Source organism: Lathyrus oleraceus, chromosome 5 (assembly GCF_024323335.1).
Source record: "Lathyrus oleraceus cultivar Zhongwan6 chromosome 5, CAAS_Psat_ZW6_1.0, whole genome shotgun sequence".
NCBI classification, from domain to species: Eukaryota; Viridiplantae; Streptophyta; class Magnoliopsida; order Fabales; family Fabaceae; genus Lathyrus; species Lathyrus oleraceus.
This window is the reverse complement of record NC_066583.1, coordinates 516,940,620-517,084,798: the sequence shown is the minus strand read 5'-3', so window position 1 is coordinate 517,084,798 and position 144,179 is coordinate 516,940,620.

Below are 144,179 nucleotides of genomic sequence, written 5' to 3'. Positions count from 1 at the left end.
GATATTCATGTTGCATTTCTTGCCATATATCTTTGGTTTGTCGTGTCTCCTGCTATGGTGATACAGATCTCTTTACAGGTCTCCCCAAGCAGATGTCGGGTGTTATAAATCTCTCCATATAGAGTCAACCCCATAAGCAGAAAATGTTGTCTTTTCCTTCTGCAGTTCCCCACTGAGATATATCCTCGTGGATGACGGTTTTTTCCGTTTCCTCCCAACACATATATTGGGATGGATGTTCCTATTTGAGTTACATCCTCATTAGGACGTGTCTTGATTCAGTCCGTCTTTTCGGATTATTCCCGAATTGGCTATTTGTCAAATGTCTTGTGCTTCCCACTGGGTTGTTCCCCAGCGGAATGTTTTTGGGCCTCTACCCTCATACCGGTAGTTATAAGTCCTATGTTTCCTGGCTTTCTTGACAGAATTTGTGGTCATACACCTTTTATTCTCCAGCCAGAGTTTTGGTTTTCTACCTACTACCCGGTAGTTGTAAACCCTATTTTCTTGCTCTTCAGCAGTTTGTGGTTTGTCATAAACCCTATTTTGGTTTCCCGTGCGGATTTGTGATTTGTTCTATCCCCACGCGGAGTTGTTGGTCTTCTACCCCGTATTCGGTAGATGTAAACCCTAATTTTGTGGTTATCCCCACCAGATTTTGGCCCTCTGCCTACAAACCAGCAGTCGTAAGTCCTACCTTTGCGGTTTTTTTCTACTTACAAACCGGTAGTTATAAACCCCGTTATCTCCCCTTGCAGAGTTAACTTTGTTGTTCATCCCAACCGATGACAATTTCCCTTGTGGTTATCTTCATCTAGTTCTTGATGTTGATTTTTCCTTTGCTTGGATGAGTTGCTCAGATCAACACTTATATCCCCAGCAAGTCTTTTGTGGATAATTGCCGTATGCTAGCAATTTTATCCCCAGCGGGTCCTTTCACCTTGTGTCAGTGATTGTGTTCCCCGGATCTTTGATTTTCATCAACGAATCCTCAGCAGATTGTCTTTCATTTACCCTTTTGTTGGTAATGTCTGTTGCTCCTTTTGATTGGTCATCATTATATACCTATTCTGGTATCCCGATGCCTTTCTTTTCGGATTTTATCCTATAAACAACCTACAACCCGGTTAAGGATAGTTTTCCTTGCGAGGTTATTATTCACGTTTTGACGGCTATGAATAATATATCTCATGCGCTCTTTAGTTGGAATCCTTTGTTGATTTTCCCCAGCTGAGCAAGATTCGTTTTCTCTTTGTAGAATCGAATATCCATCCTATAAACAAGTCTGCTGTTCTAGCTTTCTTCAGGGTGATGAGTGTTTTGGAACACACACCAATTCACGTTTTTTTTATAGCCATCCTATAAACAAGTCTGCTGTTCTAGCTTTCTTCAGGGTGATGAGTGTTTTGGAACACAAACCAATTCACGATTTCGGATTTAATCCTATAAACAACCCAGTAACCGGTTCAGGATAATTTTCCTTTCGAGTATATTATTCACGGTCTGCCGGTAATGAATAATATGTCTCATGCGCTCTTTGGTTGGAGTCCTTTGTTGATCTTCCCCCAGTCGAGTAAGATTTGCATTCTTTACAGAATCGAATATCCATCCTATAAACAAGTCTGCTGTTCTAGCTTTCTTCAGGGTGATGAGTGTCTTGGAACACAAACCAATTCACGTTTTCGGATTTTATCCTATAAACAACCCAGTAACCGGTTCAGGATAATCTTCCTTTGTGAGTATTCTATCCACGTTCTGACGGTAATGGATATTATATCTCGTTCACTCTTGGGTCAATCTTTTGATTGTTTTCTCCGCAGAGTAAGATTCGTATTCCTTGTGGAATCGAATGTCCATCCTATAAACAAGTCTGCTGTTCTAGCTTTCTTCAGGGTGATGAGTGTCTTGGAACACAAACCAATTCACGATTTCGGATCTTATCCTATAAACAACCTACAACCCGGTTCAGGATAACTTTCCATGCGAGTACATTATCTACGTTTTGACGGCTATAGATAATATATCTCATGCACTCTCTTGTCGAACACTTTGTTTGTTTCCCCAACTGAGTAAGATTTGCATTCTTTACAGAATCAAATATCCATCCTATAAACAAGTCTGCTGTTCTAGCTTTCTTCAGGATGATGAGTGTTTTGGAACACACACCAATTCACGTCTTTGGTCGGTCACCTGTTACATACCTACAACCCGGTATCCTTGGTGTTCCTTCCTGATTTTTGTTACCCTTATACCCGGTAACACCTCGTTCTTGTGCTTCCCTAGTGGAACTTCTTTTTTGCTTCTCCCCAGGAGTCAGCTTGTGTCTCTCCAATGGATTTATTTTCCTTTGGAATTCTTTTCCCCGGTGTGAGTCCTTCACTCCCCAGTGAGTTCTCCAGTCTGTTTTCTATTTCTCTAATTAGAGTCGTGTCTCGTTCACGCTGTGTCAGTTTTGTTTATCCCTAACAAGAGTCTTGTTAGAGTCTCTGTTCCTGGTGAGTGCATTACTCCGATGGATCGTCTTTTCTTCTGTGTGAATCATACTCCCCACAGAATTTGCGTCTTTTGCATACATACATTTGCATCATGAGGTCTCTTAGGGACCAAAATTTGTCTCATTACTGTTATTTAAGCCCATTCTACCGCGTCGAGATGAAGATTTCTAAACTTCACTTCTCCGGCTAGAATGACCTTAAATAGGGGCATCTGTAAGACCCCAATTTTGGGCCCTAAGATCCCTCATGGCCCACATCATATCATATCATGGCCTCAAGGATCATTGCATGCCTAGCTTCCCTCCTAGTGGGTAGGATACCTTGTGAGTGTGGTTCCTGATCACCAAGCATGCCTTGCATTTGTATATTCTTTGCTTTTCATATGTTTACTAACCAAAAAGTACAAAAATATTGTCATCTAACCTTGTTGCTTGCAGTTGAAGCAATCATCAGCAATTAGGTCAAAATCAGCCACAGTCAGTCAAAGCAATGCCTGGTGGCCATTCTTGCAGAATTTGGGCACCATGATCAATAATCAAGAGTTCATACAACTTGGGACATCATTTGGAATCAAGTTCTCAAGTAATTAGGGTTTGGAATTCATCAGAAATGGTTCAATCATGCAAAACCCTAGAAAAGTCAACAGAAAGTCAAAATTGGTCAACTGTGGATTTAATCAGTGATTTGATGGATGGAATTGATTTGAAGGAGTTCATTCATGCTTATATAAGCCTCATATATCATGTCCAACCTCATCATGGAAGAATTTGAAGTCAGACAGAAAATTTCCAGAAATAGAAAGTGGACCTGTAATTTCAACTGCCAAAAATGGAAACTTCTTGATCTTAAACTTACATCATGATACAAGCTTCAAATGAATTTTTGCCCAACATGAAAGTTGAAGATCTTGTTCTCCCATTTTCAAAAAGTCCAAGAACTCTCAAATCCCATGTATGGTTGGCAAGTTATGATCAAATCAATTTCAAAAATTTGTGAACTTCAAAGGGCCATATCTCTCAAACCATTTGGCCAATTTTGGTGGGGTTTTTTCCTACAAGTCCTATTTAACCCCCTCTTTCCAAAAATGTCTTTCTCATTCACCAAAACTTCACCATTCAAAATGGCATTTTTGAACTCATTTGAATTAATTTTAAGTGAGGTGAAAGGTGATTTTGTGAAAAAACCAATTTCAACCAATTCTACCACTTGCACATGTTCAGAAACAATGTTTTGGATTTGTCAAGGCCCAAATTTCGCAGCCAGCCATGCACATACACCACTTGTGTGTGAAAACCACTAATTAGCAAAACACACTTCATTAAGCCAATTTTGGATTACCACTCAATTAATCAACTAACACACACACTAATCACCACATATATACTTCATGTTCTTTCTGAAACAACCCTAGAAGCGGCAGCCTCACACTGACTGAAAGAAAAAAAAACTCTTTTCTCCCAATAACAGAATTTCTTCATTTTGGATTCTGGTTGAAAACTCAAAGGATTCGAGCTATGCCGTGACTGCTACATCACATACCATCACTCTTGAGCCCATTGAGAGCCTTATGTCACCACTGTAAGCACTGAACACGAACTGTTTTTCCAAAGAACTCTTCCATGGAAGGTGTTGTTTAAAGCTATCTTGAGCCTTTTTGGGTCGAAATCTTTTGGCCATTCATCAAAGCAAAGCTGAAGCTCCCACTGTTTCATCACAAAACGACCAAACAATATCCATTTCATCACTGTGCTTCCAAGTTGGTCAGTTTTTCGATTCACTTATCTTTCTAAACCATGCTATGTTTTAAATAGATCTCACTTAGCTGGTTGTTTTAAGCTTTGAATCATGTCAAATGGTTGCCTATGCTGAAAGATATGTTGACTTGAAATATGATGTGTGAATGTGTTTATCTTCGATTCATGATTGTTAGTATGTTTTAAGGAAAATGATGCTGGGATTCTTAATGTATGTGGATTGCTGATTAGAATGGTATGCTTATTACTCATTTTTGTGACAAAATTTTTTTCCACGAATTTGGAGAAGATGATGATGAATACTGTGTACTAAAACCCTAAAATTTCATTTTCCAGAATTCCTGTTCACGTGCCTGGCCTTCTTGCTGCATGTTTTGTTACTGTGCTATCCACCGGCCAATCAGAACATTTCGTTCTGTTCTCCCTGTACGCCGCGTTTTGGTTAATTGGTGTGATATTTACAAGTTTGCCACCGGTCAACCCTTTGACCCATTAAACCCATGTCATTTTCATTTTTTATTTCAATTTGATTCAACATCTTCCAAAAATCATTTCTCACTCGTTACAATTCCAAAATTCATGAAATTTTTTCCATCATATTCACATGAATGTCTACTATTTTATCATGATTTTTATTGATTTTTTGGTTGGCTGGATTTTTAATGGTATTAGGTTTCTTAACATGTATGCACATTTTGTACCTTTTGCCATTCCTTTTGTGAAATGATGATGATGTATCCAATGCCCCTGAAATTTTTTGTGGTTAATCTAAACTCATTCATGTTTGTTTTGATGTAGAGTTCTTGAATTTATCTTATGTGGTTTGTGAGATATGAATTTTTGAAGTAGGGTGTGACAATTTGTGTCACACCAATGATATGCAATTTCATGATTTTTGTTGACATGCTTCCTGGCCTCCAATTAATGTAAAATTTTGCATGAACCTTCTGTCATATGTCTAGTTTATGTGTGAATTTTCTTGGATTTAATTATGCCATTTCCTATTTGTTTGAGATTTTTCTCCCCTGTCTAGTCAAATGTTGACTTTGTGTGATACATGTTGCCATTCCATTTGGGAAATTCTCATACTTTATTGGATGATCATGAAATTCCACATGTGCATACTAGACATCTTGAGCTTTGCATTGGTGTTGATCCCATTCATTTATCATCTGTTTTCATTTAGTTATGATTTTTTGAAGTTGATGCATGTTTGTTTGACTTCTTTGGGCATGCTTGAAATTGTTTTGACTTTCTGATTTTAATTGACCATCTTACCATGATCCAATTGAGCTGAAATTTCATATGTATGCCATGCAATGGATTGTGATTGACCCTGAATTATTTGATAATTTTTGGAATCGATTATGATTGCTTTTGAGCTAAGTCTTGCTGTTGACTTCCTTGAGCATACTCAAATTTGCTTTGACTTCATGATTTTCATTGACTGCCTTCCACTTGTCCAATTGTGATGCAATTTTACATGCTTACCATGCTAGGGGTTAGGATTGATCATGAATTATTTGGTGATTTTTGAAAATGTTTGAGTTGACTTTTGATGCAAGTCTTTCTGTTGACTTCTATGTGCACCAATTTGCCATGCTTTGACTTCTTTTGTCTATAAAATCATGATGGTGAATGATATGCATGTGGGACCAATTGGGATTGCTTCTTAAATGTTAGAATTTGATCTTGATTGGATATGGTTTGCTGTTTTGACTTTCTCATTTATTTTTGACCCTAGGCTAGTCCTAGTGGTCCTTTTGGCTTATGATTGAGTTCATGTTTCAGGTTAAGCCACAAGTGCTTCAAGGAAACTTTTGCAAGTTGATTGGGTTTATCTGTTTATCATGAGCTAACCTTTGTTTTGTAGGTGGCTTGACTCATATGACTTGAGTCTTGTGCTTTGCACATTCATCTGATCATGTTGACTGTTAATTCTATTCTCACTTCTGTTTTAAACTGTTGAATTGTGTACTGATTTGTTTGACTATTTCAGGTACCATTTAGTTGCTTAAGTTCTTTGAACTTGCTTTGCTTTGCTATTTAGCAATTTGCTTTGAGGTAATCCCTCTTTCTTCATGTAGTCTGGAGACCCGGCCTGTTATTTGGCCGGGCAAACTGTCTGAAGCCCTCCTTAAGAGGCAATGCTTGTGTGTGTTTATATTTGTCCCAAGCAGGAAAAGTCCTTCAAGTAAGGCAATTGGTAGATCAAAGGGATAAGCAACCTATCCCCTACTATTCAGTGAGTCTTCTCCTTGCTCCCATTACATGGTTGTAGCATTGAGATCAAAACCCAAGATCTATAGAGTCTAATGTGGAAAGAGCTCCATCTTTCTGAGCTCCCACACTTTCTGAAAAGCTCTCCCTGATCAGGGATAAGAGCAATGAGGCACACCCCTCATCTCCTTTCATCTGCTTCACCTTAGCCCCTCAATGGCAAGGTTAAGAGCACCTATGACCCTATTCCAGTTGGCTCCAATGCCTAACCCTCTTGTGTGAGCCTCCTTGTTTGGCTATAGAGTGTGCTGTTTGATTCTCATTGATTGCTTGATTGCTTCATATACACATGTTTGCTTGCATGCTTTGTGCATTTATCATCATTTATTGCTCATTAATGCATAATCATCTCATTTGTCTTTGTGACATTATCATGGTTGTTTGCCCATTGAGGACAATTGTAAGACCATTCATTGGCCATTGCTCCTATGATATGGAAGTGAGTATAAGACCATCACCTTGGCCACTCATCTTATCTTTGCTTGTTGCATTGTTTGATTGTATGTGAGGATACAACTGTAAGTCCCTGCAAGTCGGCATTTGTTTTCCTAGGATCATACTGTGGAGGTTAGAGTAAGCCCAGATAGATTGGCATCTGACTTCCATGTTTTGTTTTTCTTTGTTTATGTGAGGTTGCAACTTTAAGTCCCTGCAAGTTGGCATTTGCTTTCCTATGATCACATGTTGTTTTGTTTGTTTGTATGTGAGGATACAACTGTAAGTCCCTGCAAGTTGGCATTTGTATTCCTAGGATCATATGTTGGATATTGGTATAAGTCCAGACAGATTGGCATCCGGTATCCAAGTTTCATTTTGTTTTAGGAGATTAGTGTAAGACCATTGAGTGGCATCTGATATCCAGTTTTATTTTAGGAGATTGGTATAAGCCCAGTGATTGGCATCCGATATCCGCTTTTGTTGACTTTCTTCTTTGTTTGTTTGTTATTATCCATTGCTTATTCCAAAGGACACACTTGAATCATCTTCTATATGATTTCAAGAAGTGAACCCTCTAAGAAGTTTTACAATCCATCTTCATTCATTCACCCCCATTGTGTCCTAAACCTTTTCACACATTACTTTCAAACTTGACATAGATATTGTGCAAACATCTTCATATTTTCAAACTAAAAACCTGGACCCCAAGTCCTTGACTTTTTTCAAACTCCATTTCATAATACTTCTTTCAAATCAATCTTAATCATACTTTGACCCTACTTTCACAATCACAATCACTTAACTTCACCCATTCACTTGTTTTGGCTTTGTCCATTGTTAATCTTTTCATGCATTAGCCATAGGTTTCAATTATCATTGTGGTTGATGTAAACCTCACCTTATCTTTAGTGAGTCGACAGTAAGACTTTCGTACTGAAAACAGGGCTAATCCCTCTAGTACGTCGAAGCTATCCTCGCATGGTGGATGTTGGTCTTGGTCGAGTTTTCTCCCATTGATAATGAAAAGCCTCAGTGCTATTGCTTTAAAACAGAATCCACCAACTTTTGGAAATCTTTTAGCCGAACTACGGCGTTTTGATCCTTACCTTTGATGGAAGGTACGTAGGCAGCGGGTTCATCCGTTCAAACCCAATAATAAAATTGTATATTCTTTTCTCATCATCCCAATCATGTTTGCACAAATATTTATGTCATAACAAATAACAATTTTATACAACAAATGTGAAAAGGGCTCCCTAGGAGTACCTAGGACGTAGTGGGTGCCTAACACCTTCCCATTGCATAATTTACCCCTTACCCAGACTCTCTGATCTTTTTATTAGTTTTCTACGTGTAAAACTTCTTAGGCTTTTGTTCGCTTTTTAGCCAGTCCTTTGGATAAATAAAAGTGCGGTGGCGACTCGAAATTTCATTGTATGCTTTGCTTATGGTTTAATCGATAAATCATATAGTGACGAATACACCGCTACAGTATTCTACTTAAGTTCATCGTACCTTACAATGTTCTACAATTCACTTAAGTGCATCGTACCTTACAGTGTTCCTTATTTACTGTGTCTCTCATCAATTTGTCCTTTTGTGTGTGACCCTATAGGTTTTCGCGACATTGACAATTATATTAAATCACGTATTTAACATAATAAACAGTGAGTGATATCTAGCAACACATCACTACTACCCAAGACACAAAAATGTCATGTGATCTGACAAATCCCTTTTTGTGATAATACTTGTGTGTAAAATTATCCTTTTGCCCTTATGTCTATATTGAACATAAGGCATAGACCTTGTCATCCTTGTCTAGTTCAATATTGGGCCTTTAGACATTTATCCTGTTACGCAGGATGGGCAAATTCCATCTAGGTCACTCATATCCCTTAGCATGCTTCGCGGAGTACCCATCAACTATCTTTATGGTCATCCAGTTAAGGACAATGTTTGATTAACAATAAAGTACTCGACTCTACATCTAGGGTCCATAGTGGTTTCAGGTCGAAGGGTGGTATACACCACTATCACCGTGAGAATAACTTATGAAACTTTACATAACATTCTATGTAGTATTCTTATAACGGGAAAATCCAGTATAAATATGACTCATAATATTCATAATTATGTTTAAGACTTGATAACTCCTTATCCATGATCCATGAGATGTGATCATCAGTCTATATACATAATAGTCTTAATGCTTTAATGTTATCCCACTTCACGACAAAGATCGACTACGGATACTTTAAGAATAGTGTCCTTCTGTTTAATGGGATCTCATGATTAAGTCACACTTGATACATTAAACAGATTAGCTATTCTAGGGACTTTATTAAACAAACATAATAAAGAAAAAGCTTTTTATTATTAATAAATAATTCAATACAAGTACCAAAAGTATTGGCCTCTAGGGCTTACACCAACAATCTCTCACTAGCAATATAGCCAATCAGGCATACCCCTAATACCCATAAATCTAGTATGGTCATCATGCTTCTGCTGCACAAGAGGCTTTGTCAGTGGGTCAGCAATATTGTCAAGTGTAGGTACTTGACATATTTTCACATCTTCTTTATCTATTATATCTCGAATGAGGTGATAACGCCTAAGTATGTTTTTGGATTGTTGGTGCGATCTTGACTCCTTAGCTTGTGCGATAGCACCATTGTTATCACAATAGAGATCAATGGGATCCATAATTGAAATTCTGGTGTAGTCAGAATTCAGATGTTCTACTCCAAGTCAAGACATCTGATCTAACATTGTAACTCATACAGCAAGATAGTTATTAACCACTGTACTGATATGCACACGTTCACAGATGTCACGACATCTCATTCTATGTCACCCTAGAATGTATGAACACCTGGTTTTGTGCATCAGGAGGAAAGACTCAACAGAAATCAATCCTAGCACTCACTTCTGTTGTTTTCTTACATGATGTCTTACTGTTGATTTTGGACATCATCTGTTACATTGTTCCAGTGTGTTTGTCTTTTACTTGTATTTCCTGAATTAGAGGTTGAACACGTTAATCTAATTCCCACTTATTAGATTGCTAACAACTAGGCTATTTGTTAGGTTCATTAATTGTAGGATAGTAGTTGGTTTCCTGGTTTTTCTCTAAGCTGTTGAATCCCTGAAGAATAGCCTGAGAAAAATACTTAACCAGAAAAACTAATCATCCTACACTTTAGCATCTACTGTTGGGAATGAATGTCACAACATTCAGTTCGATATCCAGAACATATGCTGATTCTGTTATGTTCCTGGAACCTTACTGTGCTAAGTTTGCAGTACTGTAAAAGACCAACTAGTCTCTACTTCAGTATCAGCCTTCAGTATCAACTGTCAAAACATCCAGTTTGACAGTTTCACAATGATCCTTCTGCCAGGTTTGTTATCCTTGAAAAGAGCAGACTTGAATAAATACTGAACTGAAGGTAACCTGCTTATCATTCAGTATACGCTGTCATTGGTGAATGTTACAACATTCTGATTGACATTCAAACAGAAGGCTCTATACCAGGTCTGTTATCATCTTGATAAGCTGACTGGAATACCTGCTGAGTTATGACAGTAATAGAAACACATGCAGAAGGAAAACAAACACAAGAAATTGTTAACCCAGTTCAGTCCAACATGACCTACATCTGGGGGCTACCAAGCCAGGAAGAAGATCCACTATTAGTAGTATCAATTCAGAGTTAAACTCACCCGTTTACAACTCATCACTTAATCCCTACCCAATGCAATCTATACCTAGGAACTCCTAGATAGAAACCTCCGGTTTCCATTCCTATCACTACAAATACAATGTAATGTTCACACACCTTGAACTTGCTTCACAGCTTCATTCAAGAACAAAATCACTCTTGCCTACAGGCTTTGAGTTACAAAAACTCTCAGGATTTACCACTGAGATACACATGGTAACCTTCCCACAGATTGGGAGGTTTACCTTACACACACCCCTAAATTTTCATTCTAAGAGGCTTACAAAAACTAGGTTACAATCAGCTATTTATAACCTAATCACCCAACTGGATTTGGGCCTTCAGAAATCGCAGCAGACTTGTTCTTTGCTGTTACAACTTCAGCAGAAAAATTCTGCTACAAATAAGGTCTTCAAGTTCCTAAACTCTCTCCATATATCTCTCCACATTTAGAGCCTATATATATTCTGATTGAGTCTTCAAGACCTCCACATGGGAGTTAGGATATTCACCAGATATCCTTGCTGATCCCAGAATATATACTGAATTAATTAATTCAGTTTTCTACACTAGTGCGATGTCACAGACCTGATGTCGTGACATCGTACATGACATGTTGGTCCAGATGTTGAATTTCTTCAACCCAACATTTTAAAACAACAGAGGTGATTACATTATTTGTTTTACTAAAATTAATGCCAATCCTAAGGTATTAACAATCTCCCCCTTTGGCAAATTTTAGCTAAAACAAATAAGCCTCTGTCATTCTCTCCACCACCACAAACACCTATGTTGGTGTACATGAGGAGGTAGAGGAACAAGACTCAGTTGTACCAGAACTCTTCCCCTCAACAGGAGAGCTTCCTGAAGAGTATGTAATGCTGAGTACATAGACAATGTAACTCAGATCACAGGGCACAACTGTCTTCTTAACTCAGATCACAAGACATAAGTGGTAAACCCAGTTGGTGGATTTTGTGCCTTACACCAACTTCTGTTTGGTACCACACCCACAGTTGGCTTGCTTCTGGTACATTCTCAACCTCAGGACTATATTTCTCTCCCCCTTTTTAGCTAAACATTTGTAAAGGAACCCCTCACAAAACCAGATCCAGGCGCAGCTTGCCCAAACCTTAACATACCCCATGATTCTGAGGGAATGGAGTGTTTCTCTTGTGAGAAGTAGAGGGCTATTGCATCCTTTAAATAGTCCATCCCGTGCTTAGGAATTAACGGTAGGAATTAATGCTTGGTCAAGATTCATTAATTTTTGCTGAGAAACAGTCAGAGAATCACCAACAAAATCTCAGACTATCTTTGAATATCTTTTATAGCTCTTGACTGTTTCTTTTCCAAAACAGCTGTTCCAGTGCATGGAGACTATTCCATGTATGCAGTCAGACACGTTGCACGCGATGTCTTAACATTCCACGCGGCTTTTTCCTGCATTCTGCCAGTATTCAACATTTCCCAAGGTTCCTGTCATACCTCCAGTAGAGACTTGACATCTGGCACTGCTACAGTCAAATTCCCATACTTCAGCAGATGGTTACTCCCCCTGTACCACACAGCTGTAGCCATCAGGCTTATTCTGATTTATCAGAATTTGACACATCACCTTCATAATTCCTACTGACTTTAAGATTCAGAAGGAATTAGCAGCATTGTCCAGGGCAATGTCATGACATCCGGTCAGACATTCTTCTGCTCACTCAGCCTTGACATACATCACAGCATCCTGATATCTGACAAGTTATCTGAGAACACAAATATCACAAGCTTGGTGATTACTTGCAGCACAAAGGCACAACTCCCCCTGTCATGAACACCCAAATCTCCTCTTGAACCCTGGAGATCACACATATCCAACATGGTTGGACCTTTACCTACTTACTGATTCAAAAAGAACTCAAACCACTTGATGAATGGAAAACATAAGACGCATCTTCATGTCTTCAAGAGCATACCCTCTTAGCTGAACACATTCACACTCTGTGTCAATCTCTCTTCTAACCAGAACAGAAGATCACTTCACTAGATGTTCTAACATCAGCTGGGACATCCTTCACACATAACATGGAACACCATCTGATAGTCTTCAGATATCACTGAGTCACCAGCTTGATCAAGGAGAACCCAGACATAATTTGGGACATATACGTTTTCATCCCATTACAAGAGATAATCTTCCATAGATTGCTCAGAATTCCTACCACAAGCTCCAAGGGATGAATAGAAAACACCTCTTTTTGTCTTCAACTTAATACTTTTCTGCTCAAAAGTAATTTGTCTCAGACTTTCCTCAAGTATAATCAGCTGCCATATGTTGATTATCTTGATAATTCGAACTCACTTCTGAGATAGCCCAACTGCCACTTGTTGATTACCTCCTTCATGAATCCTCATATGAAAAGGTCAAATGATTCTTTTTGACCTCCCCAAGTTTATCAGTCTTCTCCCAAAGATATTCTGACCTTCCAAGTGAGATTTGAACTTCAAGTTACATGTTAAACAAAGCTTAGGATTTCTAAGACATGAACATGTAATATCTTCTCCAACTAGCAACTCCTAAGAACTGCAATGAGAACGGTCCTTTTGAAGTACCCAATCTACAACTCTGTAGACCCTTCTATCTTAAGTTGATGTGCCACTTCACCAACTAAGAATCTGATGTTAAACTAAATGTCACAACATTGTGTTTAGACATCTAGCTGTTGAATTCAGCTCCTTCTTCTGCCACTTGAAAGAACTTCCTCCCTTCACAGAACAAGAGTTCAATGTTCTCATAGACTTGATTGTGGAACCAAGTTTGAGTAAACAACCTCCATCCTGCAGGTTTGCAGTTAAGTCATCCAAGCTCACACCTTGATGAATCCCTGCTTCTTCTCCAAAGACATCAGACGCTCTGATGCATGAGTCTTCAGAAGGACCAGTTAGAAACTAACCCTTCAGCTATACCAAGGATTCTACTTCCTAAAGTACGACTGTCTCCATGATGTTAAGAATGCTGCCACTTGTTCTTAACTTCATAGTGTGCATTTAGCCAATGCACTTCCTTACTTAGATCAGAGATAGACTGATCCAAGTAACCACCATCAAGACTATGATGCCTTCTTCTTCTTGTACACACCAAGGCTGAGCATGTTTCTTGCCAGGAAACTTTTTCAGAGATCATATGCTTTTGCTGCCACCAAAGAGATAGATCATAAATCATGTACTATCCTTCCTGTGATTCTGCACAGGGTCTTGAAGAAGAGATGTTCCAACATCTTTAAGAACATCAGTTATCTTGAGCTCCAAGGATAATCAATTAAATACTTGTACTTGACACAAGTAGACATTGATCTTAAATCCTTTCCCAATTATCCTTTCAGATACTTCCACCATAAGAATACTTTGAAAGTACTCTTCTTGTGTCAACATCTTCTGCTTGCAAGCACCTCGACAATTTTGAAAGTCTTTCCAGATTAAATTCACCCTTAGGAAAGAGAGAGATGAATTCTTCCTTGCAAATGTGTCACACAACCACCAGAACCCATGTGACACAAGTCAACAGCCAACCAGACCCTAGGCTGACCCAATGTGAGGAGGTTAACCAAAACTCCCCCTCAAATTAACAATCATGGATACTCCACACCAATATCCATGCATTGTACACACATGTCTCAACATGACATACACTATCCCTACCAGTGGCAACTAACTCCTCCAATCAGACTCCAGCTGGCCATAAGTACTAGTGAGACACACAATACCAGTCAATAGTAGTTATGCATTGCCAGGGCATACTACTTCAACCAACCTCTGAATCTTCATATTCTTACTCCTTGACAGAATTGCCACTTCTGAAACGTGGTGTTTGAATAACAAGATTCATGGTTCCAATCCTCTTAAATGGTATAGCAATCAGGTTATCCCATTATTGACTACTAACATCCAGGGGACTTGTCTTCCAACACAACATAGTACTTCAGGGAACAGCTATCCAACCCTGATCAATCAACATGAATATGCCAAACAGTAGGAGATTGAACAATGTCACATCTCAACCAGCTCAACTTCTAGAGATCAGACTTCTAAAGGTGACCTTCTTGAGCACACACACAGTTGACCCTACCCTTGTCAACTTAGCACACACAGATGTCTCCTCTTCCAGGTCAGGAGTAGGTTCCAAACAGAAGTATCCCTTTGTTTGATACCTAACAACATCTGCTCTTCAACCAGTAGCTGCATACTTGTTGAACAACATGTTCTAACATCGCATAGAACATCAGTTCCACCTCCTTGGAACAAACCCTCCTTGAAAGACTTCAAGGTCTTCATATACACTACTCAAGTGAGTAAAAGAATCAGTGATTAAGTGATTCTTACCATCCTGAAGTGAGAACGTCGTGATGAGTGGACTTGAGGAGACTCAAGTATCTTTGACATCTTCAGTAGATTATGATGAGATCTTGAATACAGCAGCCTTTCATCCACATGAGGGGAAACAACATCAGAGTTTGAGTTTTGCCAGGTATTATGCAGCGGAAATCATAATACACCTCAACCTATGAACACACTTCACCAGATCAGCCTCCAAGACCATACCAAGTTTGAATGTGATTCAATACTGGCACAGCTGTCCCACACACAGGCCAATTGCCACCCTCCAGAGACAGGTACACACCATTCCTGTCATGAACAGTCCATCCACCTACTTCAAGGGACCATTCAGGGAAATTACAGAACCTTTCACAGGTTCCAGCATCAGTACTAACATAACTCCTTGAAAGATACCAGAAAGTATCACCCATGGATCTCATCCAGAAGTAGAACAGGATTCCTGCTCTGATACCAATTGAAATTTTGGTGTAGTCAGAATTCAGATGTTCTACTCCAAGTCATGACATCTGATCTAACATTGTAACTCATACAGCAAGATAGTTATTAACCACTGTACTGATATGCACACGTTCACAGATGTCACGACATCTCATTCTATGTTGCCCTAGAATGTATGAACACCTGGTTCTGTGCATCAGGAGGAAAGACTCAACAGAAATCAATCCTAGCACTCACTTTTGTTGTTTTCTTACATGATGTCTTACTGTTGATTTTGGACATCATCTGTTACATTGTTCCAGTGTGTTTGTCTTTTACTTGTATTTCCTGAATTAAAGGTTGAACACGTTAATCTAATTCCCACTTATTAGATTGCTAACAACTAGGCTATTTGTTAGGTTCATTAATTGTAGGTTAGTAGTTGGTTTCCTGGTTTTTCTCTAAGCTGTTGAATCCCTGAAGAATAGCCTGAGAAAAATACTTAACCAGAAAAACTAATCATCCTACACTTTAGCACCTACTGTTGGGAATGAATGTCACAACATTCAGTTCGACATCCAGAACATATGCTAATTCTGTTATGTTCCTGGAACCTTAGTGTGCTAAGTTTGCAGTACTGTAAAAGACCAACTAGTCTCTACTTCAGTATCAGCCTTCAGTATCAACTGTCAAAACATCCAGTTTGACAGTTTCACAATGATCCTTCTGCCAGGTTTGTTATCCTTGAAAAGAGCAGACTTGAATAAATACTGAACTGAAGGTAACCTGCTTATCATTCAGTATACGCTGTCATTGGTGAATGTTACAACATTCTGATTGACATTCAAACAGAAGGCTCTATACCAGGTCTGTTATCATCTTGATAAGCTGACTGGAATACCTGCTGAGTTATGACAGTAATAGAAACACATGCAGAAGGAAAACACACACGGGAAATTGTTAACCCAGTTCAGTCCAACATGACCTACATCTGGGGGCTACCAAGCCAGGAAGAAGATCCACTATTAGTAGTATCAATTCAGAGTTAAACTCACCCGTTTACAACTCATCACTTAATCCCTACCCAATGCAATCTATACCTAGGAACTCCTAGATAGAAACCTCCAGTTTCCATTCCTATCACTACAAATACAATGTAATGTTCACACACCTTGAACTTGCTTCACAGCTTCATTCAAGAACAAAATCACTCTTGCCTACAGGCTTTGAGTTACAAAAACTCTCAGGATTTACCACTGAGATACACATGGTAACCTTCCCACAGATTGGGAGGTTTACCTTACACACACCCCTAAATTTTCATTCTAAGAGGCTTACAAAAACTAGGTTACAATCAGCTATTTATAACCTAATCACCCAACTGGATTTGGGCCTTCAGAAATCGCAGCAGACTTGTTCTTTGCTGTTACAACTTCAGCAGAAAAATTCTGCTACAAATAAGGTCTTCAAGTTCCTAAACTCTCTCCATATATCTCTCCACATTTAGAGCCTATATATATTCTGATTGAGTCTTCAAGACCTCCACATGGGAGTTAGGATATTCACCAGATATCCTTGCTGATCCCAGAATATATACTGAATTAATTAATTCAGTTTTCTACACTAGTGCGATGTCACAGACCTGATGTCGTGACATCGTACATGACATGTTGGTCCAGATGTTGAATTTCTTCAACCCAACATTTTAAAACAACAGAGGTGATTACATTATTTGTTTTACTAAAATTAATGCCAATCCTAAGGTATTAACAATAATGCTAGGAACTATGCCATGTTCACTAATGAACTTTTTGATCCAAACAGATTCCTTTGTTGCACTTGAGGCAACAATATACTCGGCGTCGGTTGTAGAATCAGCAATTGTATCTTGCTTTGAACTGTTCCAGCTCACATCGCCAGCTTTTAAGTAGAACACATAACCAGATTATGATCTAAAGTCATCCTTATTTGTATGGAAGCTAGAATCAGTGTATCCAATTACAGCAAGCTCTTTTTGACCTCCATATATCAAGAATGAGTCCTTAGTCCTTCTCATATACTTAAGGATATTCTTGACATCTACCTAATAAGCATCACCAGGATCAGATTGGTACCTACTCGTTGCACTTAAAGCATACGAGACATCTGGTCAAGTACATAACATGGCATACATGATAGACCCTACTGTAGATGCATATGGAATCCTATTCATGTGATCCCTTTCTTCCTTAGTTGAAGGGGATTGTGTTTTTGATAGACACATGCCATGTTGCATAGGTATGAATCCTTTCTTGGAATCATGCATATTAAAGCGTCTCAGTACTTTGTCTATGTATGTAATTTGACTTAGGCCAAGCACTTTTTGTGATCTATCTCTATAGATCCTGATTCCTAATATATAGGCTGCTTCACCTAGGTCCTTCGTAGGGAAGCATTTCCCCAACCAAGTCTTTTCTTGTTGTAGTGTATGGACATTGTTTCTAATGAGTAATATGTCATCTACATATAATACTAGGAAGATGATCATGCTCCCCTAACCTTGTTGTAGACACAAGGCTCATCTTCATTCTTGACGAACCCATATTGTTTTACTGTTTCATCAAAACGAAGATTCCAGCTTTTGGAAGCTTGCTTCAATCCATAGATTGATCTTAATAACTTGCATATCTTTTGGGCTTCTTCTGGTATGTCAAATCCTTCAGGATGTTTCATCTACACATCCTCAAGAATATTCCCATTAAGGAAAGCCATTTTGACATCCATTTTCCATATTTCGTAATCATGATATGTAGCGATAGCAAGTAAAATCTAAATAAATTTAAGCATTGCAACTGGTGAAAATGTTTCATCATAGTCAACCCCATGAATTTGTTTATATCCTTTTGTAACCAGTCTTGCCTTATAAGTATGTACCTTACCATCCATATCAATCTTTCTTTTGAAGACACACTTGCATCCTATAGGGTTAACTCCTACAAGAGGCTCTACCAAGGTCCAAACCTGGTTTGTGTACATGGAATCCATTTTAAATTTCATGGCTTCTAGCCACTTCTCAAACTCAGGACCAGTTATGGTCGCTTGGTAGGTCACATGCTCATCTAGATCCATCAGTAATACATCACCTTGATCAGTTATGAGATATCCATATCTCTCAGGTAGGTGATGTATCCTGCTTGACCTACGTTGGTCTTGTTCTACTTGAGCAGGTTGCTCTTCCACAACTACTTGTGTTTCCTTCTCTAATTCCCCATAGGTGTATCAATGCTTTGTGTTTCTTGAATTTCTCCAAGCTTTACTTTCCTCCCACTGATTCCTTTGGAAATAAAATTCTTTTCTAGGAAGACTTCAGTTCGAGCTACAAACACTTTGCCCTCAGAAGGATTATAGAAGTAATGCCCTCTTGTGTCTTTAGGATACCCCACAAATAAGCATTTGTCAGATTAGGGCCCAAGCTTAGCTGAAATTTATCGTTTCACATAAACTTCGTAACCCTAAATCTTCATATAAGACATATGTGGTTTCTTACCACTCCATATCTCATATGGTGTCTTCTTAACCTTTTTGGATGGAACACAGTTAAGTGCGTAAGCTTCTGTCAATAGTGCATGTCCCCAAAAGGAATTTGGAAGATCGACATGAATCATCATGGATCGGACCATGTCTAACAAGGTTCGATTTCTTCTCTCAGACACACCATTCCATTAGGGTGTTCCAAGAGAAGTAAGTTGGGATAGAATCTCACACTCTTTCAGATGGTCATCAAACTCCAGGCTTAAATATTCACCACCTCGATCTGATCGAAGAGTTTTAATATTCTTATCTAGTTGGTTATGTACTTCATTCTTGAATTCCTTGAACTTTTCAAAGACTCTGATTTATGTTTCATTAAATACACATAACTATAGCGGTGTATTCGTTGCCATTAGAGATATTGACTAAATCCAAGGTAAATCATACAAAGTCAAGTCGCCACCGCAATTCTATTTATCTAAAGGAATGGTTAGAAAGCCAACAAAAACCTAATAGTTTTAACAAAAACTAAAAAAAGAAACAGAGATCTAGGTAAGGGGGTTGGTTATGCAATGGGAAGGTGTTAGGCACCCAAAACATCCTAGGTACTCCTAGGGAGCCCTTTTCCCACTTGTTGTAAAGTTATTGTTTTGTGAAAATTTTATTTGTGCAAACATGATTGAAGAGATGAGAAGAGAATATACAAGTTTATTTACATTTTGTGTTTGGATGGATAAACCCATTGCCTACGTACCCTCTTACAAGAAGATTAGGATCAAAACCTCGTAGTTCGGGTAAAAAATCTCAAAACAAATGAGTGGATTGATTGGTCCAAAAGCCTTAAGGTCTTTTGTTATCAAAGGGAAAAAACTCAACCTAAAACCACAAATCCACCATGTGAGGAAAGCTTCAACATACTAGTGAGGGGTTAACCCTATAATAAGTATGGAAGGCTTATAATCCAATCACTAAGGATGAGGTGAGTATTACATCTACCACAAAGATAACTCAAACCTAATAGCTAAAACTTATGGAAAATTTTGATTAAGAAGTGGACATGAAACCACAAAAGCACATTTGAATGGGTTATATTTACCAATTAGAAGTATATACAAAAATGGTCAAAGTTGACTTAAAGATTCAATTCAAAATGAGTATTATGAAAAGGACGTTTGAAAATCAAAGGCATAAGGCCTAGGTTTCTAATTTGAAAAACAATAGTCAAATGTTTTCACAAAAAGGATTTTGGCTTGGGTTAGGGATGAAGAGGAAGGGTTAAGTCCTAAGGAACAAAAAGGTGAGGGATAAGAAATGAATCCACACCAGGAGTTCCTCTCTTGAGATCATATTGATGATCCAAGTAGATCCCATCCTTTGGAATAAGCAAGCACAAAGCATAAGCAATCAAACAAGTCTCGTAAGAGATCCTCAATGCATCTTGTCACTTCCACTTAGAATGAACATGATAATGATCCTCAAATTAAGCTCAAAAGGAAACTCAAAGTTCAAGAGAAAACACATCAACACAAACAAACATCACACAATATATACATACAAGAGGCTCAAAACAATGGGTGGGCTTTAGTCAAGAGGGGTCATATCAACCTCGACAAACAAGCCAAACTGTAAGAAGGGTAATCTATAGCTCTTAACCATTAACATTGAAAGTTAGGGTGAAGCTAATCAAAGATGGTAAATGAGGATGAGACCTCATGCTCTTAACCCTAGCCTGGGTGAGCTCATGACAAAGAAAGCGTGGGGATCCAGAAAGAGGGACCCTATTCCACTTGACAGACTCTGGACAAAGATCTTGGGTACATGTTCAGAAGCATCAACACGTAGTGCGAGCATAATGAACGACACACTAAATCACGGGGGATTGGCTACTAATCCCTTTTATCCGTCAATTGCCTCTTCTCTTAGAGGTCTTATCAACAGCACCTGCCTCTCTTGGAGGTCTTTAGCACAATTATAAACAAACACAAATAGAGCCTCTGAAGGAGGACTTGCCAGCAAAATGCCTGCCAAAAAGGTGACAGGACTTCAGACTACATGAAGTAAGAAGCTAACTACCTGAGTGGTGTATCAACCATAATCCACAGCTTAAGCAAAAGCAAAAGCAAGCAAGCAACTAAGGTACCTGTACAAAGACTAAACAGTTAATACTTCATTCATAAAATTAACAGACAAACAGTGAAACTATTCAACAGTTACACAACTCAATGGACAATGCTCAAGCGCTCAAATGAACTCATGAGCTCAAGCAAATCACTTAAAATCCTACAAAACAAACAAAAGTTAGAATTCAAAGCATTTGTATCTCACAAAGTGATAACAAATCAACCATCAATGCTAAATGTCCAAACCTGAAACACAAAGCACAGTTAGTTTATGCACAAAACACTAGTACAAATACTAAGTTCAAAACCAAACCAAAGGATCAAAACAGAACCCAATCTTTTACACAATGCACATTCAAACAATCCACTAAATGTCCTCAAAAGGACCAGCATCAATTCAATAAGCAAGTATCTCAAATGATCTATGCTATGCAATGACAAACAATATGCACAAAATGAACTTCCAACTTAGAAAATTCAAAACAAAAAATAAATGCATGCAATGACCTTGATATTTTTTGTACAAGTTCCTCATATTATGAATATACAACATGCAAAAAATAAAATCCAGAATGATGCAAATGCTAGATGAACAAAAATGCAACAATTCAATGTCAAAAATGTGACACAAATTGTCACACTTTTCTCTATGTGTCAAAAGTAATGATAACATGTGAGAAAAATTCCAAACCAGTGACCAAAAATCCATATCATGAGTGAACATTAGGCATGCAAAAAATTGGATCAAATGGCTTAACATGGAGTATTTCACAAAGCAATAAATGCAATATATCAAATTAACACCACATCGATTCAAAAATTCACATATCACAAACCAGACATCAACAATTCATGAAATTAACATTAAAAAGTAATAGACATCCAAACAAAACCAGGAATAAAAATTGGGATTAATTTGGATCATTTTTCTATTTTTTATGAATTTTCTAAAATGAACAAAATAATTGAATAACCAAATGAAAATGGAGGGAAGTAAATATTGAAATTAAATCAGAAGCAATCACAACCGTTTGATAAGGCGCGCACTCAGGATCAATGGTCCACATTCAAACATCAAAACACACTGTTTCATTAAACAGTCAGCACGCACACATCAGCAGGTCAAGACAAGCATGCCATGGTCAAAGCAATGGTATCCAATCAAACACACACGTAACAGCACACATGGAAGCCAGATCAACTAAATGAAACGATGCGTTTCATTAAAACACATCATCATACCACTCAGCTAGTCAAGGCACGCGTGGAATGGTCAAAAGAATCACAACCAAACTTTCTCACACGCAAGCGCACACTCAACATCCCAGTCATCAAAACCCTAAAATAAACCAGACGCCGGAGCTACAGCTCCGGTCGTCTTCCCCGATGAACCAGGCGGCGGCGCCGCCGTGCAAAATCCCAGAAATTCATAAAATCTATACCATCCGAACCAGTTTCTAACGAGGATCTCAAATATCATATCATCTCATCCTAATTCCTCATGGATTTTCCAGATCGAAGCAAAACATTTTCATGATCAAAACTTATATTCAACCATACATGCTCAATACTTAACCATTTTCAATTCTAAGCATATGCACAAGCTCTACACAACAGGATCTACACATCTATGACCTTAAAACAGCAAAAAGAGATGATGAATTTTGACTCACTTGAAATTGAAGCTTTCTGAAATCGTGCTCTCAAGTGCTCATATGCTCCAGATCTACTCTACTTTACTTCCTTTGAAGCTTCAAGCAAAAAGCAGTGGTTGAAAACTCTTGATTCTTCTTCAATTTTCGAATTCCATCCTCATGAAAATCCTCTTGAACTGCACGAAATCTTGATGAATTGCTTCAAGTAATGGATGGATCTTGCTCAGTGAAGCACCAGGATCACGAATATGCCAAGATCTATGAGCTTTGTGTGAAGAAAAAGAGAATTTGAAGTGAGAGAATTTGGAGGGAATTTTGAATTTTCAGATCTGAAATGGCTTCTTCTGGCAGTTAGGATTAGGGTTTGAGTTTATATACTCCATGCTAATGATGCTGAAAACCAAATTAGCCAACCATTAATCAAGATTAGGGAGATGTGAAGCCAATTTGCAAAAATGCAAAATGAGCTCATTATGGCCATGCTACACGTGAGACATCCCATGCAAGGCTTGAATTCACTCAAAATCATCCAATGGTCATGATGGAATTGTTAATTTGCTTGTATCATAAGCCAAATTTGAATTATGGAAATTCACTTCAAATTGAAATGATGAGCATACACACTTTTCCCATTCATGGCAAAGGCTATTTTGATATGTCTTGATCAAGAGAAACATTTTGCAAAAAGAATGGACCAATTTGGAGCATTGCATCAAAAGTTATGCCATTTTGAATTTCCATGCACACATTGTGATCAAATGACCATAACTTCTCAACCATTTATCATATGGACATGAATTAGGACTTTTTGAAAAGGGGAGACAAAGATCTACAACTTTCATGTTCACCAAAAATCCATTTGAAACTTCTTTAATGTTGAAAAATCAGGTTGAATGTGGACTCAAAACTTTCCATTTTTGGAAACTTTGAATTACAGGTCATTTTCCATTTATAGTAACTTTTGCCATGACCTTTGAATCTTCAAGATGGATGTTTAAAATGATGAATAGGCCTCATTTGATCATGATTGAGGTGTCTCAACTCATTTCCCCACCTCATAGCCCTCAGTTGACTGCACAACTGACTTTTTGGTCCTCAAATGACCTTGAAATATCTTGATTAGCTTGGGCCTTTACCACTTGGTGAAATTGCTCCAAAATGAAACCCTAGCTTATGTAAGCTCCTTATAATAATCATATGATCCTCATCCTAAGAAAATACCTCATCTCTTGCACAAATGATCTTCTTGAAGCTCTTTGACCTGGTGATTGCTTAAGCTACACACAACAGATGTTACTGACATATTTTTGTGCTTTTGGTTTTTTAAACAAAATGAGAAAGGCAATGATATACAATTCAAGCATGCTTGGTGATCTCAAACCACTCACAAGAGATCCCTACCCAAAGGGAAAGGGAGCCAAGATGCTCAATGATCCTTGAGGCTATGCAATGCAATGCTATGATGCCATGAGGGATCTTAGGGACAAAATTGGGGTCTTACAGATGCCCCTATTTAAGGTCATTCTAGCCGGAGAAGTGAAGGTTAAAATCTTTGTCTCTACGAGGTAGAATGGGCTTAAATAATAACAAAGAGACAAATTTTGGTCCCTAAGAGACCTCATGATGCAAATGTATGTATGCAAAAAAAACAAAACACTGTGGGGATATATGTCCACAAAGAAGAAAAGACATCCGGAGAAATTGACAATCCATTGGAGTAATACACTCACTAGGAATAGAGACTCTACCGGGGACTCCTATGGGGATATGAAAGGGAATAAATTGCGTGAGCAGGTCACGACTCGAAACTGGGGAAAAGAGTATCCAAAGGGAATAAATCCGTTGGAAAGACTCGAACTGACTCGAAGATGCATGTATTGGGGAATATGCCAACACAGCGGAACTAACCACAACAGACTTCGTCGGGAATGTCTAAAAAGACTCTCCAGGGGAAGAAGCGGGATGAGGTGTTACCGGTTACTGGGTAACAAGCTCAATGAGACATGCGATCTGATCACCGGTATAAGGGTGAGAGATATCAATCAACCAAATCATCTGAGGAAGACCTAAAAAAGGTATATCTCAACTCAGGAAAATCTGACTCCACAGGGGACCAAAGTCATAATAGGGAGCAAAGGGAAGGAACACCAGTGATACCGGTTACTGGGCATATAATAGGTGACCAATCAAAGCGTGAATTGGGGAATATTCCCAAAAGACTCATCATCCAAAAAGAGGGCAGAACGCAAACTCGATTATGGGAATGACATTCGATTCCACAAAAGGGATAGGAATCTTACTCGACTGGGGAAGAACAAAAGGCTTCGACGAAAGAGTGCATGAGATATATTATCTATTACCGTTAGAACGTAGATAATATACTCGCATGGAAGATTATCCACAACCGGTTACTGGGTTAATAAAGGATAAATCGACCGAAAATAAAGGCATCGGGATACCAAAACTAGGTATATAATGATGACCAATTCAAGAGAAACAATCGTTACCAACAGCAACAGGGTAGACGAGAGATGACTTGCTGGGGATAAATTGCGTAATCAGAGCAACTATCCAAGCAAATGGGGGGATATAACACCGAATATTGGATGATGATAATCGTCAAGGAGGGTATTACATCTACCGGATACTAGGTAGAAAACCACAGAAAAGGACATTCGATTCCAAAACAGGGATACGAATCTTACTCAACTGGGGAAGAACACAAGGCTTCGACCAAAGAGTGCATGAGATATATTATCTATTACCGTCGGAACGTAGATAATATGCTCGCATGGAAGATTATCCACAACCGGCTACTGGGTTAATAAAGGATAAATCGACCGAAAAGAAAGGCATCGGGATACCAAAACTAGGTATATAATGATAACCAATCAAGGGGAGCAACAAACATCACCGGCAAACGGTAAATGAAAGAAGACCCGCTGGGGATAAAAATTGCTTAATCAAAGCAATTATCCACAAGAAGGAGGGAATGTCAATACCGAATATTGGATAATGATAACCGTCAAAGAACCCGCTGGGGATAAAAATTGCTTAATCAAAGCAATTATTCACAAGAAGGAGGGAATATCAATACCGAATATTGGATAATGATAACCGTCAAAGAGGGGATTACATCTACTGGATACTGGGTAGAAAACCACAGAAGAGTAACCATCATCAACTAGGATGAACAACAAATGGTTAACTCTGCAAAAGGGGAGAAAGTAGGATTTACAACTACCGGTATAAGGGTAGAAAACCACAGACTCTGATGAGGATAAGGTGAAAAATAGGGTTTACAACTACCGATATAAAGGTAGAAAACCACAAACTCCGCTGAAGGATAAAATAGGGTTTACAACTACCGGTATAAGGGTAGAAAACCACAAACTCCGCTGGGGATAAGATGAACGATTGCCGATTACTGAGCAATTATTCACTTATACCACGGGGAAGCACAAGAAAACAGTCTCAAGAGGCCAATTTAGGATCAAACCAAAAAGGCAAACTGAATCAAGACTCGTCCTAATAAGGATATAACTCAATAGGGAAACCCATCCCAATATATGTGTTGGGAGGAGACAGAAACAACCGTTGTCCACGAGGATATAACTCAGTGGGGAATGCAGAAGGAAAGATAAACACTTTCTGCTTAAGAGGCTGACTCTATATTGAGAGATCAGACACTGACATCTGCTTGGGAAATATATTACCAACTAGCAGAGGATAACAAACAATAGATATATGGCAAAAATGCAATATGAATATCCAAATAATTGAAGATTATGCATGTATATGTGTGATTTATGTTTGATGAATGCTGACAAACAGACATATCTAACACACACATGTCCATGAATCAAACACCCGGTACTACATCTCAAGAGATAAAGCCAGGATCACCGGAGAATATCCAATCTGTCGGGGATCAAAGACAACAAAATCTCTGCAGGGATGAATCATCAGTCTCAACTGGGAAAAAAAAGTCCATTGCACAGGCAGAAACTGCCACAAAAGCAACTCTATTGGGGAATCCACCTGAGGGATATAATAGGAATCTGGGCCCAACCGCCAAAAACCAAACTCACCAAGGAGATCACACCTGCTGAGGAGAAAAGATCGCACAAGTAGAATCTGCCACACAAGCAACTCTACTGGGGATTAGAGATACCAGGAAACAACCATATCTCTGCGGGGGAATGAACAACAACCCTTCCAACTAGGAACCGGATCACGGCGCCAAATAAATTATGCTAGGGAAACCACTCCTCCGGGGAAACTATCAAAAAGGGGGTGATGGATCTTTGTGGGGATACAACCACCAACCAGAAGCTCCCAAAGGTCGAACGAACCAAGAGCTCTCACCTGCTGAGGAGGAAGGAGGCTAAAATACCTTTACCATACACTCTGCTCGGAAGGAAATACACAAAGGGCTCCGGAGGAAACATCAGTCACAGCCGGAGAAAAAGAGTTCATTGTGCAGGTAGAAGCTGCCACATACATAGCTCTCCAGGGGAGTCAGAGATACCGGAAAACAGCAGTATCTCAACAAGGGATGAATCATCACAGATAAAGTCCGTCACACCAACAACTCTATTGGGGATCTATCCGGGGAAATGACGGAATACTGGGGATCAACCACCAAATACCAAATCTTCCAGAGAGGACACATCTGTTGATGAGGGAATACCACTGCTCTTCTACTAGGGGAGGAATTAATAATCATCCCAACCGGGGATAGGAGTTATGATGAGACCACTTCCACCACATGAGCAGCTCTACTGGGGAGTCTATCCGATGGATAAAGGGATTCTGGGGGTCAAACACCAAGTACCAAACCCACCAAGGAAATCACATCCGCTTGAGGAGAAAAGATTGCTGCTCTGCTGGAGGTCAGGAAGATGAACAACCTCATAAAGCACTCTACTTGGGGATGAACCACAATAATGTTCTGGAGGAAGAGGATACAACCATGCCAGGAATGTGAACAAATGTCTTACCCTGTTGGAAATCATACCACCCTTGGGAGAGCACTGAGGATCTCCTAAGTATCTTTTATCATTATGAATGTTCACTTTGTTTTAAAAAACAAGTTATGAAAAATTCATTTTTCAAAACAATGATATTTTCTAAATTAAAACATGCAAAACATTTGTTGAATAGAAACAAATAAGAGTGCAAATAATTGGATAAAGGCTCAAATTTATTTGATGGAATGGTAGCCTGCAAATGGCAAGACTCCATAGATCTTTACAAGTTTGAAATTGGTGATATATATTGGAAAAGAGCTACATTGAACATAATGACCATTTCTCCACCAATTCCGAATTCGATGTATTCGAAGCTTCAGTTGACGACGAATGAACAAGAATCTCTGACGGATCACAAATGTAGAACACAGTCTTGTCAGGATGCAGTTACTTGCCAAATCCCTAAGTTTTGCCTAGATTGCCCCAGGATGAGGTACTCAATCTAGCGGGATGCAGATATTCATTTTTTTTATGTCTCTAACTTTTGCCTGGATCTCCCTTTCGGGTTTTCAATCCACCGGGACGCTCATTTTTGCCTAAGCCGCCCTTTCGGGTTTTCAACTTAGCGAGCCATTCTGTTTTTATTTTTAGGCGAAGTATTTCTTGACTGCATCAGAATTCACAGGACGAGTGAAATCCTCCCCATCCATAGTTGTAAGCATCAAAGCACCGCCTGAAAAGGCTCTCTTAACAACATATGGACCTTCATAGTTTGGAGTCCACTTGCCCCTGGAATCAGGCGCGAAAGACAAGACTTTCATGAGCACAAGGTCACCTTCTCGGAACACACGAGTGTCGCATTACGCGAAATACCGGCGGGAAAAGAAGAACAACAGAGCCGCCACCGTGCGTTATTTATCCCAAAAGAGGGAAAGGAAACGCTCGAAGTAAACCTAGGAAAGAACATGGTCTCGCGACCAAAGAGAATGGGTTCGGGAGTCGATTATGCGAAGGGAAGGTATTAGCACCCCTACGCATCCGTCGTACTCGACGGGATCCACGCACAAAAGGAAGGAATATTGGTTGCTAAACACTGCTCAAACTCACACACACTGGCTGAAAGAGACACAAGAAAACAAGACTGAAACTGACTCGGCAGGATATCGCATCCTGGGCATACTTAGTCTATCAGGCATAGACATCAGAGTCGAAGTAGTTCGGACTGGGAAACGACACATGCTCGCTAGGATGTCGCATCCTATGCATACGTATCTTCTTGGACGAAGAAGAATCAGAGCATTCGTAGCTCGGCTGACACACACACAAACAAACAAGACACACACTGGCAAACGTGGAGCCTGAATGCCAATCACTGGGCCTACATCAGCATCCGAACCAAAACAAACACACACTGGAACCCAAATGCCACTCGATGGACTTACATCAGCTTCCAAGCACACAACAACACAACAAGTTAATAGGGAGTCGGGGACTCGAGGCTATAACTGTCAAGCACACACTCAAACAAACAGACAATGAATTGCTAAGGAGTCAGGCACTCGAGCCTAGCAACTGTCAAACAACACACAAAAAGAAAAAGGGCGCCCGGAGAGATCAGCTCATCTCCTGCCTACGTACCTCATCTGGTATGAGGATCAGGGCGACGTAGTTCCCCTACGCAGGGAAAAAGGACTAGCCTAACCAGATAACAGAGGAAGACACAACACTAGGGAGACTACGACTCGAGCCTAGATGTTGTCATGCAAAGTCGTCCCTAAGTTAAGGTTTCTAGCTAACTTGCACAAGAAGCAAGCCTATCCTAAACATGACTTGCACAGGAAGCAAGCCACACCTAACCCAACTAGCACAGGAAGAAGAAGGGTCTCGATTGCAACTAGGGCAAGAGAAAGGGGAGGTCTCAATCGCAACGAGGGCGAGAGAAAGGATCGCAACGAGGGCGAAAACAAGCAAGGATTAGTGTTAGTTGTTAGTCAAACTCGACAAGACATCGCATCTCGTGCCTACGTATCTCATCTGAATATGAGAATCAGAGTTGCCGTAGTTCGGCTAAACTATTACTGTTGGTTTGTGTTTTTTAAGTGGACAACGTCACTGCACAATCTACCTGATGCTCGACCTTTGGAGACTTACTAATCTGTAGTAGAAGGAGTTAACGTATCCTTAAGAGGGGATGATGTTTGTTGGTGTTTTAAGAAAGCTCAAGCAAGAAAGGAAGTCCTATACGAAGGAACCGTGCTACCTTAATTGACATGCAAACGAGACTACGCGGAGTCTAACAAACCTAGGGGATACAATCACACCACACAAACATGTACAGCATAAAATAAACACACCAACAAGGGGGCTCAAACATGGGTTAGGTTTTAGTCGAGGGGTCATATCAACCTCAACAAACAAACCTCTGGAATGGGGTGAAGGGTGCTCTTAACCTTGCCATTGAGGGGCTAAGGTGAAGCAGATGAAAGGTGAGTGAAGATAAGACTTCACAGCTCTTATCCCTGGCCTGGGAGAGCTTAAGACAAGAATGTGTGGGTTCAGAAGGTGGGAACCTTTCTACACATTTGATACTGACTCAACTGTACAGTTGTACAAGATCTTGGGTTTGTATCTGCAATGCATCAACACAGTGGTGTGAGCAAAGCAGAAGACACACAGAATAGCAGGGGATAGGTTGCTTATCCCTTGGGTTCTGCCAATTGCCTCTTCACATAGGAGGTCTTTGACTCTGTACAAGGACAAATTAAACATACACAAACATTGCCTCTTAAGGAGGACTTCAGACAGTTGCCTGGCCAAGTAACAGGCCAGGTCTTCCAAACTACATGAAGAAAAAGGAATTATACCTCAAGCAAGTTGCTAAATAGCAAAGCAAAGCAAGTTCAAAGAACTTAAGCAACTAATGGTACCTGAAATGGTCAAACAGATCAGTACACAGTTCAACAGTCAAAGCAAAAGGAATTGGGAAACAACAGTTAAATCAACAGACAAATGTGCAAAAGCACAAGACCCAAATCATATGAGTCAAGCCACCTACAAAACAAAGGTTAGCTCATGATAAACAGATAAACCCAATCAACTTGCAAAAGTTTCTTTGAACCACTTGTAGCTTAACCTGAAACATGAACTCAATCATAAGCCAAAAGGACCACTAGGACTAGCCTAGGGTCAAAAATAAATGAGAAAGTTAAAACAGAAAAGGAAAGTCAATCAAAATCAAGTTCAAACATTTAAGAAGCCAACCCAATTGGTCTCAAGTTCATATCATGCATTATCATCATTTTACAAACAAAAGAAAGCAAAGCATGGCAAATGAGAGCATATAGAAGTCAACAGAAATACTTGGCTCAAACCCAAACATAATCAATTCCAAAAATCATAAAATAATTCATGCTGAATCACAATCCACATAATGACATGCATATAAAATTTCAGCTCAATTGGATCATGGGAAGATGGTCAATTAAAATCAGGAAGTCAAAACAATTTCAAGCATGGACAAAGAAGTCAAATATACATGTATCAACTTCAGAAAATCATAACTTAATGCCAACAGATGAGAAATGGATGGGATCAACACCAAGGCAAAGCTCAAGATGTCTAGTATGCACATGTGAAATTTCATGATCATCCAATAAAGTATGAGAATTTCCCAAATGGAATGGCAAGATGTATCACACAAAGTCAACAATTGACTAGGCAGGAGAGTAAAATCTCAAACAATTAGGAAATGGCATGATTAATTCCGAGAAAATTCATACATAAACTAGACATATACAAGTAGGTTCATGCAAAAATTTCACATCAATTGGAGGTCAGGAAGCATGTCAAAAAAAATCATGAAATTGCATATCAATGGTGTGACACAAATTGTCACACCCTACTTCAAAAATTCACAACTCAACAACCAGATAAGATAAAATCATAAACTCTACATCAAAACAAACATGAATGAGTGTAGATTAAGCACAAAAAATTTCAGGGTCATTGGATACGTCCTCATCATTTCACAATTGAATTGGCAAGATGTACAAAATATGCATACATGAGCAAAACCCTAATGCCATTAAAAATCCAGCCATCCAAAAAATCAGCAAAAATCATGATAAAAAAGTAGACATTCATATGAACATGATGCAAAAATTTTCATGAATTTTGGAATTGAAATGGTGATGTTATGATTTTTGCAAAATGAGTAACCAAAGTGAAATAATTATTGAAATTAAATGAATTAATTTGGAAATATTAAACCGAGAATGGCAATGCTGTAAATATGGACTTCATTAAACGAGACGACGTCGTTTTGGGACACGGGATAAAATGTTTCTATTGGTTCATGCTGGAACAAGGGCCATGCATACGTTCACATCCAAAATTCTGGGCAAGGCTTCAATGGAATTAGGGTTTATATCAAACAGTAACAACATCATCACCTTCAATCGAGCTTGATTCAAAAATTTTCCAGAAACTAAAATTAAATACACACAAATGTTCAGCATGGCATGGCAAGCAAGGATTCAGCAATGATTTTCATCAAAACAACACATACATCATGAATCGAGCAGAAATGTAAATCAACATCAAACTTTGCCCAAGAACAAAAACTCCAGAAATGAATAATGAGCACACATACATGTTCATCCAAGCAAGGCAAAGACGAATCCAACATCAATTTTCATGGAAACAAGCTATTGAGAGAGAATCGAACAAAACTCCATATGAACATCAACTTTCATTTCCAGATTTCTTGCTAAATACTTAACCATTTTACATGATACAAAGTTCATTAGACTCAGCATACTAAGACCTACACTAAGCATGGCATGGATTTGAGAAATTGAGAGGTCGATTTCTTACCAGTTCTGAAGAGCAGATGAGATTCGATGGTTTTCTGGCTTCCAATGGTTGAAACAGATGAACATGAAGCTTCCTACAGTTGAATGATAAAAGGAACTTGGCTCATGGATGCTTGCTTTTACTCGAAATCCAATCTGCCATGGATGGTATTTGAAAAGAACAGTCCAACAAAAGCTCTTCCAGTTGAAGAATGACAGTTGAAACGAACTTGAAATGATGCTTGGATGATGCAGCCACAAAGGTATGGTCGTGCTCTTTGGAGGATTTCGAAGAATTTTGGAAATGGCCAAGAAATGAAATTTGAGAGAATGAATGAATTCTCAGTTTGGAGGCAGCTAGGTCTTCACCAAATGCTCAGAAAAATGATTATATACTTCTGTTTAGGCTTTGCTAATCATGTGCTAATCAAGTTTGCTCATTTGAACCAAATTGCTAAACTTGCCAAAATTGTCTAAATGGAGGTATGATGATAGTATGCTGCACGGTTTGGGCCTTGGCAAGTCAGAAACATCACTCTAAACCAATTCCAATTAGTCAATGTGATAAAAAATGTTTAAATCAAAAAGTCAATTTTGCACCTCTCTTGAAATTCAAACATACTAGGTCCAAAAGTTCCATTTTGATTGGCAATGTTTTAGCACATGAAATTTACATTTTTGGAAAGAGGAGATCAAATGTGGTTTGTAGGAAAAAACCCCACCAAAATTGGCCAAATGGTTTGAGAGATATGGCCTTTTGAAGTTCAAGATTTTGTGAAAATGAATTGATCATATCTTGACAACCATACATGGGAATTGAGAGTTCTTGGACTTTTTGGAAATGGGAGAACAAGATCTTCAACTTTCATGTTGGGAAAAAATTCATTTGAAGCTTGTATCATGATGTAAGTTTGGGATCAAGAAGTTTCCATTTTTGGCAGTTAAAATTACAGGTCCAGTTTCTATTTTTGGAAATTTTCTGATTGGCTTCAAATTCTTCAATGATGTTGTTTGCCATGATACATGAGGCCTATTGGGACATGAATAAGCTCTCTCAAACCAAATCCATCCATCAAAACCACAAAATCAACCACAGTTGACCAAGTTTGACTTTCTAGGGTTTCTGACTGATTGTGCCTTGACTGATGACCTCTGAGCCTCCAATCTTTGACTTAAACACTTCAAATGGACCTCCAAATCATGTGAACAAATTGGACCAACCCTAGGGCCTTGGCTCCTTGAGAAACACCCTTGCTTGCTTGGTTGACTGATCTCCTGATCAGTTTGACCTAATTCTCTTGATTTGCTTGCACTTGAGGCAACTGGGACAATGCAATGCTATGCAGTGGACCATGATATGCTATGACCTAATATGAGAATGTATGTACAATGATAGGTGCAAATTTGAGGTGCTACAGCTTCCCCTATTCAATCAGCTGGGAACCCGAATGGATGATAGCAGCGGCTGTCAGACTTTCAGGGTAAACAGGGATTGAATACCAAGAACCGTAGAATTTGCACAATGCAGGGATCCAATAATGGAAACGTCCACTGGGACTTATTACTGGGTATATATATTTTTGTTTTTGTTTTCAAAGGGTACAACCACATCCAGACATCGCAACGACGATGAATGGGAAAAGAAATCACAACTAGATGCCAACGGACAACTAGGAAAAACTCAACGTTTACCAAGACCAACGGAGAGGTAACCAGACATTGATGAATGACTGGAAAAGATGCAACCATACGTCAACGGACGAAATGGGAAAAACTCAACGTTTACCAAGACCAACGGAGAGGTAACCAGACATTGATGAATGACTGGAAAAGATGCAACCATACGTCAACGGACGAAATGGGAAAAACTCAACGTTTACCAAGACCAACGGAGAGGTAAATCCACATGGGGACAGGTACAACTAGACGTCATAGGACGAATAGGAAAAACTCGACGTTTATCGAAACCGACGGAAAGGTAAATCCACGTGGGGACAGGTACAACTAGACGTCATAGGACGAATAGGAAAAACTCGACGTTTATCGAAACCAACAGAGAGGTAAATCCACGTGGGGACAGGTACAACTAGACGTCATAGGACGAATAGGAAAAACTCGACGTTTATCGACACCAACGGAGAGGAGAAAACTCTACTGGGGAGAGTGAACACAACCAAATCATCAACGGATGATTGGGAAAAACTCGACGTTTATCGACACCAACGGAGAGGAGGAATACTTCTTCGATTTGAAAATCGGAAATTGGCCTGAACGCCACTTCGGTCTGAATACCGGAAAATTGGCCTGAGTGCCATGAGTACATCGACCTGATCGTCGGAAACTCCTTCGGTCTGAATACCGGAAAATTGGCCTGAGTGCCATGAGTGCATCGACCTGATCGTCGGAAACTCCTTCGGTCTGAATACCGGAAAATTGGCCTGAGTGCCATGAGTACATCGACCTGATCGTCGGAAACTCCTTCGGTCTGAATACCGGAAAATTGGCCTGAGTGCCATGAGTACATCGACCTGATCGTCGGAAACTCCTTCGGTCTGAATACCGGAAAATTGGCCTGAGTGCCATGAGTACATCGACCTGATCGTCGGAAACTCCTTCGGTCTGAATACCGGAAAATTGGCCTGAGTGCCATGAGTACATCGACCTGATCGTCGGAAACTCCTTCGGTCTGAATACCGGAAAAACATAAGTGCATCGACCTGATCGTCGGAAACTTCTTCGGTCTGAATACCGGAAAAAACATAAGTACATCGACCTGATCGTCGGAAACTTCTTCGGTCTGAATACCGGAAAAACATGAGACATATTATCTATAGCCGTCAAAACGTAGATAATACACTCACATGGAAGATTATCCATAACCGGGTTGTAGGTTGTTAAATGGATAAACGACCGAAAACATCCTGAAGAGAGCGAAAGCAAACTTGTTAAAGGATGAAACATTCGATTCCACAAGGAATACGAATCTTACTCTGCTGGAGATAACAATCGAAAGATTGACCAAAGAGTGCATGAGATATATTATCTATAGCCGTCAAAACGTAGATAATACACTCGCATGGAAGATTATCCATAACCGGGTTGTAGGTTGTTAAATGAATAATCGACCGAAAAGAAAGGCATTGGTACCAGGACTAGGTATGCAAGGATGACCAATCCAAAGAGGATAAAGTTGCTAACTCGGAGCAAATACCCAAAAGAAAGGGAAGACCCAATGGGGACAATACTGCTTGATCAAGGCAAGTATCCAGAGGGGAAAAGAATATCAACACCGCAAACCGGATACTGATAACTGCAAGGAGGGGATTACATCTACCGGTTTGTAGGCAGAAAACCACGGAAAAGTAACCAGTCATCGATAGGATGAGCACAAAGGGTTAACTCCACCAAGGGGAGAACGTGGGATTTTACAACTACCAGCTTGTAGGTAGAAAACCACAAAGATAGGACTTACAACTACCGGTTTGTAGGTAGAAGCCAACAAAGTACGCTGAGGATAAGATGAATGAGTGTCGATTAGTGAGCGACTATTCATTTATGCCCCAGGGAAGCACGGGAGACAGCCAACAGGAAGCCAATATAGGATCGATCCAAAAAGGCAGACTGAAACAGGACTCATCCTAATGAGGAAAGAACTCAATAGGGAAAACCCATCCCGTGTAGGGAGGGAACGGAAACAACCGTCATCCACGAGGATGTATCTCAGTGGGGAAATGGCAGGAAAGGATAGACACTTTCTGCTTAAGGGGTAGACTCTACATGGAGAGATCAGACACACCCACTTCTGCTAAGGGAATGGACCCAAGCTTGCAAAATGATGCCAACTTCGGGGAGTAACACTGCTGGGGATACTCACTCAACCAAGGAGTCACTTGTTGGGAAAACACCAACCTCTCAATCATGCTGATGAACCCAATTCTGAAACCGATCCAATGGCGCGATGCTAAACTCTTTCCAACAACCCGAGCTCGGCTGGTCACCACGGCCTAGGGCTAATGGATATGTTTGCAATGTTGATGCATGAGTTTTTTTGTTTTACACAATGCCCCATGATCATGGAAATGCTATGCACTAATGATGCGATATGCTATGCTTATCTAAATGACGAATGCATAAACACACGTCTCCTCCAGAGACAACACCGGGGAACTCCAGGAACTGTGCTGGGGATCCTATAACCATGTCAACTTCCATCCTGCTGGGGAAAGACAAACTTTTGCTGGGGAAAAACCAACAACACAACCTCTGCTGGGAAGACAACTTCAGACTTGGAAAACAATTACAACTCCGCTGGGGATACGGCAACCTTCAGGCTTGCTGAGGAGACACTGATCTCGAATCTGTTATGGAGGTAACACTCTCACACCTACTGGGGAAATACAGCTTATTAGACACGGAACACCTGTCGAGTCGCCGAACAGCGGCATCCATCGTCCACCCATAGTGTCGGCTTTCCTCTTTTACGAACTTCCAGACGCTTCATGACTTTTCTGCTCCATCATCTTGTATTCCCAATCTCGTCCGTACTCCACGGAGATCGAACTCCTGGTATTCAGACAAACTTTCCAATCATCAGACTTTGAAGAGTCTTCTTGATTAACTTTCCAGAACCGTCGTCGTAATCCTTCACTGTCCTTTCACCGTTCAACTATCCCTTGCCCCTGATCAGGCTCTGCCGGGATTTTTGTCAACAAGGGTTCACAGTACTACCGGTAAGTGAATGAAGATATCTAACAGTACCTGCATCAGAAATCGTCAGATAAAAAACGTGCCCCAGGCGTTTCAATATTTTAACACTTAGGTCACTCAAAACTTCCGAGCAAGATTTCCAGATTTCAATCTTATAAGCATGCATCGGAAGGGACCTCTATGTTTCAGAATGCAAATATTCTTTATCAAAATAAACGGATGTTTTCGTAATCAAAGCGGTAATGAAAACAAAAACAAAATTATTTGACTGAACACGTATTTTATTGACTGAAACAAAAGGTGGCTCAGAACTGAGCAAAACACAGGAAGCAAACCCTGAAAAGAGGTGATTGCGCATAAAAGTGAAAAAATCTACCCTAATGGCAATGTGAAACCATGATCTCATCGGGTTCCAACTCGGTTACGCCCCATATGTCCTCAAGACTTTCCGCACTTTCTGTCTTCTGAACAAGACGCTTTCAATCGATCTCTGTCGGAGACTATCCAAGTCATCATGAGCAAAAACGATCATGCTGGACGCAGTTGTTCGTTTCATTCCCTCTTTTGCCTGGACCGCCCTTTCGGGTTTCAGTCCACCGGGATACCCTTTTTTGCCCAAGTCGCCCTTGCGGGTTTTCAACTTGCCGGGTGTACAGTTCTTTTCTTTTATATCCCTAATTTTTGCCCGAACCTTTCTCTTTTTTCTTGGTTCGCCGGGATGCCCATTTTTGCCTGGACTCTTTATTCTTTTTGTCCAGCGGGTCTCCTTCACGAAGTATTTTCTAACTGCGTCCGCACTCATAGTGGATGGAAATCGTCGTCATCCGTGGTCATCAACAACATGGCCTGGTCTGAGAAAACCTTCTTGACCACGAATGAGACACTCATAACTGTTTATCCATTTGCCCCACGATCGTCTTGAGGAGGAAGGATCCTTTTCAACCAATTCTTCCACGTGGTACGCTCGAGGTCACACTTCTCAGTCAACAATACGCTTCATTCACTGGGTACAACGCCCCATGACAAGTAACTGTCAGCCCTCTTCCTCAGTTGGGTCAAACGTCATACCGAGTCCTTATCCATTTGGCCTTCTCTGATTTCTCATACATCTGTGAGGAAGACACTGCCCCTAGGTAGATGCACATCCCAAGGTTTGGTACCCAGGATACAGACTTTATGTTCAGCCACCATTGTTGGTGCAACCAACTGTGATTCGGGAAACACTACCTCATTCATTTTAACTTCCCCATCAGACATCGGAATCCGTTCGGATTTAGAGCCAGGCCCCTCCTCCGGGATCGGTCACTCTCAATCTTTCGATTTGAGTACCTCGAGATGTCCTCATCAGGGACCTCAAACTTCCTTGGTTGATAACCTTCCATGGATTGCTACTAGCTTTTCAAACACATACCTAACCAAATCCATTTTGGATATCCACGAGATGGTATGAATCAGCATACTGTCTCAGTCGGCGAGCAGCCTATGCCAAAGTACATCAAGTTTTTTTCGAACAGTGAGTGTATTGTTTCACCGTCGATAAACTTTTTGCTTAGGTAAATTGCATACTCTTTTCGACAAGACTAGTCATGCTGACTTAGTACGCACCTCATAGACCTCTCGAGGGCTGCCGAGTACCAGGTTAACTGTAACACCCCGATAATAATATGGTAATTATTTAAATTAAGTTAATAATATATTTATTAATTTAATTAAATAATTGGAAATTTTATTATTTTGGAATAATATTATTGGATTTTATTATTGGAGTATATAAGTGGGAATAATAAAAAGTCCCAATTTTTTTGGAAAAAGGTTTTCACGTGAAAAGGAAAACAGAGCAAGCGGCTGAAAGTGGGAAAGGGCAAAGAGGTAGAGCAAGAGAAGAGGAAAAGCTTGAAGCTAACGGAATTGCCGGATTAACTCAGGTAAGGGGGGTTTATCGTCGTTTGATGGGTCTTATGGGATAACATGTACTGGGTAGTGATAAACCATGAATTTGACTCTGATTAGAATGATGTATGCTGAATCTGTGAAACATTTGATGAACGAAATTTGGATCCCAATTGGAAGAAATTCGTAGGAATTAGATGTAGTAAGGTTAGTAAATTGCGTTGTCGAAATGTGTATGATCTGTATCTGATAATATGGTTGATCGTTGTGTAAAATTGGACTGTGGAAGGTTGGGTTTGGAAGATCCCGTAGCAGAGAAAACCCATAGCAGATCTGGAAAACTGGATTCTGGCCATACGCGTATGGCACTAGGCGATACGCGTATGGGAGGGCTTGGAAAAAGGGAAAATTGGCGCTGATACGCGCCATACGCGTGTGATACGCGTATCCTGTGTGTGGTACGCGTATGGGGTAGACCATACGCGTATGAGTGAAAAAGATGATGTTTTGAACGTGAAATTGTCTCTGTTGGTACGCGTATGAGGATGTGGTACGCGTAGCATACGCGTATGAGAGTGGGCATTACGCGTATGGACTTGGTCAGGTTTGGGCAATACGCGTATGGGCGTAGGCAATACGCGTATGGGCAGAATTGTGGTTTTCTGAACTGTTGTTGTGCAGTTTTAGGTTGTTTAGGCTGAGTGATGTAACTTAGCTGATGTATGACGTAATAGGGATCATTTCCCGTTGTTTTGAGTAGTATAGGTATTAGTAGAGTGTGCTAATACTGTGTTTGATTATACGGCATGATATAATATGCTTTTGTGATAAAATGTGTTGATAATGTGTGATGGTATGCATGATGCTGTGAATGTATCAGTTGTGTATGCATTTGTGAATAGACTGTTTTATGGCTTAGAGTGTGAGCATATTGTCTATTCTTGAATGGTTGTTGTTGTTGCATTGCTAGGTGATTAGCATGCATATTGTGGCCTTTATGGTGGTAGCTAATTCCCATGGTGAGGAATTAGTGAGTAAATCATTTTTGATTGTTGTTGATGTTTGCATGCTAGGTGATTAGCGTGCATAGCATGGCCCATTTGGGGTGGTAGCTAATTCCCATGGTGAGGAATTAGTGAGTGAGTCACTATGTCTCAAATGAGTGGGACTAGTGAGCTTGGTAGCCGTGCCTGGATTTGGACGGTGAGGTTGAACTATATGTTCACAAAACAGTCGGTACCGCATGCATGGAGTCTCATTGCATAATATATGTATGGCGTATAATATGAATGGATGTATTCCAATATTATACGTGTGTTTGTGTTGATATTGAGTATTATGTTGAGTTGATGTGTTGTTACTGAATGTATGTCTGGATTAGGGTGATGAAGTGTGTTAAATTACTTAACATGACATGATATTTTATAATACTTATTATATCGATTGAGGAACTCACCCTTACAACTGTTTTTCAGGTAACGAGCAGTGATTGAGTAGGAGCTAGTACTTGGAGTCTAGAGTAGTTCCTTAGTGGGTCATGCTCTGATAGATGTAACATCGGGACGGGATGTTTTACTTGTTTTCATTGATGATTGTTGAATAAGCTTACATGTATTGTGTTGCATGTTTTGTATTGATATTGGATTTTATTCTGCTGCGAATTATGCAAATGTTTTATTTGATTAAAATAAATGAGCATGACAGGATAATTTGGAACATGGTGTGAAAATGTTGTGTGACACCCTTCGGGGCATAATTACTCTGATTGATATTTTTATTATTTTAATTAAATATTTGGGGTATTTTAGAAGGGTGTTACATTAACAGTCATCCCCCTGGGGAGCATTGGAATCAGAAGTTCCTGCGATTTATCTTTTTTATTTTTTTTTATTTTTTTTTATTTTTTTTTTGCAGGATCCATCTTGATTCTTCTGATTTACTCACAACAAGCCTCGGTAGCTTGATGAACAGCACCCCCTAAGTGTATTGACTAGGGCTCAATAGTGTGAGTTATCTCAACCAATCAACCAACTTGCCCCAAGTCCACCGGATGCCCCTGTTCTGCTTGGGACTTTGCCATCATGTCATCAACATGGTATTTGCTTTCACGATGAACCATATCATGAAACAAAGTCACCGTAGACCTCTGATACGTGGCACCGGCCTCATGTGACGGAACGATGTCAACTTAGAACAAGAAGGTGCCCCTTGCGCGATGGACCTGGTTTACTTCATATCATCTGGCAACAATTCAATCTGGTCTTGGCCAAGAAGCCATCCATGAAGATAAACGCTGAGACCTGAGCCATATAATCAACCAATACCTCATTGTGAAGTACCGGGAATTCATCCTTCAGATTAACTCTGTTCACATCTTGGTGGTCCATACACCTTCTCATCTTTCAGCACCAGTTTCCGCTTCACTGGAGGACAGTCTTCTCTTAAGGGTAGCTCGTGCCCCAAGACATTGGTATTCCGCCCTGGTGTATCTAAATACAATCAGGCATACGTATCAACCTGCTCTTCTAACAGGGCTACCATTCTGTTCTCGACTTGCCTCTGAAGCGGCCTCAACTTTCACTTTCCCTTCTGACCTCGGCGGTACCTGGGATGACAAACTTGACTCGCTTCTCGTGCGGTTGAATCACCTTCTCCTCTTGTTTCAACAACCTGGCTAATTCCAGCTGATCACCATCTTCTGCGCCTTCTTCTTCGGCATGATAGCTTGGATTGTCGAAGTCGTATAGAGGTGTAACCAAATTGTTATCGATGAGCTCAGGAGAATCACTTTTAAGGTCGGAACCAAATGAATCAAAAGGAAAGAGAATAAAAACATTGCCATTTTTATTTTTATTTTTATTTTTAAAACTGCAAAATAAGTGAAAGACAGGGAACACTGCTTTTAATTACAAAAACATCCATTTATTAATGATGCAGAAATGTTGCAAAATGAAACATGAGGTGGCCCTTACAATGGACCAGTACGCTTCGGGCAAAACGTATGGCTTTCATGCAAACAAGATTAAAACACAGAAATACTACACTCCTGGATGAGTGACAGTGATGCTTTTGGAGGCCTTCCAGTTGCCTGGTACGCACGACTTTATCCACGCCTCAAGCTCGCGGTTGCTGTCAACATCTTCACCCACTGAACGGGCATGACCAGGGTCCAACATCCCTGCGCTGACGAAGGTGTATGGTGGGCAACATCCTCTATTTGGTCTAGACGACTCTTGACCCGGCTGATAACCGACCCCAAACATGTCTGCTTTTATCACGATGTCAATGATCCTTCCCCAGCCTTGCGCCTCTTTGTTTTTCACCACTTCCAGAGCTTGTTTATAAGAAGAAATGGACAACTTCTTCTCTTTCTCAGCAACAAGGGCCTTCTCTACCTGGACGGTTTCAACTGCCAGACGGGGTGCTCCACACCTTATATCGTTCATTTCTACTTCCTTCATCTTCTGGGTCGTGTCTTTCATCAATACACTTTCCTCTATGGTGACGGTCGCACAAGAATTATCACTAACAGGGAAAACTCCATCCTGCTCCAGAGGTTTTGGGACCACAGCCATTGGAACCTTTAGCTGATCCTCCTCAATCATCTCCAATCCTTTCTTGGCCTTCTTCACCATCTTGACTTTTACAGGACCCTTTCTGGGCACAGGGTTGACATCCCCCTTCATAATCTGGGCCAAGTTAATGGTCTTGGAGTCCACCATGTCCTGGACGACATGCTTAAAAGCTCTACAGCCCTCAATGTTGTGTCCGGGTGCCCCAGAGTGAAACTCGCACTTGGCATTCTCATCATAGTTTGGTGGCCTTTTCTGCCGTTCTAGGGGAATCAATATCCTTGGCCGTACTAAAGCAAGATCCATCAACCTTTGGAACAGAAGGGCGTAAGTCACGGGTGGTTCCTCAAACTGACGATCCTCTTTCTTCTTCTTCACCTGGCTTTCAGCTCTCGGTGTCTTCTGTTGAGGTGGCAGTTGTTGCTGTTGAACAGGTGATTTGCTGACAGGAGTGGATACAGTGGTAGCATAAGGGTGATAACGATCTTTACTACGCTCTTTTTGGACAGGCATACCACCTGATTCGACCTTCTTAAGCTGACTATCGCCAGAGGATTTCTGTACCACAGATGACGGAGCATCCCCCTGAACTTTCTCCTTTGTCATCCAGCTTTCAATCCTATCCAACCTCTCAGCAATCGCCTTCTGCCCCCAGGCGAGCCCCTGCACGGCTTTGAACAACTCCCCTATCATTTCTTTCAACTTGAAGATATCGGCGTTGGGAGGATCCATTAGTCTGAGCTACTTGAACGAAAGAGCTATGCACACCAATTAATCACTGACACCTACAAAACAGCAAAAATGTTAGTATGACTCACGCATGCAATGTCTATCCATACCAGGAAAATTCTGTCCTTTGATTCCGGTTTCATCGAGACAAATAAAATTTTACCAACAACATTCTGACATCTGGATGTCTCTCAACCTGGGTTTCAATTAATTAAAATAAAAAATGGACCCTGAGTATGGACAGGCATGATTTGAATGCAGATGAATGCAAAATGATATGATGCAAATGCATGAATGCAGGTCACTGTGCCACCAAGTCATCTGAAGACCCATTCTCTGAACCAGTCACAGTCATCGGGACTAAGTCACCATAAATCCGACTTGGGGAGTTCCGAAATAAACGGAACCGGAGATCCGAAATAAACGGAACCGGAGATTACATCACTATCATCACAGGAACATCCACTGAACGGATGACAGTCAGATCCTCTGAACAGGTACTTTCAAATTCAACCCGGGGATCCGAAATAAACGGAACCCATTGATAAACCACGGACAGAACTCCGGCGTCCCAGAAATAAATGTCCATAAATTCGGCTGAACCAAAGTCACCATCACAGCATCACTGGCAGAAACCGTATCTGTAGAGATCAAACCCTCCCCTCACAGGTGAATTCTAACAAGGTCATCCTAAGGCGGACGATGGTCTCGACAATCGGGCAAAGATACTCAATGGGTTTGCCCTTTCGGGTGTGCCATTGTAGTTCTCCTGAGATCGTCTAAACCAAAGATCCGGGAAATGAACGGTCACCGAAGTCAATAGCCCAAAAGAGATAATCCGACCGAAGCGGAATAACTCCACCCGGAAGGACTCTCTCAAATGAACCTCGTCCGGCTGTGGTGACATGTCTCCTCATCATGTCGTACAACATGTGAAGATACATGAGACCACGCTAATCCTAGGTGTATACTCAGGCCTGGGTATTGGGCCTCACTCAGAACACCCACCCCAAAACAGAGGAACCACCTGCACAGGAGACAGCTCAATGACAGTATGATGCATGCAAACATAAATGCAAACAATAAATGCAAACAATAAATAACATGAATGCAATAAGTCAAACAGCAAACAGCAACCAAAACCCTAACCTAGAGAGCGCTAGGAGAGACTCGCTCGGGGAAGATGGACCAGCACAGGTCAACTTCTCCTCATCCCCAGCAGAGTCGCCAGCTGCCGCATCACGCGAAAAACCGGCGGGAAAGAAAGAACAACAGAGCCGCCACCGTGCGTTATTTATCCCAAAAGAGGGAAAGGAAACGCTCGAAGTAAACCTAGGAAAGAACATGGTCTCGCGACCAAAGAGAATGGGATCGGGAGTCGGTTATGCGAAGGGAAGGTATTAGCACCCCTACGCATCTGTCGTACTCGACGGGATCCACGCACAATAGGAAGGAAAAATGGTTGCTAGACACTGCTCAAACTCACACACACTGGCTGAAAAGAGACAAAAGAAACTGACTCGGCAGGACATTGTATCTTGGGCCTACTTAGTCTATCAGGCATAGACATCAGAGTCGAAGTAGTTCGGACTGGGGAAACGACACATGCTCGCTAGGATATCGCATCCTATGCATACGTATCTCCTTGGACGAAGGAGAATCAGAGCATTCGTAGCTCGGCTGACACGCACTCAAACAAAAACAGGCAAAGGCAAACGTGGAGCCCGAATGCCAATCACTGGACTTACATCAGCATCCGAACCAAAACAAACCCACACTGGAACCCGAATGCCACTCGATGGACTTACATCAGCTTCCAAGCACACAACAACACAACAAGTTAATAGGGAGTCGGGGACTCGAGCCTATAACTGTCAAGCACACACTCAAACAAACAGACGACAAATTGCTAAGGAGTCAGGCACTCGAGCCTAGCAGCTGTCAAACAACACACACAAAAAGAAAAAAGGGCGCCCGGAGAGATCAGCTCAATCTCCTGCCTACATACTTCATCTGGTATGAAGATCAGGGCAATGTAGTTCCCCTACGGAGGGAAAAAGGACTAGCCTAACCAGATAACAGAGGGAGACACAACACTAGGGAGACTACGACTCGAGCCTAAATGTTGTCATGCAAAGTCGTCCCTAAGTTAAGGTTTCTAGCTAACTTGCACGGGAAGCAAGCCTATCCTAAACATGACTTGCATAGGAAGCAAGCCACACACACACCTAACTTGCACAGGAAGCAAGGAGGGTCTCGATTGCAACTAGGGCAAGAGAAAGGGGAGGTCTCAATCGCAACGAGGGCGAGAGAAGAGAATTAGTGTTAGTTGTTAGTCAAACTCGACAAGACATCGCATCTCGTGCCTACGTATCTCATCTGAATATGAGAATCAGAGTTGCCGTTGTTCGGCTAAACTATTACTGTTGGTTTGTGTTTTTTAAGTGGACAACGTCACTGCACAATCTACCTGATGCTCGACCTTTGGAGACTTACTCATCTGTAGTAGAAGGAGTTAACGTATCCTTAAGAGGGGATGATGTTTGTTGGTGTTTTAAGAAAGCTCCAGCAAGAAAGGAAGTCCTATACGAAGGAACCGTGCTACCTTAATTGACATGCAAACGAGACTACGCGGAGTCTAACAAACCTAGGGGATACAATCACACCACACAAACATGTACAGCATAAAATAAACACACCAACAAGGGGGCTCAAACATGGGTTAGGTTTTAGTCGAGGGGTCATATCAACCTCAACAAACAAACCTCTGGAATGGGGTGAAGGGTGCTCTTAACCTTGCCATTGAGGGGCTAAGGTGAAGCAGATGAAAGGTGAGTGAAGATAAGACTTCACAGCTCTTATCCCTGGCCTGGGAGAGCTTAAGACAAGAATGTGTGGGTTCAGAAGGTGGGAACCCTTCTACACATTTGATACTGACTCAACTGTACAGTTGTACAAGATCTTGGGTTTGTATCTGCAATGCATCAACACAGTGGTGTGAGCAAAGCAGAAAACACACAGAATAGCAGGGGATAGGTTGCTTATCCCTTGGGTTCTGCCAATTTCCTCTTCACTTAGGAGGTCTTTGACTCTGTACAAGGACAAATTAAACATACACAAACATTGCCTCTTAAGGAGGACTTCAGACAGTTGCCTGGCCAAGTAACAGGCCAGGTCTTCCAGACTACATGAAGAAAAAGGAATTATACCTCAAGCAAGTTGCTAAATAGCAAAGCAAAGCAAGTTCAAAGAACTTAAGCAACTAATGGTACCTGAAATGGTCAAACAGATCAGTACACAGTTCAACAGTCAAAGCAAAAGGAATTGGGAAACAACAGTTAAATCAACAGACAAATGTGAAAAAGCACAAGACCCAAATCATATGAGTCAAGCCACCTACAAAACAAAGGTTAGCTCATGATAAACAGATAAACCCAATCAACTTGCAAAAGTTTCTTTGAAGCACTTGTAGCTTAACCTGAAACATGAACTCAATCATAAGCCAAAAGGACCACTAGGACTAGCCTAGGGTCAAAAATAAATGAGAAAGTTAAAACAGAAAAGGAAAGTCAATCAAAATCAAGTTCAAACATTTAAGAAGCCAACCCAATTGGTCTCAAGTTCATATCATGCATTATCATCATTTTACAAACAAAAGAAAGCAAAGCATGGCAAATGAGAGCATATAGAAGTCAACAGAAATACTTGGCTCAAACCCAAACATAATCAATTCCAAAAATCATAAAATAATTCATGCTCAATCACAATCCACATAATGACATGCATATAAAATTTCAGCTCAATTGGATCATGGGAAGATGGTCAATTAAAATCAGGAAGTCAAAACAATTTCAAGCATGCACAAAGAAGTCAAATATACATGTATCAACTTCGAAAAATCATAACTTAATGCCAACAAATGAGAAATGGATGGGATCAACACCAAGGCAAAGCTCAAGATGTCTAGTATGCACATGTGAAATTTCATGATCATCCAATAAAGTATGAGAATTTCCCAAATGGAATGGCAAGATGTATCACACAAAGTCAACAATTGACTAGGCAGGAGAGTAAAATCTCAAACAATTAGGAAATGGCATGATTAATTCCAAGAAAATTCACACATAAACTAGACATATACAAGTAGGTTCATGCAAAAATTTCACATCAATTGGAGGTCAGGAAGCATGTCAACAAAAATCATGAAATTGCATATCAATGGTGTGACACAAATTGTCACACCCTACTTCAAAAATTCACAACTCAACAACCAGATAAGATAAAATCATAAACTCTACATCAAAACAAACATGAATGAGTGTAGATTAAGCACAAAAAATTTCAGGGTCATTGGATACATCCTCATCATTTCACAATTGAATTGGCAAGATGTACAAAATATGCATACATGAGCAAAACCCTAATGCCATTAAAAATCCAGCCAACCAAAAAATCAGCAAAAATCATGATAAAAAAGTAGACATTCATATGAACATGATGCAAAAATTTTCATGAATTTTGGAATTGAAATGGTGATGTTATGATTTTTGCAAAATGAGTAACCAAAGTGAAATAATTATTGAAATTAAATGAATTAATTTGGAAATATTAAACCGAGAATGGCAATGCTGTAAATATGGACTTCATTAAACGAGACGACGTCGTTTTGGGACACGGGATAAAATGTTTCTATTGGTTCATGCTGGAATAAGGGCCATGCATACGTTCACATCCAAAATTCTGGGCAAGGCTTCAATGGAATTAGGGTTTATATCAAACAGTAACAACATCATCACCTTCAATCGAGCTTGATTCAAAAATTTTCCAGAAACTAAAATTAAATACACACAAATGTTCAGCATGGCATGGCAAGCAAGGATTCAGCAATGATTTTCATCAAAACAACACATACATCATGAATCGAGCAGAAATGTAAATCAACATCAAACTTTGCCCAAGAACAAAAACTCCAGAAATGAATAATGAGCACACATACATGTTCATCCAAGCAAGGCAAAGACGAATCCAACATCAATTTTCATGGAAACAAGCTATTGAGAGAGAATCAAACAAAACTCCATATGAACATCAACTTTCATTTCCAGATTTCTTGCTAAATACTTAACCATTTTACATGATACAAAGTTCATTAGACTCAGCATACTAAGACCTACACTAAGCATGGCATGGATTTGAGAAATTGAGAGGTCGATTTCTTACCAGTTCTGAAGAGCAGATGAGATTCGATGGTTTTCTGGCTTCCAATGGTTGAAACAGATGAACATGAAGCTTCCTACAGTTGAATGATAAAAGGAACTTGGCTCATGGATGCTTGCTTTTACTCGAAATCCAATCTGCCATGGATGGTATTTGAAAAGAACAGTCCAACAAAAGCTCTTCCAGTTGAAGAATGACAGTTGAAACGAACTTGAAATGATGCTTGGATGATGCAGCCACAAAGGTATGGTCGTGCTCTTTGGAGGATTTCGAAGAATTTTGGAAATGGCCAAGAAATGAAATTTGAGAGAATGAATGAATTCTCAGTTTGGAGGCAGCTAGGTCTTCACCAAATGCTCAGAAAAATGATTATATACTTCTGTTTAGGCTTTGCTAATCATGTTCTAATAAAGTTTGCTCATTTGAACCAAATTGCTAAACTTGCCAAAATTGTCTAAATGGAGGTATGATGATAGTATGCTGCACGGTTTGGGCCTTGGCAAGTCAGAAACATCACTCTAAACCAATTCCAATTAGTCAATGTGATAAAAAATGTTTAAATCAAAAAGTCAATTTTGCACCTCTCTTGAAATTTAAACATACTAGGTCCAAAAGTGCCATTTTGATTGGCAATGTTTTAGCACATGAAATTTACATTTTTGGAAAGAGGAGATCAAATGTGGTTTGTAGGAAAAAACCCCACCAAAATTGGCCAAATGGTTTGAGAGATATGGCCTTTTGAAGTTCAAGATTTTGTGAAAATGAATTGATCATATCTTGACAACCATACATGGGAATTGAGAGTTCTTGGACTTTTTGGAAATGGGAGAACAAGATCTTCAACTTTCATGTTGGGAAAAAATTCATTTGAAGCTTGTATCATGATGTAAGTTTGGGATCAAGAAGTTTCCATTTTTGGCAATTAAAATTACAGGTCCAGTTTCTATTTTTGGAAATTTTCTGATTGGCTTCAAATTCTTCAATGATGTTGTTTGCCATGATACATGAGGCCTATTGGGACATGAATAAGCTCTCTCAAACCAAATCCATCCATCAAAACCACAAAATCAACCACAGTTGACCAAGTTTGACTTTCTAGGGTTTCTGACTGATTATGCCTTGACTGATGACCTCTGAGCCTCCAATCTTTGACTTAAACACTTCAAATGGACCTCCAAATCATGTGAACAAATTGGACCAACCCTAGGGCCTTGGCTCCTTGAGAAACACCCTTGCTTGCTTGGTTGACTGATCTCCTGATCAGTTTGACCTAATTCTCTTGATTTGCTTGCACTTGAGGCAACTGGGACAATGCAATGCTATGCAGTGGACCATGATATGCTATGACCTAATATGATAATGTATGTACAATGATAGGTGCAAATTTGAGGTGCTACAACGAGGCTTAACCTTCTTATCAAAAGCTCTCTTCATTCTCTGCTGATACAATTGACCATGGCACATGGCGGTCAATCTCTTCTCTTCAATCAAATTCAGCTGGTCATAACGACTCTGAACCCTATCAGCATCAATCAACTTGGCCTCCATCAAGACTCTCATTGATGGGATCTCCACCTCTACTAGGAGTACGGCCTCCATGCCATAAACAAGAGAGAAAGGAGTTGCCCCTGTTGAAGTGCGAACAGATGTACGATATCCATGCAAAGCAAATGGCAGCATCTCATGCCAATCTTTGTACGTAACAACCATCTTCTGGATAATCTTCTTGATATTCTTATTAGCAGCTTCAACAGCCCCATTCATCTTGGGTTTATAAGGAGAAGAGTTATGGTGTGCAATCTTGAACTCGCTACACAGCTCTTTCATCATCTTGTTATTCAAGTTAGATCCATTATCAGTAATGATCTTATCTGGCACACCATAGTGGCATATGAGTTGATTCTTGATAAACTTCACGACCACCTGCCTGGTCACATTTGCATATGATGCAGCTTCAACCCATTTGGTGAAGTAATCAATTGCTACGAGAATAAACATGTGTCCATTGGACGCTTTCGGCTCAATCATGCCAATCATGTCAATTCCCCACATGGAGAAAGGCCATGGTGATGAAATCACATTCAGAAGTGTCGGGGCAATATGAATCTTATCCGCGTAAATCTGACACTGATGGCATTTCTTTACATATTTGCAGCAGTCAGACTCCATTGTCAACCAATAGTAGCCTGCTCTCAACATCTTTCTAGCCATGGCATGTCCATTGGAATGAGTACCAAATGAACCTTCATGGACCTCAGTCATCAACAGGTCTGCTTCGTGTCTATCAACGCATCTGAGCAGAACCATGTCAAAATTTCTCTTATAAAGCACTTCGCCATTGAGGTAGAAACTTCCTAATAATCTCCTGAAAGTCTTCCTATCTTTCACAGATGCCCCAAGAGGGTAAACCTGGTTCTGGAGGAAACACTTGATATCATAATACCATGGCTTATCATCTTTCATTTCTTCAACTACAAATACATGAGATGGTCTATCCATGTGCATCACAGTGATATTAGGAACTTCATTCCAATATTTAACCACAATCATCAAAGCAAGCGTAGCAAGAGCATCTGCCATCTGATTATCATCTCGAGGAATATGATGGAAGTCAACCTCAATAAAGAACGTTGAAATCCTCCTCGCATAATCTCTATATGGAATGAGACCAGGCTGATTCGTTTCCCGTTCACCCTTGATCTGATTAACAACAAGGGCCGAATCACCATAAACATCAAGGTGCTTGATCCTTAGATCAATGCATTCTTCCAATCCCATAATACAGGCCTCGTACTCAGCCATATTATTCCTGCATTTGAAAGTTAGCCTTGTTGTAAAAGGAATATGTGTGTCCTGAGGAGTAATAATCACTGCCCCAATACCATTTCCATACTGATTTACAGCGCCATCAAATACCATACTCCATCTGGAACCAGGCTTTGGCCCTTCATCGAGTGTAGGCTCATCACAATCTTTCATTTTCAAATACAGAATCTCCTCATCTAGGATGTCGTACTGAACTGGCTGATAATCCTCAATAGGCTGATGTGCCAAGTGGTCAGCCAAGATACTACCTTTAATAGCCTTCTGAGCTCGATACTCAATATCATACTCAAATAACAACATCTGCCAACGGGAAATCCTCCCTGTTAAAGCAGGCTTCTCGAAGATGTACTTGATCGGATCCATTCTGGATATCAACCAAGTCGTATGATTTATCATATACTGGTGTAAGCGCTTAGCCGCCCAAGCCAAAGCACAACATGTCTTCTCAAGCATTGAGTACCGAGACTCACAATCGGTGAACTTTTTACTCAGGTAGTAAATAGCATACTCTTTCTTTCCGGATTCGTCTTGCTGACCAAGGACGCAACCCATTGAGTCTTCAAGAACTGTCAGATACATGATCAAAGGTCTTCCTTCTACAGGCGGAGACAGAATCGGAGGCTCAGACAGATACTCTTTGATACTGTCGAAAGCTTTCTGGCAATCCTCGGTCCAATCATGAGACTGATCTTTCGGGAGGAGCTTGAATATCGGCACACATGTGGCAGTCATGTGGGATATGAATCTGGAAATATAATTCAAGCGGCCAAGAAAACCTCGGACTTGCTTCTCAGTTTTGGGCGCAGACATTTCTTGTATTGCTTTGACCTTTGCAGGATCAACCTCAATACCTCTTTCACTGACAATAAAGCCCAATAACTTGCCAGAACGGACTCCAAATGTACACTTGTTAGGATTCAGGCGAAGCTTATACTTTCTCAAACGCTGAAAGAGCTTCAACAAGTGCTCTACATGTTCAACAAGAGCTTCAACAATCATATCATCAACATATACCTCAATCTCCTTGTGCATTATATCATGAAACAAGGTAGTCATAGCTCATTGATACATGGCTCCGGCGTTCTTCAAACCGAAGGGCATCACTCGATAACAGAATGTTCCCCAAGATGTGATGAATGTTGTCTTCTCCATATCCTCGGGTGCCATCTTGATTTGATTATATCCGAAAAATCCGTCCATAAATGAGAAGATATTGAATTTAGCTGTATTATATACCAACATATCAATGTGTGATAGAGGAAAATCATCTTTCGGACTAGCTTTATTCAAATCTCTATAGTCCACACACATCCGGACTTTTCCGTCTTTCTTAGGCACGGGCACAATATTGGCCACCCATTGAGGATATGTAGAAGTCACCAGAAACCCCACATCAATTTGCTTCTGAACTTCCTCTTTGATCTTCACTGCCATATCAGGATGAGTTCTTATGAGCTTCTGCTTCACAGGCACGCACTCAGGCTTCAAGGGCAGGAAATGTTGCACGATATCAGTATCTAGACCCGACATATCTTCATACAACCAAGCAAAGATGTCGGCATATTCTCGTAGCAATTCAATCAATCCCTTCTTAACAGATTCTTCAAGGAATGCCCCAATCTTCACCTCTCGAACACAATCCTCAGACCCCAAGTTGACTGTTTCCAGATTCTCAAGATGCGGCTGAATGATCTTCTTTTCATGCTCGAGTAGACGGGTAATCTCGTCAGGAATCTCTTCAACATCATCTTCCTCTGCTTCGAATACAGGGAATTCAAAATTGGGAGATGGTGTTGGATCATTATGTTCAATGGGTTTGGAAATCAACCTGCATAATGATTTTGGATATGAAAAGCTTTTAGAAATCAAACAAGGAAAATCATTATGTAGATGAAAAGATTGATTTTATTCTATTTTTTAGGGTTTTATGAGATCACCATTTTCATGCAAAAAGCAAAAAGGGAAAATAATTGGAAAAACAAACATTTAACATGAATTTATTGAATGAAAATATCATTGTATTTATGTTGCCAACAATGTCATCACTCCTCCTTTTGGCATGGGAGAAGGGTTTTTAAACAAAGTGATCATTACGTTGACTTGTGGATAACTATAGGAACATCCACAGCGACCCAATTGTTGCAGACCCCTCCAGGGATGACAAAATTGTCAAAATCTTCTGTATCTTCTTCCAAGACAGAAGCAGCTTCTTCGTCTTGACCGGTGTGGATGAAACCTCCACTCTTGAACAGTCCTTTCTCATTGAAAACCCCAGAAGAATAGCCAATGCCATCCCGGGACTTATTGTCTTCTAGCTCAATCATTTTTCCTAGACCAGCAATTGCACCACACTCAATGGCCAATTTCGCATCTCTATAGGAAATAAATGAAGGAGTCCTCTTCTCAATAGGCTCAGCAATAGATAAAGCTTGGAAAGGAGTTCCAACTTCATCCTCAGCATCTATATATGAGAAGGAAGACAAATGGCTAACCAGGAGAGCCTTTTCTCCCCATACCACTACCAGTTTCTTGTTTTTCACAAATTTTAGCTTCTGGTGTAGGGTGGATGTCACGGCGCCAGCCTCGTGAATCCATGGTCTACCTAAGAGACAGCTATAGGGTGGGTGGATATCCATAACCTGGAAGGTAATTTGGAAATCACTTGGTCCAATCTTGATAGGGAGATCAACTTCCCCAATCACAGTCTTACACGACCCATCAAAAGCTTTCACAACAACCCCACTCTGCCTCATGGGAGGCCCTTGATAAGACAATCTTGAGAGCGTGGATTTTGGCAATACATTCAGGGATGACCCAGTGTCCACCAACACATTGGACATGGCATCGTTTCTACAATTCATAGAAATGTGTAAAGCCAAGTTGTGGTCTCTTCCCTCCTCAGGGAGATCAGAGTCGCAGTAACTCAAATTGTTACAGGCAGAAATGTTTGCAACAATGCTATTGAACTGTTCTATAGTGACATCATGATCTACATATGCCACATCCAAAACTTTCTACAGAGCCTCTCTATGGGGTTCTGAATTCAGCAGCAAAGATAACACGGATATCTTGGATGGAGTTTGTAGAAGCTGATCTACAACATTGTACTCACTCTTCTTGATGAGTTTCAACATCTCATCACAGTCTTCTTTCACATTGCCGCTAGGGCCAACAGAAGTAGGAGTTTTCAGTACAGAGGAGGGCTTAACAACAGGTGCCGGATTCGGAGAATTCACCGCATTCCCAACCGAGCGTTCAACAAAGTCAGCATTAGCCTGAGGCTTTGGTGGTGCTGAAAACACACGACTGCTACGGGTCAAACCACTTACATCAGCAATATTCACCACAGATGGAGAAGGCAAAGGTACCTCTTTCCCATCTTCTATAGCAACAGCGTTGTAACGAAAGGGAATTGCCTTTTTAGAAGAATATGGAACAGGACCGGCAGGCTTAATGATCAGGGAAGGAGAGACCTTCTTCTTGCTACCATCGTACTTAATGATAACAGGCTCGGGTATCCGAAACACTGGGGAAATTACGTTGACCTCTGGCTCATCTTCGTCAACATTCCTATTCTGAAGGATCTCAATGACTCCTTCGTCCAGCATTTCCTAAAGATCTTTGCGCACCTGGCGACAACCCAATCGGTTAACAGAGCAGATTCAACATCTATCATGATCGTGCTCATAGTGACTGTAATCGCATACCAAACGGTGCAACTCAACCAGTGATTGTCGAATATGACTGACATATTTGACTTTGTATTTGCAAGGGCAGCCCTGGACCATGTTGACAGATTTCCCATGCTCGGGCAATGGGTTCTTCTTAACATTAGGACCTATGTCCTCAAAGCACAGAATACCACACCTCACAAGGTCTTGAACCTTGGTCTTTAGAGGATAGCAATTCTCCACGTTGTGGCCGGGAGCACCAGAATGATAAACATAATGTAATTCGGGCTTATACCACCACTGAGGGTTAGCAGGTATAGCCGGTGGGTCTCTTGGAGTAATCAACTTCCTCTCTATCAAAGATGGATATAATTCTGCTTACGTCATAGGAATCGGATCAAAGTGATCTTCTTCCTCTCGTAACTCGTGCTAGTTTGAATACTGTTGCGAGGCTGGTAGGCCTGCTGTTGAGGACGATGTTGTTGTTGCTGATATTGCTGAGGTGGCTGTTGATTGTTGCTATATGAGCCACCTGGTGCTGGTTACCAGCGGGATGCACGGTCTTCCTCCTCACAGAGGGTCTTCTAGGTTTCACATGGGAGGTTACAGCATGTGCCTCTCCATCTTTCTTCTTTGCAAACACCCCATATTGTTTTGCAGAAGAGCCTTCATCTTTGGTTAGACGTCCTTCTCTAACCCCTTCTTCTAAACGCATCCCCATATTCACCATCTCGGTGAAGTCAGAAGATCCTTTCCTCTAAGAGTCTTCAATTCCTTGCGAAGCTCAAGAAATTGATCATTCATAGCGTCCATCTTCTCGTGAACATCTGGGCCCTCAGATGGCTCAGAATGATAGATGGTGTCGTCTACCCTAGGCATGGTATGCATGACAGGAGGAGGAACAGCAAGGACCGGGCTAGATGCCGGCATAGAAGCAAAAGTTGGAGCAGGGCCCTCAGGAATGAAATTGGGAGGCATCCCCCACGGAAACCCGGTTGGCATGGCTGTCAAAACAAAGTGTGCACTGGCTGCAGGCACCGTTGAGGAAACAATCTCAGAGATGATTGTCCTCTGGGGAGGAGTTGAAGGCGTTAGAGAAGACTGGCTCTGGGCAGCCAAGAACGATTCCATCAAAGCACTCAGTCTGGCGACTTCCTCCTTGAGTTCACGGTTCTCTTGCTCTAGATGATCCATCAGTCTCGCAGAGTTGGCTCTAGTGTAGTACCGGTGAGTCAGCTTGTCTTCAAAATAAATGAAGAGCACAGAGTTAGACCACAAGACCAGAAGCCGGGAACAAAACCTGCTTATGCATATGATGCATGCAATGCTTGTGCATATGATTTGTTTTTATTTCAGAGGAACTCTAGGGTTTTATTTGCAAATTTTGGAAATATTAACTTTTTATCACATATGGAAATATCTCATCAAATAATATCAGGGGAAAGAAGTACATCATTGTCAATCATATACAAGAGAAAAGGAAAATAATCATCCTATGGATCCCTAGAAACAATCATCTAATGCTCGGGACACCGGAAGACAAGATGCACGAAGCCTCTTCACCTCCCTCTCGTAAGCTGCCTCCATATCTGTTTTTTCTTTGGCGAGTCGGTCATACTTCCTCTTCCAAAACTTGGAAGACTGAGGAAGTAGAGAAGTCCATGCATCATCAGGATCATCAATAACCTGATGCTCAAGAAACTCAATCAAAGCATCTTTCTCCTTAATCTGCTGAAGCAACTCTTCCCTTTCACGGATCCAGGCACGTGATAGGTCTTCGCCTCTCAACTCCTCAACTCCTTGATTAGGGAGGGTTGAAGGCCCAGCCATGATCAAAGGTGTAGGTCTCGGATATTCGTAAGGCATGAGATACTCGGACGCTTTCTTCCTTACCCAAGCAGTATACGGCTCCAAAGCGATGCAATTCTTAGGACCCAACTCCTTCCTTCCTTTCTTATGAACCTTGCGCCAAGCGTGAACCATTCTGCTCTTCAAGCCTTGGGGATTTTTGCCCTCCTGAAAGAACACACCCTCTAACAGAATGTTATTAGGTTTATCCTTTAAGGGGAACCCAAGCTGACGACGTGCTAAAACGGGGTTGTAGTTAATCCCACCACATGTACTGAGAAGAGGCACATTGGAGAATTCACCACAAGAATCAATAATCTGCACAGCATCATATACGCGGTTGTACCAAAAGATATCATCATTAGTGAGAGACATAAGTCTCGTGGACCACCGTAGACATCCCTTGTTCTCCTTGAAGGCGACCGTCTGAGGTAAGTGAGAAATAAACCACTTATACAACAGAGGCAAACAGCACACAATAGCGCCACCACCCTTTGCAGTCCTCATATGCAAAGAGAAATAGGTATCACCCAACAGAGTCGGAACGAGATTAAGAGCAGAGAAAATCCTAATAGCATTCGCATCCACAAATTTGTCGATGTTGGGGAACAATACCAATCCATAGATGAGAAGTACAAATATGGCCTCAAAGGCATCCTCACTCATGGCCTTCCCATAAACAGTAGCTTGAGCAATGAGGAACTCAGAAGGGAAACCCTGAATTCCACCTTCGGTAGTCATATGAGCTCTAACCAGAGATTCATCTATGTGCAACATGTCAGCTATCTCTTTAGAAGTAGGAATACTCTCCAAGCCATTGAACGACAACTGATCCAGGATAGGTATACCCACAAGATAAGCATACTCCTCAAGGGTAGGCAAAAGCTGAAAGTCCGGAAACGTGAAGCATCGGTACAGAGGATCATAAAACTGCACCAATACACCCATCAACCCTTCATCCACCTGAGTAGTTAGAAGAGGAAGAAGCTTCCCAAAACTCGCTTTGAAACCCAAGGGATCTAATACATAGGATGTCAGATTCCTTAACTCTTTCAGATCGGGTTGTCTGAAACTGTACTTCTTTGTATGCCTTCTTTGTCTTTCCATGTCTGAAAATTTTGCAAATAAACCCCTTAAGTTCCTTGAAAATTTTCTCATTATTTTGATGATATGAATGCAAATGAGTGCATGAATGTAACAATCACACTCAAGGATCAAGCAAAGCACACCAAACAAAGGTCATGGGATGGATCATATTATCCTTAATATCAATCATAGATTTTGGTGGATTATGGTTTACACCTTATCAACATCCAAGTTCCATTGATATTAAGTATATATGAACGGATCGACCATGAATCAAGGGTTAGTTGCAAGTCACGAGCATGAAGTCTCGGTTAAGAACCACCCAAAGGGAGTGTTCTAGGGTTTAAACCTGCCAAACATGTTCTACAAGAGGTTCCCATAGTCATCATCCCATCTTTCGGATATTATCGGAGAAACGAATACTCGTATTCCAAAAATATTCTCAAGAGAGACTCTTATGAGTGTAGTATCGCGTAACAATCGTATCAAATCTTTCATTTGAACGACTTTCGCACTACATCCTAAAAATAGGCCAAGATGGGTTTGGTAAACTAAGGTCCTTGGCTTCTAAGGTCTATATTGGAAAGAGTAATGTCTAACCACAACTTACTTGTGTGACATTATTGATCCCAACATGACCTCCACCAAGTGAATGGACTCGCAAGTCGACTTGCTAAGGAATAACTCCACACAAGTCAACAATACTATGCCATTCTCATATCCTAAGTGCACTCAAGTTCGGGTATAGAACTCATCTCACAAAGATCACCAAGCATACAAGGAATTAATATCAAGCAATTCAATCATTACATACAATACAGTAATCCCAAATTGCACAAAAATATGTCACAAAACAATATACAATATAATACAACAAAGGTGAAAAGTAGGCAAACCCACTGGAGATTTCTCTTTACCCCAGCAGAGTCGCCACTTTTCTGTAGCGGTGTATTCGTTACCATTGGAGATATTGACTAAATACAAGGTAAATCATACAAAGTCGAGTCGCCACCACACTTCTATTTATCCAAAGGAATGGTTAGAAAGCGAACAAAAACCTAATAGTTTTAACAAAAACTAAAAAAAGAAACAGAGATCTGGGTAAGGGAGTTGGTTATGCAATGGGAAGGTGTTAGGCACCCAAAACATCCTAGGTACTCCTAGGGAGCCCTTTTCACACTTGTGTAAAGTTATTGTTTTGTGAAAATTTTATTTGTGCAAACATGATTGAAGAGATGAGAAGAGAATATACAAGTTTATTTACATTTTGTGTTTGGATGGATAAACCCATTGCCTACGTACTCTCTTACAAGAAGATTAGGATCAAAACCTCGTAGTTCGGGTAAAACATCTCAAAACAAATGAGTGGATTGATTGGTCCAAAAGCCTAAAGGTCTTTTGTTATCAAAGGGAGAAAACTCAACCTAAAACCACAAATCCACCATGTGAGGAAAGCTTCAACATACTAGTGAGGGGTTAACCCTATAATAAGTATGGAAGGCTTATAATCCAATCACTAAGGATGAGGTGAGTATTACATCTACCACAAAGATAACTCAAACCTAATAGCTAAAGGTTATGGAAAATTTTGATTAAGAAGTGGACATGAAACCACAAAAGCATATTTTAATGGGTTATATTTACCAATTAGAAGTATATATAAAAATGGTCAAAGTTGACTTAAAGATTCAATTCAAAATGAGTATTATGAAAAGAAAGTTTGAAAATCAAAGGCATAAGGCCTAGGTTTCTAATTTGAAAAACAATAGTCGAATGTTTTCACAAAAAGGATTTTGGCTTGGGTTAGGGATGAAGAGGAAGGGTTAAGTCCTAAGGAACAAAAAGGTGAGGGATAAGAAATGAATCCACACTACGAGTTCCTCTCTTGAGATCATATTGATGATCCAAGTAGATCCCATCCTTTGGAATAAGCAAGCACAAAGCATAAGCAATCAAACAAGTCTCGTAAGAGATCCTCAATGCATCTTGTCACTTCCACTTAGAATGAACATGATAATGATCCTCAAATTAAGCTCAAAAGGAAACTCAAAGTTCAAGAGAAAACACATCAACACAAACAAACATCACACAATATATACATACAAGAGGCTCAAAATAATGGGTGGGCTTTAGTCAAGAGGGGTCATATCAACCTCGACAAACAAGCCAAACTGTAAGAAGGGTAATCTGTAGCTCTTAACCACTAACATTGAAAGTTAGGGTGAAGCTGATCAAAGATGGTAAATGAGGATGAGACCTCATGCTCTTAACCCTGGCCTGGGTGAGCTCATGACAAAGAAAGCGTGGGGATCCAGAAAGAGTGACCCTATTCCACTTGACAGAGTCTGGACAAAGATCTTGGGTACATGTTTAGAAGCATCAGCATGTAGTGCGAGCATAATGAACGACACACTTAATAACGGGGGATTGGCTACTAATCCCTTTTATCCGTCAATTGCCTCTTCTATTGGAGGTCTTATCAATAGCACCTGCCTCTCTTGGAGGTCTTTAGCACAATTATAAACAAACACAAACAGAGCCTCTGAAGGAGGACTTGCCAACAAAATGCCTGCCAAAAAGGTGACAAGACTTCAGACTACATGAAGTAAGAAGCTAACTACCTGAGTGGTGTATCAACCATAATCCATAGCTTAAGCAAAAGCAAAAGCAAGCAAGCAACTAAGGTACCTGTACAAAGACTAAACAGTTAATACTTCAGTCATAAAACTAACAGACAAACAGTGAAACCATTCAACAGTTACACAACTCAATGGACAATGCTCAAGCACTCAAATGAACTCATGAGCTCAAGCACATCACTTAAAATCCTACAAAACAAACAAAAGTTAGAATTCAAAGCATTTGTATCTCACAAAGTGAGAACAAATCAATCATCAATGCTAAATGTCCAAACCTGAAACACAAAGCACAGTTAGTTTATGCACAAAACACTAGTACAAAGACTAAGTTCAAAACCAAACCAAATGATCAAAACAGAACCCAATCTTTTACACAATTCACATTCAAACAATCGACTAAATGTCCTCAAAAGGACCAGCATCAATTCAATAAGCAAGTATCTCAAATGATCTAAGCTATGCAATGACAAACAATATGCACAAAATGAACTTCCAACTTAGAAAATTCAAAACAAAACAGAAATGCATGCAATGACCTTGATATTTTTTGTACAAGTTCCTCATGTTATTAATATACAACATGCAAAAAATTAAATCCAGAATGATGCAAATGCTAGATGAACAAAAATGAAAAAATTCAATGTCAAAAATGTGACACAAATTGTCACACTTTTCTCTAGGTGTCAAAAGTAATGATAACGTGTGAGAAAATTTCCAAACCAGTGACCAAAAATTCATATCGTGAGTGAACATTAGGCATGCAAAAAATTGGATCAAATGGCTTAACATGGAGAATTTCACAAAGCAACGAATGCAATATATCAAATTAACACCACATGGATTCAAAAATTCACACATCACAAACCAAATATCAACAATTCATGAACTTAACATCACAAAATAATAGACGTCCATACAAAACCAGGAAAAAAATTGGGATTAATTTGGATCATTTTTCTATTTTTTATGAATTTTCTAAAATGAACAAAATAATTAAATAAACAAATGAAAATGGAGGGAAGTAAATATTCAAATTAAATCAGAAGCAATCACAACCGTTGGATAAGGCGCGCACTCAGGATCAATGGTCCATATTCAAACATCAAAACATACTATTTCATTAAATAGTCAGCACACACACATCAGCAGGTCAAGACACGCATGGCATGGTCAAAGCAATGGTATCCAATCAAATACACACGTAACAACACACATGGAAGCCAGCTCAACTAAATGAAACGATGTGTTTCATTAAAACACATCATCATGCCACTCAGCGAGTCAAGGCACACGTGGAATGGTCAAAAGAATCACAGCCAAACTTTCTCACACGCAAGCGCACACTCAACATCCCAGTCATCAAAACCCTAAAATAAACCAGACGCCGGAGCTACAGCTCCGGTCGTCTTCCCCGATGAACTAGGCGGCGGCGCCGCCGTGCAAAATCCCAGAAATTCATAAAATCTATACCATCCGAACCAGTTTCTAACGAGGATCTCAAATATCATATCATCTCATCCTAATTCCTCATGGATTTTCCAGATCGAAGCAAAACATTTTCATGATCAAAACTTATATTCAACCATACATGCTCAATACTTAACCATTTTCAATTCTAAGCATATGCACAAGCTCTACACAACAGGATCTACACATCTATGACCTTAAAACAGCAAAAAGAGATGATGAATTTTGACTCACTTGAAATTGAAGCTTTCTGAAATCGTGCTCTCAAGTGCTCATATGCTTCAGATCTACTCTACTTTACTTCCTTTGAAGCTTCAAGCAAAAAGCAGTGGTTGAAAACTCTTGATTCTTCTTCAATTTTCGAATTCCATCCTCATGAAAATCCTCTTGAACTGCACGAAATCTTGATGAATTGCTTCAAGTAATGGATGGATCTTGCTCAGTGAAGCACCAGGATCACGAATATGCCAAGATCTATGAGCTTTGTGTGAAGAAAAAGAGAATTCGAAGTGAGAGAATTTGGAGGGAATTTTGAATTTTCAGATCTGAAATGGCTTCTTCTGGCAGTTAGGATTAGGGTTTGAGTTTATATACTCCATGCTAATGATGCTGAAAACCAAATTAGCCAACCATTAATCAAGATTAGGGATATGTGAAGCCAATTTGCAAAAATGCAAAATGAGCTCATTATGGCCATGCTACACGTGAGACATCCCATGCAAGGCTTGAATTCACTCAAAATCATCCAATGGTCATGATGGAATTGTTAATTTGCTTGTATCATAAGCCAAATTTGAATTATGGAAATTCACTTCAAATTGAAATGATGAGCATACACACTTTTCCCATGCATGTCAAAGGCTATTTTGAGATGTCTTGATCAAGAGAAACATTTTCCAAAAAGAATGGACCAATTTGGAGCATTGCATCAAAAGTTATGCCATTTTGAATTTCCATGCACACCTTGTGATCAAATGACCATAACTTCTCAACCATTCATCATATGGACATGAATTAGGACTTTTTGAAAAGGAGAGACAAAGATCTATAACATTAATGTTCACAAAAAATCCATTTGAAACTTCTTTGATGTTGTGAAATCATGATGAATGTGGACTAAAAACTTGCCTTTTTTGGAAACTTTGAATTACAGGTCATTTTCCATTTATAGTAACGTTTGCCATGACCTTTGAATCTTCAAGATGGATGTTTAAAATGATGAATATGCCTCATTTGATCATGATTGAGGTGTCTCAACTCATTTCCCCACCTCATAGCCCTCAGTTGACTGCACAGTTGACTTTTTGGTCCTCAAATGACCTTGAAATATCTTGATTAGCTTGGGCCTTTACCACTTGGTGAAATTGCTCCAAAATAAAACCCTAGCTTATGTAAGCTCCTTATAATAATCATATGATCCTCATCCCAAGAAAATACCTCATCTCTTGCACAAAGGATCTTCTTGAAGCTCTTTGACCTGGTGATTGCTTAAGCTACACACAACAGATGTTAGTGACATATTTTTGTGCTTTTAGTTTTTTAAACAAAATGAGAGAGGCAATGATATACAATTCAAGCATTCTTGGTGCTCTCAAACCACTCACAAGAGATCCCTACCCAAAGGGAAAGGGAGCCAAGATGCTCAATGATCCTTGAGGCTATGCAATGCAATGCTATGATGCCATGAGGGATCTTAGGGACAAAATTGGGGTCTTACAATAACCATATCTACTGAAATCATCAGTAAATGTGATGAAGTACTGAAAACCTTCTATGGCTGGTATGTTCAGTGGTCCACATACATTAGTATGTATGAGGGCCAAAAATCATTAGCTCTTTCAACTTTTCCTGTGAATGGAGACTTTGTCATCTCTCCAATTAAACAAGATTTGCATGTCTCATATGATTCATAATTAAAAGAGTCCAAGAGTCCATCTTTATGGAGTTTGGAAATGTCTTTCTCATTTATGTGGCCTAATCGACAATGCCAAAGGTAAGTTGGATTTAACTCATTAGGTTTCATCCTTTTATTATTAATGTTATAAATAGGCATTTCAAGATCAAGAACATATAGTCCATTGTTCATTTGTGCAGTAGCATAGAATATACCATTCAAATAAATGGAGCAACAATTATTCTTTATTATGAATGAAAAACCAAACTTGTCCAAACAAGAAATGGAAATAATATTCCTGCTAATTATAGGTACATAATAATAGTTCTCTAACTGAATTATTAAACCACTAGGTAAAGTAAATACATAAGTTCCTACGGCTAAAGTAACAACCTTTGCTCCATTGCCAACTCGTAGGTCAACTTCACCTTTTGCCAAATCTCTACTCCTTTTTAGCCCCTGCACATTGGTACAAATATGAGAACCGCATCCAGTATCTAATATCCATGATGCATAAGTAGATAAATTAATTTCAATAACAAAATTACCTGAAGTTGAAGTCTCTACTCCATTCTTCTTATCTTCCAGGTACTTTTGGGCAGCTTCTCTTCTAGTGTCTGGTCTTACTGCAATGGAAGAAAGTGTCATCCATTGATATGCCTCCACTAGGCTTCAAAGCAGGAGTAGTGGGTTTGGGTTCTGCAACTTCCTTGCCTTTCCCTTTACCACCCTGCTTGGTGGAACTTTTGTTTGGTTTCTTTCCCTTTTCTGATCATCAGAATGGACTTCCCTTTTGACTTCAGATTCTTCTCAGTAGTTCTTAATTTCCTAGCAGTTCAGTAAGACTTTTGTCCATATCATTCATGTTAAAATTAAGGAAAAATTGACTGAAACTCTCTGGAAACGATTGCAAGATCAAATTAGTCGCAAGTTCCTTTCCAAGATGAAAACCCAACCTCTCAAGGTTCTCCACATACCCAATCATCTTAAAGACATGGCGACCTACGGGGGCTCCCTCAGCTAACTTTCATTGAAAAAAGGCTTTGAAACTTCAAACCATTCATACATTTCCTGCTCTTAATAGAGCATCTTCAGGTGTCCGATCATATCGAACGCTCCTATGTTCTCATGTTGCATTTGCAACTCCGAGTTCATGGTACCTAGCATGAGGAAAGCAACTTTATTATCATCATCAACATGCTTCTTATAAGCATCTATCTCTGCCTTAGGTGCAGAAATAGGAGGTTCCTCTTCAAGAATAGGTTTCTCCAAGACATACAACTTTTTATCACGCTTGAGGACAATCCTCGGATTTCGGTGCCAATCCAGAAAATTTGTCCCAGACAATTTTTCCTTATCAAGGATTGATCGTAAAATGTTGTCAGAGTTGTTTGTTGTTATGTTAATCTACACTTAAAATATGAAAATATAAGTATCATTAAAATAACATATTTAATTAGGCCTTTAATTAAATATGCTCCCACTATTTTACTCAAAACAAATGACCCTCAACATTTGATTCGGAAAATCCCGTTGGAAGATTTTCTGGTGGGTCGAGATCCACATTTCACTTATTTTTAAGTTTGCGTAGGAGGATTACACAAAACTAGGTTATTTAGGTAGGAACTCCTGTCAATTGTATCTAATACAACTCTCTAATATTTTAGTTGGGTGAATAACTCCTTATTCCAATCCATCATATGGATCATTTCCAACTCTTGCTTCTAAATGTATATAATCTTATTATAATTTGTTTAGTTAAGTTTAACCCATTGTTTTAGAAATTGGATATAACAATCATCCCATCACATCATACTAATATAGAACATGTACCTCACGTAGGCGAAACCTACATTATTCGATACTAGTCTTGGTGAGTGCTAAAACTTGGAAAGCATAAACTTAATATTTAATTTGAGGGAATTTGCAATCATTTTTATCTCTCCGGCTTATTTATCATATAAATTGTCTCTCAGATGCATCAACATACATTCACATGCATCAACATACATACAAAATGAAATAATTATGACCCATAGCGCAATTGTTCTCCCAAGCCAATGAGAGAACCTAATATAACCTAATAACAATCTAAGCTTATCCAAGCAAGATCTTCAAGGTTATCCCCATTTGATATTGTATTATTCTCTTTCTTCAAAACATTACATTACATAAAAGAAACTCGTTTTACATACGAGGGAGTGAGATGAGAAAAGAAGTTACATTAAGAGATTAAAATAGAGGCATGACACGTAGGTTGTATTTTAAAATCCCAAAAACAAAATAAAGGAAAACTAAGGCCGTAACTGATCACCACAAGACAATAATAAAAAATAAATTATTATTATTAATTTAAATTTTGTTAATTAAATAAACCAAATTAAATTTTGGCAATTGATCACACTACGCAGAGTTAGTCAGGGGTTCTTCTTCCCGGTTAGCACTTGATACTTTAAAGCACAACTCTTGTGCAGTAACAACTCTAATCGCATAACTCTTTGATAGCACAACCCTTGTACCATCATGAACCCTAATACAGAAATTTCATACCGTCAAACACACCTCGATTGATAATTCAGTATGATTGATCAACACGCCATTGCTTCACCATACTAATTTTGAATTCCAAAGAAATTGGCCATTGATCGCTTAAAAGAATAAAACTCATTAAGTGTTTGAATGAACAAAATAGAAATAGTATATCATATATACCATATTTTGCATCAGAGTTACTTATATCATATATATAAATTGATCGATCTCATTTGTGTTACCTATGGACGGTCGATGTATCGCCGCTTCACCATACTAACATCAGATTCCGAAGCATAGTCAACATCAATCATCCAAATCATACACACATGATACCAAATTTAATTACTCTTTTATTATTTAATTAATTTTGTCTTTTAATCGTATTAATACAAAAAATACAAAAAATAAACAACTATCATATGCATGGTTTCGTAAGTGGCTCTGATACCACTGAAGGAAAATTATGATCCAAAATGCAACAGAAATTAAAAAATTTCCTTTACTGATCCTTATAAATGGGCATGATTAGTGATAAAAACCGTTACCTTTTGTGCCAATTGAAACCTTTGATGCAGATCTAAGGAGCAATCACGAGCGTTGAATGGTGACAACGCCTCTACTCACTCCACACGAACGGATTCCTTCAGTCTCAGTGCTAGCTGCTACGAATGAAGACTTTGAGAGAGAGAAGAGAAATTTCATCAAGTAAAACACTTACGCACAAGGTTTCTATTTATAGAACCACTTATGTGGCCTGCAAGCTAAAAAGGCCACTTAAGTGTATGTGCCACATATCTTATGGTATACCGAAAATCACTTAAGCGTGTGGTACCTTACCATATTTTGTATTCTACTTAAGTGCACCGTACTTTACGGTGTTCCTTATTTACTCTGTCTCTCATCAATCCCTCATTTCGTGTGTGACCCTATAGGCTTTTGCGATATTGGCAATTATATTAAATCACATATTTAAAATAATAAATAGTGAGCGGTATCTAGCAACACATCACTACTATCCAAGACACGAAAATGTCATGTGATCTGACAAATCCCTTTTTGTGATAATACGTGTGTGTACAATTACCCTTTTGTCATTATGTTTATATAAACACAAGGCATAAACCGTGTCATCCTTGTCTAGTTCGATATTGGACCCTTAGACATTTATCCTGTTACGTAAGATGGGCAAATTCTATCTAAGTCACTCATGTCGCTCAACATGCTTCGTGGAGTACCCATCAATTGTCTTTATGGTCATCTAGTTACGTACAACTTTTGATCAACAATAAAGCACTCGACTCAGCATGCTTGTTGATCAATTTTAGTTACTGTTTTGCATAAAACACATAAACTTAAAAATAGTGATTTTTCAATTCTTAACCGTTAATTACGTATGAATATATCATTAGGAGCAATTTTTCGTCACGATTTTGAATATGAGATTACTTTTTCATGAATCATTATAACGAATGTGAATCAATCGATTCTATACAAACTTTATTTTTCACATTTTCGCCCGATTCTTCAGAATTCGTGGCTCATTTTCAAAATTCGATTGCATATTTGGATTCCTCGCGAAAAACCGAGTCCGGATATATAATTTGCATATTAATTTTTGATTTATTAATTTTTAGTAGATCAAAATTCAAGGTTGTGTGTAATTAACTAATGAGCATATATTGATTAAACTCGAAACTCCCAGAATCATGACACCTGTCCTACCTCTTTTTTCTTTTTTTCACTTTTTTGGACAGCACCTCGTCTCGCAGCATGACTAGTTCAGCATGACATATAATACAAAATAGCATATAAGACAAAACAGGAATAAGACAAAACTGATTATGTGGATCTTTTGGGCCATTAAACCTTATTTTAATTGCTTTTTACACCCCCAATCTGAGTTCATTATTCTTTTTCTTCTTGATTTATTTATTTATTTATTTATTTATTTATTTATTAGGCCATTTAGAGTTTTTTAATGATTAGTTTAATTAAGTTAGATTTCTAGGAATAATTAGAATTAGGATTTTAATTAGAATTAATTAGAATATTAATTGATTTTTTTTAGTTTAGTTATATTTCTAAAAACAATTAGGTTTCTTTGATTTGATTAAAATGGTTTTCTTAGAACTTGATTAATTTTTAGGTTTTAGTTAGGATATTGAATATTCAATGGAAATAACCATTTTAACCTTAGGGTTATTTTTGTCATTTTAGCCATAGAAATGCATGTTCCTTTCGGTTTTAATTTTAACTTAGAATATTAGCTAGTTTAATCAAGTTTTTTCACGCAGTATCTGATTAACATAACATAGTGTGAGAATAATCTTAACCCTTATATTAGGTTAATCACAATTTTCAAGTTAATTCAAACCCTCCGATTTACGTTGATCAAAAGAAATTTTGACCAACTAAATCCTTTGATCATGTATAATCTCACAGTCCATTCAAGTGATCAAAAGTCCCTTGATCACTTGATGGGACTAATTTCAATACCATGGATCTCGAAGCTTCAAGTCCAGTCTTTCGTGCAAGGCATCCTAGTCAAATCAAGCAGCGAATTATACAAGATACATCGAAGGTCAACACTTGGTAACTACGATTCAAATTGTATGATATGAGCCTTAAGTAATGAGGAATGATGAGACATAGTTTCTCATACCCTTGTCTAGAGTGACTTTGTATACGGGGCGTAGGCCCTAGCTGTTCAAAGCATTCACCCTTGTTCATAGACTTTAGCATAATTTAAATCAAACAATTGTCAAGTCTTCTTAACACAACAAACAACATGTCATCATCAAGATCAATAATCAGAAGCCTTAACAGTACTTGTCAATCGTGATAAGGGTTACACGTTATGAGCCTTAAGTAACGAGGAATGATGAGACATAGTTTCTCCTATCCTTGTCTAGAGTGACTTTGCATAGGGGGCATATGCCCTAGCTATTCAAACCATTGACCCTTGTTCATAGACTTTAGTGTAATTTGAATCATGCAATTAACAAGTATTCTTCAAGCAAGCATCAATCTTTCCACACTTCAATAATGAAGCATTGTTCCTATTGGCATCTCATGGTTGTACACCGTCTTTTAATCATTCATTCTTGCCTACAAGGTGATAGACCTTGACATTCCTTTTTCCTTATAGGGTTATGGACATAGGAAACGACAACCTTTTCTTTCCTATAAGGTGATAGACCTTGATATTCCTTTTGCCTTGTAGGGTTATGGACCCAGGCAATTCAAACATGTTCTTGCCTATAAGGTAATAAACCTTGGAAACCTTTCCTTTCCTATAAGGTGATAGAACTTGGAATTCCTTTTTCCTTATAGGGTTATGGACCCAATCAATTCAATCTTTCTTGCCTATAACATAATAGACCTTGGCAATCTTCCTTTTACCCCCAGGAGATGGTGGACCTTGGTAGACTCTTTCTGTGCGTATGGAGTTATAGACTTTTGCACTTTGTTATATACCTTGACAATCCCTTTAAGTAGCCTTGTAGAGTTATGGACTCTAGGAAATCCCTTTGCCTATCAGTTTATGGACTTTGGAAGTGCTTTCTTTTGCCTAGGGAGTTATGGACTCTAACATCCATTCTCTTTGCCTTTTAGGTTTTAGACCTTGGCAGTTCACTTCTTCGCCTTCAGAATTATAAACTCTGGTAGTGACTCCTTTCCTAGCAGGCTGTCAACCTTGGCACTCCTTTTTCTACCTAGAAGGTTTGTGTATCCTGGCAATTACCAATCACTTCTTTTGCCTCAATTATCTTATTGTCATCCTTAGTGGGTTGAACTACGAAAGCTCTGACTTTCTAATTGCACAGTGAGAATACGTAGGCACGTGGATTCAGATTCTCCGCCAGCTACCTTATTTATTTCTACCCCATCGGTATTTCTTCATCAAGCAATACCATATTTTTGAAAACTCATTATTCCTTTGGATTCGATACCCAATGCCTTCTTGTGAACCAAGAGATGTTTGTGCTGTCAAAGCAAACATTTTATTCCTTCTTTTTTCCAAAACCTTGTGAACCAAAAGATGTTTGTGTTGTCAAACCAAACACTTTGTTCCTTTATTTTTACCAAAACACTTGTTTACTCTTCGATTATGAGTCCAATCCTTCATGGGTTCAAGATACCAGTCTTCTTTGATCTCAAATTTTTTGTACCCTACAGTGATATAATGTTCCTTGTCAAACCAAACACTTAATTCTTCTTGTTTTCGGTTGTACTGTATAGCGGTGAATGTTCAGACTACCCACATATGGCTCATGCCAGCATTACTCTTGGGTTCAAATTTATCCCTTTTTTGGAGTTCAAATCATAAAATCCTTTGTTTCAGACTATACTTGTATCACAAATTCTTTTCACCTTCCACCACTAGTTCTATGAACTACAGAGCTCTGAATTCCTTATTGCACTATAAGGATACGTAGGCATGAGGGCCTCAATCCTCACCGAGCACTTTATCTATTCTTTTTCCTTTTCCCTTCATTCTTTCGCGAGTAGCCTTGGATATAACACCCATTCGAGTAAGAACAATCAAAACGGTTCCCATGGAGTACCATGGATATTAGGGGTGTTAATACCAATCCTTACCTGATTTTATACAATTGATGATGATTTGTGCATTTTCTATGAGTTCTCTCCTCAACCTCCTAGCTTGCTCCTCTTCCCCTCTCTTGTCTCTTTCCTACACGTCTGAAGTTTTCTCTCCAAAACCTAACTCTTTCCCTAACTTTAGAGTATATACTCCATCACTATTTTGTCTAATTATGAAACTTGCCTAACTCAATAATAATTTCTCTATTTTTACCCCTTATTCCCTCCAAATCTTGCAAATAGCTCAATTCCATCATTTTATTATTTAAATAATTATTTCAAATAAAAATACTATTGATTCTAATAATTAATTAAAACTTCAATTAATTTCTAAACAAATATGTCAAACTCTTACTCTTTCTATACCTCTACTTCAAGGACAATTACCCCCACAATCACACAACAAATACTTTAAAATACCAATTAATCAAATACAATTTTAAATAATTAAATTAAAATAATTAATTGAATTCAGGGTGTTACAACTTACAAATCTCTCCAAGTAGTATCGGACATTCTTCTCATTTTCTTTGTCATGTATGTCTTGCCTCTTCTACTTTAGTCTCACCTCTCTTATGTTCTTTCTTTTTCATCTTCTCATTTTTATGTTACTATTTTCTCTTCCAATTACATTTTTATCGCACTTTTCTTCTCTAATCTAGCATCTCATTTGTTCTTTCTTTTTCTTCTTGTCTAATCACTCTTCTCATCTGTTTTTTTATGATTTATTATAATGCATTTGATATTATTTTATGCTACTATTTTATGTTTTTTTATTCCAATTTTGTATAATCTGATTTTTGTATATTGAATGAGAAGATTTTGTCTAAATATGTAGAGTTTTGATGTTATTTATTAATGTATAAATGACTAAATACAAAATTATGTTGTTCTCTATAGGTGTATGTATCACTCAATAATTTTTTTTTAAAAACCAAACTAACCCAACCCGTATTGGTTTGATTTGGTTTTATTTCTAAAAGCCAACCGAACTAAATCGAAACGAATATCTTTTTCTCTTGTGATTCGGATAATTTTTATCATTAAAATTGCCCAAAATGCATCACGAACAACTTTATATAGAAGAAATTACATTATAACACAAAATATGATTTTCATTCCTTAATATCCGATAATTTTATAAAGAGAAATATTGTTATGTTTAACTTATACATTAAAAAATTATCTCCTCAACTCTACATTATATATATATATATATATATATATATATATATATATATATATATATATATATATATATCTTCTAAAAGAATAAAATAAAAAACATGTCCTTTCAATCACCAAATGATGTAAAATTACTTTTAAATAAATGTAAAGATTATAAAGTATTTGTTTCTTACCCCCTTTGCTAAATATGCTTAAGAGACGCCTATTAAACGTGAAAAAGGGACAATTAAAATATATTTTATACTTTAGGGCTTAAAATATTTAATTGTTTTAAACATTACATTGGATTTATACACTATAAATTGCTCAACTCTCTTTTTACTTCTAACGAGAAAGAGAGAAAAAATGACAAAAGTTGTCAAATTTATTTATGCTATAATTTTATTTTTTTCCCTATTCCTTCTTTCATCCGGACATATTCTTTCATCCGGGCATAACGGTAAATCATTTTTGCTTTTTAATTAGTTTTTATTTTATGTTATAATTCTTACAATATCTTTCTTCATGTTTCACTAACATTTTTTATTCTATTTTTCACTAAGGGGGGCAACCATGTCAAACTGATGAAAATTGTCCATTCTCAATGATGAGTGCTAACAATCAGAGAATAATTTTTAAGTGCGTTAACAAAATATGCACAAAGTTTGTAGAGGTTCATGAGAGGACATGTTAAATCATTTTTAAGTCCATTCTCATAACTTATCCTAAATAATATTTTTTGAAATATCAAAAAATATAAATAATATAGCTTATGATGAATAATTGTAATTTTATAAACTTTATATATTTATATCGTGTTGTAATTTCATGTATCTTGAAACTATGTCTTTGTTCTTTAAATTTTTGAAAATAATGCAAAAAAGGCGGAAATATAATTATAATCTTTTCATTTTCTTTTAATTTTGGCTTCCAAGTTTCCATATCATAATGAATTTATGTTATAATTAAATATATTTAATATATAAATTTTAATTATCGTTTTAACTTGAATCTTATTATTTTAAAATATCATTTTATTTTGGGTTACCTTTTATTTTAGTCTTTTATTGAATTAAATAGTGTCACATCTTATGATATTCGTACATGAGAGAAATAAAGAAAAAATACAATAAAAAGAAAAAAGAATATGATTATGTTCGAATAAACAATATTTTAATAGTGTTTGAAGATATCCTCCACAGTTAGCATCTAATTTGTCAAGATATGTACGAAAGAGTTTCCCTATATATGAATGTGGTGGATAGAGAGTTTCCTTAAGTACACCAAATTAGTATATAATGTATATTTATATAGAAAGAAAAAACAATAGGTACTTTTTACATATTAAAAGTTTGAACAACTATAATCATTAAAGAAATAGTTTTATAATTTATAAAATATTAAAAAAAATATTGTGCCACTTCAATATTTTTATAAATTTTATATAACATAATATTTCTTCTCCTTTTTTATTATTAAAAAATTATTTTACTCAAAAATTAATCAGGTTTCACCTTTGAATTAGTTTTAAAAGGATTTTATTAAACAAATCCAAAAAAATATTTATATAAAAACATAATAATTTTGATAAATTTGTACGATTAAATTTTTTAAAAACGCCCATATTTTATCATTTGTCTCGGTGGAATTCAACTTTTAAAGATAAACAAATGAGATATCACATGTTCGAACCTACATTCCTACATATTTTTATAAAGTACTGCCTATTTAGTCGATTGAGCTGGCAACTGAGCGAAACAATTTTGATCAACCTTCCTTCGAATCTCAATAACTATATTTTATCACACTTTATTTATTTATAATATTGTATTGATAACTTATACCCTCGGTTGAGCTGTTAACCGAGTTGAAGATTTTTGGATCAATTCCCCTTTAAATTCTAGCAACTGCATTTTAGCGAATTTTATTTTTTTTAATGTTTTATTTATGACATATTCTCTTGGGTGAGCTGTCAACCGAGGGAAAATCTATTTTATCGCCTTTTATTTAATTTTTTTTATAAGTAATGAATCTTTTCCATCCATTTATAAAGTAAGAAATATATTGTTAACTCATCAATCCCCATGAAATATCACTGATCCACTTGAAACCCTCAATAACAAATTAGAATGAGAATACCACAACGATTTAACTTGGATACAAAGTGTTGAAATTTAAATATAATACAATGAAAACAATTATAATTAAAGTAAATGCATGAAGTAGAAAACCATTATCTGGGATGAATTGTAAGAATAGAAAAATGATTCAAAGTTGGTTCCTTAATGTAATCTCTTCTCTTGTAAATGTTAAAATTATTTTCTTAAATGCATGCTTGTTAAAAATGTTTGATTTAAGTAAATAAAACATGGATGTTGAAGTTTCCTCTACGTCATAGGATTTACGCGTTTATGTTTTGTTGCTTTGCTATCTAGTTTTTGGTTTATTTTATCGTATTTGACTCTCCTCACTGTATTGTGGGCTTTAAAGTTTAGTTTTCAATCTATTTTAACTTATACATAAATCAAATTGTTTGATTATGGTCCTAGCAATACACTCCTAGTCAAATAGTCAAAGTTTTAAATTAAGAAGAACGTTTGAGAATGATTTAAGTCATGTCATATTCTGATTCAGTATAACGCTCCATTTGATTATAAAAAAAAACTAAAATCTTGAAGCGTGATTCAAATCATGGGATGACATGATTTGAATCAAGTTATGTGGAAAAGTCGGGATTTTCTCTAGTGAATATGATTTTAATCATAGAAGTTCTTGAGTTGAATAAAACATATTAATGATAATCACATTTTACTTTTGAAAGTTTGATTTGAATCACAGAAGTCCATAATTTGTCCAAATTTGGCAATGTGAATGGCACGAGTGCATGTGCATGTACAGGCCCATGATGCAATGCATAAAGGTCCAAAATCAATCATGTTGAAGTCTGAATGAAGCTTGAATGGAAAGGCAATGTGAAGTTAAGCTTGTACATTTGATTCTTTCCCATGATGTAGCCCTGTTAAAGCCATGCGCAAACCTAGAAAACTTCATCCAAAATGAATGAACTTGGGGACTTTGGAAAGATTGGATCAAGGGGAACAAGTTTCATGTTGAACACTTTTCCATTTGGAGTTAAGAACATGGTGAATTTTGAGGAGGAAGTTTGGAAATTTCAACATGTTGAAAAAATTTCTGTGTTAAGTCATATATCTCAATATTCCATCTTGCTTAACTTTTTACGTGAGCTTCAGATGAGAAAAGTGTCTTCATCAAAGTTGTAGCTCTATCAAAGATCTTCAAAGTGGTCACAAATTTCATTTCATTTGGAACTAGAATGATAGAGTTATGCATTTTTGAAGTTTGGAAAAATCACTTGTTCAATGGTATAGATAAAAAAAGACCTATAATGTAACCTCATATCACATGCTCATAAAAGTTGAATTAGATCTTACACCAAATATCAAAGTTGAATTAGACATCTTTAATTTGATTGTGCAACTTGTAAATATTTCATATCATAAAAATTGAGCAAGTTATGGCCATGGGAAGTTGACTTTCAAATTAGGGTTTAGACAAAATGACCTATAATGTTTCAACATAGAAAATGATTTTCCAAGCAAAACTAGCTCTAGATCTCAACTTGAAAGTTGTTTGGAATGTCATTTAGAGTAACTTTGCTCTGAGAATAATTTTCATATGGTGAAAATTGTAGGAGTTAGGGTCTAGGGAGACCCAGTTTTGATCAGATGAATTCATCTGGCCAACCACCATCAGCCAACTTGATAACCTTCAATTCTTTGGACTTTCTTGGCTCATGGTAAATCATATATGCATAATATGATGAAATTTTAAGTGTCCCTTGATAATTTTGATAAATTGATGAGATAGCTTGTAGGAGAAGTTACTCAAGATACCTAGTTAAACTGGGGTTTCCAAGGCAAATCACCCTCAAACTCTTGAAGAATACTTGATCAGTATAACATGTAGGAATCATGGGGACTCATATATGATGCTTATAACCATTCTTGGATCAATCCATTGTTGCGCTCCTTGTCATGAGGGTCTCAAACCCTAGATATGAACTTGATAGATCAATGGTGATCATGCCCTACCTACAAAAGAATTAGGCAAATGCAAAGACATATTTTTGGTATTTTGGTTAGTAAAATAATATACAAGTATGATACAATTACATGGTGTTTCGTTATCTCTCCCAAAACAAACCCAATGAAAGAGGGGTACGGAGGATGCCAAGGTATGAACCCAATGCTAATGCTTATGATGAAATTGCATGAGGAATCTTAGGATCAAAATCGGGGTCTTACTATACCCAATCATCTGGAGGACATGTGGACCTACATTGGCTCCCTCAGCTAACATGCATTGAAAAAAGGCTTTGAAACTTCAAACAACTCATGCCTTTCCTGCTCTTGATAGAGCATCTTCAGGTGTATGATCATATCGAACGCTCCCATGTTCTCATGTTGCATTTACAACTCCGAGTTCATGGTAGCTAGCATGAGGAAAGCAACTTCATTGTTATCATTGACATGCTTCTTATAAGCATATATCTCTGCCTTAGGTGCAGAACTAGGAGGTTCCTCTTCAGGAATAGGTTTCTCCAAGACATACAACTTTTTATCATGCTTAAGAATAATCCTCGGATTTCGGTGCCAATCCAGAAAATTTGTCCCAGACAATTTTTCCTTATCAAGGATTGATCGTAAAATGTTGTTAGAGGTGTTTGTTGTCATGGTAATCTACATGAAAAATATGAAAATATAAGTATCATTAAAATAACATATTTAATTAGGCCTTTAATTAAATATGCTTCCACTATTTTACTCAAAACAAATGACCATCACCATTTGATTCGGAAAATCCCGTTGGAAGATTTTCTATTGGGTCGAGATCCAAATTTCACTTTGTTTTAAGTTCGCGTAGGAGGATTACACAAAACTAGGTTATTTAGGTAGGAACTCCTTCCAATTGTATCTAATACAACTCTCGAATATTTTAGTTGGGTGAGTAACTCCTTATTCAATTCCAACTCTTGCTTCTAAACATATATAATCTTATTATAATTTGTTTAGTTAAGTTTGACCCATTGTTTTAGCAATTGGATATTACAATCATCCCATCACACCATACTAATACAGAACATGTACCTCACGTAGGCGAAACCTACATTATTCGATACTAGTCTTGATGAGTGCTAAAAATTGGAAAGCATAAACTTAATATTTAATATGAGGGAATTTGCAATTATTTTGATCTCTCCGGCTTATTTATCATATAAATCGTCTCTCAGATGCATCAATATACATACAAAATGAAACTGTTATGGCCCATATCGCAATTGTTCTCCCAAGCCAATGAGAGAACCTAATATAACCTAATAACAATCTTAGCTTCTCCAAGCAAGATCTTCAAGGTTATCCCAATTTGATATTATATTATTCTCTTTTTTCATAACATTATATTACATAAAAGAAACTCGTTTTACATACGAGGGAGTGAGATGAGAAAATAAGTTACATTAAGAGATTAAAATAGAGGCACGACACGCGGGTTGTATTTTAAAATCCCAAAAACAAAATAAAGGAAAACTAAGGCCATAACTGATCACCACAAGACAATAATAATAAACACATTATTATTATTAATTTAAATTCTATTAATTATATAAACCAAATTAAATTTTGGTGATTGATCATACTACCCAGAGTTAGTCGGGGGTTCTTCTTCTCGGTCAACACATGATACTTTAAAGCACAACTCTTATGCAGTCACAACCCTAATCGCATAACTCTTTGACAGCATAACCCTTGTACCATCATGAACCCTAATGCAACAATTCCATATCGTCAAACACACCTTGATTGATAATTCAGTATGATTGATCAACACGCCATTGCTTCACCATACTAATGTCGGATTCCGAAGCAATTGGCTATTGATCGCTTAAAAGAATAAAAATAATTAAGTGTTTGAATGAACGAAATAGAAATAGTATATCATATATACCATATTTTGCATCAGATTATCTTATATCATATATATAAATTGATCGAACTCATTTGTGTTATCCATGGACGATCGATGTATCGCTGCTTCACCATACTAACATCAGATTCCGAAGCATAGTCAACATCAATCATCCAAATCATACACACATGATGCCAAATTTAATTACTCTTTTATTATTTAATTCATTTTGTCTTTTAATCGTGTTAATACAGAAAAAAAAAACAACTATCATATGCATGGTTTCGTAAGTGGCTCTGATACCACTAAAGGAAAATTACGATCCAAAATGCAACAGAAATTAAATTGTTCCTTTACTGATCCTTACAAATGAGAATGATTAGTGATAAAAACCGTTACTTCTTATACCAATTGAAACCTTTGATGCAGATCTAAGGAGTGATCACGGGTGACAACACCTTTATTTAGTCCACGCGAACGGATTCCTTCAGTCTCAGTGCTAGCTGCTACGAATGAAGACTTTGAGAGAGAGAAGAGAAATTTCATCAAGTAAAACGCTTATGCACAAGGGTTCAATTTATAGAACCACTTATGTCGCCTGCAAGCTAAAAAGCCCACTTAAGTGTATGTGGCCTATATCTAATGGTATACTGAAAAGCACTTAAGCGTGTGATACCTTACCAGATTTCATATTCTACTTAAGTGCACCGTACCTAACGGTGTTCCTTATTTACTATGTCTCTCATCAATTCGTCATTTTGTGTGTGACCCTGTAGGTTTTCGCGATATTGGTAATTATATTAAATCACATATTTAAAAAAACAAAACGGTGAGCGGTATCTAGCAACACATCACTGCTACATAAGACACGAAAATGTCATGTGATATGACAAATCCCTTTTTGTGATATTACTTATGTGTACAATTACCCTTTTGTCATTATGTTTATATTAAACACAAGGCATAACCCGTGTCATCCTTGTCCATTTCACTATTGGGCCCTTAGACATTTATCATGTTACGTAGGATGGACAAATTCTATCTAGGTCACTCATGTCGCTCAGCATGCTTCGTGGAGTATCCATCAATTGTCTTTATGGTCATCTAGTTACAGACAATCTTTGATCAACAATAAAACACTTGACTTAGCATGCTTGTTGATCAATTTTAGTTACTGTTTTGCATAAATCACATAAACTTAAAAATGGTGATTTTTCAATTCTTAACCGTTAATTACGTATGAATATATCATAAGAAGTGATTTTTCGTCACGATTTTGAATATGAGATTACTTTTTCATATATCATTATAACGAATGTGAATTAATCGATTCTTTACATACTTTTTTTTTTCACATTTTCGCCCGATTCTTCAAAATTCGTGGCTCATTTGCAAAAGTCGATTGCATATTTGGATTCTTCGCGAAAAATCGAGCCTGAATATATAATTTGCATATTAATTTTTGATTTATTAATTTTTAGTAGATCAAAAATCAAGGTTGTGTGTAATTAATTAATGAACATATATTGATTAAACCCGGAACTCCCAGAACCGTGACACATGTCCTACCTCTTTTTCCTTTTTTTCACTTTTTTGGACAGCACCATGTGTCGCAGCATGACTGGTTCAGCATGACATATAATACAAAATAGCATATAAGATAAAACAAGAATAAAACAAAACTGATTATGTGGATCTTTTGGGCCATTAGACCTTATTTTATTGGTTTTTTACACCCCCAATCTGAGTTCATTATTCTTTTTGTTCTTGATTCATTTTTTTTTTTGTTTTATTTTTATTAATTAGGCCATTTAGAGTTTTTTAATGATTAGTTTAATTAAGTTAGATTTTTAGGAATAATTAGAATTAGGATTTTAATTAGAATAAAATTAGGATTAATTAGAATATTAATTGATTTTTTTTTAGTTTAGTTAGATTTCTAAAAATAATTAGGTTTCTTTGATTTGATTAAAATGGTTTTCTTAGAACTTGTCTAATTTTTAGGTTTTAGTTAGGATATTGATTAGGGTTTAATTTTATCCTTAAATTGAATATTCATGTGAAATAACCATTTTAACCTTAGGGTTATTTTTGTCATTTTAGCCATAGAAAGGCATGTTCCTTTCGATTTTAATTTTAACTTAGAATATTAGCTAGTATAATCAAGTTTTTTCATGAAGTATCTGATTAACATAATATTCTCCCTTAGGAATAGTGTGCGAATAATCTTAACCCTTAGATTAGGTTAATCACAATTTTCAAGTTAATTCAAACCCTCCGATTTACGATGATCAAAAGCAATTTTGACCAACTAAATCCTTTAATCATGTATAATCTCACAGTCCATTCAAGTGATCAAAAGTCCCTTGATCACTTGATGGGACTAATTTCAATACAATGGATCTTGAAGCTTCAAGTCTAGTCTTTCGTGCAAGGCATCCTAGTCAAATCAAGCAACGGGTTATACAAGATACATCGAAGGTCAACACTTGGTAACTACGATTCAAATTGTATGCTATGAGCCTTAAGTAATGAGCAATGATGAGACATAGTTTCTCCTACCCTTATCTAGAGTGACTTTGTATACGGGGCGCATGCCCTAGATATTAAAAGCATTCATCCTTGTTCATAGACTTTAGCACAATTTGAATCAAACAATTGTCAAGTCTTCTCAATACAACAAACAACATGTCATCATCAAGATCAATAATCAGAAGCCTTAATAGTACTTGTCAATCGTGATAAGGGTTACATGTTATGAGCCTTAAGTAACGAGGAATGATGAGACAAAGTTTCTCCTACCCTTGTCTAGAGTGACTTTCCATAGGGGCATATGCCCTAGCTATTCAAACCATTGACCCTTGTTCATAAACTTTAGTGTAATTTGAATCATGCAATTAACAAGTATTCTTCAAGCAAGCATCAATCTTTCAACACTTCAATAATGAAGCATTGTTCCTATTGGCATCTCATGGTTGTACACCCTCTTTTAATCATTTATTCTTGCCTACAAGGTAATAGACCTTGACATTCCTTTTTCCTTGTAGGGTTATGGACATAGGAAACGACAACCTTTTCTTGCCTATAAGGTGATAGACCTTGGTATTCCTTTTTCCTTGTAGGGTTATGGACCCAAGAAATTCAAACATGTTCTTGCCTATAAGGTAATAGACCTTGGAAACCTTTCCTTTCCTATAAGGTGATAGAACTTGGAATTCCTTTTTCCTTATAGGGTTATGGACCCAAGCAATTCAATCTTTCTTGCCTATAACGTAATAGACCTTGGCAATCTTCATTTTACCCCCAGGAGATGGTGGACCTTGGCAGACTCTTTCTGTGCATATGGAGTTATAGACTTTTGCACTTGGTTATATACCTTGACAATCCCTTTGAGTAGCCTTGTAGAGTTATGGACTCTGGGAAATCCCCTTGCCTATCAGTTTATGGACTTTGGAAGTGCTTTCTTTTGCCTAGGGAGTTATGGACTCTAACATCCATTCCCTTTGCCTTTTAGGTTTTAGACCTTGGCAGTTCAATTCTTCGCCTTCAGAATTATAAACTCTGGTAGTGACTCCTTTCCTAGCAGGCTGTGAACCTTGGCACTCCTTTTTTTGCCTGAACTATGTTGTTGTCATCCTTAGTTGATTGAACTACGAAAGATCTGACTTTCTAATTGCACAGTGAGAATACGTAGGAACGAGGATTCAGATTCTCCGCCAGCTACCTTATTTATTTCTACCCCATTGGTATTTCTTCAAGCAATACCATATTTTTGAGATCTCATTATTCCTTTGGATTCCATACCCAATGCCTTCCTGTGAACCAAGAGATGTTTGTGCTGTCAAAGCAAACATTTTATTCCTACTTTTTTCCAAAACCTTGTGAACCAAAAGATGTTTGTGTTATCAAACCAAACACTTTGTTCCTTCTTTTTGACCAAAACACCTGTTTACTCTTCGATTATGAGTCCAATCCTTCATGGGTTCAAGATACCACTCTTCTTTGACCTCAAATTGTTTGTACCCTACAGTGATATAATGTTCCTTGTCAAACCAAACACTTAATTCTTCTTGTTTTCGGCTGTACCGTATAGCGGTGAATGTTCAGACTACCCACATATGGTTCACGCCAACATTACTCTTGGGTTCAGATTTATCCCTTTTTTGGAGTTCAAATCATAAAATCCTTTGTTTCAGACTATACTTGTATCACAAATTCTTTTCACCTTCCACCACTAGTTCTATGAACTACGGAGCTCTGAATTCCTTATTGCACTATAAGGATACGTAGGCATGAGGGCCTCAATCCTCACCGAGTACTTTATCTATTCTTTTTCCTTTTCCCTTCATTCTTTAGCGAGTAGCCTTGGATATAACACCCATTCGAGTAAGAACAATCAAAATGGTTCCCATGGAGTATCATCGATGTTAGGGGTGTTAATACCTTCCCCTTACATAACCGACCTCCTTACCTATATATCTCTTTCCCTCGGGTTTTATCGATGTTTTCCCTTTCCTTATGGAATAAATAAAGTTTGATGGCGACTCTGTTGTATGTTCAAGCGTGCGATGCATTCGGGTATATTTCCGCTAGCTTCAATAAGGTACACAAATTTCACACCAATTCCATCATACAACAACAATTATAACAAAAAAATCTAAATTGAGATTTAGAACACCCAATCCTAAGGAGGTTAAGGGTTCCTTCATTCTACCCTTCCATCACACCTCTTATTATTGAAATAATTTCCAATCCTTACCTGATTTTATACAATTGATGATGATTTGTGCAGTTTCTATGAGTTCTCTCCTCAACCTCCTAGCTTGCTCCTCTTCCCCTCTCTTGTCTCTTTCCTACACGTCTGAAGTTTTCTCTCCAAAACCTAACTCTTTCCCTAACTTTAGAGTATATACTCCCTCACTATTTTGTCTAATTATGAAACTTGCCAACTCAATAATAATTTCTCTATTTTTACCCCTTATTCCCTCCAAATCTTGCAAATAGCTCAATTCCATCATTTTATTATTTAAATAATAATTTTAAATAAAAATACTATTTATTCTAATAATTAATTAAAACTTCAATTAATTTCTAAACAAATATGTTAAACTCTTACTCTTTCTATACCTCTACTTCAAGGACAATTACCCCCCACAATCATACAACAAATACTTTAAAATACCAATTAATCAAATACAATTTTAAATAATTAAATAAAAATAATTAATTGAATTTAGGGTGTTACAACTTATAAATCTCTCCTAGTAGTATCGGCCATTCTTCTCATTTTCTTTGTCATGTATGCCTTGCCTCTTCTACTTTAGTCTCACCTCTCTTATGTTCTTTCTTTTTCATCTTCTCATTTTTATGTTACTATTTTCTCTTCCAATTACATTTTTATCACACTTTTCTTCTCTAATCTAGCATCTCATTTGTTCTTTCCTTTTATCGCACTTTTATTATAATGTATTTGATATTATTTTATGCTACTATTTTATATTTTTTTATTCCAATTTTGTATAATCTGATTTTTGTATATTGAATGAGAAGATTTTGTCTAAATATGATGAGTTTTGATGTTATTTATTAATGTATAAATGACTAAATAAAAAGTTATGTTCTTCTCTATAGGTGTATGTATCACTCAATAATTTTTTTTCAAAACCAAACTAACCCAAACCGTATTGGTTTGATTTGGTTTTATTTCTAAAAGTCAACCGAACTAAATCGAACCGAATATTTTTTTCTCTTGTGATTCGGATAATTTTTATCATTAAAATCGCCCAAAACGCATCACGAACAACTTTATATAGAAGAAATTACATTATAACACAAAATATGATTTTCATTCCTTAATATCCAATAATTTTATAAAGAGAAATATCGTTATGTTTAACTTATACATTACAAATTATCTCCTCAACTCTACATTATATATATATATATATATATATATATATATATATATATATATATATATATATATATATATATATATATATATATATATATATATATATATATATATATATATATATATATATATATATATATATATATATATATATATATATATATATTAGATCAATCTTCTAAAAGAATAAAATAAAAAACATGTCCTTTCAATCACCAAATGATGTAAAATTACTTTTAAATAAATCTAAAGATTATAAAGTATTTGTTTCTTACCCCCTTTGCTAAATATGCTTAAGAGACGCATGTTAAACGTGAAAAAGGGACAATTAAAATATATTTTATACTTTAGGGCTTAAAATATTTAATTGTTTTAAACATTACATTGGATTTACACACTATAAATTGATCAACTCTCTTTTTACTTCTAACAAGAAAGAGAGAAAAAATGACAAAAGTTCTCAAATTTATTTATGCTATAATTTTATTTTTTTCCCTATTCCTTCTTTCATCCGGGGATTGCGGTAAATCATTTTTGCTTCTTAATTATTATTTATTTTATGTTATAATTCTTACAATATCTTTCTTCATGTTTCACTAAAAAATTTTATTCTATTTTTCACTAAGAGGGGCAACCATGTGAAACTGATGAAAATTGTCCATCCTCATTGATGAGTTCTAACGAGCAGAGAATAATTTCTGGAACAATTTTTAAATGCATTAACAAAATATGCACAAACTTTGTAGAGGTTTATCAGAGGATATGATAAATCATTTTTAAGTCCATTCTCAAAAAGTAATCCTAAATAATATTTTTTGAAATATCAAAAAATATAAACAATATAGCTTATGATGAATAATTATAATTTTATAAATTTTATATATTTAAATCGTGTTGTAATTTCATGTATCTTGAAATTATGTCTTTGTTCTTTAAATTTTTGAAAATAATGCAAAAAAGGCGGAAATATAATTATAATCTTTTCATTTTCTTTTAATTTTGGATGTATATCGTGGCTTCCAAGTTTCCATATCATAATGAATTTATGTTATAATTAAATATATTTAATATATAAATTTTAATTATCGTTTTAATTTAAATCTTATTATTTTAAAATATCATTTTATTTTGAGTTACCTTTTATTTTAGTCTTTTATTGAATTAAATAGTGTCACATCTTATGATATTCATACATGAGAGAAAGAAAGAAAAAATACAATAAAAAGAAAAAAGAATATGATTATGTTCGAATAAACAATATTTTAATAGTGTTGGTAGAGATCCTCCACAATTAGCATCTAATTTGTCAAGATATGTAGGAAAAAGTTTCCCTATATATGAATGTGGTGGATAGAGAGTTTCCTTAAGTACACCAAATTAGTATATAATGTATATTTATTTACAAAGAAAAAAAAAGGTACGTTTTACATATTAAAAGTTTGAACAACTATAATCATTAAAGAAATATTTTTATAATTTATAAAATATTAAAAAAAATATTCTGCCACTTCAATATTTTTATAAATTTTATATAACATAATATTTCTTCTCCTTTTTTATTATTAAAAAATTATTTTACTCAAAAATTAATCAGGTTTCACCTTTGATTTAGTTTTAAAAGGATTTTATTAAACAAATCCAAAAAAATATTTATATAAAAACATAATAATTTTCATAAATTTATACGATTAAATTTTTTAAAAGCGCTCATATTTTATCATTTGCCTCTATAGAATTCACCTTTTAAAGATAAACAAATGAGCTATCACATGTTCGAATCTACATTCCTACATATTTTTATAAAGTTCTGCCTATTTAGTGGATTGAGCTGGCAACTGAGCGAAACAATTTTGATCAACCTTCCTTCGAATCTGAATAACTACATTTTATCACACTTTATTTATTTATAATATTTTATTGATAACTTATACCCTCGGTTGAGCTACTAACCGAGTTGAAAATTTTTGGATCAATTCCTCCTTTAAATTCTAGCAACTGCATTTTAGCGTATTTTATTTTTTTAATACTTTATTTATGACATATTCTCTTGGTTGAGCTGTCAACCGAGGGAAAATCTATTTTATCGCCTTTTATTTTTTTTTTATAAGTAATGAATCTTTTCCATCCATTTATAAAGTAAGAAGGGTCAATATATTGTTAACTCATCAATCCACATGAAACATCACTGATCCACTTGAAACCCTCAATAACAAATTAGAATGAGAATACCACAACGATTTATCTTGGATACAAAGTGTTGAAATTTAAATATAATATAATGAAAAAAATTATAATGAGAGTAAATGCATGAAGTACAAAACCATTATCTGGGATGAATTGTAAGAATAGAAAAATGATTCAAAGTTGGTTCCTTAATGTAATCTCTTCTCTTGTAAATGTTAAAATTATTTTCTTAAATGCATGCTTGTTAAAAACTTTTGATTTAAGTAAATAAAACATGGATGTTGAAGTTTCCTCTACCTCATAGGATTTACCCGTTTATGTTTGGTTGCTTTCTTATCTAGTTTTTGGTTTATTTTATCGTATTTGACTCTCCTCACTTGATTGTGGGCTTTAAAGTTTAGTTTTCAATCTGTTTTTACTTATGCATAAATCAAATTGTTTGATTATGGTCCTAGCAATACACTCCTAGTCAAATAGTCAAAGTTTTGAATTAAGAAGCACGTTTGAGAATGATTTAAGTCATGTCATATTCTGATTCAGTATAACGCTCCATTTTGATAAAAAAAAAACTAAAATCTTGAAGCATGATTCAAATCATGGGATGACATGATTTGAATCAAGTTATGTGGAAAAGTCGGGATTTTCTCCAGTGAGTATGATTTCAATCATAGAAGTTCTTGAGTTGAATAAAACATATTAATGATAATCACATTTTACTTTTGAAAGTTTGATTCGAATCACAGAAGTCCATAATTTGTCCAAATTTGGCAATGTGAATGGCACAAGTGCATGGGCATGTACAGGCCCATGATGCAATGCATAAAGGTCCAAAATGAATCATGTTGAAGTCTGAATGAAGCTTGAATGGAAAGGTAATGTGAAATGAAGCTTGTACATTTTATTCTTTCCCATGATGTAGCCCTGTTAAAGCCATGCGCAGACCTAGAAAACTTCATCCAAAACGAATGAACTTCAGGACTTTGGAAAGATTGGATCAAGGGGAACAAGTTTCATGTTGAACACTTTTCCATTTGGAGTTTGGAACATGGTGAATTTTGAGGTGGAAGTTTGGAAATTTCAACATGTTGAAAAAATTTCTGTGTTAAGCCATATATCTCAATATTCCATCTTGCTTAACTTTTTATGTGAGCTTCAAATGAGAAAAGTGTCTGTATCAAAGTTGTAGTTCTATCAAAGATCTTCAAAGTGGTCACAAGTTTCATGTCATTTAGACTTAGAATGATAGAGTTATGCATTTTTGAAGTTTGGAAAAATCACTTGTTCAATGGTATAGGTAAAAAATGACCTATAATTTAACCTCATATCACATGCTCATAAAAGTTGAATTAGATCTTACTCCAAACATAAAAGTTGAATTAGACATATTTAATTTGATTATGCAACTTGTAAATATTTCATATCATAAAAATTGAGCAAGTTATGGCCATGGGAAGTTGACTTTCAAATTAGGGTTTAGACAAAATGACCTATAATGTTTCAACATAGAAAATGGTTTTCCAAGAAAAACTAGCTCTAGATCTCAACATGAAAGTTATTTGCAATGTCATTTAGAGTAACTTTTCTCTAAGAATCATTTTCATATGGTGAAAATTGTAGGAGTTAGGGTCTAGGGAGACCCAGTTTTGATCAGATGAATTCATCTGGCCAACCACCATCAGCCAACTTGATACCCTTCAATTCTTTGGACTTTCTTGGCTCATGGTAAATCATATATGCATAAGATGATGAAATTTGAAGTTTACCTTGATAATTTTGATCAATTGATGAGATAGCTTGTAGGAGAAGTTACTCAAGATACCTAGTCAAACTAGGGTTTCCAAGGCAAATCACCCTCAAACTCTTGAAGAATACTTGATCAATATAACATGTAAGAATCATGGGGACTCATATATGATGCTTATAACCATTCTTGGATCAATCCATTGTTGTGCTCCTTGTCATGAGGGTCTCTAACCCTAGATATGAACTTGATAGATCAATGGTGATCATGCCCTACCTACAAAAGAATTAGCCAAATACAAAGACATATTTTTGGTATTTTGGTTAGTAAAATAATATACAAGTATGATACAATTACATGGTGCTTGGTTATCTCTCCCAAAATAAACCCAATGAAAGAGGGGTAAGGAGGATGCCAAGGTATGATCCCAATGCTAATGCTTATGAAGAAATTGCATGAGGGATCTTAGGATCAAAATTGGGGTCTTACTATACCCAATTATCTCGAGGACACGGGGACCTACATGGGCTCCCTCTGCTAACTTGCATTGAAAAAGGGCTTTGAAACTTCAAACTAGTCATGCCTTTCCTACTCTTGATAGAGCATCTTCAGGTGTCTGATCATATAGAACGCTCTCATGTTCTCATGTTGCATTTGCAACTCCGAGTTCATGGTAGCTAGCATGAGGAAAGCAACTTCATTGTTATCATTGATATGCTTCTTATAAGCATTTATCTCTGCCTTAGGTGCAGAACTAGGAGGTTCCTCTTCAGGAATAGGTTTCTCCAAGACATACAACTTTTTATCATGCTTGAGAATAATCCTCGGATTTCGGTGTCAATCCAGAAAATTTGTCCCAAACAATTTTTCCTTATCAAGGATTGACCGTAAAATGTTGTTAGAGGTGTTTGTTGTCATGGTAATCTACATGAAAAATATGAAAATATAAGTATCATTAAAATATCATTTTTAATTAGGCCTTTAATTAAATATGCTTCCACTATTTTACTCAAAACAAATGACCATCACCATTTGATTCGGAAAATCCCGTTGGAAGATTTTCTAGTGGGTCGAGATCCACATTTCACTTTGTTTTAAGTTCGCGTAGGAGGATTACACAAAACTAGGTTATTTAGGTAGGAACTCCTTCCAATTGTATCTAATACAACTCTCGAATATTTTAGTTGGGTGAATAACTCCTTATTCCAATCCAACTCTTGCTTCTAAACATATATAATCTTATTATAGTTTGTTTAGTTAAGTTTGACCCATTATTTTAGCAATTGGATATTACAATCATCCCATCACACCATACTAATATAGAACATGTACCTCACCTAGGCGAAACCTACATTATTCGATATTAGTCTTGATGAGTGCTAAAAATTGGAAAGCATAAACTTAATATTTAATTTGAGGGAATTTGCAATTATTTTGATCTCTCCGGCTTATTTATCATTTAAATCGTCTCTCGGATGCATCAACATACATACAAAATGAAACAGTTATGGCCCATATCGCAATTGTTCTCCCAAGCCAATGAGAGAACCTAATATAACCTAATAACAATCTAAGCTTCTCCAAGCATGATCTTCAAGGTTATCCCCCTTTGATATTGTATTATTATCTTTTTTCATAACATTACATTACATAAAAGAAACTCGTTTTACATACGAGGGAGTGAGATGAGAAAAGAAGTTACATTAAGAGATTAAAATAGAGGCACGACACGCAGGTTGTATTTTAAAATCCCAAAAACAAAATAAAGGAAAACTAAGGCCATAACTGATCACCAAAAGACAATAATAATAAACACATTATTATTATTAATTTAAATTCTGTTAATTATATAAACCAAATTAAATTTTGGTGATTGATCATACTACACAGAGTTAGTCGGGGGTTCTTCTTCTCGGTCAACACTTGATACTTTAAAGCACAACTCTTGTGCAGTCACAACCCTAATCGCATAACTCTTTGACAGCATAACCCTTGTACCATCATGAACCCTAATGCAGCAATTTCATATCGTCAAACACACCTCGATTGATAAATCAATATGATTGATCAACACGCCATTGCTTCACCATACTAATGTCGGATTCCGAAGCAATTGGCCATTGATCGCTTAAAAGAATAAAAATCATTAAGTGTTTGAATGAACGAAATAGAAACAGTATATCATATATACCATATTTTGCATCAGATTATCTTATATCATATATATAAATTGATCGATCTCATTTGTGTTACCCATGGACGATCGATGTATCGCTGCTTCACCATACTAACATCAGATTTCGAAGCATAGTCAACATCAATCATCCAAATCATACACACATGATCCCAAATTTAAATACTCTTTTATTATTTAATTCATTTTGTCTTTTAATCGTATTAATACAGAAGAAAAAAACAACTATCATATGCATGGTTTCGTAAGTGGCTCTGATACCACTAAAGGAAAATTACGATCCAAAATGCAACAGAAATTAAAATTTTCCTTTACTGATCCTTAAAAATGAGAATGATTAGTGATAAAAATCGTTACATCTTATGCCAATTGAAACCTTTGATGCAGATCTAAGGAGTGATCACGGGTGACAACGCCTCTACTCAGTCCACACGAACGGATTCCTTTAGTCTCAGTGCTAGCTGTTACGAATGAAGACTTTGAGAGAGAGAAGAGAAATTTCATCAAGTAAAACGCTTATGCACAAGGGTTCAATTTATAGAACCACTTATATCGCCTGCAAGCTAAAAAGTTCACTTAAGTGGATGTGGCCCATATCTTATGGTATACTGAAAATCACTTAAGCGTGTGATACCTTACCATATTTCATATTCTACTTAAGTGCACCGTACCTTACGGTGTTCCTTATTTAATCTGTCTCTCATCAATCCGTCATTTTGTGTGTGACCCTGTAGGTTTTCGCGATATTGGTAATTATATTAAATCACATATTTAAAATAATAAATAGTGAGCGGTATCTAACAACACATCATTGCTACCCAAGACACGAAAATGTCATGTGATATGACAAATCCCTTTTTGTGATATTACTTACGTGTACAATTACCCTTTTGTCATTATGTTTATATTAAACACAAGGCATAACCCGTGCCATCCTTGTCCATTTCAATATTGAGCCCTTAGACATTTATCATGTTACGTAGGATGGGCAAATTCTATCTAGATCACTCGTGTCGCTCAGCATGCTTCGTGGAGTACCCATCAATTGTCTTTATGGTCATCTAGTTACAGACAATCTTTGATCAACAATAAAACACTCGACTCAGCATGCTTGTTGATCAATTTTAGTTACTGTTTTGCATAAATCACATAAACTTAAAAATAGTGATTTTTCAATTCTTAACCGTTAATTACGTATGAATATATCATAAGAAGCGATTTTTCGTCATGATTTTGAATATGAGATTACTTTTTCATATATCATTATAACGAATATGAATCAATCGATTCTTTACATAATTTTTTCTTCTTCACATTTTCGCCTGATTCTTCAAAATTCGTGGCTCATTTGCAAAATTCGATTGCATATTTGGATTCTTCGCGAAAAATCGAGCCTGGATATATAATTTGCATATTAATTTTTGATTTATTAATTTTTTATTTATTAATTTTTAGTAGATCAAAATTCAAGGTTGTGTGTAATTAATTAATGAACATATATTGATTAAACTTGGAACTCTCAGAACCGTGACACGTGTCCTACCATTTTTTTCTTTTTTTTCACTTTTTTGGACAGCACCATGTGTCGCAGCATGACTGGTTCAGCATGACATATAATACAAAACAACATATAAGATAAAACAAGAATAAAACAAAACTGATTATGTGGATCTTTTGGGCCATTAGACCTTATTTTAATTGCTTTTTACACCCCCAATCTGAGTTAATTATTCTTTTTGTTCTTGATTCATTTTTTGTTTGTTTTATTTTTATTAATTAGGCCATTTAGAGTTTTTTAATGATTAGTTTAATTAAGTTAGATTTTTAGGAATAATTAGAATTAGGATTTTAATTAGAATAAAAATAGGATTAATTAGAATATTAATTTATTTATTTTTAGTTTAGTTAGATTTCTAAAAACAATTAGGTTTCTTTGATTTGATTAAAATAGTTTTCTTAGAACTTGTCTAATTTTTAGGTTTTAGTTAGGATATTGATTAGGGGTTAATTTTATCCTTAAATTGAATATTCATGTGAAATAACCATTTTAACCTTAGGGTTATTTTTGTCATTTTAGCCATAGAAACGCATGTTCCTTTCGGTTTTAATTTTAACTTAGAATATTAGCTAGTTTAATCAAGTTTTTTCATGAAGTATCTGATTAACATAATATGCTCCCTTAGGAATAGTGTGAGAATAATCTTAACCCATAGATTAGGTTAATCACAATTTTCAAGTTAATTCAAACCCTCCGATTTACGTTGATCAAAAGCAATTTTGACCAACTAAATCCTTTGGTCATGTATAATCTCACAGTCCATTGAAGTGATCAAAAGTCCCTTGCTCACTTGATGGGACTAATTTCAATACCATGGATCTTGAAGCTTCAAGTCTAGTCTTTCGTGCAAGGCATCCTAGTCAAATCAAGCAGCGGATTATACAAGATACATCGAAGGTCAAGACTTGGTAACTACGATTCAAATTGTATGCTATGAGCCTTAACTAATGAGCAATGAGGAGACATAGTTTCTCCTACCCTTGTCTAGAGTGACTTTGTATACGGGACGCAGGCCCTAGCTATTCAAAGCATTCATCCTTGTTCATAGACTTTAGCATAATTTGAATCAAACAATTGTCAAGTCTTCTCAACACAACAAACAACATGTCATCATCAAGATCAATAATCATAAGCCTTAATAGTACTTGTCAATCGTGATAAGGGTTACACGTTATGAGCCTTAAGTAACGGGGAATGTTGAGACAAAGTTTCTCCTACCCTTGTCTAGAGTGACTTTCCATAGGGGGCATATGCCCTAGCTATTCAAATCATTGACCCTTGTTCATAGACTTTAGTGTAATTTGAATCATGCAATTAACAAGTATTCTTCAAGCAAGCATCAATCTTTCCACACTTCAATAATGAAGCATTGTTCCTATTGGCATCTCATGGTTGTACACCGTCTTTTAATCATTCATTCTTGCCTACAAGGTGATAGACCTTGACATTCCTTTTTCCTTATAGGGTTATGGACATAGGAAACGACAACCTTTTCTTTCCTATAAGGTGATAGACCTTGGTATTCCTTTTTCCTTGTAGGGTTATGGACCCAGGCAATTCAAACATGTTCTTGCCTATAAGGTAATAAACCTTGGAAACCTTTCCTTTCCTATAAGGTGATAGAACTTGGAATTCCTTTTTCCTTATAGGGTTATTGACCCAATCAATTCAATCTTTCTTTCCTATAACGTAATAGACCTTGGCAATCTTCCTTTTACCCCCAGGAGATGGTGGACCTTGGCAGACTCTTTCTGTGCGTATGGAGTTATAGACTTTTGCACTTTGTTATATACCTTGACAATCCCTTTAAGTAGCCTTGTAGAGTTATGGACTCTGGGAAATCCCCTTGCCTATCAGTTTATGGACTTTGGAAGTGCTTTCTTTTGCCTAGGGAGTAATGGACTCTAACATCCATTCCCTTTGCCTTTTAGGTTTTAGACCTTGGCAGTTCAATTCTTCGCCTTCAGAATTATAAACTCTGGTAGTGACTCCTTTCCTAGCAGGCTGTGAACCTTGGCACTCCTTTTTCTGCCTAGAAGGTTTGTGTATCCTAGCAATTACCAATCACTTCTTTTGCCTGAACTATGTTGTTGTCATCCTTAGTTGATTGAACTACGAAAGATCTGACTTTCTAATTGCACAGTGAGAATACGTAGGCACGAGGATTCAGATTCTCCGCCAGCTACCTTATTTATTTCTACCCCATTGGTATTTCTTCAAGCAATACCATATTTTTGAGATCTCATTATTCCTTTGGATTCCATACCCAATGCCTTCCTGTGAACCAAGAGATGTTTGTGCTGTCAAAGCAAACATTTTATTCCTACTTTTTTCCAAAACCTTGTGAACCAAAAGATGTTTGTGTTATCAAACCAAACACTTTGTTCCTTCTTTTTGACCAAAACACCTGTTTACTCTTCGATTATGAGTCCAATCCTTCATGGGTTCAAGATATCAGTCTTCTTTGATCTCAAATTGTTTGTACCCTACAGTGATATAATGTTCCTTGTCAAACCAAACACTTAATTCTTCTTGTTTTCGGCTGTACCGTATAGCGGTGAATGTTCAGATTACCCACATATGGCTCACGCCAGCATTACTCTTGGGTTCAGATTTATCCCTTTTTTGGAGTTCAAATCATAAAATCCTTTGTTTCAGACTATACTTGTATCACAAATTCTTTTCACCTTCCACCACTAGTTCTATGAACTACGGAGCTCTGAATTCCTTATTGCACTATCTATTCTTTACTCAATCCTCACCGAGTACTTTATCTATTCTTTTTCCTTTTCCCTTCATTCTTTCGCGAGTAGCCTTGGATATAACACCCATTCGAGTAAGAACAATCAAAACGGTTCCCATGGAGTACCATGGATGTTAGGGGTGTTAATACCTTCCCCTTACATAACCGACTTCCTTACATATATATCTCTTTCCCTCGGGTTTTATCGATGTTTTCCCTTTCCTTACGGAATGAATAAAGTTTGATGGCGACTCTGTTGTATGTTCAAGCGTGCGATGCGTTCAGGTATATTTCTGCTAGCTTCAATAAGTTACACAAATTTCACACCAATTCCATCATACAACAACAATTATAACACAAAAATCAAAATTGAGATTTAGAACACCCAATCCTAAGGAGGTTAAGGGTTCCTTCATTCTACCCTTCCATCACACCTTTTATTGTTGAAATAATTTCCAATCCTTACCTAATTTTATACAATTGATGATGATTTGTGCAGTTTCTATGAGTTCTCTCCTCAACCTCCTAGCTTGCTCCTCTTCCCCTCTCTTGTCTCTTTCCTACACGTCTGAAGTTTTCTCTCCAAAACCTAACTCTTTCCCTAACTTTAGAGTATATACTCCTTCACTATTTTGTCTAATTATGAAACTTGCCTAACTCAATAATAATTTCTTTATTTTTACCCCTTATTCCCTCCAAATCTTGCAAATAGCTCAATTCCATCATTTTATTATTTAAATAATTATTTCAAATAAAAATACTATTTATTCTAATAATTAATTAAAACTTCAATTAATTTCTAAACAAATATGTCAAACTCTTACTCTTTCTATACCTCTACTTCAAGGACAATTACCCCCCACAATCACACAACAAATACTTTAAAATACCAATTAATCAAATGCAATTTTAAATAATTAAATTAAAATAATTAATTGAATTCAGGGTGTTACAACTTACAAATCTCTCCATGTAGTATCGGATATTCTTCTCATTTTCTTTGTCATGTATGTCTTGCCTCTTCTACTTTAGTCTCACCTCTCTTATGTTCTTTCTTTTTCATCTTCTCATTTTTATGTTACTATTTTCTCTTTCAATTACATTTTTATCGCACTTTTCTTCTCTAATCTAGCATCTCATTTGTTCTTTCTTTTTCTTCTTGTCTAATCACTCTTCTCATCTGTTTTTTTATGATTTATTATAATGCATTTGATATTATTTTATGCTACTATTTTATGTTTTTTTATTCCAATTTTGTATAATCTGATTTTTGTATATCGAATGAGAAGATTTTGTCTAAATATGATGAGTTTTGATGTTATTTATTAATGTATAAATGACTAAATACAAAATTATGTTGTTCTCTATAGGTGTATGTATCACTCAATAATTTTTTTTTAAAACCAAACTAACCCAAACCGTATTGGTTTGATTTGGTTTTATTTCTAAAAGCCAACCTAACTAAATCAAACCGAATATCTTTTTCTCTTGTGATTCGGATAAATTTTATCATTAAAATCGCCTAAAATGCATCACGAACAACTTTATATAGAAGAAATTACATTATGACACAAAATATGATTTTCATTCCTTAATATCCGATAATTTTATAAAGAGAAATATTGTTATATTTAACTTATACATTACAAATTATCTCCTCAACTCTACATTATATATATATATATATATATATATATATATATATATATATATATATATATATATATATATATATATATATATATATATATATATATATATATATATATATATATATATATATATATATATATATATATATATATATATATATATATATATATATGATCAATCTTCTAAAAGAATAGAATAAAAAACATGTCCTTTCAATCACCAAATGATATAAAATTACTTTTAAATAAATGTAAAGATTTTAAAGTATTTGTTTCTTACCCCCTTTGCTAAATATGCTTAAGAGACGCCTATTAAACGTGAAAAAGGGACAATTAAAATATATTTTATACTTTAGGGCTTAAAATATTTAATTGTTTTAAACATTACATTGGATTTATACACTATAAATTGCTCAACTCTCTTTTTACTTCTAACGAGAAAGAGAGAAAAAATGACAAAAGTTGTCAAATTTATTTATGCTATAATTTTATTTTTTTCCCTATTCCTTCTTTCATCCGGGCATATTCTTTCATCCGGGCATAACGGTAAATCAGTTTTGCTTCTTAATTAGTTTTTATTTTATGTTATAATTCTTACAATATCTTTTTTCATGTTTCACTAACATTTTTTATTCTATTTTTCACTAAGGGGGGCAACCATGTCAAACTGATGAAAATTGTCCATTCTCAATGATGAGTGCTAACAATCAGAGAATAATTTTTAAGTGCGTTAACACAATATGCACAAAGTTTGTAGAGGTTCATGAGAGGATATGGTAAATCATTTTTAAGTCCATTCTCATAACTTATCCTAAATAATATTTTTTGAAATATCAAAAAATATAAATAATATAGCTTATGATGAATAATTGTAATTTTATAAATTTTATATATTTATATCGTGTTGTAATTTCATGTATCTTGAAACTATGTCTTTGTTCTTTAAATTTTTGAAAATAATGCAAAAAAGGCGGAAATATAATTATAATCTTTTCATTTTCTTTTAATTTTGGCTTCCAAGTTTCCATATCATAATGAATTTATGTTATAATTAAATATATTTAATATATAAATTTTAATTATCGTTTTAATTTGAATCTTATTATTTTAAAATATCATTTTATTTTGGGTTACCTTTTATTTTAGTCTTTTATTGAATTAAATAGTGTCACATCTTATGATATTCATACATGAGAGAAATAAAGAAAAAATACAATAAAAAGAAAAAAGAATATGATTATGTTCGAATAAACAATATTTTAATAGTGTTTGAAGATATCCTCCACAGTTAGTATCTAATTTGTCAAGATATGTACGAAAGAGTTTCCCTATATATGAATGTGGTGGATAGAGAGTTTCCTTAAGTACACCAAATTAGTATATAATGTATATTTATTTAGAAAGAAAAAAAAAACAGGTACTTTTTACATATTAAAAGTTTGAACAACTATAATCATTAAAGAAATAGTTTTATAATTTATAAAATATTAAAAAAAAATATCATGCCACTTCAATATTTTTATAAATTTTATATAACATAATATTTCTTCTCCTTTTTTATTATTAAAAAATTACTTTTACTCAAAAATTAATCAGGTTTCACCTTTGAATTAGTTTTAAAAGGATTTTATTAAACAAATCCAAAAAAATATTTATATAAAAACATAATAATTTTGATAAATTTGTACGATTAAATTTTTTAAAAACGCCCATATTTTATCTTTTGCCTCGGTGGAATTCAACTTTTAAAGATAAACAAATGAGATATCACATGTTCGAACCAACATTCCTACATATTTTTATAAAGTACTGCCTATTTAGTCGATTGAGCTGGCAACTGAGCGAAACAATTTTGATCAACCTTCCTTCGAATCTCAATAACTATATTTTATCACACTTTATTTATTTATAATATTGTATTGATAACTTATACCCTCGGTTGAGCTGTTAACCGAGTTGAAAATTTTTGGATCAATTCCCCTTTAAATTCTAGCAACTGCATTTTAGCGAATTTTATTTTTTTTAATGCTTTATTTATGACATACTCTCTTGGGTGAGCTGTCAACCGAGGGAAAATCTATTTTATCGCCTTTTATTTAAAAAAAATTATAAGTAATGAATCTTTTCCATCCATTTATAAAGTAAGAAATATATTGTTAACTCATCAATCCCCATGAAATATCACTGATCCACTTGAAACCCTCAATAACAAATTAGAATGAGAACACCACAACGATTTAACTTGGATACAAAGTGTTGAAATTTAAATATAATATAATGAAAACAATTATAATGAAAGTAAATGCATGAAGTACAAAACCATTATCTGGGATGAATTGTAAGAATAGAAAAATGATTCAAAGTTGGTTCCTTAATGTAATCTCTTCTCTTGTAAATGTTAAAATTATTTTCTTAAATTCATGCTTGTTAAAAATGTTTGATTTAAGTAAATAAAACATGGATGTTGAAGTTTCCTCTACCTCATAGGATTTACCCGTTTATGTTTTGTTGCTTTGCTATCTAGTTTTTGGTTTATTTTATCGTATTTGACTCTCCTCACTTGATTGTGGGCTTTAAAGTTTAGTTTTCAATCTATTTTCACTTATACATAAATCAAATTGTTTGATTATGGTCCTAGCAATACAATCCTAGTCAAATAGTCAAAGTTTTGAATTAAGAAGCACGTTTGAGAATGATTTAAGTCATGTCATATTCTGATTCAGTATAACGCTCCATTTTGATTAAAAAAACTAAAATCTTGAAGCGTGATTCAAATCATGGGATGACATGATTTGAATCAAGTTATGTGGAAAAGTCGGGATTTTCTCCAGTGAATATGATTTCAATCATAGAAGTTCTTGAGTTGAATAAAACATATTAATGATAATCACATTTTACTTTTGAAAGTTTGATTCGAATCACAGAAGTCCATAATTTGTCCAAATTTGGCAATGTGAATGGCACGAGTGCATGGGCATGTACAGGCCCATGATGCAATGCATAAAGTCCAAAATCAATCATGTTGAAGTCTGAATGAAGCTTGAATGGAAAGGCAATGTGAAATGAAGCTGGTACATTTGATTCTTTCCCATGATGTAGCCCTGTTAAAGCCATGCGCAGACCTAGAAAACTTCATCCAAAATGAATGAACTTGGGGACTTTGGAAAGATTGGATCAAGGGGAACAAGTTTCATGTTGAACACTTTTCCATTTGGAGTTTAGAACATGGTGAATTTTAAGGTGGAAGTTTGGAAATTTCAACATGTTGAAAACTTTTCTATGTTAAGTCATATATCTCAATATTCCATCTTGCTTAACTTTTTACGTGAGCTTCAAATGAGAAAAGTGTCTTCATCAAAGTTATAGATCTATCAAAGATCTTCAAAGTGGTCACAAATTTCATGTCATTTGGACTTAGAATGATAGAGTTATGCATTTTTGAAGTTTGGAAAAATCACTTGTTCAATGGTATAGGTCAAAAATGACCTATAATGTAACCTCATATCACATGCTCATAAAAGTTGAATTAGATCTTACTCCAAACATCAAAGTTGAATTAGACATCTTTAATTTGATTGCGCAACTTGTAAATATTTCATATCATAAAAATTGAGCAAGTTATGGCCATGGGAAGTTGACTTTCAAATTTGGGTTTAGACAAAATGACCTATAATGTTTCAACATAGAAAATGATTTTTCAAGCAAAACTAGCTCTAGATCTCAACATGAAAGTTGTTTGGAATGTCATTTAGAGTAACTTTTCTCTGAGAATAATTTTCATATGGTGAAAATTGTAGGAGTTAGGGTCTAGGGAGACCCAGTTTTGATCAGATGAATTCATCTGGCCAACCACCACCAGCCAACTTGATAACCTTCAATTCGTTGGACTTTCTTGGCTCATGGTAAATCATATATGCATAAGATGATGAAATTTGAAGTGTCCCTTGATAATTTTGATCAATTGATGAGATAGCTTGTAGGAGAAGTTACTCAAGATACCTAGTCAAACTAGGGTTTCCAAGGCAAATCACCCTCAAACTCTTGAAGAATACTTTATCAATATAACATGTAGGAATCATGCTGTAGCACCTCAAATTTGCACCTATCATTGTACATACATTCTCATATTAGGTCATAGCATTAACATGGTCCACTGCATAGCATTGCATTGTCCCTTTTGCCTCAAGTGCAAGATCATCAGAAGAATTAGGTCAAACTGATCAGGAGATCAGTCAACCAAGCAAGCAAGCACAATTTCCAAGGAGCCAAGGCCCTAGGGTTGGTCCAACATGTTCACATGACTTGGGGATCCATTTGAAGTGTTTTGGTCAAGGTTTGGATGTCCAGAAGTCATCAGTCAATGCACAATCAGTCAGAAACCCTAAAAAGTCAAACTTGGTCAACTGGGTTTGATTTTATGGTTTTGATGGATGGATTTGGTTTGAGAGAGCTTATTCATGTCCAAATAGGCCTCATATATCATGGCAAACATCATCATTGAAGAATTTGAAGCCAAATCAGAAATCTCCAAAAATAGAAACTGGACCTGTACTTGAAACTTGCCAAAAATGGAAACTTCTTGATCCCAAACTTACATCATGATACAAGCTTCAAATGAATTTTTGCCCAACATGAAAGTTGAATATCTTGTTCTCCCATTTCCAAAAAGTCCAAGAACTCTCAATTCCCATGTATGGTTGGCAAGATATGATCAATTCATTTTCAAAAATTCTTGAACTTCAAAAGGCCATATTTCTCAAACCATTTGGCCAAATTTGGTGGGGTTTTTTCCAACAAGTCATATTTAACCTTCTCTTTCCAAAAATGTAACCCTCATGCACCAAAACTTCATGGATCAAAATGGCATTTTTTTGACTTACTTGAATTATTTTTAAGTGAGGTAAAAAAGTGAACTTTTGATTTATGCACTTCCAACCATTTTGGCTATTCAAAATTGATCTGAAATGTTGTTTGTGACATGTTTGCAAGCCCAATTCGAGCTGCAGCACCATACACCCCACCACTCAAGTGAAAATGGCCAATTAGCAAAAACCCTTATTAAACAAAACATGATTAGCACTTCATTAAGGCAACCTAAAACAGCAAATATATATCATTTTTTCTGTCATTTACAACCCTAGCAGCCACCATTTGAAGACAGAAAAATCCTCTCTCTCAAAAACCTCATTTCTGAACTGTTGAATTTTTCTCCAAAAAACTCAAAAGGACTCGAGCTTGGCTTGGTTGTATCATCATATTCCATCACTTTGGAAGCAATTTTGAGCACCATTTCTTGACTGTGAGCAAGGGAATTGCAGCTGCTACATCAAAGCTCTCCCATGGTGATTTTCAATTTGAGCTAAAATCAAGGTTCCTGAGCCAAAACCCTTCATCCATCCATCCCCTGGAACCTTCATGTACGTCTGTTTTGAGCATTTGCAAGCAAAAAACCTCTAAATCGCAACTCTCCTTCAAATCAAGTAAGAACTCGACCTTAACCATTCACTAAACTATGCCATACTTATTGTAGATCTTACTGTGCTGATTCTAATGAACTTTAAATCACTAAAAATGGTTAAGTATTTAGCAAGTTATGTTGAAATGAATGTTGATGTTCAAACTTGTTTTTGCTCGATTCATGATTTGTAGTATGTTTTAATGAAAATAAATGATGGATTCATGTTGCTTGTTGTTTACTGATCATTTTTGTATATCCAATTGAAATTTCTGAAAAAAATTTGTTTGAGTCGCATTGGAAGAGATGAAGCTCTGTCACTGTACATGAACCCTAATTTGTTCATGAGCCAGCCCAGAATTTCTCCCTTTCACGCGTGCATGGCCACTGTAGCCCATGCTGGCCAATAAGATTATTTCATTTTAGTATCCAAAACGGCCGCGTTTAGGTTAAGTGACTCGGGAATTACAAGTTTGCCATTCGTGGCACATGGCTCATTGAATTATATTGTTTTTTTTTCATTTTTATTTCACTTTTGATCATCAAACTTGTAAAAATCATATCTCATCCATTTTAAATCCAATTCTCATGGGAATTTTTGCATTATTTTCATCATGATCTCTACTTAATTATCATATTTTCTCCAGATTTTTATGATCAATGGATTTTATTTGGCATATTGATTTGTAACATGTATCCACATTTTGCACATTCCACCAAATCATTTGTGAAATAGTCATGACTTATCCTATGGACCTGAAAATTTTTGTGCACAAACTAGACATCCCTATGGTGATTTTGGTGTAAAGATCATGAATTTATCTTATCTGGTTTGTGAGCTATGAATTTTTTGAAGTAGGGTGTGACAATTTGTGTCACACCATTGATGTGCAACTTGTTGATTTTCTTAGCCATGCCTATTTACCTCAAAATGGATTGAATTTTTGCATGATGGAGCTTGAATATGTCTAGTTTGTATGTGAATTTTTGTGGAATTATTTATGGCATTTTACATTTGATTGAGATTTTTGTCCCCTGTTTGGTCTTATGTTGACCTTTTGTGACACTTGTGCCCATTTGTTTTGTGAAATGCTCATACTTTATTAGATGAACATGAAATTTTACATGAGATTACTAGACATCCTAAGCTTTGCCATGGTTACAGTCCCATTCATTTATCTTATGCCATCCCTGATTTATGATTTTTTCAAGTTGATGCATGTTTGGTTGACTTCTTTGAGCATGTTCAAAATTGCCTTGCCTTTCTGATTTTCATTGACTATCTTCTACTTGTCCAAATGAGTTGAAATTTGACATGCTTACCATGCTGTGGGTTGTGATTGATCATGATTTACTTGCTGATTTTTGGAAATGTTTGAGATTGATTTTGATTCAAGTCTTGCTGTTGACTTATATGAGCTTCTAAATGCTATACTTTGACCTAAATTGTTCATGAAATGATGATGATGTTTGATATGAATGTGAACCAAATTGGTATTGTTTCTTGATTGTTTGAACATGATTTTGGATGCTTGCCACTTGCTGTTTGAACTTTTTCATTCCTTTTTGACCCTAGGCTTGCCCTAGTGGTCCTGTTACTCACATTTGAGCTCATCTTTTCAGGTTAATCAACAATTATCCAATGAGACCAATTCAAATTGATTGTGTATGCTTGTTTATCATGACTAATCCATTTGTTTTGTAGGTTGCTTGGCTCACATGCCTTGAGCCTTGTGCATTGCACACTTAGCTTGTTTGTGTTGACTGTTGATGTCTGTTTCCTTTTGCTTTGTTTTGAAGTTGCATACTAATGTCTGCTTGACTATTTCAGGTGCTTTTAGTTGCTCAGTTCCTTGTGAACTTTTGCTTTGCTTTGCTTGTATAAGCAATTTGCATTGAGGTATATTTCTAATCTTCATGTAGTCTGGAAGACCTGGCCTGTTACTTGGCCAGGCACCTGTCTGAAGTCCTCCTTAAGAGGCAATGTTTGTGATTGTTTACAATTGTCCCTGTACATATTCAAAGACCTCCTAAGTGAAAAGGCAATTGGCAGAACCCAAGGGATATGCAATCTATCCCCTGCTATTCTGTGTGTCATCTGCTTTGCTCACACCACTGTGTTGATGCATTGCAGATACAAACCCAAGATCTTGTACAATTGTACAGTTGAGTCAGTTTCAAATGTGTAGAAGGGTTCCTACCTTCTGAACCCACACATTCTTGTCTTAAGCTTTCCCAGGCCAGGGATAAGAGCTGTGAAGTCTTATCTTCACTCACCTTTCATCTGCTTCACCTTAGCCCCTCAATGGCAAGGTTAAGAGCTAACACTACCCAGTTCCAGTGGTTTGTTTGTTGAGGTTGATATGACCCCTCGACTAAAACCTAACCCTGTTTGAGCCCCTTGTTGGTGTGTTTGTTTCATGCTGTATGTGCTTGTGTGGTGTGATTGTATCCCCTAGGTTTGCTAGACTCCGCGTAGTCTCGTTTGCATGTCAATTAAGGTAGCACGGTTCCTTCGTATAGGACTTCCTTTCTTGCTTGAGCTTTCCTAAAATACAAACAAACATTATCCCCTCTTAAGGATACGTTAACTCCTTCTACTACAGGTGAGTAAGTCTCCAAAGGTCGAGCATCAGGTAGATTGCGCAGTGACGTTGTCCACTTAAAAAACACAAACCAACGGGAATAGTTTAGCCGAACTACGGCAACTCTGATTCTCATGTTCAGATGAGATACGTAGGCACGAGATGCGATGTCTTGTCGAGTTTGACTAACAACTAACACTAATTCTCTTCTCTCGCCCTCATTGCGATTGAGACCTCCCCTTTCTCTTGCCCTAGTTGCAATCGAGATCTTTCTTGCTTCCTGTGCGAGTTAGGTTAGGTGTGGCTTGCTTCCTGTGCAAGTCATGTTTAGGATAGGCTTGCTTCCTGTGCAAGTTAGCTAGAAACCTTAACTTAGGGACGACTTTGCATGACAACATCTAGGCTCGAGTCGTAGTCTCCCTAGTGTTGTGTCTCCCTCTGTTATTTGGTTAGGCTAGTCCTTTTTCCCTGCGTAGGGGAACTACGTCGCCCTGATCCTCATACCAGATGAGGTACGTAGGCAGGAGATGAGCTGATCTCTCCGGGCGCCCTTTTTCTTTTTCAACCCTTTGTGTCTTAACCACCCTTGCGTGTGTTTTGGTTCGGATGTTGATGTAAGTCCAGTGATTGGCATTCAGGCTCCACGTTTGCCTTTGTCTGTTTGTGTGCGTGTCAGCCGAGCTACGAATGCTCTGATTCTCCTTCGTCCAAGGAGATACGTATGCATAGGATGCGATATCCTAGCGAGCATGTGTCGTTTCCCCAGTCCGAACTACTTCGACTCTGATGTCTATGCCTGATAGACTAAGTAGGCCCAGGATGCGGTATCCTGCCGAGTCAGTTTCAGTCTTGTTTGTTTTCTTGTGTCTCTTTCAGCCAGTGTGTGTGTGTGTGTGAGCAGTGTTTTAGCAACCATTTTCCTTTCTATCGTGCGTGGATCCCGTCGAGTACGACGGATGCGTAGGGGTGCTAATACCTTCCCTTCGCATAACCGACTCCCGAACCCATTCTCTTTGGTCGCGAGACCATGTTCTTTCCAGGTTTACTCTAAGCGTTTCCTTTCCCTCTTTTGGGATAAATAACGCACGGTGGCGGCTCTGTTGTTCTTCGTTTCCCGCCGGTTTTTTCGCGTAATGCGACAGCTGGCGACTCTGCTGGGGACATAGAGAAGTTGACCTCTTGCTGGTCCATCTTCCCTAAGCGAGTCTCTCCTAGCGCCCTCTAGGTTAGGATTTTGGTTGCTATTTGCTGTTATTTATTGCATTCATTGTATATACGTACATTTACTGTTTGCATTTATTGTGTGCATTACTGTTTGCATTCATTCATATTCATTTGCTGGCTGTGCTGTGTTTCTCTGTTTGGGGTGGGAGTTACTCGAGGTAAAAGGCCCAATACCCAGGCTATGAGTGAAATCTAGGAAACCTAGGAATAGAGTGATTCATGGGAAGCGGGTGGTGTACGCCACTTAGCAGAACATTGACATCACGAGCAGTTCAGACCCTGGTGGGATATTATCGGTGCATACATCGGGTGTGCACAGGATGATATCCTGCGAAAGGTTATTTATGCTGCGTTTCTTTCGACCTTACCCTGGCCTAGATGACACCCGTGAGTGGGGAGGGAATGATCATTTTAACAGGTACAGTTGGTGACTCCCGGTACTGATGGTGACTATGAATTCTGGACATTTGTTTCTGGACGCCGGAGGTTCGACCCTGGTATTGATCAGAGGGTTCCGTTTATTTCGGATCCCTGGGCTGAATTTGAGGGTACTCGCTCAGATAGTGTTTTGGCTCCTCAGAATGGGTTCAGATGCCAGTTGATCAGATTGACTTTGGGTTTCAGATGTTTGTGATCAGAGTTCAAGCCAAAGCTCCGATCCGGTGTTCTGAGATGCACAGCCTGACCAGTCATGTTTGCATCATAGCATGTTTATTTTTCAAAAAAAATATATAATAATAATAGTGCATGAAAAAGAAAAAAGTTAACTCGCATGTGCATATCCTTTTCAGGATCATTCATGATAAAATAGCATCCGCATCATGCATATCATGCACATATCATTCTTGCATTACAGACATGTTTGGGAGAGACTTCTCACTTTGGTTCCTGACTGAGACAGGATTGCTGATCGTCGTCCGCACCGCTACTCAACCAGATTGAATCAACAGTGATTATGGATCAGGTTCAAGCAGAGTTGGCTGAGATGAGGGCAAACATGGCCCAGTTCATGACAACGATGCAAGGAGTTATTCAGGGGCAAGAGGAGCTGCATGCCTTAGCCCAGAGACTGGAAGCCGTGATTCCACCAGTCCACCGTGCTTCACCAGTGGATGTACCCGTTCATGATAATGCTGCTGCTGCCACTCCCGCCAGTGACTATGATGTGGGTGATGAATTGAGGGGGATCAGAATCAGTGAACAACCTCTTGCTGCAGAGACTATTAATGTCAGAGCAACCTGTGCTCCGTTTCGCCATCCTGGCTCTTCAAATTCTTCCGGTTCTAAGAAGCCATCCTCTGGGGCACCCAAAAGGGGAGAAAGTGAAACAAATGCTGTGCACCGTCGGAGGAGTGCAAACAGAGGACAGAATCGTCAGGCTGCTGCTGTGACTATTCCAGCAACTCAACAGCAACAGAGAAGACCAACTCAGCAATATCAGCATCAACAACATCGTCCTCAGCAGCAGGCTTACCCGCCTCCCATTGATAATCAAGCTGGCACGAGTAATGAGAGGAAGAAGATCATTTTTGATCCAATCCCCATGTCATACGCCGAACTGTATCCCTCTTTGATAGAGCAGAACTTGATTACTCCCAGAGACCCGCCGCCCGTACCCGTCAACCCTCGGTGGTGGTATAGGCCTGAACAACATTGTGTGTATCATTCGGGCGCTCCTGGTCATGACGTGGATAGTTGTTTCCAGCTGAAGATGAAGGTTCAAGACCTTGTGAGGTCAGGTATTCTGATCTTGGAGGATTTAGGTCCCCGTGTTAATCAAGCTTGAAGATAACAAGTCCTGGGCTGGCGCCGACTTTTTCTTCAGAAGGGTTGTTCAGAAAACAGAAGCTGCTGATGCAAGAGATACTGACAGTTGTCATCCCTGGTGGGATCTATCGCAATTGGGTCACTGTGGGCGTTCCTACAGTTGTTCATAAGTCGGAGTAATAATCACTTTGTTTAAAAACCCTTCTCCCATGCCAAAAGGAGAAGTGATGACATTGTTGGCAACATTTTGTGCAATGATATTTTCATTTAAATAAATTCATGTTAAACATTTGTTTTTCCATTTGTTTTCCCTTTTCGCTTTTTGCATGAAATTGGTGATCACAAAAGACCTAAAAAACAAGAATAAAAGCAATCTTTTCATCTGCATAACGATTGTCTTGTTTGATTTTCAAAGTGCCTTTTATACTCAAAATCTTTATGCAGGTTGTTTCTCAAACCCATTGAACATAATGATCGGACGTCATCTCCCAATTTTGAATTCCCTGTATCCGAAGCGGACGAAGATGATGTTGAAGGGATTCCTGACGAGATTTCCCGACTTCTTGAGCAAGAAAAGAAGATCACACTCAGCTGCATCTCGAGAATCAGCAGAACAGCCAACTGGGGCATTATCAAAAAAAAGAAAAAACAAAAAAAGAAGAGGGTGCAAAATCAAAAGAAATCAAAAGAAATCAAAAGAAAGAAAAAACAAAAGAGAAAATAGCACCCTCAAAGTCCCAAGTTGACTGATGCTGAATTCGATCAAAAAGAAGAGATCAACTGCCATGTGTCATGGTCAGTTATATCAACAGAGAGTGATGAAAGCATTTGACAAGAAGGTCAAGCCTCATGTGTTCCGAGAAAATGACCCTGTGCTCAAGAAAGTCTTGTCTTTCGTGCCCGATTCCAGGGGCAAGTGGACTCCAAGCTAGGAACGTCCATATGTTTTCAAGAGCGCCTGTTCAGGCAGTGCTTTGACACCTACAGCAATGGATGAAGAAGTTCACTCGTCCTGTGAATTCCGATGCAGTCAAGAAATACTTCGCCTAAAAGAAAAAAAGCAGAATAGCTCGCTAAGTCGAACACCCCAAAGGGCGATTTAGGCAAAAAAGGAGCGTCTCGGTGGATTGAAAACCCGAAAGGGCAATCCAGGCAAAAGTTAGAGACATTGAAAAAGAATTTGCATCCCGCTAGATTGATCACCTCACACTGGGGCAATCTAGGCAAAAATTAGGGATTTGGCAAGTAACTGCATCTTGACAAGACTGTGCTCTATATCTGTCATCCGTCAGGGATTCTCGATTCGTCGTCGACTGAAGCTTTGAATACATCGAAAATTCAGAATGGTAGAGGAAAGGTCATTATGTTCGATGTAGCCCTCTCCAATATATATCACCGATTTCAAACTTGTACAGATCTATGGAGTCGCGCCCTTTGCAGACTACCATTCCATCACATCAATTTGAGCTTTTATCCAATTATTTGCACTCCTATTTGTTTCAACTCAACAAATGTTTTGCATGTTTTAATTGATAAAGTATCATTGTTTTTCAAAATAAACAAATTTTTCAAAAATTGTTCTTAAACAAAGTGAACATTCACGATGATGGAAGGATACTTAGGAGATCCACAGTGCTCTCCCAAGGGTGGTATGATTACCAACAGGTAAGACAATTGTTCGTATCTCGAGCATAACTTTATCTTTCTCCTGTCGAACCTCTTTTGGTTTCTCCTCAGCAAGGTTGCTCAGTGCAATGTTGGTTGAAGTTGTTTATCTTCATGTTCCCGGCAGTACAACATTCTTCCTCCAAGTCCCTGTTGGCCCTATCGTGGGGCATCTCCAGTATAGGTTTGTTCGAGCCCTACCGTGGGGCATTCCCAGCAAGGTTGCTGTTGAAATACTTTTGTGGGGCAGTTCCCCAAACAGAGTGTTTACTGAAGACGTTAGCGTTCGTCTCTCCAGCAGAGCAGTCTTCTCCTCTCCCCGCAGAATGGTGTTGTTCCCTGATATCCCGGTTTCCAGCAGATAGCATTGCTCTCTGGTGTTTTTGGCCTTCCCTATGGAAGAAGAGTAGTACAGGGTGGTTGATCCCTGGACCTGTGTTTACATGTCTGTTTGTCAGCATTCATCATACATTCATCATGCATAATGCATACATGCATAATCACAGCATTCAGATACTCATGTTGCAGCTGTTGCCGTGTATCTGTTGATGGTTGTCTCCTGCTATTTGTTGATACAGATCTCTCCAGTAGATCCTCCCTAGCAGATATGGGTGTGTCTGATCTCTCCATGTAGAGCCAACCCCTTAAGCAGAAAGTGTCTATCCTTTCCTGCCATTTCCCCACTGAGATACATCCTCGTGGATGACGGTTGTTTCCGTTCCCTCCCTACACGGGATGGGTTTTCCCTATTGAGTTCTTTCCTCATTAGGATGAGTCTTGTTTCCGTCTTCCTTTTTTGGATCGATCCCAAATTGGCTTCCTGTTGGCTGTCTCCTGTGTTTCCCTGGGGCATAAATGAATAGTCGCTCACTAACCGGCACTCATTCATCTTATCCTCAGCGGAATTTGTTGGCCTCTACCTACGAACCGGTAGCTGTAAGTCCTTTCTTTACGGTCTTCTACCCACTACCCGGTAGTTGTAAATCCTTTTTTCTCACTCTGTCTCTCAGCAGATCGTTTGTTGGCTTCTACCTACAAACCGGTAGTTGTAAGTCCTATCTTTGTGGTTTTCTACCTACAAGCTAGTAGTTGTAAAATCCCACTTTCCTTCCCTAGCAGAGTTAACCCTTTGTGCTCATCCTATCGATGACTGGTTACTTTTCCGTGGTTTTCTGCCTACTAACCGGTAGATGTAATCCCCTCTTTGCAGTTATCAGTATCCGGTTTGTGATATTGATATTCTTTCCCCTCTGGATACTTGCCTTGTTCAAGCAGTATTGTCCCCATTGGGTCTTCCCCTGCGTTTGGGTATTTGCTCCAAGTTAGCAGCTTTACCTTCTTTTGATTGGTCATCTTTTGCATACCTAGTCCTGGTACTCTGATGCCTTTCTTTTCGGTCGTTTATCCATCTAACAACCTGCAACCTGGTTATGGATAATCTTCCATGCGAGTGTATTATCTACGTTTTTGACGGCTATAGATAATATATCTCATGCACTCTTTGGTCAATCTTTCGATTGTTTTCTCCAGCAGAGTTCATCCTACCAATGGATTGGACGAATTCCCGTAGCAGACTGATATCTGCATCCCCAGCTTGAGTCTATCCTACCTGTGGATTGCGTGGGTCGTCCCCGGCGGAGTAACAGGTATTTCCCAAAGCAGAGTTTATCGTACTTGAGGTTTATTTGAGCCTTATCCCCAGAGAGTTGCCTGGTTTATCTTCCCCAGCGGAGCAGTTATTTCCCCAAGCGGAGTTTATCCTACTGGTGGATTGATTGGGATATCCCCAGCAATTTCACTTTTGTCAGTAGCAAGTTGCTTTATTACTCCCCAGCGAGTTGCCTTGTCCTCCCCTAGCGGAGTTGTATTGATGGTTCCCTGGCAGTTGCCTTGTTTTTCCCCCAGCGGAGTTGTATTGAAGTTTTCTCAGCACAGTCGTCCTGTGTATTTCCGGCGGAGTTTTCATCATTTTGCATTTTGCATATAGTAATCATTGCATCCTCAAAACTGCGTAGCATTTCCATTCCATATGGAGCATTACGCCATAGAAAAATTCAAACATATGCATTCATGTGTTAACCCCATCAGACTGTATCCCCGACAGAGGCGGATCATTTTGTTCAACATCAGCACAACACATTTGCTACAGTTGCTCCAGTCAACATTTGGTGTTGATAATCCCCACAGAGGTTTATTTCCTCATCCGTTGGTGAAAGGAAAGCCTGCTTCTCCCCAGTGAGACCCCCTGCAAGTGTTCAACCTTGCCCTGTCATCTTGTGGATGTCAGTATCCCGTCAGCACCCGCGTGTGTTGTTTCTTTGGTGTCGGTAAACACCATCCTTCGGTGATTTCCAGTCATGCGTAAGTGTCTGGTCTTCTTTGGTGTCGGTAAACACCATCCTTCGGTGATTTCCAGTCATGCGTAAGTGTCTGGTCTTCTTTGGTGTCGGTAAACACCATCCTTCGGTGATTTCCAGTCATGCGTAAGTGTCTGGTCTTCTTTGGTGTCGGTAAACACCATCCTTCGGTGATTTCCAGTCATGCGTAAGTGTCTGGTCTTCTTTGGTGTCGGTAAACACCATCCTTCGGTGATTTCCAGTCATGCGTAAGTGTCTGGTCTTCTTTGGTGTCGGTAAACACCATCCTTCGGTGATTTCCAGTCATGCGTAAGTGTCTGGTCTTCTTTGGTGTCGGTAAACACCATCCTTCGGTGATTTCCAGTCATGCGTAAGTGTCTGGTCTTCTTTGGTGTCGGTAAACACCATCCTTCGGTGATTTCCAGTCATGCGTAAGTGTCTGGTCTTCTTTGGTGTGGGTAAACACCATCCTTCGGTGATTTCCAGTCATGCGTAAGTGTCTGGTCTTCTTTGGTGTCGGTAAACACCATCTTTCGGTGATTTCCAGTCATGCGTAAGTGTCTGGTCTTCTTTGGTGTCGGTAAACATCCTCTTTCGATGTTCATAACGTCGCCCTCCCTTCCCTAGTGAAGAGTTACCTCTCAGTTGGTTTCGATAAACGTCGAGTTTTTCCCAATCATCCGTTGATGATTCGGTTGTGTTCACTCTCCCCAGAAGAGTTACCTCTCCAGCTGATTGAATAGGGGCAGCTGTAGCACCTCAAATTTGCACCTATCATTGTACATACATTATCATATTAGGTCATAGCATTAACATGGTCCACTGCATAGCATTGCATTGTCCCTTTTGCCTCAAGTGCAAGATCATCAGAAGAATTAGGTCAAACTGATCAGGAGATCAGTCAACCAAGCAAGCAAGCACAATTTCCAAGGAGCCAAGGCCCTAGGGTTGGTCCAACATGTTCACATGACTTGGGGATCCATTTGAAGTGTTTTGGTCAAGGTTTGGATGTCCAGAAGTCATCAGTCAATGCACAATCAGTCAGAAACCCTAAAAAGTCAAACTTAGTCAACTGGGTTTGATTTTATGGTTTTGATGGATGGATTTGGTTTGAGAGAGCTTATTCATGTCCAAATAGGCCTCATATATCATGGCAAACATCATCATTGAAGAATTTGAAGCCAAATCAGAAATTTCCAAAAATAGAAACTGGACCTGTACTTGAAACTTGCCAAAAATGGAAACTTCTTGATCCCAAACTTACATCATGATACGAGCTTCAAATGAATTTTTGCCCAACATGAAAGTTGAAGATCTTGTTCTCCCATTTCCAAAAAGTCCAAGAACTCTCAATTCCCATGTATGGTTGGCAAGATATGATCAATTCATTTTCAAAAATTCTTGAACTTCAAAAGGCCATATTTCTCAAACCATTTGGCCAAATTTGGTGGGGTTTTTTCCAACAAGTCATATTTAACCTCCTCTTTCCAAAAATGTAACCCTCATGCACCAAACCTTCATGGATCAAAATGGCATTTTTTTGACTTACTTGAATTATTTTTAAGTGAGGTAAAAAAGTGAACTTTTGATTTATGCACTTCCAACCATTTTGGCTATTCAAAATTGATCTGAAATGTTGTTTGTGACATGTTTGCAAGCCCAATTCGAGCTGCAGCACCATACACCCCACCACTCAAGTGAAAATGGCCAATTAGCAAAAACCCTTATTAAACAAAACATGATTAGCACTTCATTAAAGCAACCTAAAACAGCAAATATATATCATTTTTTCTGTCATTTACAACCCTAGCAGCCACCATTTGAAGACAGAAAAATCCTCTCTCTCAAAAACCTCATTTCTGAACTGTTGAATTTTTCTCCAAAAAACTCAAAAGGACTCGAGCTTGGCTTGGTTGTATCATCACATTCCATCACTTTGGAAGCAATTTTGAGCACCATTTCTTGACTGTGAGCAAGGGAATTGCAGCTGCTACATCAAAGCTCTCCCATGGTGATTTTCAATTTGAGCTAAAATCAAGGTTCCTGAGCCAAAACCCTTCATCCATCCATCCCCTGGAACCTTCATGTACGTTTGTTTTGAGCATTTGCAAGCAAAAAACCTCTAAATCGCAACTCTCCTTCAAATCAAGTAAGAACTCGACCTTAACCATTCACTAAACTATGCCATGCTTATTGTAGATCTTATTGTGCCGATTCTAATGAACTTTAAATCACTAAGAATGGTTAAGTATTTAGCAAGTTATGTTGAAATGAATGTTGATGTTCAAACTTGTTTTTGCTCGATTCATGATTTGTAGTATGTTTTAATGAAAATAAATGATGGATTCATGTTGCTTGTTGTTTGCTGATCATTTTTGTATATCCAATTGAAATTTCTGAAAAAAATTTGTTTGAGTCGCATTGGAAGAGATGAAGCTCTGTCACTGTACATGAACCCTAATTTGTTCATGAGCCAGCCCAGAATTTCTCCCTTTCACGCGTGCATGGCCACTGTAGCCCATGCTGGCCAATAAGATTATTTCATTTTAGTATCCAAAACGGCCGCGTTTAGGTTAAGTGACTCGGGAATTACAAGTTTGCCATTCGTGGCACATGGCTCATTGAATTATATTGTTTTTTTTCATTTTTATTTCACTTTTGATCATCAAACTTGTAAAAATCATATCTCATCCATTTTAAATCCAATTCTCATGGGAATTTTTGCATTATTTTCATCATGATCTCTACTTAATTATCATATTTTCTCCAGATTTTTATGATCAATGGATTTTATTTGGCATATTGATTTGTAACATGTATCCACATTTTGCACATTCCACCAAATCATTTGTGAAATAGTCATGACTTATCCTATGGACCTGAAAATTTTTGTGCACAAACTAGACATCCCTATGGTGATTTTGGTGTAAAGATCATGAATTTATCTTATCTGGTTTGTGAGCTATGAATTTTTTGAAGTAGGGTGTGACAATTTGTGTCACACCATTGATGTGCAACTTGTTGATTTTCTTAGCCATGCCTATTTACCTCAAAATGGATTGAATTTTTGCATGATGGAGCTTGAATATGTCTAGTTTGTATGTGAATTTTTGTGGAATTATTTATGGCATTTTACATTTGATTGAGATTTTTGTCCCCTGTTTGGTCTTATGTTGACCTTTTGTGACACTTGTGCCCATTTGTTTTGTGAAATGCTCATACTTTATTAGATGAACATGAAATTTTACATGAGATTACTAGACATCCTAAGCTTTGCCATGGTTACAGTCCCATTCATTTATCTTATGCCATCCCTGATTTATGATTTTTTCAAGTTGATGCATGTTTGGTTGACTTCTTTGAGCATGTTCAAAATTGCCTTGCCTTTCTGATTTTCATTGACTATCTTCTACTTGTCCAAATGAGTTGAAATTTGACATGCTTACCATGCTGTGGGTTGTGATTGATCATGATTTACTTGCTGATTTTTGGAAATGTTTGAGATTGATTTTGATTCAAGTCTTGCTGTTGACTTATATGAGCTTCTAAATGCTATACTTTGACCTAAATTGTTCATGAAATGATGATGATGTTTGATATGAATGTGAACCAAATTGGTATTGTTTCTTGATTGTTTGAACATGATTTTGGATGCTTGCCACTTGCTGTTTGAACTTTTTCATTCCTTTTTGACCCTAGGCTTGCCCTAGTGGTCCTGTTACTCACATTTGAGCTCATCTTTTCAGGTTAATCAACAATTATCCAATGAGACCAATTCAAATTGATTGTGTATGCTTGTTTATCATGACTAATCCATTTGTTTTGTAGGTTGCTTGGCTCACATGCCTTGAGCCTTGTGCATTGCACACTTAGCTTGTTTGTGTTGACTGTTGATGTCTGTTTCCTTTTGCTTTGTTTTGAAGTTGCATACTAATGTCTGCTTGACTATTTCAGGTGCTTTTAGTTGCTCAGTTCCTTGTGAACTTTTGCTTTGCTTTGCTTGTATAAGCAATTTGCATTGAGGTATATTTCTAATCTTCATGTAGTCTGGAAGACCTGGCCTGTTACTTGGCCAGGCACCTGTCTGAAGTCCTCCTTAAGAGGCAATGTTTGTGATTGTTTACAATTGTCCCTGTACATATTCAAAGACCTCCTAAGTGAAAAGGCAATTGGCAGAACCCAAGGGATATGCAATCTATCCCCTGCTATTCTGTGTGTCATCTGCTTTGCTCACACCACTGTGTTGATGCATTGCAGATACAAACCCAAGATCTTGTACAATTGTACAGTTGAGTCAGTTTCAAATGTGTAGAAGGGTTCCTACCTTCTGAACCCACACATTCTTGTCTTAAGCTCTCCCAGGCCAGGGATAAGAGCTGTGAAGTCTTATCTTCACTCACCTTTCATCTGCTTCACCTTAGCCCCTCAATGGCAAGGTTAAGAGCTAACACTACCCAGTTCCAGTGGTTTGTTTGTTGAGGTTGATATGACCCCTCGACTAAAACCTAACCCTGTTTGAGCCCCTTGTTGGTGTGTTTGTTTCATGCTGTATGTGCTTGTGTGGTGTGATTGTATCCCCTAGGTTTGCTAGACTCCACGTAGTCTCGTTTGCATGTCAATTAAGGTAGCACGGTTCCTTCGTATAGGACTTCCTTTCTTGCTTGGCTTTCCTAAAATACAAACAAACATTATCCCCTCTTAAGGATACGTTAACTCCTTCTACTACAGGTGAGTAAGTCTCCAAAGGTCGAGCATCAGGTAGATTGCGCAGTGACGTTGACCACTTAAAAAACACAAACCAACGGGAATAGTTTAGCCGAACTACGGCAACTCTGATTCTCATGTTCAGATGAGATACGTAGGCACGAGATGCGATGTCTTGTCGAGTTTGACTAACAACTAACACTAATTCTCTTCTCTCGCCTTCGTTGCGATTGAGACCTCCCCTTTCTCTTGCCCTAGTTGCAATCGAGATCTTTCTTGCTTCCTGTGCGAGTTAGGTTAGGTGTGGCTTGCTTCCTGTGCAAGTCATGTTTAGGATAGGCTTGCTTCCTGTGCAAGTTAGCTAGAAACCTTAACTTAGGGACGACTTTGCATGACAACATCTAGGCTTGAGTCGTAGTCTCCCTAGTGTTGTGTCTCCCTCTGTTATCTGGTTAGGCTAGTCCTTTTTCCCTGCGTAGGGGAACTACGTCGCCCTGATCCTCATACCAGATGAGGTACGTAGGCAGGAGATGAGCTGATCTCTCCGGGCGCCCTTTTTCTTTTTCAACCCTTTGTGTCTTAACCACCCTTGCGTGTGTTTTGGTTCGGATGCTGATGTAAGTCCAGTGATTGGCATTCAGGCTCCACGTTTGCCTTTGTCTGTTTGTGTGCGTGTCAGTCGAGCTACGAATGCTCTGATTCTCCTTCGTCCAAGGAGATACGTAAGCATAGGATGCGATATCCTAGCGAGCATGTGTCGTTTCCCCAGTCCGAACTACTTCGACTCTGATGTCTATGCCTGATAGACTAAGTAGGCCCAGGATGCGGTATCCTGCCGAGTCAGTTTTAGTCTTGTTTGTTTTCTTGTGTCTCTTTCAGCCAGTGTGTGTGTGTGAGCAGTGTTTTAGCAACCATTTTCCTTTCTATCGTGCGTGGATCCCGTCGAGTACGACGGATGCGTAGGGGTGCTAATACCTTCCCTTCGCATAACCGACTCCCAAACCCATTCTCTTTGGTCGCGAGACCATGTTCTTTCCAGGTTTACTCTGAGCGTTTCCTTTCCCTCTTTTGGGATAAATAACGCACGGTGGCGGCTCTGTTGTTCTTCGTTTCCCGCCGGTTTTTTCGCGTAATGCGACACATGGGGACTCATATATGATGCTTATAACCATTCTTGGATCAATCCATTGTTGTGCTCCTTGTCATGAGGGTCTCAAACCCTAGATATGAACTTGATAGATCAATGGTGATCATGCCCTACCTACAAAAGAATTAGGCAAATGCAAAGACATATTTTTGATATTTTGGTTAGTAAAATAATATACAAGTATGATACAGTTACATGGTGTTTCGTTATCTCTCCGAAAACAAACCCAATGAAAGAGGGGTACGGAGGATGCCAAGGTATGATCCCAATGTTAATGCTTATGATGAAATTGCATGAGGGATCTTAGGATCAAAATTGGGGTCTTACTATACCCAATCATCTGGAGGACATGGGGACCTACATGGGCTCCCTCAGCTAACTTGCATTGAAAAAAGGCTTTGAAACTTCAAACTAGTCATGCCTTTCCTGCTCTTGATAGAGCATCTTCAGGTGTCTGATCATATCGAACGCTCCCATGTTCTCATGTTGCATTTGCAACTCCGAGTTCATGGTAGCTAGCATGAGGAAAGCAACTTCATTGTTATCATTGACATGCTTCTTATAAGCATATATCTCTGCCTTAGGTGCAGAACTAGGAGGTTCCTCTTCAGGAATAGGTTTCTCCAAGACATACAACTTTTTATCATGCTTGAGAATAATCCTCGGATTTCGGTGCCAATCCAGAAAATTTGTCCCAGACAATTTTTCCTTATCAAGGATTGATCGTAAAATGTTGTTAGAGGTGTTTGTTGTCATGGTAATTTACATGAAAAATATGAAAATATAAGTATCATTAAAATAACATATTTAATTAGGCCTTTAATTAAATATGCTTCCACTATTTTACTCAAAACAAATGACCATCACCATTTGATTTGGAAAATCCCGTTGGAAGATTTTCTAGTGGGTCGAGATCCACATTTCACTTTGTTTTAAGTTCGCGTAGGAGGATTACACAAAACTAGGTTATTTAGGTAGGAACTTCTTCCAATTCTATCTAATACAACTCTCGAATATTTTAGTTGGGTGAATAACTCCTTATTCCAATCCAACTCTTGCTTCTAAACATATATAATCTTATTATAATTTGTTTAGTTAAGTTTGACCCATTGTTTTAGCAATTGGATATTACAATCATCCCATCACACCATACTAATACAGAACATGTACCTCACGTAGGCGAAACCTACATTATTCGATACTAGTCTTGATGAGTGCTAAAAATTGGAAAGCATAAACTTAATATTTAATTTGAGGGAATTTGCAATTATTTTGATCTCTCTGGCTTATTTATCATATAAATCGTCTCTCAGATGCATCAACATACATAAAAAATGAAACAGTTATGGCCCATATCGCAATTGTTCTCCCAAGCCAATGAGAGAACCTAATATAACCTAATAACAATCTTAACTTCTCCAAGCAAGATCTTCAAGGTTATCCCCATTTGATATTGTATTATTCTCTTTTTTCATAACATTACATTACATAAAAGAAACTCATTTTACATACGAGGGAGTGAGATGAGAAAAGAAGTTACATTAAGAGATTAAAATAGATGCACGACACGCGGGTTGTATTTTAAAATCCCAAAAACAAAATAAAGGAAAACTAAGACCATAACTGATCATCACAAGAAAATAATAATAAACATATTATTATTATTAATTTAAATTCTGTTAATTATATAAACCAAATTAAATTTTGGTGATTGATCATACTACGCAGAGTTAGTCGGGGGTTCTTCTTCTCGGTCAACACTTGATACTTTAAAGCACAACTCTTGTGCAGTCACAACCCTAATCGCATAACTCTTTGAAAGCATAACCCTTGTACCATCATGAACCCTGATGCAACAATTCCATATCGTCAAACACACCTCGATTGATAATTCAGTATGATTGATCAACACGCCATTGCTTCACCATACTAATGTCGGATTTCGAAGCAATTGGCTATTGATCGCTTAAAAGAATAAAAATCATTAAGTGTTTGAATGAACGAAATAGAAATAGTATATCATATATACCATATTTTGCATCAGATTATCTTATATCATATATATAAATTGATCGAACTCATTTGTGTTACCCATGGACGATCGATGTATCGCTGCTTCACCATACTAACATCAGATTCCGAAGCATAGTCAACATCAATCATCCAAATCATACACACATGATGCCAAATTTAATTACTCTTTTATTATTTAATTCATTTTGTCTTTTAATTGTGTTAATACAGAAAAAAAACAACTACCATATGCATGGTTTCGTAAGTGGCTCTGATACCACTAAAGGAAAATTACGATCCAAAATGCAACAGAAATTAAAATTTTCCTTTACTGATCCTTACAAATGAGAATGATTAGTGATAAAAACCGTTACCTCTTATACCAATTGAAACCTTTGATGCAGATCTAAGGAGTGATCACGGGTGACAACGCCTCTACTCAGTCCACACAACGGATTCCTTCAGTCTCAGTGCTAGCTGCTACGAATGAAGACTTTGAGAAAGAGAAGAGAAATTTCATCAAGTAAAACGCTTATGCACAAGGGTTCAATTTATAGAACCACTTATGTCGCCTACAAGCTAAAAAGCCCACTTAAATGTATGTGGCCTATATCTAATGGTATACTGAAAATCACTTAAGCGTGTGATACCTTACCAGATTTCATATTCTACTTAAGTGCACCGTACCTAACGGTGTTCCTTATTTACTCTGTCTCTCATCAATCCGTCATTTTGTGTGTGACCCTGTAGGTTTTCGCGATATTGGTAATTATATTAAATCACATATTTAAAATAATAAACAGTGAGCGGTATCTAGCAACACCTCACTGCTACCCAAGACACGAAAATGTCATGTGATATGACAAATCCCTTTTTGTGATATTACTTATGTGTACAATTACCATTTTGTCATTATGTTTATATTAAACACAAGGCACAACCCGTGTCATCCTTGTCCATTTCAATATTGGACCCTTAGACATTTATCATGTTACGTAGGATGGGCAAATTCTATCTAGGTCACTCATGTCGCTCAGCATGCTTCGTGGAGTATCCATCAATTGTCTTTATGGTCATCTAGTTACAGACAATCTTTGATCAACAATAAAACACTCGACTTAGCATGCTTGTTGATCAATTTTAGTTACTGTTTTGCATAAATCACATAAACTTTAAAATAGTAATTTTTCAATTCTTAACCGTTAATTACGTATGAATATATCATAAGAAGTGGTTTTTCGTCACGATTTTTAATATGAGATTACTTTTTCATATATCATTATAACGAATGTGAATCAATCGATTCTTTACATACTTTTTTTTCACATTTTCGCCTGATTCTTCAAAATTCGTGGCTCATTTGCAAAATTCGAATGCATATTTGGATTCTTCGCGAAAAATCGAGCCTGGATATATAATTTGCATATTAATTTTTGATTTATTAATTTTTAGTAGATCAAAATTCAAGGTTGTGTGTAACTAATTAATGAACATATATTGATTAAACCCGGAACTCCCAGAACCGTGACACATGTCCTACCTCTTTTTCCTTTTTTTCACTTTTTTGGACAGCACCATGTGTCGCAGCATGACTGGTTCAACATGACATATAATACAAAATAGCATATAAGATAAAACAAGAATAAAACAAAACTGATTATGTGGATCTTTTGGGCCATTAGACCTTATTTTAATTGTTTTTTAAACCCCCAATCTGAGTTCATTATTCTTTTTGTTCTTGATTCATTTTTTGTTTGTTTTATTTTTATTAATTAGGCCATTTAGAGTTTTTTAATGATTAGTTTAATTAAGTTAGATTTTTAGGAATAATTAGAATTAGGATTTTAATTAGAATAAAATTAGGATTAATTAGAATATTAATTGATTTTTTTTAGTTTAGTTAGATTTCTAAAAACAATTAGGTTTCTTTGATTTGATTAAAATAGTTTTCTTAGAACTTTTCTAATTTTTAGGTTTTAGTTAGGATATTGATTAGGGTTTAATTTTATCCTTAAATTGAATATTCAATTGAAATAACCATTTTAACCTTAGGGTTATTTTTGTCATTTTAGCCATAGAAACGCATGTTCCTTTCGGTTTTAATTTTAACTTAGAATATTAGCTAGTTTAATCAAGTTTTTTCATGAAGTATCTGATTAACATAATATGCTCCCTTAGGAATTGTGTGAGAATAATCTTAACCCTTAGATTAGGTTAATCACAATTTTCAAGTTAATTCAAACCCTCTGATTCACGATGATCAAAAGCAATTTTGACCAACTAAATCCTTTGATCATGTATAATCTCACAGTACATTCAAGTGATCAAAAGTCCCTTGATCACTTGATGGGACTAATTTCAATACAATGGATCTTGAAGCTTCAAGTCTAGTCTTTCGTGCAAGGCATCCTAGTCAAATCAAGCAACGGGTTATACAAGATACATCGAAGGTCAACACTTGGTAACTACGATTCAATATGTATGTTATGAGCCTTGAGTAATGAGCAATGATGAGACATAGTTTCTCCTACCCTTATCTAAAGTGACTTTGTATACGGGGCGCAGGCCCTAGCTATTCAAAGCATTCATCCTTGTTCATAGACTTTAGCACAATTTGAATCAAACAATTGTCAAGTCTCCTCAAGACAACAAACAACATGTCATCATCAAGATCAATAATCAGAAGCCTTAATAGTACTTGTCAATCGTGATAAGGGTTACACGTTATGAGCCTTAAGTAACGAGGAATGATGAGACAAAGTTTCTCCTACCCTTGTCTAGAGTGACTTTCCATAGGGGCATATGCCCTAGATATTCAAACCATTGACCCTTGTTCATAAACTTTAGTGTAATTTGAATCATGCAATTAACAAGTATTCTTCAAGCAAGCATCAATCTTTCAACACTTCAATAATGAAGCATTGTTCCTATTGGCATCTCATGGTTGTACACCCTCTTTTAATCATTTATTCTTGCCTACAAGGTAATAGAACTTGACATTCCTTTTTCCTTGTAGGGTTATGGACATAGGAAACGACAACCTTTTCTTGCCTATAAGGTGATAGACCTTGGTATTCATTTTGCCTTGTAGGGTTATGGACCCGGGAAATTCAAACATGTTCTTGCCTATAAGGTAATAGACCTTGGAAACCTTTCCTTTCCTATAAGGTGATAGAACTTGGAATTCCTTTTTCCTTATAGGGTTATGGACCCAAGCAATTCAATCTTTCTTGCCTATAACGTAATAGACCTTGGCAATCTTCCTTTTACCCCCAGGAGATGGTGGACCTTGGCAGACTCTTTCTGTGCGTATGGAGTTATAGACTTTTGCACTTGGTTATATACCTTGACAATCCCTTTAAGTAGCCTTGTAGAGTTATGGACTCTGGGAAATCCCCTTGCCTATCAGTTTATGGACTTTGGAAGTGCTTTCTTTTGCCTAGGGAGTTATGGACTCTAACATCCATTCTCTTTGCCTTTTAGGTTTTAGACCTTGGCAGTTCAATTCTTCGCCTTCAGAATTATAAACTCTGGTAGTGATTCCTTTCCTAGCAGGCTGTGAACCTTGGCACTCTTTTTTCTGCCTAGAAGGTTTGTGTATCCTGGCAATTACCAATCACTTCTTTTTCCTCAACTATCTTGTTGTCATCCTTAGTGGATTGAACTACGAAAGCTCTGACTTTTTAATTGCACAGTGAGAATACATAGGCACGAGGATTCAGATTCTCCGCTAGCTACCTTATTTATTTCTACCCCATTGGTATTTCTTCAAGCAATACCATATTTTTGAGATCTCATTATTCCTTTGGATTCCATACCCAATGCCTTCCTGTGAACCAAGAGATGTTTGTGCTGTCAAAGCAAACATTTTATTCCTACTTTTTCCCAAAACCTTGTGAACCAAAAGATGTTTGTGTTATCAAACCAAACACTTTGTTCCTTCTTTTTGACCAAAACACCTGTTTACTCTTCGATTATGAGTCCAATCCTTCATGGGTTCAAGATACCAGTCTTATTTGATCTCAAATTGTTTGTACCCTACAGTGATATAATGTTCCTTGTCAAACCAAACACATAATTCTTCTTGTTTTCGGCTGTACCGTATAGCGGTGAATGTTCAGACTACCCACATATGGTTCACGCCAGCATTACTCTTGGGTTCAGATTTATCCCTTTTTTGGAGTTCAAATCATAAAATCCTTTGTTTCAGACTATACTTGTATCACAAATTCTTTTCACCTTCCACCACTAGTTCTATGAACTACGGAGCTCTGAATTCCTTATTGCACTATCTATCCTTTACTCAATCCTCACCGAGTACTTTATCTATTCTTTTTCCTTTTCCCTTCATTCTTTCGCGAGTAGCCTTGGATATAACACCCATTCGAGTAAGAACAATCAAAATGGTTCTCATGGAGTATCATGGATGTTAGGGGTGTTAATACCTTCCCCTTACATAACCGACCTCCTTACCTATATATCTCTTTCCCTCGGGTTTTATCGATGTTTTCCCTTTCCTTATGGAATAAATAAAGTTTGATGGCGACTCTGTTGTATGTTCAAACGTGCGATGCGTTCAGGTATATTTCTGCTAGCTTCAATAAGGTACACAAATTTCACACCAATTCCATCATACAACAACAATTATAACACAAAACTCAAAATTGAGATTTAGAACACCCAATCCTAAGGAGGTTAAGGGTTCCTTCATTCTACCCTTCCATCACACCTCTTATTATTGAAATAATTTCCAATACTTACCTGATTTTATACAATTGATGATGATTTTTGCAGTTTCTATGAGTTCTCTCCTCAACCTCCTAGCTTGCTCCTCTTCCCCTCTCTTTTCTCTTTCCTACACGTCTGAAGTTTTCTCTCCAAAACCTAACTCTTTCCCTAACTTTAGAGTATATACTCCCTACTATTTTGTCTAATTATGAAACTTGCCTAACTCAATAATAATTTCTCTATTTTTACCCCTTATTCCCTCCAAATCTTGCAAATAGCTCAATTCCATCATTTTATTATTTAAATAATTATTTCAAATAAAAATACTATTTATTCTAATAATTAATTAAAACTTCAATTAATTTCTAAACAAATATGTCAAACTCTTACTCTTTCTATACCTCTACTTCAAGGACAATTACCCCCCACAATCACACAACAAATACTTTAAAATACCAATTAATCAAATACATTTTTAAAGAATTAAATTAAAATAATTAATTGAATTCAGGGTGTTACAACTTACAAATCTCTCCTAGTAGTATCGGTCATTCTTCTCATTTTCTTTGTCATGTATGTCTTGCCTCTTCTACTTTAGTCTCACCTGTCTTATGTTCTTTCTTTTTCATCTTCTCATTTTTATGTTACTATTTTCTCTTCCAATTACATTTTTATCGCACTTTTCTTCTCTAATCTAACATCTCATTTGTTCTTTCTTTTTCTTCTTGTCTAATCACTCTTCTCATCTGTTTTTTATGATTTATTATAATGTATTTGATATTATTTTATGCTACTATTTTATGTTTTTTTATTCCAATTTTGTATAATCTGATTTTTGTATATTGAATGAGAAGATTTTGTCTAAATATGATGAGTTTTTATGTTATTTATTAATGTATAAATGAATAAATACAAAGTTATGTTGTTCTCTATAGGTGTATGTATCACTCAATAATTTTTTTTCAAAACCAAACTAACCCAAACCGTATTGGTTTGATTTGGTTTTATTTCTAAAAGTCAACCGAACTAAATCGAACCGAATATTTTTTTCTCTTGTGATTCGGATAATTTTTATCATTAAAATCGCCCAAAACGCATCACGAACAACTTTATATAGAAGAAATTACATTATAACACAAAATATGATTTTCATTCCTTAATATCCAATAATTTTATAAAGAGAAATATCGTTATGTTTAACTTTTACATTACAAATTATCTCCTCAACTCTCTCTCTCTCTCTCTCTCTCTCTCTCTCTCTATATATATATATATATATATATATATATATATATATATATATATATATATATATATATATATATATATATATATATATATATATATATATATATATATATATATATATATATATATATATTAGATAAATCTTCTAAAAGAATAAAATAAAAAACATGTCCTTTCAATCACCAAATGATGTAAAATTACTTTTAAATAAATCTAAAGATTATAAAGTATTTGTTTCTTACCCCCTTTGCTAAATATGCTTAAGAGACGCCTATTAAACGTGATAAAGGGACAATTAAAATATATTTTATACTTTAGGGCTTAAAATATTTAATTGTTTTAAACATTACATTGGATTTACACACTATAAATTGATCAACTCTCTTTTTACTTCTAACAAGAAAGAGAGAAAAAATGACAAAAGTTCTCAAATTTATTTATGATATAATTTTATTTTTTTCCCTATTCCTTCTTTCATCCGGGGATAACGGTAAATCATTTTTGCTTCTTAATTATTATTTATTTTATGTTATAATTCTTAGAATATCTTTCTTCATGTTTCACTAACATTTTTTATTCTATTTTTCACTAAGAGGGGCAACCATGTGAAACTGATGAAAATTGTCCATTCTCAATGATGAGATCTAAAAGAATAATTTTTAGAATAATTTTTAAGTGCATTAACAAAATATGCACAAAGTTCGCAGAGGTTCATCAGAGGATATGATAAATCATTTTTAAGTCCATTCTCAATAAGCTAATCCTAAATAATATTTTTTAAAATATCAAAAAATATAAACAATATAGTTTATGATGAATAATTATAATTTTTTAAATTTTATATATTTATATCGTGTTGTAATTTCATGTATCTTGAAATTATGTCTTTGTTCTTTAAATTTTTGAAAATAATGCAAAAAAGGCGAAAATATAATTATAATCTTTTCATTTTCTTTTAATTTTGGATGTATATCGTGGCTTCCAAGTTTCCTTATCATAATGAATTTATGTTATAATTTGAATCTTATTATTTTAAAATATCATTTTATTTTGAGTTACCTTTTATTTTAGTCTTTTATTGAATTAAATAGTGTCACATCTTATGATATTCATACATGAGAGAAAGAAAGAAAAAATACAATAAAAAGAAAAAAGAATATGATTATGTTCGAATAAACAATATTTTAATAGTGTTGGAAGAGATCCTCCACAGTTAGCATCTAATTTGTCAAGATATGTACCAAAGAGTTTTCCTATATGAATGTGGTGGATAGAGAGTTTCCTTAAGTACACCAAATTAGTATATATTGTATATTTATTTAGAAAGAAAGAAAAAGTACTTTTTACATATTAAAAGTTTGAACAACTATAATCATTAAAGAAATAGTCTTATAATTCATAAAAACATTTAAAAAAATATTGTGCCACTTCAATATTTTTATAAATTTTATATAACATAATATTTCTTCTCCTTTTTTATTATTAAAAAATTACTTTTACTCAAAAATTAATCAGGTTTCACCTTTGAATTAGTTTTAAAAGGATTTTATTAAACAAATCCAAAAAAATATTTATATAAAAACATAATAATTTTGATAAATTTGTACGATTAAATTTTTTAAAAACGCCCATATTTTATCATTTGCCTCTGTGGAATTCACCTTTTAAAGATAAACAAATGAGATATCACATGTTCGAACCTACATTCCTACATATTTTTATAAAGTGTTGCCTATTTAGTCGATTGAGCAGGCAACTGAGCGAAACAATTTTGATCAACCTTCCTTCGAATCTCAATAACTATATTTTATCACACTTTATTTATTTATAATATTTTATTGATAACTTATACCCTCGGTTGAGCTGCTAATCGAGTTGAAATTTTTTGGATCAATTCCCCTTTAAATTCTAGCAACTGCATTTTAGCGTATTTTATTTTTTTAATGCTTTATTTATGACATATTCTCTTGGTTGAGCTGTCAACCGAAGGAAAATCTATTTTATCGCCTTTTATTTAATTTTCTTTTATAAGTAATGAATCTTTTCCATCCATTTATAAAGTAAGAAGGGTCAATATATTGTTAACTCATCAATCCACATGAAACATCACTGATCTACTTGAAACCCTCAATAACAAATTAGAATGAGAATACCACAACGATTTATCTTGGATACAAAGTGTTAAAATTTAAATATAATATAATGAAAACAATTATAATGCGAGTAAATGCATGAAGTACAAAACCATTATCTGGGATTAATTGTAAGAATAGAAAAATGATTCAAAGTTGGTTCCTTAATGTAATCTCTTCTCTTGTAAATGCTAAAATTATTTTCTTAAATGCATGCTTGTTAAAAATGTTTGATTTAAGTAAATAAAACATGGACGTTGAAGTTTCCTCTACCTCATAAGATTTACCCGTTTATGTTTTGTTGCTTTGCTATCTAGTTTTTGGTTTATTTTATCGTATTTGACTCTCCTCACTTGATTGTGGGCTTTAAAGTTTAGTTTTCGATCTATTTTTACTTATGCATAAATCAAATTGTTTGATTATGGTCCTAGCAATACACTCCTAGTCAAATAGTCAAAGTTTTGAATTAAGAAGCACGTTTGAGAATGATTTAAGTCATGTCATATTCCGATTCAGTATAACGCTCCATTTTGATAAAAAAAACTAAAATCTTGAAGCGTGATTCAAATCATGGGATGACATGATTTGAATCAAGTTATGTGGAAAAGTCGGGATTTTCTCCAGTGAGTATGATTTCAATCATAGAAGTTCTTGAGTTGAATAAAACATATTAATGATAATCACATTTTACTTTTGAAAGTTTGATTCGAATCACATAAGTCCATATTTCGAATCAGAGAGGTTTGATTTCAATCACAAATATACTTGACTCGAATCAAATTCAGACAATATATTTTGGATTTTGGTTATGTGAGTCGGATTCGAACAAGAAGTTTTGTTCACTCGAACCACATGACTCAAATCATAAAATGGGTTGATTTGAATCATGGGTGTAGTTTTTCATTATTCTTAGATCTTGATTCAAATCAGTTACTCTTTTGACTAAACTCATACTTATTGCTTGTAACTTGAATCAAATACAATTTTTCTTTCATTTTTGTCCTAGATCTCCAGCATATATATAAGTTATGGACTGAGGACCATAAAAATCTTTTTTTTTAAAAACCTAAACGGGCACTCTACGGTCTTAAACAAGCTCCTAGAGCTTAGTATGAGTGCCTTGGCAGATTTTTGATTAAGAAAGAATTTAATCATGGTAAAAAAGATACTACTTTGTTTATAAAACTTAAAGCAAACAATATCTTATTAATTTAAATTTATATTAATGATATTATATTTGAGCCATGAAATCCCTGCTTCGACTTGAAATTTTTTCAGAAAATTCAACTATCCTATTTTGAGTTTCAGCTTGTTTCAATCCATTTTCTTGATTCGATTAGCACCTTCGGCATCCTTTGAAACTTTTGCAACCATTCCCAAGCTCTGAGACCTTCTGAAGTGCTATAATCAGATCGAGTTTCATCAACTTCTGATCATCATTTGAACAAGGTAGTTTTGAGCATCATTTGAACTCAAACAAGTTACCACAATGTATTCATTCACTCTTTGATGCTTTCCCCTAACTTATCTGGTGTTGATTGACCGTGTTCATCATTTAATTTTATTTTCCATGGCTTACTTGTTTCTGGAACTTCTCTGAAATCCCCTTTGCTTAGTTTATATAAATGAATTTGGAGCATGAGGTTGAATTCAGGATGATAAGAGGATCACAATGGTGGTGGTCTCGTGTCTTGAATTTACCAAATGATGAAACTCCGGTGAGAGCTCACCGGAGAAGACGACTGGAGTTTTCTCAGATTGTCTGAGTTTGATCAGACACGTTGGAGGAACAAAATATTCTGATTGGTTGGATTTAAACTTTATCATGTGTTTGGCTTGCAGCGTGTTCCATTGTGTTCTCTAACATAAGGAGTGTTGGATCTGCCACGTTAATTAAAGAGACATGACCCAACCCTCTGTATTTTTTCTGATTTTAATTATTTTTCTTTTATTATTTTTAATTTCTTTTTTCTTCTAAAATTCATAGTAATTTCATTTTTTATCAAAAAATCCCAAAATAATTTTCTAAAATTCTCTTTTATTTTTCTTCATCTGATTTTTATTTTTTCACATTTTATTTCACTGATTTTCTATTTTTCATAATTTTTCTCTTTTCTCCTCTATTTTAATTGGTTTAAAAATACTTTTCTGTATTTTTAAATTCTAAAAAAAAATTATTATATGCTTCTTATTTTATTTTCAGTCTTCCATAATTTTCTTGGCCATTTATTTGGTTTGAAGGACTTTGTGGATTTTCTATTTTATTTATATTTTAAAATTCATTTAAAAATACTTTTGGTGCATTTTTATTTAATTTCATTTCATTTTTATTTTGTGTGATCCTTGTGAACTTCTGTTGGCCTTGGATCATGATGGTTTTGACTTCAAGTCTCATTAACCTCAATGGATCTTGGGTGTTGATGGGGTGAAAACCCTAATCCACCAAAATGGATGATTGGTTTTGATGATGACTTCATCAAACTTTTGGTCCAATTTGGGTGTGACTTCTTTTGTTTCTCTCTTCTTTATCTCCTTATTTTCCCTTTGATCAATTGGATGGTTTGTGTCCGTCTTGTTCATGATGTATGGATTGACACTTGATGAACTTTTATCATTTCAAATCTACCTTCTAAATGATCATGGATCATTTAAGGTACTTTGGATTAATGTATAAGTTTACCCTAAGTATCATGAAGTATGGATTGAAGTAATGGACCACCCTCCTAGCCTTTGTGCTTGATCATACCCTTTTTTTCGTGGTATATCTTTAGGAGAATGATTTACATATCGTTTCTCTAGAATGTATTAACACAAATATTATTATTAACCGGCCTCAGATAGTTGTGGCTTCTACATAAGTCCAATTACGATTGCTTAACATAGCGCTAAATTTGTCCCAAGAAAAACAAAGGCATTTTTATAGGTGAGATTGTAAGTCTCCTATTCCTCATGGTATTGTGTGAAAATGTTGCTCATTTTCCATTTGTGAGAGATAGTGGCATATTTGTTGATTTTATCCAAGTTGGAGCCCTTCTCATAAATGATGTATAGGTTCATGTTTTTCATGCTTTTGAGTGGATAGTTGAGTGTTCTCAAAAAATGACCAAAGAATCTTTCATATTTGATTACTAACATCCTTTATTAACATTTTATTGTATTAACGTTTACTTCAAATGTCATTTACTTTATGTTTTTATCTTTATGCCATTCTCTTTATACTTTATGTTAGCATCCCATATCATATTATTTATGATTTTGTCATTTATTCTTTTTCCATTTGTACTTTTCTTTTATATAATTGTAAAGAAGACATTAATAAAGAAAAGACCTAAAAAAGAAACTTGGTTATTCTGATTCATGGACTTGTGGTTACTATCTTTGGCATCATTGTGGAGTTATGGACTTAGAATTAGGATCTTGACCTTTGCTTCGGGACTTGTGATTTGAGACCCTAAAATTCATCTGGTACCTTTGACTTGGGATTTCCTTTTGAAGACTTGGTTGAGTTACTCTGGTTTCTTCTTATACATTGATTATTATTTGCTTATTCTGGCTTGCATGAGACTTAATCCAAAGGAGAGAATTCTTGTTTGACTTATGTCATAAAGCTTGCTATTTTCTTGGTTAGATATTTCCTCCATTTTCTTTTACTTTATGCTCTAGGATAGTCTTTTCTTCTCCTCCCCTTCTTCAATTTTCAAAATATTCTCTCTTTTTCAAAACTGTCTTGCTTTTTAACATGAACTACTTTCTCAATAAACCTTGACTTTTGTCAAGAGATTTTCAAAACCTTTTTTTCCAATAAATGTTAATCCATTCTAAGCATGTTTAGACCAATTCCAAAAGAGTAAAATATGCATAACTCATTCAAATCATTTTGTGCATTTGTGCACTTTTCCTTTTAAAACTTTTCCTAAGGTATTAGACATAAGTTATTTCCCTTGTTGAGATATAATTCTCCTATCTCCATAGTATTGATGGTAATTCTTTTTCCATTTGTGATAGCTAGTGGCATACTTGTTGATCCTTATCCAAGATGAAGCCCTTCTCATGATGATGCAAAGTTCTCATACTTATGGGTGACTAGTTGAGTATTCTCCTTAAAATGACAAAATGTCTTCTCATTAAAAATGAATCAAAACAAACTCCTTTGTTATTCTTACCACAAAATACGAGGTTTTGATCCTCCATTGCACTTTGTTGGTACGTAGGCATGAGCCTCAAAAGTCTTGGAAAACACAAAAATCATAAAAAATATTTATTTTCCCATCTCTCCAATCTTTTGCAAACAATACCCATTTTTCAAACCAAAATGCGCATTTTAAAAGAGGTTCCCATGGAGTACCATAGATGTTTAGGGTGATAATACATTCCCTTTGCTTAACTAACCCCCATATCCTTATCTCTTTTTATTAGTTTTATTTTAAAACTTCTTCGGGTTTTGTTCGTGATTTTTCCCTTTTCCTTTGGAAACAATAAAAGTGCGGTGGCGACTCTTGCTTTGTGAGTTAAGTTAATCGATAGCTTAATCTCAAAAATTTCACCGCTACAGAAAAGTGGCGACTCTGTTGGGGAGTAGTCCCTAGTGGGTTAAGCCCATCTTTGTTTTTATGCATATATTATGTTTATTTTTGTTTGTTATTGTTTATTTGGAGGACCTTAGAACCCTTAACACATCTTGGAATTTTAGGATGTAGTGCGGTGGCTATTCAGGTGTAGAGTTGAATTAGTTGTTATACGATACTACACTCGGACGAGTTTCTCTTGAGAATATTATTGGTTGACGAGTAGTTGTTTAAGCCGGTAATATCCAAAAGATGGAATAATGACTCTGAGAACTGTTTAGAACCTTGTTCTAAAGGTGATTATACCCTTAGTAAATACATTGTTGGTTGGTTCTTACCCTTGGCTCCATGCTCGTGACTTTGAACCTTTAGACCTTGTTTGTGTGCTTTGTGTGACATTGTTTGTGGTTGTTGCATTATGCGCTCAGGGCATTCATAAGAATGTTTCTCAATTTTCAAGGAACTTAGAGACTCTTTTTGCAAACAACGCAAATATTTTGATCACGGATATTGGATGAGAAATACTCAGAAATACAGTTTAAGATGTCTCGATCTCATTGAATTAAGGAAGCTAACATCTTTTTTGGATGAGCCTAAATGTTTCAGAGACCGTTTTGGGAAAATTTTATCTGTTTTATCTACTGATGTTGAGGATGGTCTTCTTTGTACTTTGGTTCAGTTCTATGATCCTGTTTACCGGTGTTTCACTTTCCCGTTTATCAGCAGTTTCCTACCATATAGGAGTATGCCTATCTTTTAGATATTCCAGTTTATGATGGAGTTCCTTTTAGTGGGGTGGAAGGAATTCTTGAGTCTCCAGTTATTGCTGAAGCCATTGACCTGAAGAAGTCTGACATAGATGTCAATATCACTGCCAAAGGAGGCATCAGAGGATTGACTTTGAAATTTTTGATTAAGAAAGCCTTTTCTTTTGCTAATGCTGGTAGCATGTTGGCCTTTGAAGCTATTCTGGCATTACTCATCTACGGTTTGGTCTTGTTCCGCAACATTGACAACTTCGTTGATGTTAATGTTATGAGGATCTTTTTGATTAGGAATCTAGTTCCAACTTTGTTCGGTGACATCTATTTTTCCATAGGAGGTGGAATTATTGTCTGTTGTGCGCCTTTACTATACAAGTGGTTAATTTTGCACTTGCCATAGTCTCATATCTTCAAAGAAAACATGGATTATTTAAGGTGGTCCCAACGACTTATGTATCTCACCAATGATGACATAGCTTGGTATTCTTCTATTTACGACAACATCGAGATTATTGATAGTTGCGGGGAGTTCTTTACTGTGCATCTTCTTGGTACACAAGGAGGAATCAACTACAATCCAACTTTGGCAAGACGTCAACTTGGGTTTGCTATGAAGGACAAACCTAATAACACTTTGTTAGAAGGTTTATTTTTCCAGGAAGGGAAAGACACTCAAGGGTTGAAAGCTAGAATGACACATGCTTGGAAAAAAGTTCATAGGAAAGGAAAAAGTGAGCTTGGATTGAAGAATTATATAGCTTTGGATCCTTACACTAGTTGGGTAAAGAAGTGAGCAAAGGAATTCAAGATGCCATACACTTATGAAAGACCTATGTCCTTAGTAATGGTCAAATTGCCCACTATTAAAGGCATAAAGGAGTTGCAAGATGCTTTGGATAGGATGAAGCAAGAAAGGGATGATTGGGAAGAAAACTTTTACACCTCACACCTTGAGAAAGTAGAAGTGCAGAAGCAGCTAAAGGAGAAAGACGACTTGATAGAATTGCTTGAGCAACATGCTGTGAAGAGATCAAGGGACCAAGAGGATTTATTTTCCTCTAACAATTCATCATCTACTCATCTCCCTACTTTCGGCGTTTGAAAAGGCATTGTAGATCAACTTGTAATAGGGTGCCATGAAAAACGACTATGAAAGAGAGATCAAAAGGCTTCACAAGAAGTATCAGCTTGGAGTTGGGTCATCATTGGACATGATTCCATAGATCTAGTTTATTTTCGTTTATGTTCATTGAAATTGTATTTATGATTGTAATCCTTTATATTATTAGTAGAATGAGATTTTTAGTACTACAAAATGTGTTATTCTTATTATGATGTTTGCAATTTATGTCTTAAAGTTCCTTGGAAAATAATAATAACAACATTCACATTTGCATTTGCATATCATGCATCATGTTGCATCTTGGTCTTGCTTTAGGTAAGTTCGTCAGGGGTCTTATTTCTCTTTTTGGTCTTCATCCAGACAAGTTGTCTCACCGGTACACTACTCGAGCTAATCATTTGAAGAAGATGGACCCCCTAGAGCAAGAGAATCGTGAACTCCGTGAAGAGGTGACAACCTTAAGGGAAAACTCTGAGAGGCTTAATGATATGATGGAAGCTTTGGTGGCTGCTCAGAATCAACCACCTCCTCCTCCTCAAACTCCGCTTGAGAGTACCGTGATTTCCGATATTGTCTCTACTAGGGGTGTCCAAAAATATAGTTAACCAAACTATATTACTAAACTAAATTGCATTACATCATAAAATAATTGAACCACTTGAATGGTTAATGAACTGAACCATTTAAATCAAACAATTCTAATTGAGTTTACAACCGGTTCATAACCAGTTTTTTTTATAAATTGCTTTAGTTATATAAATAATTTTTTTATCAAAAGAAGAAGAATTATTGAGAGTGAAAAAAAATAAATGGAACTTAAAAAATATTTGTAATTATGAAAAATAAAAATAAAAAGTATAAAAAAAAAGTATAATATTTTTTTTAAAATATTTTTTTTTATTCATTAAAAAAATATAATTTAATTTGAAATAAAAAAAATTATTTTCAGAAAAATAAAAAATTATTGTTTTTTGAAATAAAAAAAATTCTGGAAAAATATGATTTTTGAAAAAATAAAAATTTCAGAATAAAAAAATTTTTGTAGTAAATTTTTTTTTAAATTAAAATTTATTATTCTGGAACTTTTTCTATAAAAAAAAATAATTATTATTTATTCTAAAATTTTAATTTTTCCAAAAAAAATTATTTCGGATTTTTTCCTGTAAAATTAAAATTAAAATGACTTTTTTTAAATTACTTTTTTCCAGAAATTTTAAAAAAATTTATTCCATTTTGTTTACAGAAAATAAAAAACTTATTTATTATTTAAATAAATATTTTCAAAGTTGATAAAAAATATATATTTTAAATTCATTAGTTTTTATAAAATTAAAAAAATGGATTTAAAAGAGTTCAAATTATAAAATTGGTTTATAATTGCAATCTGATTATAAACTAGTTTATAAACAGCAACCGATTATAAATTAGTTTTCAATTGAATTGAAACCATTTTAACAATTAACTACATTTTTATTGAAATGGTTATTATCAACTGAACTGAACTACAAATGTGGTTTGGTTCAGTGTAGTTCACGAACCATGAACCCTTAGTCTCTACGCCCATCTTTGTGGCTCTCGTCAGTGTTTCGCAGCACCATATGTCTTCTAGTTTCTCTTGGAAAATGCCTCCTAATTTTGTGCCTGAGGGGTATCAACCTGCTGTTGAAGTTCCTATGGTTAAACATGTGATGTCAGTACTGTAAGACCCCAATTTTGACCCTAAGATCCCTCATGGCATCATAACATTGCATTTGCATTGCCTCAAGGATCGTTAGCATCTTGGTTCCCTTTGCCTTTGGATGGGACTCCTTGTGATTGGTTTGAGATCACCAAGCATGCTTGAATTATACATCATTGTTTCTCTTATTTTTGTTTACTAACCAAAAGCACAAAAATATGTCACTAACATCTTTTGTTTGAAGCTTGAGTATCATCCAAGACACTTTGTGGGTTCTATCTAGATGATCAGTCAACACAAGTGAATGGCTTGAGATACTTCCAACAGGTTCAAATGGGGTCTATTCGTCAGTTAAAACGTTGATCTTGAAGGAGCAAAAGTTTGTTCATGAGCTGTCATGCTCGCTAGGCGAAGCCCACGTGTTTAAAAAAAAACGAAAAACGAAATAAATAAATAAATATAAATAAATAAATATAAATAAATAAATAAATGAATGAATAAATAAAATATAACAGGAAAATTTTAGACTTGGGCCTCTCTCATTTGAGCCCACAGGTCCACAAAATCAGGTTATGAATTCAGAGTTTCAGTGAAACAAAATTTCATTCCATTCCTATTACCTTGGCAGGAAAAAGATAGTGAGAGAAGATCTAACAGAGTTCAGAGCAATCTCTAGAGACTGAAGGGAACTCATCGGCAAAGAACCAATTCCCTCTCATATAAACCCTCAGATTGCTTTGCAAACCCAACCGGGCAATTCAATTTCATTGATCTCTCCAGTCAGGTTTTCCTTATTCCCATTACTTTATGCTTTTAATTTGAATGCTCTGAATGTATGAGGTATTATGGGTGAATTTGATACCCTTTTGATGCATGTGTTTGACAAGAGGTTTAGGCCTCCTACCCTTGGTTGCTTTTTGTGAGCTTTTTGTGAATTTTAATGGCATGATTCATGTGGTTACATTTTGATTTGGGGGCAACTCTTGATTACCCTATCTTGTTTCTCTAACCTGTTTGTTGAGTTTTGTTTTGTGAGGGCTCATATGACTCTTGCAGAGATGGTTTGCCTGGTGTTCCACTTTATTTGTGGGATACCACCTGGAGGTTTATTCCGATTACCTGTACTGACTCACTTTCTTTGATGGTGCCAGCTTGAGAGATCTCTGGGTTCCTTGTTCCGTTAATTACTGTTACTTCGGATCTTTATCCGTGTGGTACTTTTACATTTTCCCGTATTTTTACTGATTTCTTAGCTGGAAGACCTCGATAGGAGGCAATGTTTGGTGTGTTTACTTTATGCAGGTTCCTTTGTCTAGGACTTCCCTTTTGCATGAGCATCCCTAACCCTACCAACTCATTGATTTTTCTTCTCCTAACACGTTAACTCCTTCTACTACAGGCGAGTAAGTCTCCAAAGGTCGAGCATCCGGTAGATTGCATAGTGACGTCGTTCAACCCAAACCAAACCCCGTAGTTAGTCGAACTACGTTTTGCTCTGATTTTCATCCCAGATGAGATACGTAGGCATAAGACACGATGTCTTAGCGAGCACATTCATCTTTAACCCATAGGTAGCCGAGCTACGAAGACTCTGATTCTCAGATTCAGATGAGATACGTATGTAGTGGATGCGACGTCCGTGCGAGCCATTTTCTTTTGACCCTTCTTTTAGTAAGTAGTACAATAGATAAACATACACGCTTTTCTCATCCCTTCTATCATGTTTGCACAAATAAATTTTCACAAAAAAAAACAACAACCTTACAAGAAATATGAAAAGGGCTCCCTAGGAGTACCTAGGATGCTTTGGGTGCCTAATACCTTCCCATTGCATAACCAACCCTGTAGATGTTTGATTGGCTGCATTTTATGTTAAAACACTAGCTGGATTCTAATGTCTTGACTAATGTCATGACCTGCTTTGGAGATGATTGATTAGCTGCATTTTGTGTTAGATCATGTAAATGTACTCTGATGTCTTGATTGATGTCATGACATACTTGAGTTGTATGCTGCAGGTCTAGCTAATACAGGATCTACTGAATGTCAAACTAGATGTTATGACATTCATCCCTGTCAGCAGATACTGAGGAATAGAACAGTTGGTGTTCTTTTATAACTCAGTATTTATGTCCAATCTGTTTATCAAGGGAATAACAGACCTGGCACAAGGCCTACTGTCTGAATGTCAAACTGGATGTTATGACATTCATCATTGACAGCATATACTGAATAATAGGCAGGTTGGTTGTCTGCTACAGTTCAGTATGTATCTCAGTCTGCTTATCAAGAGGATAACAGACCTGACATAAGGCTCATTGTGTAAATGTCAAATTGGATGTTTTGACATTTATTAATGTACGCTGATACTGAAGTATGGACAGATTGGTCCTGTACAGTACAACAAATTTGTACAGTCTGTTTTCAGGAAGATAACAGACTTGGCATATGGTCTATGCTTTGGATGTCAAACTAAATGTTGTGACATTCATTCCTGACAGCATATGCAAAATTGTAGGTTGTTTAGTTTTTCTGTTTCAGCATTTTTCTCAGGCTATTCTTCAGGAATTCAACAGCTGAGCTAAAATCCAGGAAACCAACAACTAAGCTACAATTAATGAACCTAACAAGTAGCCTATTTGTTAGTACCCTAATATATGGAATTTAGGTTAACTCGCTTGACCTTAATTTCAGGAAATACAAGTACAAGGCCCAAGTGTTGCAATATAAAAGGATGGCAATCCTTTATTCAGAACTCGGGGATTTGAGGCGTGAAGATTTTATTGTTTCATATACTTCACTGCTGTATTTTTGTGTGTGTCTTGTATTAGGTGTATCTTGTGAGCCAAGCAATTATCACCTAGATTATTGCATTGGACTAGGGTGTTCATTGAGTTGTAAGTGTTGTGTCACTCTAAGCTTTTAAGCGTGAGTGTTGTGTATCTTGATTAAAGCTGTTAAGCACAATCAAGAGTTGTTTGAAGTGTGACTTCACAATTATCTTTAATCTAAATTAAAGGTTGTAATCACTGAGGTGATTGAGGGGGAGTGAGTAGGAACTCTGATCTTAGTGTAAGATTGAAATTGCATTGGGTAGGTATTAAGTGATAGGGGTAAACAGTTGGTTTAAGGTCTGAATTAATACTACTAATAGTGGATTTCCTCCCTGGCTTGGTAGCCCCCAGACGTAGGTCATGTTGGACCGAACTGGGTAAACAATCCCTTGTGTTATTTACTGCACTTACTTTTTAAGTTCTGCATAATTCTTGTCTGCGCAGAATTGGATGTCATAACATCCCGTGTGACATCAAAAGTCTATTAACTAGAATTTCAATTGGTATCAGAGCAGGCACCCTGCCTGTTAATTTCTGGGTGAGATATAGGGAAGTTACTTTCTAGTACCATGGACAAGGATGTAGGATACTCAAATAGACCACCCATGCTGGATGGTTCTAACTATGATGACTGGAAGCCTCATATGATAGCCATCTTATGGTCTCTAGATAGCAAAGTCTGGAGAGCTGTCAGCAAAGGATGGGAACATCCAACGAAGACAGGTAACGATGGAGTCAGTATGCAAATTCCTGAAGAAGAGTGGGACAAGGAGCAAGAGGCATTAGCCCTTGGAAATTCTAAGGCCTTGAATGCATTGTTCAATGGAATAAGTAAGAACATCTTCAGACTGGTGCATCACTGTGAGCTGGCTAAGGAAGTTTGGGATACCCTCAAGATAACTCATGAAGGTACCTCCAAGGTGAGGATGTCTAAACTTCAGATGCTGACCACCAAGTTTGAAAATCTGAGGATGAAAGAGGATGAGACTATCCATGACTTCCACATGAATATTCTTGAAATTGCCAACACTTCTGGTGTCTTAGGTGAGAAAATGGATGAAGAGAAGGTTGTAAGAAAGATTCTCAGATCATTGCCTAAGAGATTTTCCATGAAGGTCACAGCCATAGAAGAGGCTCAAGATATCAGCAATATGAAGGTTGATGAACTCATTGGTTCACTCCAAACCTTTGAAACGGGCTTCTGTGAGGATGCTGAAAAGAAGAACAAAAGCATAGCTTTTGTATCAAATACTAAAGAGAATTCAAAAGAAGGAAACATTGGAGGAAATGAAAGCATTTCAGAAGCCATAGCCATGCTTGGAAGACAGTTCAACAAGTTCATAAAAAAGTTTGATCAACAGGGTATACCTAATGTCAAGAACTCTTCATATGACATTAGTAGAAAGTCAAAATATGAAGAAAAGGTCACTTAAGGCAAGGGAATCCAATGCCATGGATGTGAAGGTTATGGTCATATTAAAGCTGAATGCCTTACGTTTCTCAAGATGCAAAAGAAAGGGCTATCTGTCACCTGGTCCGAAGGAGACTCTGAGAGTGAATCTGAAGGAGAATCTGCTAAACATGTCACTGCTCTGACCAGTGTCTGTGCCTCAGATGATGACTCAAGTGGAGATGAACTTACCTTGGATGAACTTGCTGCTTCATATAAAGAACTATGTGTTAAAAGTGCAGAAGTGTGTATCCAAGGAGAAAAACAGAAGAAACTGATCAAAGAGCTGGAAGCTGAGAAACAGAAGCAGCTGAAAGTCATAGATGGTCTGAATGGTGAGATATCGTTGCTGACATCTAAGCTAGAACAAATGACTAAATCCATCAGAATGCTGAATAAAGGAACTGACACCTTGGAAGAGATTCTAAAGGTGAGACAGAAGTCAGGAACCGAGTCTAGTTTAGGCTTTGCTAAGAAATCCTCAACTGAACTCAAAAGATCAAAGGCTGAAGTTCAGAAACTTAAGCAGAAGTCACAACCGATGCCTCAACATCAGGGAACCAGGATGAGTAACCATCAGAAGAAGAAATTTCAGAGATGGAGATGTCACTACTGTGGTAGATTTGGTCACATAAAACCCTTCTGCTACAGGCTGCATGGTTATCCTAACCAAACTACTCAAGTCAGACCTAAGCAGAAGGCATCTAAGCATAATGCCCCCATTAAGAAACAAAAATGGGCTGCTAATCAGACACCCCAAGTCAGACCTAAGCAACAGGCATCTAAGCTTAATCTCCCCATTGAGAAACAATAATGGGTTGCTAAACTAGCTCACACATCTCCAAGGGAATCTACCAGACAAGACTGGTATTTTGATAGTGGCTGCTCAAGACATATGACTGGGATGAGCAACTTATTGGTGGATCTACCACCCTATGCCACCAGGTATGTGACATTTGGTGATGGAGCTAAAGGAGAAATCAAGGGTGCTGGTAAGCTGGATTGTCCTGGAGTTCCAAAACTGAGTAATGTGCTGTTAGTAAAAGGACTAACTGCTAATCTCATCAGCATAAGCCAGCTGTGTGACCAAGGATTCAATGTGCAATTCACTAGGGGAGGATGTGTGGTGTTGAATGGTTGCAATCAGGAAGTGATGAGAGGAGCCAGATCCAAAGATAACAGCTATCTATGGGAATCTAAAGACTCACTCTACTCCTCCAAGTGCCCCTTAGCCAAGGAAGAGCAGGAAGTGAAGCTGGGGCATGGAAGACTTGAACAACTTCATTTAAAAGGAATGAAGAAGATCATATCCAAGGGAGCAATTAGAGGAATCCCAAATCTTCCTATGTATAAAAGAACAAACTGTGGAAAATGTCTGATTGAAAGCTATGAGTCATTGTCACCTATTAGACATCATACAAATGATGTAGTAGCAAGGGATATACAGAAGTGTGTATCATTGTCCACTGCAGAAGCTAAGTACCTAGCTTCTGGTAGCAGGTGTTCACCACTGGTATGGATGAACCAGATGCAGACTGAGTACAATGTCACTCAGAATGTCATGACATTGGATGCTACTCAGTTTGAAAAAGTTAGGGGCAAAGAGGGAATGTGCACTTCTAAGAAGTTATAGCAACTAATGATGTTAGTTATTTACTGTTTAGTAAGTCAACTTATTAAACAATTAATAGTGCACTCTGAGTGGTCAACAAATAATAGACATTGCTCGTGCAACAAGCGTTTCCTATTCCATCGCTTCAACTTTCAGTCTTGCAAACTTTCTCCCAAAGAAACTGTTCAACTCTCCTCCAAGATATTCATCATGTCGCACCAATCCAACTCAACCTCCTACACGACCATGTCTGATTCCCCCAACACTGAGTCTTGCAACCCTAACCGGGAGGATCCTGTTGCTGACGCTGCAACTTCGTCTCATGCAAGAAGACCTAAAGAAACGGTCTCCGGATTCTCCTCAGCAATCGCTCTTGATGAACAAACCAGGGAAGGCTCGAGGTATGTGCATAATGCCATTGCAACTATTGCCACTAAGATACTATCTGGTAATCAGAATGTTCCTGGGGTTTTCGTTCCCTTGAACACTATCATACCTGATAATGTTGCATGTCAAGAAAACGCAGTCGTCTTAAGAAAGAATGTTTCTGACGATGCTGAGCAACCTGATGCTCATGATGGGTCAAATATTGACAAACCCTTAGACAATGTGAGAGGTGAGAAGGTCCGTGTCACTCAAGATGTCAGTGACAACCCTAAAGCTGACACAGTGAATCTGGAAGAGTTCTCTGATAATGAACTGTTGACCTCAGTTGTCCCTAGCATAGCCAAAAGGGTTAGGACTAGGAGAGAGAAAAAGACTGTGGTGCAGAGGTCCCCAATAAAGGAGGTTGATGTGGCAACTTCTCCCAATCCAAAGGTGACAGAGAGTTCCCTCAAAAGGAAAGGACATGGACCTGCGAAATCTTGGAGCAAAGAGGTGCCTAAGAAAATGAAGACCAAGTCTGTTGTGGTGGAGTCTGATTCAGATGTCCCATCTGATGTCACAACATCTCTGTCTAAGAAGAAGCCAACCACTAGCAAGCTGGCTGCTAGTGTTCCTGAGGTACCTATTGACAATGTGTCATTTCATTTTGCCTCTAGTGTGAACAGTCGGAAGTATGTCTATCACAAGAGGCTGGCCTTGGAGAGGGAACTGGCTCAGAATGCCCTGGAGTGTAAGGAGATTGTAGACCTTATCAAAGAGGTAGGGCTAATGAGAACTGTGACTCAACTCCCAAAGTGCTATGAGACTTTAGTGAAGGAGTTCATTGTCAATGTGTCTGAGGAATGTGTAGATGGGAAGTCCAGAGAATTCAGAAAAGTTTTTGTGCGAGGCAAGTGTGTGAACTTCTCTCCCTCAGTAATCAATCTGTATTTGGGAAGAGCTGATGTAGTGCAACCAGAACTTGAAGTGACTGACAACAGAATCTGTCAAGTCATCAGTGCAAATCAAGTCAGGAAGTGGCCTCTTAAAGGTAAGTTGGTGGCCAACAAACTCAGTGTGAAGTATGCTATGCTACACAAAGTTGGAGCTGCCAACTGGGTGCCCACAAATCACAAGTCCACTGTGTCTGTGATGCTTGGAAAGTTCATCTATGTTGTTGGAACCAAAGCAAAGTTTGACTATGGAACCTACATTTTTGATCAGACCATGAAACATGCTGGGAATTTCAGTGTGAAGGGGCCTATAGCCTTTCCTTCCCTCATATGTTGCATTGTGCTGAATCAATTTCCAAACATCTTGACAGAAAATGACCTTGTGAAAAGAAGAGAGAGTCCGTTGGCCTTCAATTACAAACTGTTTCTGGGTAAGCATGTCCTTGACATTGCCATGACAACTGGAGAAACATCAAGTGTTGGCAACCAACCAGATAAAGCTGCTGTAATTGCCATACTCAGAGAGACTTGTAAAGAGATGGAGGCTAGGAAGCTGTCTTTGGAAAAGTTGATTATCCAATTGGAGATGTCTGATGATGGTGTGCTTGGTGAAGCTGATGAGGCTACAGATGGAGCTGCAAGGCAAAGTGCAGAGGGTGAGGAGGAGGCCAGTTCTGATGATGGCACTGATGATGAGGCTGACTCTAAGTCAGATGAATAAATCATTTACTGTATTTCTGTCATTTTTGTAATTCTGTTTATTGTGGTCTGTAATTTAAAGTGTTGCTTTGGCAACATTTTTGACAAAAAGAGGGAGTAACACCTGTGATTGCCCCCGGACAACAGCTGTTTTTTTTTAAACAGATATTGAAGATCCTCCAATCCAGAGGTTGTGCTGCAGCTGATGTTCCACTTCTATGAGTGTGAGTGTGTTTATGTGTGCTGCTATTAGAAGTTTTTATTTAACTTCTGTATGTGTGCTGATATGTGAAGTTTTTATTTAACTTCCATCTGTGTGAGTGTGCTGCTACTCTGAGTGTATTAGCTAGGTTTCTTTTCTGCTAGATGTGTGTTTTCCGCTGCTGTGTACTCTGTTGTGATGCCAAAGTGTTTTAGCCAAAAATTTGCCAAAGGGGGAGTTTGTAGATGTTTGATTGGCTGCATTTTATGTTAAAACACTAGCTGGATTCTAATGTCTTGACTAATGTCATGACCTGCTTTGGAGATGATTGATTAGCTGCATTTTGTGTTAGATCATGTAACTGTACTCTGATGTCTTGACTGATGTCATGACAAACTTGAGTTGTATGCTGCAGGTCTAGCTAATACAGGATCTACTGAATGTCAAACTAGATGTTATGACATTCATCCCT